Source organism: Leucopleurus acutus, assembly GCF_964270905.1.
Source record: "Leucopleurus acutus genome assembly, chromosome: 13".
Lineage (NCBI taxonomy): Eukaryota > Metazoa > Chordata > Mammalia > Artiodactyla > Delphinidae > Leucopleurus > Leucopleurus acutus.
Window position 1 is genome coordinate 23,609,710 of NC_139155.1, and position 144,179 is coordinate 23,753,888.

At 46.5% G+C, this 144,179-nt stretch overlaps 1 protein-coding gene across 1 annotated transcript; it reads right to left on the bottom strand.

Annotated features, from left to right (window-relative positions):
* Window positions 1–15,459: 15,459 nt before the first annotated feature.
* Window positions 15,460–90,462, bottom strand: MAPK4 (mitogen-activated protein kinase 4; the record flags this gene model as incomplete). The annotated part of the gene is made up of 5 exons (XM_082853273.1): window positions 89,842–90,462; window positions 25,611–25,755; window positions 23,731–23,892; window positions 18,970–19,171; window positions 15,460–16,156 (listed from the first exon to the last, which is right to left on the bottom strand). Exons 1-5 carry the CDS (start codon window positions 90,385–90,387, stop codon window positions 15,460–15,462), a joined length of 1,752 nt encoding a protein of 583 aa, XP_082709399.1. The 5' UTR covers window positions 90,388–90,462.
* Between the last annotated feature and the right edge of the window lie 53,717 nt (window positions 90,463–144,179).

Consider the following 144,179-nt stretch of genomic DNA (forward strand, 5'->3'; position numbering starts at 1 on the left):
TGGGCTGGGCAGGGGCTGCCATGCAGAGCTCACACGTGTGGTCTCTCTCGGATACCGTCTTAGGGTAGTGGAATTTCAAATGTGGAAACTCAGTTCTCCAAGGGCACAGGTTCCAATGAGCAAGATGGAAGTCCAAGGTCAAGGTGCCAGCAGATTTGGTGTCTGGTGAGAACCCACTTCCTCATAGATGGCCTCTTCTCACTGTAACTTTACATGGCAGGAGGGGCAAGGGAGCTTTCTCAAGCCTCTCTTATAAGAGAACTTAACCCATTCATGGCTCCACTCTCATGAACTAATCACCTCCCCAATTCCCCATCTCCTAGGGGGTTAAAATTTCAACATGAATTTTGAGGGACACAAATGTCCAGCCTATAGCACCCACTTTCCCCCCAAGACCTCCATCATAGTCTACCTCCAAACCTCTGGGCCATCTGGGCCTCCAACCTTGGAGGCTCAATTCCATAGCCCAGTCCAGCCATGGACCAGTTATGAAGGCGTGGACAGAGCGCTGAAGCCCCCTCCCTCGGAGTTCTTATCTAGAACTTCCCTGCCTCCCTCCTGGGCAGTGTGGGGCTCCTAGTGGAAGCCCCCTCTGCAAGTTCAGAAGGCTTCTCAATAGGGAGGCACGTGTGCTTTTAGTTGAAGGTCTGTAGTATTTATCTGTTTTCCCAGGTCTCGGCCCCAGTCGCCGGGATATATAGTAGGTCCTCACTCCGTATTTGTTCATTGAGGGAATAATTGAAGTGATTTTAAATTGTCCTGGTTTTGCACCTCAGGAAGTAGAGGCACGGAGGCGGGAGAGGCCTGACCTGGGCTGAGGGACAGGTGAAGTTTCAGATGGACACTTGCTGAATCGCCCATTGTCTCGGTCCCCAGATGTCCTCCTTTCTTATTGTCCATGTCGGTTGGAACAATGAGGCCCGAGGATCAAATTCAAACTGTGGCTGCGAGAGCGCTCAGGCTTTGTCAACTCAGCATCTCTTTCTACTCAGTTCAGCCGGTTCCTGCTCATTTCATTTCTTCCCTGATTCTGATGGAAGTCTGGCTCCCGGCGCCGGGTCTGCAGGTCAGGCTCTTGGATGCAGAGCGAACATTCCTGGCCGAATAGTTCAGAGAAGAGCAGAGACCCACCAGCTGGGAGTTAGAGGGGATCGGTGCAGACTCCTCTCGCAGGGGCCTCATTCCAAGGGCAGGAAAGGCTCATTCCACGTCTTTCTCCTGTCCTCTAGTTTTCCCACTTGGTGGGTGTGTTTCGCATATGTCGAAATAGATGTCTGTCCTTGGCCTCCAGAAGGGCAGGTTGTGAATTAGGGGAGCTGCTGGGGAGTGTGCTGTTAGAGACACTGATTAGAACAAATAGCTCTTGAGGGTAAGTACACAAAAAACAAACTGAGAGACATTCTCATTCATATGAAAACAAGCCCCTGGGTCACGGGTGCCAGATGAGGTAAGTGGAAAACATGATGTCATTATTCAGACAGGAGTCTCTCTCTCTCTCTCTCTCTCTCTCTCTCTCTCTGGCACCCCTCCCCACTCCCTTCTGCTCTGCGTCTCTTTCCATCACCTCTTGTTGCCTCCCTCCGTCTCCCACTCCTTTAATCTCAGGGTAAGCTCACCTCCTTGCCCTCTCTCTCTCCACCAGTCTTGGGGGCATCTTATCTCCTTCCCTTGGGCCCTTCTGACAAGACCCATGCAGGGTATCTCCCTTCCTTTAAGATAAACTCAGTAACGTGAGGTGCCGACGACTGACAAGGCATGAAATCTGTTGGTTTCCCAGGGCCCTATATGGGCCTTTTGACAGGTGACAGGCATCTCAAAGCCTCCTCCCCAAAGGAGAAAAGGGGTCCCTGATGGTGGACCTTCCTCCCCATCCCAGGAATCGGGGTGCTTTTTTGTGTTTGGGCCTATTTTGGAGTCGTATCCTACAGACCCTACCTACGAGGCTGGCAAATTCAGAATTCAGCTGAGTCGAAGCATCTGGGGAGGTGGGAAAGGAAGGGACCCAGTGAACTCGGCCCAGAAGCATATCTGGTCGGTTTTGCAGGCCTGTGGGACCTCCCGCCGCCCCTCCCTCCTGGAGCAGGTGGTCGGTAGAGCCTGGACAGGGGGTTGGTCCTGCCTGTTCCTTTGTCTTCGCTCAGGCGGGTCAGATCTCATTTTCCTCTCCTCCAGGTCTTTGCAGCAGCTGCTGGATGGTTTCTCCTCGGCAGTTCCCCCCACCCCCAGCCTGCTGCCCTCACTTCTCCCCCTCCCAACACCCCCAGTCCTCCTTGCACTTCCTAGTAATTCCATCACCAGGCATTTGATCCAATTTTGGGTGCACAGCTTCCCAGGAGTGGCAGATGGAAGGCACCAGAGTCCCCAGGTGAAGAGCTGGCTTGGGACTTCCCCTGAGTCAGAGTGGAGATGCTCGAAGCCTAGGAGCAGTCATGGTGGATCAGTTTCCAGCTCCCTTCACCCGGCTGCCAGGTGCTTTAGGGGAGGAGTGGATTGGTTTTGTTCATGCTGCATCTCAGCTCTAAGCACCATAAAAGTGCTTCATCAGACGTGTTCAGCGTGTTCAGTGTTAACTTTGTCCTGTCCTGCCTGAGGCTCTTGTTGCTGTGGAGATTTGCCCAGAGGAAACCTCTTGAGGCCCTAGAACCACCCATCCAGGTGTGTGTCCACCTTAGCTCTGTTTTGTGAAGTAATCTTTCCCACTACACGTACGTGCAGGACTTCATAAGAGGGCCCATTTCTGGACCCATCATCTCGTGCAACGGACACAAGGCATGGTCCACACTCGCCATGATACAGGTGGGCAGGCGAGGGACCCAAACTCCTGTCTCCTGGCCCTGAGGTCTTCTCACTACTATACATACATGTGCCCCAAGCCTTCTTTACATTTCTGCTTTCCCACAGTCCACTTCACTGGAGAGGGAATCCACTCTCCTCCCCTCTCTCTGGACCAGCCGTGCCAGGTTTAAACCTGGGCTCTGTAGTCTAGCCCTACATCTCACACCCAGAGCCCTGCTTCCCTGACCCAGCTGCTTGGATTTCACAAACGCCGCCCAGGGCCCCTCTCTGTCTCAGCCAGATTCCCCACTTATGCTTTCACATCTTCCTCAGCATAGTGAAGGCCATCTTCTGGCCCTGACCTGAGGATTGGCCCTCTCCTTAACACCCCCCGACCCCTGCCCCTCACGTTTGACCCTGGTTCTGTGGGTATTTTCCAGCAAATTCTTAGCTTCTTGAGATATCTACAAATAATGCACCTCCTCCCACTGTTTGGAACTGCTAACCCCTCTGCTCAGTATGTGGGGTTCGCATTTCAAAGCCCTAATTAAAATTGCTTAACATTCCTTTATAGCTAACTACCCCTAACCACTACTTCCCAGGCTGGTTAGGAACAAAACAGCAGTAAAGGTAGAAGCTATGGTTCCTTTGACAGTGGTCACTGTTTCTTCCTCGCACCCCACTGGTCCTCCACATCCAGCCGAAGGGAGCTGGGAGCCATGCGGGGGGCGGGGGAGAGACAGGAAGATGAAGGATGCTCTGGGCAGGTGTGGGCAAGGTGCCTTTGATGGAAACCTAGCGCGACGGCTCCGTGAGGCTGCTTCATCCTGGGGCGGTCGCTGAAAACTGTCCCCTCTCAGTTGTGAAGGAGACCAGAATACGCCACCCCCAAAATATGCCACTTTAGCATAAAGATTATTTTGAGCTGAAGACAATTGAGAATCAAAAGGTACAGAAAGAAACCTCCTTGGGGCTGCTTTCCCCATCTGATTAAAAGCAACAAACTGGGAAATAAGGCTGCCGTAACTTTCTTCTACAGGGCAGATGTGCCCCCCAGAAGGGAGAATGCGAATGAAATCCACATTAAATCTCTCCTCTAGGGGAGTTTTGAGGCCCTGAAGGAGATGGAAAGTTTATTCATACTTGTACAAACACTATCACAAGTTTTATCTCTTGATTGCTCTCCTAAACACTCATTTATTTTTTCCAAAAGCCCATAAAAGCCTTTTCCTTCCCCTACCTTTCCCCTACTAGAGGTATATAATCCTCTAACCTCACCTACAGTTGACCCTTGATCAATGCAGGGGTTAATCTGTGTATAATTTGGACCCCCGCATCAGAGGTCCGTCTGCACCTGTGGACTCAACCAACCCTGGACCGAGTAGTACTGTAGTATCACTATTGAAAAAAATCCATGAATAAATGGACCCTCACAGTTCAAACCTGTGCTGTTCAAGGGTCCACTGTACTTACCAAGCCAGTTACTTCTTTTGTTGGCTTTCATGTCTACACAAATAAGCCTTTTCGTCTTGTTCATCTGTCTTTTGTCAGTTGAATTCACAGACCCCAGATTAAGAACATAAGAGGGTGGAGGAGAAGTTTTTCCTCTCCAACAGTCGCATGTCTTTTTTTTCTGTGTGTGGTACGTGGGCCTCTCACTGTTGTGGCCTCTCCCGTTGCGGAGCACAGGCTCCGGACGCGCAGGCTCAGCGGCCATGGCTCACGGGCCCAGCTGCTCCACGGCATGTGGGATCTTCCCGGACCGGGGCACAAACCCGTGTCCCCTGAATAGGCAGGCAGACTCTCAACCACTGCGCCACCAGGGAAGCCCTTGACTGCTTTTTTTAATCTGACCAGGTCCCATTAGGGTTTTAAGGGATGAAGTTTTGTTTATACAGTCCTCCACATATGCAGATCTTTGTAATAATGAGTTATCTTAACGAGTTCCCTCCCTTGTGACCTAATTTTACAAGCTCCCTGATGGTGAGGAGGCACACCCACCATTAAATCAGTGTCCATCCTTGGCACAGCTCCTTCTGCTTTCTGATTCAGACTGAAATTTCCTCTGTGCGCACCAGGCAGACTCATCTCATTGTCAAGTCTAATAAATAAATCACAGCTCAGCGTGACGGGATCCAAATGTAAAATGCAGTCTCTGGCGCCACTGGAGGTAAAATAAATTACCTGTAATCTGGTAAGCAGGTCATCTTGATCCTCCACTCTGTTCTGGTGACTTCAGTGATTGATTTTGCTAAACTCAGAAAAAGCAGAAGGACTTTCAGGTTCAGGGCTCCAAGCGAAATGAAAGTGGTTGGGTGGAAGATGAGGAGATGAGATAATAAAACCCTTTGCAAAGGGAGGTGAAGAGAAGAACTTTGATTCTTGGCTTCTCCAGGGCTTCTGTTTAAGTTCCTCATGAGGCTCCATTCTGCTTCTGGCCTTCAGATTTCAAGAGACACTATTGTATCTGTGTAATAAACACTTTTTTTTGTTTGTTTGTTTAGGACTGTTTAAGTGGGTCTGCAAACAATCTTTAAGACAAGAGGCCAACACTTTTATGATCTGATTTGATTTGAAAGAGACCTGTTCCACATAGACTGCTTGAGGCCTGGAATTCTGGGGTCACTCTTTTAGTTTGAGAAGATGGAGACCTCACTGAAATGAAATATTATTGTAGAAGAATTAAGGCCATAGTCAGTCCATAGAATTCTAGAACTGTACTGTCCAACAGAAGTACAATGCGGGGCACTTATATAATTTTAAACTTTTGTATTAGCCAGCCACATTGAAAGAAGTAAAAAGAGACAGGTGAAGTTAGTTTTAATATATCTTATTTAATATGATTTCAAAAACGTTATAATTTTAATATGTAATCAATATAAATAATTATGAATGAGATATTCTACAGTCTTTTGCAGGGGGTACTAAATCTTTGAAATCTGGTGTGTATTTGACACTTACAGCACCTCTCAACTAGGACCGGCTACATTTCAAGGGCTCAGTAGCCACGTGTGACCAGTGGCTACTGAATTGGACAGTGGCTGGAAGTCATGAGGGAATGGGGCTTGCAGACGGGCACTTCTCTGGATAGATGTCTATCTTCTCCCAGGAAGTACAAAGGTGGGAGATAGGAGCAGATATGAAAGCCAGGGAGGAGGACTTGTAAATCGGGGACTGTGGCTATTTCTGAGAGGAGCTAGGTGTCCAGTAAACATCTCGGGAAATAGGCTGGAGAAACAGGATGGCTAGAGAACCATAGGTTAAATACACAATAAATAATGCAAGAAGGTTTCCCTGGGTGGCAGGAGGGGATGAGAGCAACATTTGGCTGCATCTACAAGAAAGCCCAAACACTCATTTTGGTTGGGAACTTTTGCACGTATGTTCTAGGAAAAGCCAGGTTCTTTGCAATAAAAGGCATAACCCTGAGCAGAAATATGCCCCTGGGGTCAGCCAAGAGTCTACCAAGCTGCAGGAGCCCAGACTGTAACAGTGACAGGAATGAAGCAGAATAAGATAGTGGAGGAATTAGGGACCTTCAAATAAGTATTCACTGGGATGCTTTCAGCTGCAAGTTAAAGAAAACTTGTAACTGAAGACTAATGGCTTAATCACAAGGATATTTATTGTTTTCTTAACAAACAGTCTGAAAGTAGGCAGTTCTAGGGCTGGTTCAGTAACTTAATGACATCATTATGAACTTGGGCTCTTTCTATCCCTCTTTTTTCACCCCCACAGTCTGTTTAACTTTTGTTCTGTTCTTTGGCTTTGTTGCCTCATGATCTTAAGATGGCTGCTGCAGTTCCAGCACTGCGTCCAAATTCAAAAGCAGGAAGCAGAGGTAAAAGGTTTTCTTCTCATATGTATTGAGAAGATCCTCAGGAAACATCCCTTTATACCTCATTGACGAGAACTGGGTCACGTGGCTGTAGAATGCTTCCAGGAAGGTTGGAAAAGCAAAGTTTTTCAGCCTCTAGGGACGTAGACAAGAGGAAAGGGTGTTGGAAATTACTTCTGGATAGCCAACCACAGTGAATGCTTCAAGCCCCAAGATAAGGCATCATGCTGTAGAAGGAAGAGCATTAGATTATGAGCCAGAAACCACCATCTTGCTATATGACCTTACTCTGGTCAACTAGCTCTCCCTGAACCTACAACCTTATCTCTAGGGTAAGGTTCAGTAGATGGTCTCTTTCTGCCCTGACACTGATGATTTTATTAAAACTCCTTGAGGGCATTGAATGAGCTGTCCAGTGGTAATGTAATTAATTTAATGAGTTCCATTTGGTAAAACTCAGCTGTGGCTCTTTTCCTTCCTATGGTCAGAGGACGTTTGTTGGCTGGATAAACTCTCATGCTCACAGATTTTGATAGAAGTTTAATTATACCAACAGCTTGGTGTCCTTGATCTTTTGAAGTTTGTTCCCAATGAGAGTGTCAGAGAGTGCTATCCAATAGAAGTAAAAGGTGGGGCACATACGTAATTTAAAACTTTTGTATTAGCCAGTCATTAAAAAAAATAATGGGACACAGATGAAGTTAGTTTTAACATATTGATATTTTATTTAATGCCATATCAAAAATGTGATTTTAATATGTAATCAACATAATTATGAATGAGATATTTTACATTCTTTTTTGAATGTAAATCTTTGAAATCTGGTGTGTATTTGACACTTACGGCACATCTCAATACGGACCAGCCACACTTCAAGGGTTCAGTAGCCACACGTGGTGAGTGGCTACCAAATTGGAAAGTGGCTGGAAATCATGAGGGGGTGGGGCTGGCAGCTGGGAGCTGCTCTTGCCATCGACTGACCTCTGCCCTGCTCAGTTCAGAGCAGCCTCAGGCAGAATTTTAGAGGAGATGAAATTGGCCCCAGAGGTCCTTCCACATCTTTCCCTGCCACCTGGCACTCATTACTCTCCCACAGTTGGGTTCACACAATTCTGACCCAGGTGAGGGCTTTATCTAAATCCTTCCCAGAGCCCCTCACTTCATGGAACTACCACGCGGTCTCCTCCCTTTTTCTGCAAAGCACTGCTCACAGGAGGCTGCTGTGATGAGCGACCTGTGCCAAAGTGTGAAAGGATGCTGGGGGATACAGGTCCTGCACATCCAGGTCAGGTGTGGAGGTTCAGCACAGGCTTGGGCTCTTCCCAGCCCCCAGAGTCCAGTCAAGGGAGTTGCACATAAAGCGGTGTTAGTCTAAGGTCATGGGGTAACCGACGGGAACCAGGGGCAGAAGGTGCAGTCAGGTCCCCACGAGACACTGAAACTGGGAGAAACCTGGCCAGCACTAGGGCAGTTTCTTTGTCTCTCTGTCTCTCTCTCCTCTTGCTTTTTCCTCTCCCTTTGTGATGAAAGATACACAGTGAACTTGGTCACCTCACCGTTCTGAGGTTGGTTTGTCCTCAGTTCAAGCAACAGCAAACACTGACAAATGTCTCTGCATCTTAAATCTAAATTCCCAGGAGAAGGAACGTGATTGGCCCAACTCAGGTCAGGTGTGTGCCCTGGTCCAGTCACCTGGGTGGAGGTGGGACAGGTGAGGGAGGAAGGTCACCAAAACACAAACGTGGATGCAGAGGACTCCCCTGTGAATGCGGGAGTGCACTTCTCAGAGAAGGGAGGTTGTGGGCTGGGCAAATACTTCAGATGGTGGGGTTTTGCTCTTGACTTTTGTTTTTAATGGAGATGTGGATTTTCCACATGTTTGATATAATGTAAAAACCCCAGAGAACAAATAACACTGAAAGTGTTATTTATTAGGTACAAATTTGGATCCACCACTTACTATTGGTATTTTCTTGTTTATCTTAATTACTAATCAAACACTTATAAAGCACTTTCTACACATATAACACTGTATTGTACAAAGACAAAGTGCTTTACATATTTTAACATCTTTAATCTTTGCAATGATTCTATGAGATAGCTATTATTATTATTATCCCCATTTTACAGATGAGGAAATGGAGTCATAGAAAGGTTATGTAACTTGCCCCAGGTCACACAGCGTGTGAGTGGTGGAGCTAGAATTCCAGCCCGGGCTGTCTGGATCTATTATTCCTTTTCTGAAACCCTATGTTATACTGACCTTGGATAAGTTATTTAACTTCTCTGTGGCTCAGTTTCCTCATTTCTAAAATGGGTTTAATGACATCGGTCTCCTCAATTGTGGTGAGGATTAAAATGGATAGTACATTTAAAGCCCTGCCCTCTTCACTAGTCAGGGCTCTCCAGAGAAACAGGACCAATAAGATGTGTGTGTGTGTGTGTGTGTGTGTGTGTGTGTGTGTGTGTGTGGAGAGAGAGAGAGAGATTTATTTTAAAGAATTGGCTCACACAATTATGGAGGCTGGAGTCTGACAAACCTGAAATCTGCAAGGTAGCCCAGCAGGCTGGAGACCCCACGAATAGCTGCCATTACAGATTAAGCCCAAAGGCTTGTCTGCTGGCAGATTTCCTTCATGCTCGGGGGAGGTCAGTTTTTTTCTCTATTCAGATCTTCAATTCATTGAATAAGGCCCCACCGTATTAGGAAGGGCAGTCTGCTTTACTCAAAGCCCACTGATGTAAATGTTAATTTCATCCCAAAACACTCTTAAAGAAACATCCAGAATAATGTTTGACCAAATACCCAGCCACCATGGCCCAATCAGGCTGGCACATAAAATTAACCATTACACCCTCTAATCACACCTGGTAGGTGCCCGTAGGTAAAGAGTCTGGTCTTTCCCTTCCTTCTCACCTCCAGAGCCCCCCGAGCACCATCTTCTTGAGGACTGGAGCTGGCCGTGGCTCAGCCTGACTGTTGCATCCTCAGTTCTCAACTGTGCCTCTTGCTTCACGTGGTCATCCCTCAGGCATCTGCACAGCCAGAGAGCCCCTTCAGCCGCAGAACTCCGCAGCTGCAGCACGGTGTTCCAGTGCAGATCTGGTATCGTTGGAAATCGTTCCCACAGCAATACATCATGCATGTGGCACAATTGCCCCAGTGGTAATAACCACGCTGACAGAATGAGCAGTGAGCTAGCTTGCAAATCTGGTGACAGTCTGGGCTTTCATAAGCAGATGATGATTTAATAAGAAAAGGCATCTCAGGTGTTAGATTGCCTAACACCTGCCTCAGCATGCATGCTATTTCTATTATTTTATATATATATATATATCTTTTTTTTTTTGCGGTACGCGGGCCTCTCACTGTTGTGGCCCCTCCCATTATGGAGCACAGGCTCCGGACGCGCAGGCTCAGTGGCCATGGCTCACGGGCCCAGCTGCTCCGCGGCATGTGGGATCTTCCCAGACCGGGGCACGAACCCGTGTCCCCTGCATCGGCAGGCGGACTCTCAACCACTGCGCCACCAGGGGAGCCTCTCTTATTATATTTAAATAATGCTGCATATTCTTAAAAATAAGTAGGCATATTTTACCAAATAAGATTTCTATTATAAGCAGTTGTGTTGCCTCAGCTTTGCTGTAATATTCACATTAGACAAACTCTCGTGTGACTTTAGAATTGCAGGAGACACAAATATATTCAATGTCACCATGCAGTAGAGGGTTAACTCAGCAGGGCCTAGTACAGCTGATCCTTGAACAACGTGGAGATTAGGGACACTGACCCCTACACAGTAGAAAATCCACATATAACTTTATGGTCAGCTCTCTATCAGTTTTTCCAGATTTGCAGATTCAACCAACTGTGGATTGGGTAGTACAGTAGTATACATTTATTGAAAAAAATCCACATATAAGTAGACCCATGGAGTTCAAACCCCTGTTGCTCAAGGATCAACTGTACATTCCAGAGGAAGGCCTATCTTCAGAAGCACTGGCCCTTGACTGGCCCCTGAGAGATAATCTCTGAGCCTTTGGAATACCCTGCCTGATAAGAATGATTTGTATATCTGAGGCTCTGGGCCATGCTGTATCAGTTTGACTTCTTGGGGGGCTGGAGACTGAGTAACATAGATCAGTCCAGAGTCCTACATGACTGATCCCCAGTAAAAACCCTGGACACTGTGGCTCAGGTAAGATTCCCTGGTTGATAATACTTCACATGTGTTGTCACACATTGCTGCTGGGAGAAGGAAGCATGTCCCCATGCAACTCCACTGGGAGGGGAAACCTGGAATCTTGTACCTGGCTTCTCCTGGATTTAGCTCATGCACCTTTTCCCTGTGCTGATCTGTATCCTTTCATGGAATAAATCATAACCGTGAGTATAACAGCTTCTCTGAATCCTGTGAGTCCTTCTTGCTGTGAATTACCAAGCCTGAGGGTGCTCTTGGGGACCCCCAACATAGTCACTTGGCTGACAGTTCCATGGTGGGGGCAGTGGTGGAGAGGTTGCTTTGGGGAAAGTTAACAGCAGGAAATTGATAATGAAAGGGCTGGAACTGGGCCTTGGAGTCCTCACCAGGTGGCGAACTTTGAAGGGCTCTTATTTGCACCTCAGAGGTTTTATATAGTTGCCCCATTTATCCACTCAAACCATAAAAGTCTGCCGGGCAGTCCCCTTTTCTCCCTCTTTATCCCCCATAGTGCCTAGTGCAGTGCTCTGTGATGTGGGTGGTACCCTACCCAGGTAGGTCCCCTTCAGCAGTGAGTCTGCCAATTGCCCAGTGGCTGTGGGTTTGCCTGCTGAATGGCTCACGGCTGCTCCTAGGAGAGCTGCTTTTGGTGAATAGGTTCTACTCCTCCACCTTACCCTCACAGCCTGCAACCAGGGACTGGCTGACATGGAGGCACAAAAGGCTGTCCTCTTTTCCTCAAGGTGGGGTCAATTCCATGGTGCAATTTGTGCTCCAGAGCTCTCTGTGGGGTGGAGCTGAAGCTGGTTTTTAGCCTGGACCATGTTCTTGCTGAGTGTTCTTCCCCAACCCTAATCTGCATCCCATACTCCCCCTTGTCTTCAGGCATCCCCTCCATCAATCATTTACTCAGGAATCCCCATCCCAGGATTCCTGAGAACCGAGCCAAGACGGTAGTGACTAAGCTCTGATGGCCATTGGGACCCCTACAAGCATATTTTGATGCATCTCAGCCTGGCTCACAGTGTCCTTGTTTCTGAAAAGGAATTTCTGAGTCATTTAAAGCTCTATCTTAGTTTTGAGCCCATGAATTAAAGTGGAGAAGATGTAAGCCTTGTTTTGGTCCAGACAGAGGGTGGAACAATTGTTGGATGGGAGGTTTTGCTCTTAGACACAATCTTGTTCTTTCCCATAACAGAGCCTGTTTGCAACAAGCCTGTCAACTAAGATTGACCAGAGGGACTGGGTGAAGTAGGTGCTCCGAGGGCCAATCTGATCCCACCTTGTCATTCCCATGGGAATTAGCCACTGGGCGCTCAAGTAACAAGGCCTATGAGTGTTAACGTTCCTGTTAGTCAAGAATGTGCAGAGCAAGAAAGAGACATCAGTGGAGATTAAGTAACTTGAACTCAGAATGTCAAAGTCTGGAAGGGTTTTTTATGGTCTTCGTGAAGTTCTTAGTGTAAAAAGCAAAATTCAAGCCTCAGGGATCAAAGTGGCCCTACGCACAGGCAAGAAAAGTGCTCCTGCGCTCACACCACAGGCCTGCCAGTAGGTTCTGACACAAAGACCCCCATTGGTTTGACACCAAATCTTCTCAACAGTGACAGGGATTGCTGATCCCAGAGTTTGATGAGCGGGACTACTGGCTGGGACACTGATGCTGGGCATGGGATGTTTAGGAGGTTGAAAGGAAAAGCCACGGGTAGCTTAGGTAGCAACCCAGCTTAGGTAGTACCTCCAGCTTCTTTCACCCCTACTTGCTGAAGCTTTATGAAAGTGCAGCTTCCTGCCCTGTGACCAGTTTTAATTGTTACAGGCCGGGAGGAGGGGATAGGAAGGGTTGAGAAAACCTGAGTGTATTGCCAACACTAGGAGATGTTCTCTGTCTGGGTCCTGAACACTCTTCAACGTTAAATCCCATTGTTGACACCTATGGGTGTAGTTGGTGCTCTACCGAGATCCCCTTTGTCCTCATCTTTCTGTGCATGCCACTCCAACTTCCACCTGCCAGCACCTGTGTCTTTTTGCCCGTGGCCTTTCTCTGTCCACTGGAGCCTGTGCTGCAGTGCAGAACAGGCCAGAAGTGCTGGGGAAGTAACAGCCAGGAGCGTGTTCATCAGTCAAGGTTGGGCAGGGTGGGAAGGCCCTGAGGTGGGTGTTCCTTCCACTCTGCCTAATGGAGCTCCACGCCGGAATGAAGCTGCTTTGCCCACAGTGGTGACACGCACCCTTTGTTGGCTTCTTTCCCCTCCCCATCACTTCCCCATCACCTCTCAGTGTCTCCTGAGGTCATTCCTCCCACCCCCAAATTATTTGCACTTGATTCTTTGTCTCAGAGTTTGCTTCTGAAGGAAACTAAGCCAGTGCCCCATTTGCCTTTCCTTACTGATAGAGCCCCAAGCTAGGAAGAAGCTATCGGACCAGACTATCCTTGATCAGAAGGTTTGGAATTGGCTCCAAAAGTTGGTTTGAAATCTATTATATGGACACTGGGCCTGACCCAGGTGATTCTGGAATGTCTTCCCTTTCTACCAATCTGTGTAGATTCTCCCCTCGCCTCCCCTGCAACTGCAAACCCTCAAAACGCTGGCCTTCATGGGTGCAGGGAGAAGCCAGCCAGGCTCCAATGGCTCATCTGCTGTTAAAGACGGGATCAGATAATGTGTAAATGAATGAGAGAGTAAGTCAATGCACAAACGAATATATGTTCCAATGAAGCTTTATTTGGCCCATCCTGATCAAGTTTAATAATGTTTAATAGATTTTTTTAAAACACGAGTAAGTAATAGCAAGTCCTCTGTAATAACAATTATATATGAACTCCTGGTCAAGGTCAGCAGCTTGCTCCTATACCAAAAAAGTAAAGCCGCCCTTTGAGGACAAATGGCACATGAGGAGTGGTGTACATTTCCTTTTCTTTAAAACAAAAAAGAAAGAAAAGAAACCCAGACACTTTCATATTTACATATTTTCCATTTAAAAATTGGTCAGTATGGTTGTTTTTAAATATAAGTTTCTAACGTGTTGCAGGTTTCAACGCACAGATCCTAGTTAGCTGATTAGATTTAAGGTGCTGTTGAGGTGAGGGTGAACCCAGCCTAAGCTCAACACTGAGGAATCCTCTGTTTACAGACTGGCTCCTGTGGGCATCTTTGGGGGAAGCTGAACGCCAGTGGTGGAAATGGCAGAGCTTTTCCAGGGGACTGGGCTCCATGCTTCTGCAGAGGGCCTGCTGTGCCCACACACCATCCTCCCTCAGGCTCTGCGTACAAGTCCACCTTTGGTTTGGCGTGCTCCGAACTCATCCTGGCCTAAGCTAGGAGGGACATGGTGGCCTCGAGTCCTTTCTTTTGTCGTGGGGTCCCCATGCTGGTGCCTGACCCCTGAAGGCCCTCGATGTTGACACCCCACCTTTCATACCTTCCTACCCTTCCGGATTCCCTGTCCCCAAGGCCTCTTGCTCTCCAATGCATTTTTTCAGGGCCTGCTCTTTGCCGGGGCTAAATGGATAATCAAAATCAAGGGCAGTATTAATGAAGTCGGATGGGCCCTGTGTGAAATCTTCTCTCCTAACACATTTGCTCTAGGCAGGCACCTCACTGCTCTCCACCAAGTGAGCAATTCATGCCGAGAACATGAGTTCCCAAGGTAGGCTTGGAGCGGGGCTATGAGTATGGGGGTTGGGGTGTGGGGCAGGCTGGAGGGATTCTTGGAATTGCTGTCTTCAAACTCGCCCGTGTATGACATTCCCTCGGGAGCAAGAGCTGTGTCATTGTGTCTGTGCGTGTGTCAGGAAAGTGCATAGGAAGTTCTGCAAAAGGTGTGTGCACAGGCCTGGGAGAATGGGTTATTTTACCCACAGAGCCCAAACTGGTCTGGTCTGCAACCAAAATTTCAGACCACACGGGGTGAGGCAAATACTACAGGGGTGAGGCAGATGGGAATATTTACGTACTTGAGGAGCCAGAAAAAAAGATGCTTGGTGACTAAGGGAAAGAAGCTGGCTCAGTTTCCAGTTTCAGAGTTCAAGGGGCATTGCTCTGAGTTAAAGCACGTAGAATGGGTCAGATGGTAATGGACAGGGAAGAAACATCTTGAACCAAGTTTTCTGAGCGAAAAGCCGGAGTGACGCCAGTAGAGGAAGACACTGTTTAGTGGACAGACACTGGCCTGGGGGCCAGGGGCCTGGGGTTCAAGGCTTTCCCTGACACTGACTAGGCCCTGAACTTAGAGTCACTTTGCTTCTCTGGGCCTCACTGTCCTTCCACATCTGTCAGCTGAGGCTAGTTGGGCCAGGTGGTTCCAACACTCTGCCTGCAAGGTTCCACTGCACACAGCCACCCAGGTGGGGCCTGCAGACTGCTAAGACATACTTCTGCCCTGTACACCGCCACTTATAAAAGCACAGGGGCCTCGTCCTCACTGGGAAAGTGATCAACCCCCAATCTCGGCTCCTGTTCAAACCCACTCCCAGAGGTTAAAGGCTAGTTATTAAGGCAGTTTAAGAAATGGACATTCCTCTCGCTCCTCGGATCCTTCCTGTGTTCTGCTAACCGCAAGGCAGCAGAGAGGGGCGGCAGGGGTGGTGGAGATGCCAGGGAGGCGGCCTTCGGGATGGCCTGGAGCGCCCCTCCGCCGCCCTCACCACCTTTCTTTGGAGAAGGCCTCAGTCTGCACGAGATCGCCAGGGTGCTCGGATATGCAGGCGCCGTTGAGGTCGCCCAGTTTACTGTCCGGCAGGTCCTCGGGCTTGGTGCAGAGCTTCAGGGCGCGGGAGATGAACACGTCCAGGTCGAACTGGGGGCTGGCGCCCCCGTCGACGGGGGCCGGACGGCCGGGTGGGGAGGCCGACAGGCGGCGCTCGGGGCCGTCGGGGGGCGGGCTGGCGCGCTCGGGGACGCCCTGCGTGCTCTGGACCCACTGCGCGATCTCCAGGAAGAGGCTGGCCGGCTCTTCGTCGCGCGGCCCCGCGTCCGCCGCCACCGCGGCGGTGGGGGGCGCCCCGGCCGCCTGCTTCCAGTGCGACAGGTCCAGGATGAGCTTGGGCTCCGAGTAGTGGTGCGGCTTGTTGTCGCGCCACAGTAGCTTGTCCAGGTAGGACGGCGACCCCACCTTGTAGTCGCAGGAGCGCCCGTAGTCGGCCTCGAAGGCGCGCTCCATGGACGAGTGCGACTGCTCCAGGAAGCGCTCCGAGCTGCTCTGCGAGTCCTTGCGCGGGTCCACCTGCACGTCCTCCGCCAGCGGCGCTGAGCCCGCGCGCGGGTCGAGCTGCACCTCGCTCGCGTCCTGGTACCTGTCGGGCCGCCACTCCAGGTCCGACGACAGGCTCACAGGGTACCTGCAAAGGTAAGACAGGATGGTGATTGGACCCTTCCAACCGGGTTGGCTTTGTGGAGGGAGCCAACCCCCCTGATCCCTGTCTGCCACCCACAGGCCGGCTTTCCATTCCTTCCCAGCCCCTCCAGCTCCTTCCCTCACCTCCCAAGGTGAGAGGGTGATGGGACAAAGTAACGGTGAACCTCCAGGGCTCAGGCAGAAGGACTGGTTGCCCGGCTTAACTCTTGTAGCCTTTTGTGTTCATTGCATATCCTACAAATATTTCTTGAGCGCCTCCTATGTGCCAGGCGGTGTTCTGAGCATGACCAGACACAGCAGGGAACAAAACAAAACCCCTCTCCTCATGTAATGGTACTTTCTAGTGGATGCACCTGTGCGGCACTCCTCAACCTTTGATGTGCACACAGATCACCTGGGGACCTTGTTGAGATGCAGTTGCTGATCCAGTAGATGAGGCAGGGTCTGAGAGTCTGCATTTCTAACAGGCTGCCAGTGATGCTGATTCTGCTGGTCCCTGGCCCACGCTTTGAGTAGCAGGGCCCTAATGAGGGCTTCACAGCCTTGGCTCAGATTAGAATCACTTGTGGGGGGGATTAAAAATAAAATTCCATGCCTGCCCCGCATCTCCAATGCTGATTCAGGAGGTCCAGGGAGGCGCCCAGCATCTGCGTGGTGGTCAAACCTCCCCAGGTGTTTCTAAGTTCCAGCCAGGGCTAAGACCCCCTGCCATAGTGGATCTGGTCGGAGGCCCTGCAGCACCTTGCGTAGATGCTGAGCAGGCAGGGCGTACTGAAAGATTACAGACACCCTCAGGAGAGGCCAGAGATCCTTGGAATTCTGCCCTCCGTCAACTGTCCTGCGGCCCTGAAGAGCCAAGTCTGCTAGCCAAGAGCAAACGAAGGGCAGGTGGGCAGGCCATCAGCTTGGGCTGAGCCCTCCCTCCCTGTGCCAGGTGTTCTATGCAGAATCGAGGGGGCGGGGAGAGGCAGGGAGCCCAGGGGAAGCCTCAGGCTGCAGCCAGCCGCTCCCAGAACAGGAGGCCTAGGGCTCACACAGGAAGAACCAAGGACAGGCAGGTTTGGCTGTGTGACCGGGCAGGCGGGCAGCTGCAGTCCACGCCTTGTGGTGTGCGAGGCACAGGAAGGTCCCAGTTCTCCCCACCCTCCCAGTGATGCCATTATCGTAGGAGTCCCTCCTAGAGGTGAACACTGCCTCCTCCCATGAGGGTCCTTGAAATTGCAGGGATTTCTTGGAGGAAGAACTTGTGAAGCCCGTCACCATTGGCTGCTACAGGCCAAGGGCCAGATGTAAGGTGTCTGCAGTCTCCAGGCAACCCTGTGGAGTGAGTGCTACCACCTGCTTCACAGATGAGGACACTAGCGTTCAGAGGTAAGCAGTTTGCCCAAAGCAGCAGGGCCCGTGGGAAGGGGTTTGTCATTGTCTTTGTTGCCTGCCTTCCTCATGCAGGTGTGATGGGACAGGTCGGGAGCAGAGGGGCACCAGGTTTAGAAGAGGTCAGAGTTGATGGGCAGGGGCCAAAGAAACCCTGCTACAGTCTTCCTGACACCAACGCCATGCCATAGCCATGAAAAGCAGAGGACAAACCCTGCAGAGCCAATGCTCCGTGCCCCCAGGTGCTGTGGAGTAGAGGACGAGGGGCTGCAGGAACCACAGTCAAGGGCAGGGCTAGCACGGGGGCGGCAGAGGAGAGAGTCTTCATTAATCTCTATGTGCTGGCAACTCTTGATAACAACAATCAACAACAACAAACCAACAAACCTGTCCTGAAATAGCAACGTTGCCCTGACCCTCCCTCAGAGCCTCCTTAATCTGAAATCCATCATCTGTCAAATGACTGGAAAGGAGAAACTGCTCATCTGTCACTTATGTAACTAGCTGTCACATTCTCGGAACAGCAGCGCTCCCACTTAGGCCCCCTCGGAGTCCTAGCTTCTAAGCCCTCGACTTCTATTTCTAAACCGAGCGGCTCCCAGTGCTTCCTTCCAGAATTAGCAGATGGTGATGCCCAAATGTTTAGGTGCCTGATCTAGGAACATCAGAACAGGAAGGGACCTAAGAGATCATTGTGTGCTTATGCGGAGATTGTCAAAAACTGTATCTTCTATCCAACTCTGATTCATTGGTAGTGACTTCCGGGCACACTGTGTTGAGAAGGATTCTGAGGCCCGGCTCAGTTTAGCAGGGAAGAGTCCTGTGATTGCTTAGCAGTGTCTGACATGGGTGCAGATTGGGGAGGGCCCACATAGGCCAGGAATTAGGTGTGTGACACAATGCCAATCTCTAACCTCTCTGAGCTGTGGCTTCCTCGTGTGTCAATGAGCGATAATAATAATGGTGCCCCTTTACTGGCATCTCAGGAGGTGCAAATGATGTGAACGGCATGAAGGTGTTGTGTGGTGGTAAATGTCACATTGTTTTCTTGTCTTGCGTTGCTGCATTTCGCTTTTCTGGGGCAAATTCCCAGCCTACTAGACATGAGCTCTGGCTGTGCGGGCTCATTAAATGCTTGCCCAACATTGTATTGAGCCCTGTGTGCAGTACACTTGGGGTGGGTTGGAAAGCTGGGGTGACCGGTGTTGCACAAAGGCAGGCCCCGACCACGCATGCAGGACATAGCTGGTCATCTACCAGCAATGTCTGGGGACAGGAGAGAAAGGCAGGAGGCTAAGCTGGGGAAAGCGACCTATGGGCTATAGAACTTGGGAGACGGAAGGAAAGGTCATGGAGGATCAGAGGCAAATAGAAATGAGAGGACGGGAATGTGGGTTCCAGACTCCAGGGCTGGAACCGCACCTGTCCCAGTTGGAGAGCTGGCTCTGGTTGGCGGCCATCAGCAGGATGTCGTCAATCTCATCCTCTATGCGGAAGGGGTGCTGCGAGGTGGGCTCGTCCTCGGGGCAAGCGTACGGGCTCATGTAGGGATGCTGCAGCCCCATCTCGGCGGTCAGGCGATCCATGGGGTTAAAGGTCAGGATCTTCTCCAGAAAGTCGATGGCTATGGAGAGCAGAGCAGGACAGGAAGGTCATTTGTGCCCTTGCCAAGCTGAGAATAAGACTCCTCAGCATGGGGACATCCCCTAGTGTTTGTACTTTTCCATTTGTCAAAAGGCTTTCGGATGTTTCCTTTCTCAGGATCCTCACCACAGTCCAGGGACAAATTCAGAGCAGACGCTGTTTTTTGACTTCGCTAATGAATTCATAGGGGTCCAGAGGGGTACAGTGACTCAGGTTACAGGAGGTCCAGGGCTAGAACTCTGCCTTAGGCTGGATTTCCCCAGAGACAAGGAATGGGGTGGAGGTAGTTTATGTGGCAGTGATGCCAGGAAGCACCAGTAGGGCAATGGGGAAGAAGCCAGTAGGGGATGTGCCAATGAACCATTCCTGCTGAGAGCCCCTGGGGCTCCGTTCCACTGGGTCCTCCAAGAGATGGCATGGGACACACCTCAGAGATGGTCCCACTTCGGGGGCGGGGGAAGCTGGAGTATCTCCATCCCCACCCTCGTTTGTCATGGGTTGAGTGCTGCTGGAGCGGGTGGGGGACCCAGCAGCAAAAAGCCTCAGTGAGAAGGGTCGCCATGGAGCTAGGCGGGTGGGACAGAGCCTCACAGCCCAGGGCTCCTAAGTCCAGAGCCCTTTCTACCATATGTTGCCCCTGGAGGTTTGACAAATAAAGGCCATCTTCAAAATATTTATCCCCTGGGCTGAAGCCCCCGTGCTGTGCCAGGCAGTAACCCTTCAGTGGCTAGATCAAGGGGAGGACCTGGCAGCTGAACCTGGGCGTGGAAACGAGCACTCAGGAGCCCTGTGCGGTGGCTATTTGCCAACCAGCATGAAGGTATATCAAGATGGCAGCCACCTGTAGGGCATTATGGGTGTGCACTGGCTGAACATCACCTCCGCGCACAGGTGCCCTTTGTCCTGAGCGGGGGTAGGGACACCTGTCTGCCCTGTGAGCTCAGCCCCGGGTTATCTCAGGGCAGGTCCGGTCTGGAGGTTTGTACTCCTTCTCAGCCCTGGAGGCTCCGCTTAAACCATGGCTTGGCTAATCAGGTTACAGCCCACATGGAAAAGGAGGAAATCAGCTGAGCCCAGGGCCAGGCTTCTGTGCCCTCTGAGGGGCTCCTGGGTGGGCCTCAGCCTGCACCATTACCCTGCCCCTCACACCAGCCCTGGACCTCTCTGCGGAAAAATTCATCAGTGATTCTGGAAATCGATGGATTCTGAAGGTCACTGGCCTCCCAGGAGGATGCAGTTCTGTTCCATAATCCTAGACTGAAAGATCGGTTAAGCAGCAGTAACTCTGATCCCTCCCCAGTGCTCGGGGGCTCAGGGCATGCTTCTGGGCCCAGGGCTGCAGACCTGAAAGAGAATCAGCCTCACAGATTCCCAGGACTGGGAAGAATCAGGCAGTGCAGGGCCCAGCTCTGCCACTGCCCAGCTCCAGGATGGGCAAGTCTTTTCTTCTTTGGGCTCCCAGCCCCTCGCTCGGCCCCACCTACTACCCTGAACCTTTTGACAAGGAAGTGAGAGAGTTGGAGCTCTAAACGTTGGCAGGCGTCATCCCCATCATCATCAGTATTAAGAAAGACCCAGCGAACGCTGACGTTGGAAAATGCCAGCCCCGAAGGCCGCTTCACTGACTCTAGTAAGGATGAGCATCTCCCCTTACCTCTCTCTGACAGCTGGTCCTCCAGCAGGTGCCCAGACACTTCTCGGAAGCCCAAGTGTTAGAAAATCCTGCCTTATAGCAAACCTAAATCTGCCCCTTTAACTCCTGCCCTTGAGCCTCGCTCTGCCCTCTCTGGTCCCCCCATGTCAGCATGCTCTCTCTTCCCCATGACTGTTCCCATCATGTTTCAAGGCAGCAGTCATGTCCCACGCAAGCCTCCTGTCCTCCTGGCACACAACTGGCCTACATCTCCTAGCCTCCCCCGCAGTTCGGTGTGGCCGTGTGACTGGGGCCAATGGGAAGGGGCTGGAAATGATGTGTGTACCCTGCTTCCAGGCCAGACCCATAGAAACCTCCTGCAGGAGTGTCTGCTCTCCCTTCCCCTGTCTTCGGCCGGAAGTTGGTGCCCTGCGGGTAGTGGGGAGCCTTGAAAGTTATGATTGAAGATGTCACATGGCCAGCATCCCAGGCGCGGCCCCCAGGTTTCCCCACTCTGTCTGAACTTGAGTTGAGCAGTGAATACACTGCTAGCGGGTAAGCCACAGAGACTTCAGGTTTATGGGCTAAAGCACTGGCTTCACCTTAACTCATAACCACACCGCCCCGCCTCCACCAACTCCTTTTCTCTAAGTTCAAACTCCCACATGTTTTCTTTAGTGCTTCTAATATAATGAGGCTTCTGTACAATTGTGTCACCTCTCTGTGGCCCCAGTGGATTCCCAGCTGGACTTCTCAGAGCCCCAGGGATCCTCAGGAAGGATTCTCAGGGGTGTCTCTGGAGATCAAGAGGCAGGTGGGCAGGGCCCCTCACCCCTCACCCCTGCTGCACCCAGAGGACTCCTTTCCCTGTTTTGTCTATTAGATTTCCTCATCAGCTCTGTCCTTTGTGATATAGTTTCTTCTTGTAAGTGGAGCTCAGAAGTGAACGCCCTGGCGTGGTCTCAGGCCTGCTCCCTTGTCCTGAACCTGCGGTGTGACGGCTGTCTCGGCTGCTGAGGGATACAGTCCACCCAGACTGTGTCCATCGAGCCTCTGAGGGTGACAGCCAGAGAGGACTCCCACCTCTTCCCAGGCCTACGGGGCCTCAACTGGACAATCCAGGACAAACCGAGAGTCACCAACTGACTCTTAGGGACAGGTGCGCGTGATACCCTTTCTCCCACTGAAGTTTCATTTCAGCCATACCTCATTGCCCTGAGGCCAGGCTGATTGGGGCCACTTTTCAAGCCCAGTGGCAGACAAGAGAATTGTGGTTGAAGCGGGCGCATTGGGAGGGTGAAGCTTTCGTGATCATCTGTTCGGCTATAGGGTCAAGTCTGTACACGTCCGCTGGGTATTCAGAGCCCTGCAGTCTCTTGGCCCTTCTCACCTATCCAGCTTCACTTCCTACAGTCAGCTTCCCGCTGATCTGAGCCCTCACCAGTCCTCCAGGCCGGTTCTTTATCCCTCTCAGTGCTTGGTGGCTCTCTTCCCCTCCCCAAATACCCAGAGCTCTCGTTAGCCCCTTAGGATGCGTTCCTTCATCTGCTCATCTCTGACGTGTACTCCATCTTCCCAGCTAGGCCATCACTTATGTCTCTGATCTCTGCGAGACAGGCCCACCACACTCAGAGCCAAGTCACCGAGGGACTGCTGTGCGTGTGGTGGTTTGGGGACATGGGTGACACATCCCTGATCCAGAATTCCTGAGAATTCTGAACCTTGTGTCACATGGTGGGATTTCTACAGAGGCCTAGGAATCAAAGTAAATGTGGATGGGCTGAGTCTTCATTTGTGGGGAATCAGATTGCCCCCTCCCTTAAAGATGGGGAAACTGAGACAGATTGAATGGGGATCATGGCCAGAGAAATTGTTAGTCCAAGTTCTTGGTTTCTTGATGGGGAGGAGCGTGGCAGAGACAGCTGTACCCCATGTCTGTTCTCCTCTTTCATAGTAATGGACACAGAGTGGCAATGGAGTAAGTGTCCACTTCCCAGCCTCACTGCAGCGAGGTGGGACCATGTGACTAAGTTCTGGCCAACAGGACACGAATGGAGGTGAGGTTAAGTCAAGGGAACTGCCCTCCTTCCCCGCCTTCCCCCAGCTGGTAAGGGCAACACCCTAAGGTGGCAGAAATACAAGACAGAAGGGGCTTGGGCCCTGGTAGAGCAGGTCTACCACATTGGCCCTAGACTATCTACTTTGGATTATTATATAAGAGAGAAATAAACTTAACTTCTTTTTTCTTAAATAAGAAATACATGTTATTTAAGCTGTTGATAATCTGGGTTTCTTTTACAATTGGCAAGACCATATCCTACCTGATATAGGGGTTTCCTAAGGGAGCCTCTAGCAGGTAGAAGGCTGGTGGCAATGTAACATCTCAGACGATGGAGCAACTATCCTATGCTAAGGGCTTTACAAATTCTGTTTTACTTACTTGTCACGGTGACCCTGTGTGTCATGTATTATTACATCCATTTTACAGTTAAGGAAACTGAGATGCAGAGAAGTTAAGAAACTTGCCCAAGGCCAAACAGCCAGTCACTGGTGGAACTGGGAACTGAGCCTGGGTCTGGCTTTGAAGCTGATGAAACCATACCATGCCTTACAGAGGGAAAAATAAAGGGAGATGGAAGAGAGGGAGGGAGGCAAGTGAGAAAGAAGGAAAAGGAAGCAAAATCAGGGGTAGAGTGTGGAGGACCAGCTGTGACCGCCCTGAGGGTGGCCTGATGGCCGAACTCAGTCTGGAAGGAGCGAGGGCAAATGCCCGCTGCCAGGGGTCCCCAGCTTCTGTGTCTAGGGACTCGGTTTGGTCCTTTTGGAAGAGACTGCCTGCCCCAGCCCCCCAGGGTGAAACCAGAGTGCTGCCTCCAGGTGCTGGCTTGGCCGTCGGACTCTGGTACCTTCGCTGTTCACTTCAGGGAGCAGCTTGCGCAGTGGCCTCTTCACCTCCCAGGCGCTGCTGACGAAGGAAGGCATCACCTTGAGCAGCTCGTCCTTGTCTTCCTCCCGGATCACAGGGATGGTCTCCAGGATGAGCTGCATCTGCTCCAGCTCGTGAGCCCCTGGGGAGGTAAACACCAGATGGTTGAGCGTGCTGCCCACGTGGCTGGCGTGTGTGGAAGCTCCCGGGCCGCTCTATGACCCTGGGGCAGGGGGACCAGAGCTGGGCTGGGAGCCAGGGAACCTGAGTTCACTCTGCCACTAACTTGCTGTGTGACTGTGGGCAAGTTGCTTGCCATCTCTGGGGCTTGGTCAAATATAGAAAGAAGGGGTAGTCTCTGGGGCCCCATCCGTTCCCCTAGCATTCTGTGCCTCTGGAATGGACCAGTCTCATATAGCCTGAGTCAGCCATCGCTAAAGTGATGGGAACAGCCTGGCCCAAGGCTTTCCAAATGCTCTTTCCCATATGCCTCTGTGCATGTCCTTTACTGGGCTGGGGAAGGAAGTGATTTTAAGGCTAGGAATGAGTCTTACCTTTTGGATTTCCATTAGGAGGAAAAAAAGTCAGGAAGAACAAATTAAGCTTGGGACGTGTCATGAGCACACTGCCTCTGTGCTCCTTTGGGCAGAGGGAGGAAGACAGACTGTGCCAGGTCTGTGGGACAGGATGGAGTCGAGCATTCAAGCACTCATTCACTTATTCACTCATTCAACAAATGATTATTTATGGAGTGTCGTCTCCATAAATGGAGTGTAATCTCCATGAATACCATCCTTATCCGTAAGAAGCTTCAGGCTTTGTGCATCTTGGAAACTCAACTCCCCTTCTATGCTTAGGCCATCACGGATGCTGCTTCAGAGCTTTGACGCTGCTGGGATGGGTCAGGTCTGAATCCTTGCTGCCCCCTCTGACTTCCAGGCTGTTCTTACCTCCAGTTCCTCCATTTTCCCTTTTGGCATGAGTAGCCTTGCCGTTTACCTCTACCAGGTTAAATCCAACTAGGCCCCGTCTTCCTGAAGAAATGCCCCTGACTCACCCAGCTGCACAGAGCTCCCTTCCCTTACCACCGATTCCCATGGGGTCCCAGTCTTCCAGAAGCTGGTAGCCAAGGGCGGGGCTCTTCCGTGTCCCCCATGATGCCCTGTGCGGCACTAAGCACTTGTGGATGCTGTGAGCGCTGACCCAGAAAGTGCCTACGGATCAGCATCCGCTCTGAACGAGTCCCTTGGCCTCTCCCTGCAGTGGGCTCATGTAGGCTCAGTTCAGAGACTCTGGGAGACTTGTGGGGTCCCCTCTCCAAATGAGCACTCCAGACCGACCTCTCACAGTGGCAGGGAGAGGGGAGGAAGGGGCTGAAAATGTAGGACGGGTGTTTTCAGGGGTCAGTCTCAAGGTGTTTGAATATACACGATTATTGATTTTGAAAGTTCTGTGCTCAAAAGGCTTTTTTTTAGCCTCTCCAGTATTTTGCCTGAAATGGTTGATAAATCAGGTGCCATAAAAGCTGCAGAGGTGACGCCAAAGAGAAAGACTAGCATGTCTGTGATTAACATGTGTTTCCCCCACGTTTTTTTTTTTTTTTTTTTTTGCGGTACGCGGGCCTCTCACCGCTGCGGCCTCTCCCGTTGCGGAGCACAGGCTCCGGATGCGCAGGCTCAGCGGCCATGGCTCACGGGCGCAGCCGCTCCGCGGCATGTGGGATCTTCCCAGACCGGCACGAACCCGTGTCCCCTGCATCGGCAGGCGGACTCTCAACCACTGCGCCACCAGGGAAGCCCTGTTTTCCCCTTTTATTGAGCTACAGCAGAGGAGAAGGAAGGTGCCTGGGTAGCAGCTTACCAGCAAAGAGCATCCTCCCCGTGAGCATCTCCGCCAGGATGCAGCCAGCGGCCCACATGTCAATGGCTTTGGTGTAGTTGTTAGGGGAGAGGAGCAGGCGTGGTGAGCGGTACCATTTCGTTACCAACCCTTCTGACAGGTAACCCTGGAAGACAAAATCCAGGCTTCCAGTAATCAGTCATTTGTAGACACCCCCCCTCCCATGCCTCTCCTCCTTTCCCTTCCCAGGGAGACAGGACCCCTTTCACTCTCCATCCTTTCCCATTGATCGTCTGGTTAGAGGGGTTTAGGCAGGGTTGTGGGGCTCAGAGGCTTTGGTGGGGGAATCTTATGAGGCCCTGGCGTTCTCTTCTGTGGAAAGGGATCCAGGATGACACTATTTAAGAAGCAGTGCTTTCCCAGCCCATCTTGATGTAATGACGCGTAGCACTCTACCCTCATCTAGTAAGAAGATGGAAAAGGAGGAGCCGTACTTGAGTTTGTTATCACCATCAACAGAGTAACGACGAGACAGTGGGATTTGATTTATTCAGTGGCTGAATGTCAGAAAGAGCTGTAAAATTTAAATCAAGCCAGTTGCTTTGGTGCAGATGATTAAATTAATTCTGCCGTGATGTCAGACGCCAAGCCCCTGCTGGGAATGGATGAGGCCAGCTTCATAATGGGTGCGGGTGAAGGGCTTTTGGAAGCAGCCCTAAAAGGCAGAGTGGACACAGCTTTGGTTGGCCCAGAGGATTCTGGGAGTTCTACAGAGTGTCTTTGGGGGGATAGATGTTCTAGCTGATTTCAGCCACTGCTCAATGTGCGGTCTGGCGTGGAATCCCTCACTATGGCATATAGTGACAGCATAGGTGCTTTAGCACAGATAGGGAAGTATAGCCAGGCAATTCGGAGGTTGTTCTCTATGTAATTCACAAAGCTGGCCCAACAGTGGAATCTGGGAAATGTCTGTTGAATTACAAGGAACGGTCTCTCTAAATTGAAAAAATAGACCTATTTGGTGGTCAAGGTCAGATAATTAGCACCAGGGGGATCCAGTGAGAAATTCTAGGGACGGTTTTGTTACTTGCTGTTGTAATTTCCAATTTAGCATCTAATTTTCCTTTTTGCTGATGTAAAAAGTATCACAGACCTAGGTTAAAAGCAGGTGAAACGTTAGGAGGCCCAAGTACCCAGGAGCTTTTGATCAATTAATCTGAAATCTCGTCACTTGTTGAGCAAAGATTTATTATGTTTTAAACCTGAGAGCCCTGAGTTACAGCAGTTTTCTCTCCTCTGTGGCACATATTTCTTTAGAGCAGGTCCTTAGACTGGTGGAAGGAAGGAAGACAAGACTAAGGTATACCCATTCCCCAGCCTCGATGCTCCAAAATGAGCTCCTTATAATTTTTAAAATATGCCCCCTTTCTCTGTCCTTTGGGCCTTTGCATGTGTACTTGCCAGGGATGGGTGTCCTCACACCCACTGTCCTTCCTGGCTAACTCACACTCAGGCTGCTTCCTCTCAGAAGCTTCCCAATTCCCTGGGATGAGGTTGAATGCCCCTTCCCAGGAGCTTCATGATCCCTGTCTTGTTACTGTTTCTTTACTTCTCCGCAGTTCCACCTTCACCCAGCCCACCCCCAGGACCACTAGACTATTCACCCCTCATGGGCAGAGGCTGTATCTTGTTTCACAGCCATTTCTGCATTGCCTACTGCCAAGTCTGCCTCCTAGGAAATGTCCAATGAACACAGATGGATGGATGAGTAAGGAACGTCTCACATGGTCTGAGCCCCTTCAAAATGGGGCACCTTCTGGGGGAACCACGGATCCCCTTCTTTAACAGACCTGATTTTATGGAGAGATCCAGTTCCCACTTTCAATGGTGGATGAGGAGTTTAGAAAAGTTGTCAGCTTTTGTCTTATGCCTTGCCTTCTTCCAGAAAGGACTGTCAAGTGTAAGTAATTTTTTTTTTTTTTTTTTTTTTTTTTGCCATACGCGGGCCTCTCACTGTTGTGGCCTCTCCCGTTGCGGAGCACAGGCTCCGGACGCGCAGGCTCAGTGGCCACGGCTCACAGGCGCAGCCGCTCCGCGGCATGTGGGATCTTCCCGGACCGGGGCACGAACCCGTGTCCCCTGCATCGGCAGGCGGACTCTCAACCACTGCGCCACCAGGGAAGCCCAGTAATTTATTTTTAAGTCAGGTTTATTGAAGTATAATTTATAAACAGTAAAATTCACTCTTTTTAGGGTATAGTTCTATGAGTTTTGACAAAGCGTAGAATCATGTAACCACCATCATAATCAAGAGACATACAATTCCATCAGCTCACACAATTCCCTCGTGCCCCCTTCTGGTCACCCCCGAGCCCCAGTTCCCTAGAAACCACTGTTTTCCATCCCTTTAGTTTTGCTTGTGCAGAACGAACGTCATATAAATGGAATCACAGCGTGTGGCCTTTTGGGTCTGAATTCTCCCCCTTAGCATAATGCATCTGGACTCATCCACATTGCTGTATGAAGAGTAATCTGTTAGGAGTTTAAGTTTGATTCTAGAAAGGAAAGAGACAAGCCAGACTGTAGAAGCTCACATCTGGGTGGGTGGCTTACAAATAAAGAATGGTCCAATTTTATTTTCCAGTCAGAGGGTGAGTGTGTCAGAGAAAGACTAAAGAGTACCCAGAGGGGAGGTGACTTAAGGTGAGTTTACTCTGATGTGTAAATGAGCAATCTTGTATGGGACAGAATTCCCTATAATTAACACCTGCCTATCTGCAGAGTCTGGAGCTGAAGTGGGACACAGGGAGCTTCCTTCTGAAACACCTTCCCTGAAAGTAAAAGAAAGATGTTTGCATGGGCAAGGCTGCCCCAGGGCCAGAATTATGGGCAAGGCCATGATAACAGCTGAGAAAGTTCACCCCTGGCTTTTCCTTACCTTTGAATGAAAACCAAGAACCTGCCAGATTTTTGTCAACTACTAGCTGCTTCCCTCAAGTTACTTGTCCCTCAAGTCAGGGGATTTACTGATATGTTTCAGAAGCCACAGGACAGAGGAGAATTTGGGAAGGTGCAGTGGCTTTTCTGCCAGGATCTGGAGCAAGGGGAGCCCTGGGGGAGTGGGGGATGGGAACAGAGGGGAGCCTGCATTCCTGGGTCTGTGGGGCAGACACGGGGAGGTGCTGGAGGTCTTGCCCTCAGCTGAGATGAGCCCTGGGTGTCTGAGTGGGAGAGGCACTGGGGCCCACCACACAATACTGGTGATCTGGATTCAACAGAGGAGTTTTAGTTGAGTGGATGGGGCAAAAGTCAGAATTTTCTAGAATAAAAAAAATCTTTAAGGATACCCAGGAGTGGAGACTCAGTTTTATCAGAAAGGCCCATAAATCCGTGAGTGTACTGGCTCAACAGAGATCCTTAAATGGCTTTCCTGCCGGAGCCTGCAGGGTGAAGATAGTTTCAGCTCCATTTGGATGTAGAGGAAGCTGTCTTCAGTGATCAGACATGGTCTCTCCTGGGGCTCGCCCATCGGCAGGCTGACCACTGGGTGGGACAGCAGGCACAGGCAGGGCATGTTGTCTCATCACCACGCTGGGGAGACGGGAAGCGGACACTCCTCGGGTCACCCCCTGAGTGTAAGAGGCAAGACCAGAATCACCCTTTCCCTAGTGTCCCAGTCCTCCTGCCAGCCTGTCCCTTGGTGTTTCCGGTGAGAAGGCAACTCCGGAGGCACCACTGGGAGGGGTGGACATGGTTTCCTGTCTAGACCCCACCATGGGGACTTTGGGCTTCTTCAGCTATTACTCCAACCAGCCCATTGTGCTGGAGTCATGTCCAGCCAGTGAGAGGCTCTGACTTTGAAAGCCTTAAAGGTGTTTGGAAATAATCTGGTAGCAGCTGCCCCAGGAGGAGAGTAATTAGGGACCCCCCACAGATCCAGAGGGAGGGTAGAATTAAAGCTGAGCATTCTTTTTGCTGAAGGAGCAAGAAAACCACACTCAGTCCCAGCTGCCTGCCAAGGAATTCAGAGCAGCCTCCATCGAACTCACCCTGGAAGGGTGGGCACCCATCCGCTGCTCTGGCGAGCCTGTATTGGGTGGGCTTCAGCTCTGCTCAGCTTGCCTTCTCTGTGCCTCCACTGGCCCAAGCCTGATCTCTTGGGTCTGGGAGTCAGAAGGCTGGAGGAGAAGGCTTGATCCCATAAACTTTCCATGTCACCCTTTAATGCACCTACTGGCACCTTGCAGAGGTAGGGCAAATTTAAATAGGGACAACACTCTCCCAAGAATAAAAGCCCTGGGTGTGGGAAGACGCCAAGGTAGCGTCTCCCCACAACTAGGGCGCCTGCCAGCTGCTGGTGGGGACCCTGACGCCCAAGGAGATGGGAGGAACCCCCAAGTGAACTGGTAGGACGCGGGGGGACTGAAGGGGGAGGAGAAGTGGAGGCCAGACAGGATTGGCACCCCTGAGGCTGGGGAGATCAGGAGAGGCAGGTGGGAGGGACCCTCATGAAAGAGCAGGAGAGGAGCTGAGGTTGATCTCCCGGCCCACTCGGGCTGGGGAGGCTGCTGAGCTCCCAGGCCGATACCCACCCCCCCCAAAGCCCCCTCCAGGCTGCATGGGTCCTGGGGGCATAGGAAGGAGGCCGAGGGGTGAACAGCAGAGGCAGGCAGGAGGGGCCCTCCCAGACGGGAGGAGCAGGAGAGGAGAGGAGGGCATTTGCCCTGCCCACTCGAGTCCAGGAAGCCTGCTGTGCTCCCAGGTGAGGTCCCCTTCCCTCTGAGGCCAGCGGTGGGGGGCACGCCTGGGCCCCTTCTGTTCCTTGAGGCTAAGCCCCACTCCCCACAGCCCCCAGGGCCTTTTCCAGCCCTGTGGGTCCTGAGCGTAGGCCCCGCCTACCACCAAACCTTGCCCTTGCTTAGACCTCGCCCTCCACAGCCAAGGCCTCCCCCCACCTTTTTTTTCTTTCTTTCTTTCTTTTTTTCTCCTTCTTCCTCCTTCTCTTTCTTACTATTGTAGTACTGATGTACCTTCCGGTTGTTGATTCATCTATATTTTTATCTTTATGTTCTTTCTAACATACCTGTTAGTTTCCGAGTCTAATTTTATTTTTTACTTTGTTATTGTTCTCTCTCGTTTTTTTTTTTTTTTTTTTTGCCACCCCACATGGATTGCGGGATCTTGGTTCATGAGCCGGGGGTCAGGCCAAAGCTCCTCCTGTGGGAGCTCCGAGTCCAAACCACTGGACTAACATAGAACCTCAGACCCCAGGGAATATTCATTGGACAGATGTCTTACAGAGGTCCTCATCTCAGCACCAAGACCCAGCTCTACCCAACAGCCTACAAACTCCAGTGTTGGAAGCCTCAGGACAAACAACCAGTAAGACAGGAACACAATCCCACTCATTAAAAAAAAAAAAAGAGATGGCAAAAAGTATGTCACGGATGAAGGGGCAAGGTAAAAACCTACAAGACCAAATAAATGAAGAGGAAATAGGCAACCTACCTGAAAAAGAATTAAGAGTAATGATAGTAAAGATGATCCAGAGTCTTGGAAATAGAATGGAGGCATGGACTGAGAAAATACAAGAAATGTTTAACAAAGATCTAGAAGAACTAAAGAACAAACAAACAGAGATGAACAACACAATAACTGAAATGAAAAATACACTAGGAGGAATCAATAACAGAATAACTGAGGCAGAAGAACAAATAAGTGAGCTGGAAGACAAAATGGTGGAAATAACTGCCAAGGAACAGATTAAAGAAGAAAAAATGAATGGAAGACAATCTCAGAGACCTCGGGGACAACACTGAACACACCAACATTCGAATTATAGGAGTCCCAGAAGGAGAATAGAAAAAGAAAGGGTCTGAGAAAATATTTGAAGAGATTATAGTTGAAAACTTCCCTAACATGGGAAAGGAAATAGTCACCCAAGTCCAGGAAGCACAGAGAGTCCCAAACAGGATAAATCCTAGGAAAAAGACACCAAGACACATATTAATCAAACTAACAAAAATTAAATTCAAAGAAAAATTATTAAAAGCAGCAAGGGAAAAACAAAAAGCAACATACAAAGGCATTCCCATAAGGTTATCAGCTGATTTTTCAGCAGAAACTCTTTAGGCCAGAAGAGAGTGGCAGGATACACTTAAAGTGATGAAAGAGAAAAACCTACAACCAAGATTACCCTAACCAGCAAGGATCTCTTTCAGATTCAATGGAAAAATCAAAAGCTTTTCAGACAAGCAAAAGCTAAGAGAATTCAGTACCACAAAAACCAGCTTTACAACAAATGCTAAAGAAACTCCTCTAGGTGGGAAACACAAGAGAAGAAAAAGACCCACAAAAACAAACCGAAAACAATTAAGAAAATGGTAATAGGAACATACATATCAATAATAACCTTGAATGTAAACGGATTATATGCCCCAACCAAAAGACACAGACTGGCTGAATAGATACAAAAACAAGACCTATATATACACTGTCTACAAGAGACACTTCAGACCTACCTACATACAGACTGAAAGTGAAAGGATGGAAAAAGAAATTCCATGCAATTGGAAATCAAAAGAAAGCTGCAGTAGCAATACTCATATCAGATAAAATAGACTTTAAAATAAAGACTGTTATAAGAGATAAGGAGGGACACTACATAATAATCAATGGAATAATCAAAGGAGATAATAATAATAATAATCAAAGGAACAATCCAAGAAGAAGATACAACAATTATAAATGTTTATGCACCCAACACAGGAGCACCTCAATACATAAGACAAATGCTAACAACCATGAAAGGAGAAATTGACAGTAACACAATAATAGTAGGGGACTATAACCCCCCCAGTTACACCCATGGACAGGTCATCAAAACAGAAAATAAATAAGGAAACATAAGCTTTAAATGACAAAATAGACCAGATAGATCTAATTGATATTTATAGAATATTCCACCCAAAAGTGGCAGAATACATTTTCTTCTCAAGTGCACATGGAACATTCTCCAGGATAAATCACATCTTGGGTCACACATCAAGCCTCATAAAATTTAAGAAAATTGAAGTCATATCAAGCACCTTTTCTGACCACAATACTATGAGACTGGAAATCAATTACAGGAAAAAAAACTGTAAAAAACACAAATACATGGAGGCTAAACAGTGTGCTACTAAATAACCGAGAGATCACTGAAGAAATCAAAAAAGTAATTAGAAAAAACATAGAAACAAATGACAATGAAAACATGACAATCCAAAACCTATGGGGTGCAGCAGAAACAGTTCTAAGAGGGAAGTTTATAACAATACAATCTCACCTCAAGAAACAAGAAAAATCTCAAATAAACAATCTAACCCTACACTTAAAACAACTAGAGAAAGAAGAACAAAGAAAACCCAAAGTCGGGAGAAGGAAAGAAATCATAAAGAACAGAGCAGAAGTAAAAGAAATAGAAAAGAAGAAAACAATAGCAAAGATCAATAAAACTAAAAGCTGGTTCTTTGAGAAGATAAACAAAATTGATAAACCCTTAGCCAGACTCATCAAGAAAAAAAGGGAGAGGATGCAAATCAATAAAATTATAAATGAAAAAGGAGAAATCACAGCTGACAGTACAGAAATACAAAGGATTATAAGAGACTACTACAAACAACTATATGCCAATAAAATGGACAACCACAAGGAAATGGAAAAATTCTTGGAAAGGTACAATTTTCCAAGACTGAACCAGGGAGAATTCGAAAATATAAACAGACCTATCACAAGTAATGAAATTGAAACTGTAATTAAAAACCTTCCAACAAACAAAAGTCCAGGACCAGATGGCTTCACAGGCAAATTCTATCAAACGTTTAGAGGAGAGCTAACACCGGTACTTCTCAAACTCTTCCAAAAAGTTGCAGAGGCAGAAATACTCCCAAATTCATTCTACGAAGCCACCATCACCCTGATACCAAAACCAGAAAATGATATCACAAAAACAGAAAATTATAGACCAATAACACTGATGAACATAGATACAAAACTCCTGAACAAAATACTAGCAAACAGAATCCAACAACACATTAAAAGAATCATACACCATGATCAAGTGGGATTTGTCCCAGGGATGCAAGGATTCTTCAATATACGCAAATCAATCAATGTGATTCACCACATTAACAAATTAAGGAATAAAAACCGTATGATCACCTCAATAGATGCAGAAAAAGCTTTTGACAAAATTCAACACCAATTTATGATAAAAAACTCTCCAGAAAATGGGCATAGAGGTAACCTACCTCAACATAATAAAGGCCACATATGACAAACCCACAGCAAGCAACATATTCAATGGTGAAAAACTGAAAGCATTTCCACTAAGATCAGGAACAAGGATGTCCACTCTTGCCACTCTTATTCAACATAGTTTTGGAAGTCCTAGCCATGGCAATCAGAGAAGAAAAGAAGTAAAAGGAATCCAAATTGGAAAAGAAGAAGTAAAACTGTCACTGTTTGCAGATGACATGATACTATACATAGAGAATCCTAAACATGCCACCAGAAAACTACTAGAACTAATCAATGAATTTGGTAAGGTTGCAGGATACAAAATTAATGCACAGATATCTTCGGCATTCCTATACAGCAACAATGAAAAATCAGAGAAATTAAGGAAACACTTCCATTTACCACTGCAACAAAAAGAATAAAATACCTAGGAATAAACTTGTCTAAGGAGGCGAAAGACTTGAACTCAGAAAACTATAAAACACTGATGAAAGAAATCAAAGATGACATAAACAGATGGAGAAATATACCACGTTCTTGGATTGGAAGAATCAATATTGTGAAAATGACTATACTACCCAAAGCAATCTACAGATTCAATGCAATCTCTATCAAACTACCAATGGCATTCTTCACAGAATTAAAACAAAACCTTTACAATTCATGTGGAAACACAAAAGACCCCGAATAGCCAAAGCAATCTTAAGAAAGAAAAACGGAGTTGGAGGAATTGGGCTCCCCGACTTCAAACTATACCAGAAAGCTACAGTAATCAAGACAGTATGGCACAGAAACAGAAATATAGATCAATGGTACAGGATAGAATGCCTAGAGATAAACCCACACACATACAGGCACCTAATTTACAACAAAGGAGGCAAGAACATACAATGGAGAAAAGACAGCCTCTTCAATGAGTGGTGTTGGGAAAACTGGACAGCTACACGTAAAAGAATGAAATTAGAACACTCCCTAACACCATACACAAAAATAAACTCCAGATGGATTAAAGACTTAAATGTAAGACCAGACACTATAAAACTCTTAGAGGAAAACATAGGAAAAACACTCTTTGACATAAACCACAGCAAGATCTTTTTTGACCCACCTCCTAGAGTAATGGAAATAAAACCAAAAATAAACAAATGGGACTTAATTAAACTTAAAAGCTTTTGCACAGCAAAGGAAACCATAAACAAGACAAAAGGACAACCCTCAGAATGGGAGAAAATATTTGCAAATGAAACAACAGACAAAGGATTAATATCCAAAATATACAAACAGCTCATGGAGCTCTATATCAAAAAACAAAACAAAACAATCCAGTTAAAAAATGGGTGGAAGACCTATATAGACATTTCACCAAGGAAGACATACGGATGGCCAAGAGGCACATGAAAAGATGCTCAACATCACTATTAGAGAATTGCAAATCAAAACTACAATGAGGTATCACCTCATGCCAGTCAGAATGGCCATTATCAAAAAAATCTAGAAACAATAAATGCCGGAAAGGGTGTGGTGAAAAGGGAACCCTCCTGCACTGTTAGTGGGAATGTAAATTGATACAACCACAGTATGGAGTTTCCTTAAATAGCTAAAAATAGAACTACCATATGACCCAGCAATCCCACTACTGGGCATATACCCTGAGAAAACCATAATTCAAAAAGAGTCACGTACCACAATGTTCATTGCAGCTCTATTTACAATAGCCAGGACATGGAAGCAACCAAAGTGTCTATCAACAGATGAATGGATAAAGAAGATGTGGCACATATATACAATGGAATATGACTCAGCCATAAAAAGAAACAAAACTGAGTTATCTATAGTGAGCTGGATGGACCCAGAGTCTGTCATACAGAGTGAAATAAGTCAGAAAGAGAAAAACAAATACCGTATGCTAACGCATATATATGGAATCTAAAAAAAAAAAAAAAGGTACTGATGAACCTAGTTGCAGTGCAGGAGTAAAGATACAGACATAGAGAATGGACTTGAGGACACAGGGTGGGAGGGGGAAGCTGGGGTGAAGTGAGAGAGGCATGGACATATATACACTACCAAATGTAAAATAGATAGCTAGTGGGCAGCAGCCGCATAGCACAGGGAGATCAGCTCGGTGCTTTGTGTCCACCTAGAGGGGTGGGATAGGGAGGGTGGGAGGGAGACACAAGAGGGAGGGTATATGGGAACATATGTATGCATGTGGCTGATTCACTTTGTTGTACAACAGAAACTAACAGTAATGTGAAGCAATCATACTCCAATAAAGATCTATTAAAAGAAAAAAGAATAAGAGTGCAGTCAGCCATAGCTCTGTGCGTGCGTTAGGGTGGGGGGATGGCAGGGAAGGCAGGAAGGGTTGCTGCTCCGTTCATACCGAATGGCTGTTGAGGGCTGCCCCTGCTTCCAGGTCAGGATGGAGCGGGGCTCTGACAGCCTCACCTTGCCGACCAGAGGTCTGTGTCATGTGTCCTGGGAGTCCAATGTGTCATCCATGTGTGGCAGAAATGAAATGAATAAGATCATCCCTGGCTTCAAAGAGCATGTAATGTGGTTAAATAGATGAAACGTTCAATAGGCAAAGATGATGGGAAGGACCAGGAGAGGATCTCGGTCAATATTTATGTAGGACTTGCTTTGTGCTGGGCACTGTGTTAGCATTTTACCTGAATTTATTCAACAATCCCTCCATCAGATTCTAGATGCAGGCTCTCTACACAACTTGTCCAAGTTCACATGGCTGGGAAGTGGGCCAGGGCATGCAGCTGCAGAGCCCATACCCTAGCCTGTGTGCTGCTGGACCTCCACCACCTCGCATACTAAATAGAGTCAGTGGTAGGCAGCAAGGCAGAGGTGTGCTCAGAGCACAGAGGGGTGGTATTTTGTCCTGAGGTGGGTCAGAGAAGACTTCATGAGAAGAGGTTGGTTTCAGTTGGTCTTCATGGTTGGGGACATCTTGGATAGCTGTGCTGGGGAACATCTGAGGGGGTGGTGGCCAGGGGGAGCCAGTGTGAGTAAAGTTGGGGGGCCAGCGAGACCTAGAATGTGCTCAGAGGACAGACATCTGTACATGTGGACAAATGGGACATGGGGAGGGGCTGAGGAGACTGACCTTCATCCTGAAGGTCAGCGGTCCCCAAGGACCTCCTGTATGAGAATCAGGGGACGTGCTTGTGAAATGTGCAGACTGGCCAAAGCTGACTTAGAGTCCTCCAATCTCCATCTCATATGAGCTCCCAAGGGAACCCTTATGCCCCTCCTACTTTGAGAACCCCAGGAAGGATGCAGGGAGCTGTGGAGGGATGCCGAGTGGGGCAGAAGGGATGGTGGGTAGGATGGGGCTTTCAGCGTAGGCTGTGGAAAGCCCTGGGTAGGCCTGTGGCTGTGATTGGGCTCCTGCTAATTCTGACTAGTGGGAGGGCCGTTCTTGGAGCACTCGTGGCAGTTGCAGGCTCAGCACACCTGTCACTGGAAGCTGGAGAGGCTTGCAAGCTGGGCTGGCAGCAAAGATGCTGCTCTCCAGATAGCAGGGGGTTAACAGTCTCAGAAAGGCTTCGGGAAGGCCCCTGGGTACCACACTTCCTTGAAAGTGGGTAGGAATGTACACATGGACTCCTGTCTGATCTAGAAGAAACTAGGTCAAGGGAGAAAGGAATCAGGCTATGGAGAAGTAAAAACTTTGAGCTTTAGGGGGTCAATGGCGGCGGTTGCACGATTGCTGTGATTTTGTGGAGGTGCAAGTTCCCAGAAGAGCTCCTGGTGGATGTGCTGTGCAAACCAAAGGAACATCACATAAGGAATGGGAAAGACAGGGCACGCTGAGCCTGGAGAACATTGTGGGGGGCATGAAAGCTGCCTCTAGACACATGCAAGGCTGTCGTTCGGACCAGGAGCTAAGCTTGCTCTCTGAGGCTCTTGGGACAGACATGCGCCAAAGCGTAAGGCAGAAATCCATGCAATACGCTGATAATACCTAACATTTATTGAGCTTCTCGAACTGATCTCATGCTTCATATGGATTAACTCATTTCATTCTTGCAACAACCCCATGAAGTAGGGTCTCTCATTATAGTCATTTGACAGGGAGGCATCTGAGGCACAGAGAGGGTAAGCAACCTATCCACAGTCACACAGGCTGTAAGTGGCACAGCTGGGATTCAACCCCAGGTTGTGCTGATGTAGCACCTTTGATGTGAACATGCAGCTCTACTGCTTTTCAAGTAAAGAGAGGCCTCGAAAGCCACCAGGCTGTTCAAGGGGGGCTGGGCTCCTGACAGGCAGAGGTGGGCAAGCACAGAATGGGCAAGCTCGTGGGAGATGCGCCAGCACCACCCTCCAGAGCGCAGCTCCTCAGACCTTGGCATGCACTCGAATTCTTGGGAATCCGGGCTGAATACATGTAGATTCCATTTCGTCAGTCCAACAAGGTGATGCCGATGCTGCAGGTCAGGGGACTGAACTTGGACGAGCAAAGCCCTGGATGATCTTTAATATCCTGCCCTGCCTGAGGGATCTATGACTTGCCTTGTTCACAGGCCAGGCAGATTTCTCTAACTGAGCAGCAGACTGACCTGTAGTAGGGGCTATTCTTTGTGTTACAGACACACATCAGAAGATCACTTAGAAAAACAACACCTTCCCAGAGGCCCAGTTTAGGCAGAAATATATGGCCTCCCTCTCCACAGCCTCCTTCCTCTGAAGGTATAATTCTTTTTTAAAAATTATTTATTTATTTATTTTGCGGTACGCGGGCCTTTCACTGTTGTGGCCTCTCCCGTTGCAGAGCACAGGCTCCGGACGCGCAGGCTCAGCGGCCATGGCTCACGGGCCCAGCCGCTCCGCAGCATGTGGGATCTTCCCGGACCGGGGCACGAACCTGCGTCCCCTGCATCGGCAGGTGGACTCTCAACCACTGCACCACCAGGGAAGCCCCTGAAGGTATAATTCTTATTTGTGCCAATATCCATATCATGTACGTTAGAAGCCTTTTAAAAAAGAAATAACACCACGGTGGAATCGCCTTTCTTATTGCTGACTCTAAACTCATTCTGTTAAACGCATTTCCATGCATATATGCACCAGGGAATCTCTCAGGCTGAGGGAAGGAACACACAATCTTAAAAGCCCACCATTACAACACAATGATTGGTAAGTCACCTGGTACATTCTGTTTGTGCAGCTAAAATACACACGGTGAAGAAACAGTATTGTTAAATCAGCTGCACTGAGTTTTCATTAACTTCTAAGATGCCCTTAAATGCTGATCTGCTGCCCTCCTTTCTCGGGGCTGCCCCTTCCCCACTCCATGCTGTGGGGAATCCTGTCCAATGAAATTCATCTCTTCCACAGTTTCCATGGAAATCAACCAAAAGCCCAGTTAAGTTCCTATAGGCCTGCAGCCCCCATGTGGTCCCTTCGTTTTACATTTAAAAAAATTATAGTAGAATTGCTTTAAAAAACAACTTTTTTTTTTTTTTTTTTTTTTTTTGCGGTACGCGGGCCTCTCATTGTCGTGGCCTCTCCAACTGGCTCCGGACGTGCAGGCTCCGCGGCATGTGGGATCGTCCCGGACCGGGGCACGAACCCGCGTCCCCTGCATCGGCAGGCGGACTCTCAACCACTGTGCCACCAGGGAAGCCCCAAAAACCAACTTATTTTTAATCGTGGTAAAATACACATAAAATTCACCATCTTAACTGTTTTTAGGTGTACAATGCAGTAGTAGTAAGTACATGTTGTGCAACCGTCACTACCACGTGCAAAACTGAGTAAACAGTAGCTTACCATACTCCTCCCCCCAAAGCCCCTGGCGACCACCACTCTACTTTCTGGCTCTATGAATTTGACTACTCATCTAAGTGGGATTATATAGTATCTATCCTTTTGTGGCTGGCTTCTTTCACTCAGCATACTGTACTTCTCCTTACTTTTAAACAGCGGGAAAGTGGAAACAATGGAGTTGGGCTTCTTTTTAACAAGCACTTTCTTGAAATGTCTTCTAATTCAACTAGAGCTCACCATCACAGATAAAAGCTTTGGACATTATCCTCCTGGGGTCCAAGTCATCAACTCTGAATTCCCTTACGGTTCAAAGACACGATCAAATGTTTTGTTTGTTCGGTGATGTGCGGGGATCGCCAGCTCTAATCCCACCGTCCTCGCTAGGACCAGGGCTGGGCTGGTTAGAGAGCTGGGTGGAGGGAAGGCTTCGTGTGGCTGCTTCAGCCTCAGTTTCCCCATCTGCTTGTGCTGCTGGTCTCGAAGCTTTCCTCTGTGGGGCGCTAGAGTCCTAGGATTCTGCATCACAGTCACTAGCAACCTCTAAGTGAGGGACCCTGCTGGGCCAAAGTGATTCATTTTTAATGGGCCGGTCTGTGAGCAAATGGCTCCTTTTAGGAAGATACATCAACCACCAGGCCATAAGTAGACATTTGTCTTGCTGACTTTCAGGGGGAAATTTGGCAGCACACTGGAGCAGCAGCTCTCAAACCTGATACACATTAGAGGCACCTGGGGAACTTAAGAAAAATCCCAACTCTCAGGCCACCCACCATGCTGATTACATCAGAATCTCTGTGGGAGGCCCCAGGCATCAGTCATTTAAAAAACTCCCCAGAGGACCCCAATGTGCAGCCATATTTGAGAACCGGTATCCTAGGGATCCTTAGCTCGTCAGCTCTGGAAAGGTAAGCAGTATTTTCACAGTCCCCCAATTACTGCAGCCTTCTATTTCTGGCTCCACTCAAGACGAGATGATTCCTTGAGTAGCCACAGTGGTCTCCAGACATCTGACCCACAGGAAGTAAAAACTTACTGGAAAATAACCAATAATAACAACAGCTGCTATTTATTGAGGATTTAGGATATGCTCGGCACTGTGCCCAGTGCTACTTTATTATCAGTGCACTTAATCATCAAAGTGACCCTATGAAAAACGTATAGAGAGATGAAAAACCAAATTACATACTAACTGGCAGCACCGAGAATCCACCCTGGCAGGGAACAAAACAAAGTCGCTTGTAGTCATGGAGCATACATTTTGGTAGGAAAGACAGCTGAACAAATGGATGGATAATATATCTGGTGGAGAGACTGTGAAGAATAAAAAAATAAAGCAGGGTAAGGAGATACAGTGATGGATTGAGTGGGTGGCCCAGGAAGGCCTCTACGAGAAGGGGACATGTGAGCAGAGAACAGAGTGAATCAAAAGGAGCGGCCATGTCAGGGAAGAACATCGGAGAAGTTGATCTCTGAGCCCCAAGGCCTCCCCTTCTGTCCCCAACTCCTGTCCCCAAATGGGGGCAGCTCTTTCATCTTCCCCTCTCACCCAGCAAGCCCTCCTCTCAGTCCCTGATTAATCCCCATGTATAAATAAATGAGAACAGTTTAGAAGTGGGAGGGAACTAATATTTGTTGAGCCCCCATTATGCACAAGGGATTGTGCCAGCACTAGCTCAGCTGACCTCCTGATAACCCTGTAAGGTAAGTATTTATTTTTTCATTTTCTCTGTGGGGAAATTCTTGCAGGCCCCTCTCCTCTGCCTGGCTTAGCTGGTAAGCCTTTATGATCCTGGCCCCCTTCACCCCCAGATCACAGCTCCATAGGAGGGGAGGCCCTGAAGGCAGGGTCCGGCTGTTTTGTCTCTGCCGTGCAGGGTAGACGCTCACTTTAAATGCGGTGAATGAATTGGATAAAAATCTAAGCCAAAGGAATGATTGATATGCCCGTGGTGGAATTTCAGACACAGACCACCAGTCAAGAGGAGATTGTTTTGAAGTTTGTTTGTTTGGTTTTTTTTTTGAATTTTATTTTTTTATACAGCAGGTTCTTATTAGTTATCCATTTTATACATATTACTGTATATATGTCAATCCCGATCGCCCATTTCATCACACCACCACCACCACTTCCCCCCTTAGTGTCCATACGTTTGTTCTCTACATCTGTGTCTCAATTTCTGCCCTGCAAACCAGTTCATCTCTACCATTTTTCTAGGTTCCACATATATGCGTTAATATACGATATTTGTTTTTCTCTTTCTGACTTACTTCACTCTGTATGACAGTCTCTAGATCCATCCACGTCTCTACAAATGACTCAATTTCGTTCCTTTTTATGGCTGAATAGTATTCCATTGTATATATGTACCACATCTTCTTTATCCATTTATCCATCGATGGGCATTTGGGTTGCTTCCATGTCCTGGCTATTGTAAATAGTGCTGCAATGAACACTGGGGTGCATGTGTCTTTTGGAATTATGGTTTTCTCTGAGTATATGCCCAGTAGTGGGATTTCCGGGTCATATGGTAGCTCTATTTTTTAGTTTTTTAAGGAACCTCCATACTGTTCTCCATAGTGGCTGTATCAATTTACATTTCCAACAACAGTGCAAGAGGGTTCCTTTCTCTCCACACCCTCTCTAGCATTTGTTGTTTGTAGATTTTCTGATGATGCCCATTCTAACTGGTGTGAGGTGATACCTCACTGTAGTTTTGATTTGCATTTCTCTAATAATTAGTGATGTTGAGCAGCTTTTCATGTGCTTCTTGGCCATCTGTATGTCTTCTTTGGAGAAATGTCTATTTAGGTCTTCTGCCCATTTTTGGATTGAGTTGTTTGTTTTTTTAATATTGACCTGCATGAGTTGTTTATATATTTTGGAGATTAATCCTTTGTCCGTTGATTAGTTTGCAAATATTTTCTCCCACTCTGAGGGTTGTCTTTTCATCTTGTTTATAGTTTCCTTTGCTGTGAAAAAGCTTTTAAGTTTCATTAGGTCCCATTTGTTTATTTTTGTTTTTATTTCCATTACTCTAGGAGGTGGACCAAAAAAGATCTTGCTGTGATTTACGTCAAAGAATGTTCTTCCTATGTTTTCCTCTAAGAGTTTTGTAGTGTCCGGTCTTACATTTAGGTCCCTAATCCATTTTGAGTTTATTTTTGTGCATGGTGTTAGGGAGTGTTCTAATTTCATTCTTTTACATGTAGCTATCCAGTTTTCCCAGCACCACTTATTGAAAAGACTGTCTTTTCTCCATTGTATATCCTTGCCTCCTTTGTCATAGATTAGTTGACCATAGGTGCATGGGTTTATCTCTGGGCTTTCTACCTTGTTCCATTGATCTATATTTCTGTTTTTTGTGCTAGTGTCATATTGTCTTGATTACTATAGCTTTGTAGTATAGTCTGAAGTCAGGGAGTCTGATTCCTCCAGCCCCGTTTTTTTTCCCTCAAGATTGCTTTGGCTATTCGGGGTCTTTTGTGTCTCCATACAAATTTTAAGATTTTTTATTCTAGTTCTGTAAAAAATGCCATTGGTAATTTGATAGGGATTGCATTGAATCTGTAGATTGCTTTGGGTAGTATAGTCATTTTCACAATATTGATTCTTCCAATCCAAGAACATGGTATATCTGTCCATCTGTTCGTATCATCTTTAATTTCTTTCATCAGTGTCTTAGAGTTTTCTGCATTCAGGTCTTTTGTCTCCCTAGGTAGGTTTATTCCTGGGTATTTTTATTCCTTTTGTTGCAATAGTAAATGTGAGTGTTTCCTTAATTTCTCTTTCAGATTTTTCATCATTAGTGTATAGGAATGCAAGAGATTTCTGTGCATTAATTTTGTATCCTGCTACTTTACCAAATTCATTGATTAGCTCTAGTAGTTTTCTGATGGCATGTTTAGGATTCTCTATGTATAGTATCATGTCATCTGCAAACAGTGACAGTTTTACTTCTTTTCCAATTTTGATTCCTTTTATTTCTTTTTCTTCGCTGATAGCCATGGTAGGACTTCCAAAACTATGTTGAATAATAGTGATGATAGTGAACATCCTTGTCTTGTTCCTCATCTTAGAGGAAATGTTTTCAGGTTTTCCACCACTGAGAATGATGTTTGCTGTGGGTTTGTCATATATAGCCTTTATTATGTTGAGGTAGGTTCCCTCTATGCCCACTTTCTGGAGAGTTTTGATCATAAATTGGTGTTGAATTTTGTCAAAAGCTTTTTCTGCATCTATTGAGATGATCATATGGTTTTTCTTCTTCAATTTGTTAATATGGTGTATCACATTGATTGATTTGAGTATATTGAAGAATCCTTGCATCCCTGGGATAAGTCCCACTTGATCATGGTGTATGATCCTTTTAATGTGTTGTTGGATTCTGTTTTCTAGTACTTTGTTGAGGATTTTTGCATCTATATTCCTCAGTGATATTTGTCTGTAATTTCCTTTTTTTGTAGTATCTTTGTCTGGTTTTGGTATCAGGGTGATGGTGGCCTCATAGAATGAGTTTGGGAGTGTTCCTTTCTCTGCAATTTTTTGGAAGAGTTTGAGAAGGATGGGTGTTAGCTCTTCTCTAAACGTTTGAGAGAATTCACCTGTGAAGCCATCTGGTCCTGGACTTTTGTTTGTTGGAAGATTTTAAATCACAATTTCAATTTCATTGCTTGTGATTGGTCTGTTCATATTTTCTATTTCTTCCTGGTTCAGTCTTGGAAGTTTATACCTTTCTAAGAATTTGTCCATTTCTTCCAGGTTGTCCATTTTATTGGCATAGAGTTGCTTGTAGTAGTCTCTTAGGATGCTTTGTATTTCTGCGGTGTCTGTTGTAACTTCTCCTCTTTCATTTCTAATTTTATTGATTTGAGTCCTCTCCCTATTTTTCCTTGATGAGTCTGGCTAATGGTTTATCGATTTTGTTTATCTTCTCAAAGAACCAGCTTTTTGTTTTATTGATCTTTGCTATTGTTTTCTTTGTTTCTATTTCATTTGTTTCTGCTCTGATCTTTATGATTTCTTTCCTTCTACCAACTTTGGGTTTTATTTGTTCTTCTTTCTCTAGTTCCTTTAGGTGTAAAGTTAGATTTTTTATTTGAGATGTTTGTTGTTTCTTGAGGTAGGATTGTATTGCTATAAAGTTCCCTCTTAGAACTGCTTTTGCTGCATCCCATAGGTTTTTGATCGTTGTGTTTTCATTGTCATTTTTCTCTAGGTATTTTTTGATTTCCCCTTTTATTACTTCAGTGATCTCTTGGTTATTTAGTAACATATTGTTTGGGCTCCATGTGTTTGTGTTTTTTACGTTTTTTTCCCTGTAATTGATTTCTAATCTCATAGCGTTGTGGTCAGAAAAGATGCTTGATATGATTTCAATTTTCTTAAATTTCCTGAGGCTTGATTTGTGACCCAAGATGTGATCTATACTGGAGAATGTTCCATGTGCACTTGAGAAGAAAGTGTAATTTGCTGTTTTTGGATTGAATGTCCTATAAATATCAATTAAATCTATCTGGTCTATTGTGTCATTTAAAGCTTCTATTTCTTTATTTATATTCATTTTGGATGATCTGTCCATTGGTGTAAGTGAGGTGTTAAAGTCCCCCACTATTATTGTGTTACTGTCGATTTCCTCTTTTATAGCTGTTAGCAGTTGCCTTATGTATTGAGGTGCTCCTATGTTGGGTGCATACATATTTATAATTGTTATATCTTCTTCTTGGATTGATCCCTTGATCATTATGTAGTGTCCTTTCTTGTCTCTTGTAACATGCTTTATTTTAAAGTCTATTTTATCTGATATGAGTATTGCTACTCCAGCTTTCTTTTGATTTCCATTTGCATGGAATATCTTTTTCCATCCCCTCACTTTCAGTCTGTATGTGTCCCTAGGTCTGAAGTGGGTCTCTTGTAGACAGTATATATATGGGTCTCGTTTTTATATCCATTCAGCAAGCCTGTGTCTTTTGGTTGGAGTATTTAATCCATTAGCATTTAAGGTAATTATCGATATGTATGTTCCTATGACCATTTTCTTAATTGTTATGGGTTTGTTTTTGTAGGCCCTTTTCTTCTCTTGTGTTTCACACTTAGAGAAGTTCCTTTAGCATTTGTTATAGAGCTCATTTGGTGGTGCTGAATTCTCTTAGCTTTTGCTTGTCTGTAAAGCTTTTGATTTCTCCATCGAATCTGAATGGATCCTTGCTGGGTAGAGTAATCTGGGTTGTAGGTTCTTCCCTTTCATCACTTTAAATATGTCATGCCACTCCCTTCTAGCTTGAAGAGTTTCTGCTGCGAAATCAGCTGTTAACCTTATGGGAGTTCCCTTGTATGTTATTTGTTGGTTTTTCCCTTGTTGCTTTCAATAATTTTTCTTTGTCTTTAATTTTTTCCAATTTGATTACTATGTGTCTCGGTGTGTGTCTCCTTGAGTTTATCCTGTATGGGGCTCTCTGCGCTTCCTGTACTTGGGCGGCTATTTCCTTTCCCACGTTAGGGAAGTTTTTGCTTATAATCTCTTCAAATATTTTCTCGGGTCCTTTCTCTCTCTCTTCTCCTTCTGGGACCCCTATAATGGGAATGTTGTTGCATTTAATGTTGTCTCAGAGGTCTCCTTGGCCGTCTTCATTTCTTTTCATTCTTTTTTCTTTATTCTGTTCCACAGCAGTAAACTCCACCATTCTGCCTTCCAGGTCACTTATCCGTTCTTCTGCCTCAGTTATTCTGCTATTGATTCCTTCTAGCGTATTTTTCACTTCAGTTACTGTATTGTTCATCTCTGTTTGTTTGCTCTTTAATTCTTCTAGGTCTTTGTTAAACATTTCTTTCATCTTCTCAATCTTTGCCTCCATTCTTTTTCCGAGGTCCTGGATCATCTTCTCTATCATTATTCTGAATTATTTTTCTGGAAGATTGCCTATCTCCACTTCATTTAGTTGTTTTTCTAGGGTTTTATCTTGTTCCTTCAGCTGGTATATAGCCCTCTGCCTTTTCATCTTGTCTATCTTTCTGTGAATGTGGTTTTTTTTCCACAGGCTGCAGGATTGTAGTTCTTCTTGCTTCTCTGTTTTGAAGTTTGTTGACCATGTTTGAATCGCAGGACAAAGGCAGCTGCCATGTTCAAGTCCAGCACCCTGAAATCTAGGGGCTCCCTCAGTTGTGGGGTGTGGCTGTGGATTTCTGTTTGACCCGACCTTGATGCTGGTAGCTGGGCCCTTGGCGCTGTTATTCTTGCCTGGGGCCAAGATGGAGGTCAGACTCAGGGCTTTAGTGCATCCCTTCTAATTCACTCTCAAAAAGAAAGAGAATACTCATCCCAAAGCACTACTGAGTGATGCGTACAATAATAATGAATGTTTGCCAGGAGCTGACCACATCCTCGTTAGCACCTGACCTTTCTCTGAGTTCTTTCATTTGACTATCAGCCTCACAAGGTGGGCACTGTTACTGTTTCTGATGGGAGGGGGTGCAGAGCTGAGGCAGAAGGTCAATGACACAGTGCCAAGGTCATCATGTCCCCCAGCAGACAGTTCAGTCCCCAAAGTTCCTCTTCTGCTACCAGCTACCCCATTTCTGCTCATACCTCATCCCCTCACAAGAGGGTTAGTATTCTCCCCTGTTCAGCTTGCAGGGAGAGACTGTCCAGAAGAATAAAAGGCACTTTGTTGGGCTACCCCCTTCTCAGAAGGCTCTGGGGTATAAAGCACCACCTTTATTGAAGATGGACTCAAGGGACTAAGAAAAATAAGAGATCCCTTGCTGTCTTGCTTGTTTTCATTCAGGATCAGGTGGAACTTAGCAGGGCAGATTTTAGAGCCCCCAGGTGGCTTCATTACACAGATGGCTGTGGGAGGGGACAGGCTTTGGGCTCAAGCATGCTTACCTAAAGGTGTTACAAGTCCCTCTCTCCCAGGGTCCTGAGAAGGGCAGGGGTCTGGGGGAAGGAGGTGGTGGTCATTCAGGGCTCCTGCTGCAGGAAGGCCCCTGACGAGGGTCCAGCCTGTATGTAGGAAGGAAGTTGCTGCCTGCAGAACTTGATAGAAAGTGCCAGAAAAGCCCTGCGACTGCTGAATTTGACTACCTACCTGTCCTGGTGAAAGTCTTACCCACAGTTGCTTAAGGCAGTTTTCCCTAAATGGGTCCACATCCCAGAGATGCTACTAGGGGCAGGTCAGGTGTGCATACAAACACCCTTGGGACAGGTGGGCAGCAACCAACAAGATTATTTACAGCCTCAGAGATTAAGGATGCAGTACTTGCCACACCTCTTTGTCCACATAACCCTTTGTTTTTTCTAGGTGCTTCTTGGGGACCAGTCTTCTGCAGGATCCACTGTGGGAAATGCAAGGTAAGGTCCTCGTTAGCGCATTTACCTGGGAGAGGAAACATACTGACCCGTTTGTCCACTGTCTTCTATTACATCGGCAAAGACTACTGACATCCTGGCTCCTGCAGAGTGTGCTCTGTGTGGATGGAAACTCACCACCTCCTCCGCTTATCTTATCTCTGAGCATCCGAGGTCAGGGACCACTGGACTCGCTGCACCTTCCAGGGCCTGCAGGAAGATGAGGCTGAAGGCAGGGTGGCTGCATGTTACAAAAGCCACTAGAAATGTGGGGATTGCAGGCCACTGGGTGAATAGCATCGAGGCCACTCCACCCGTCTCTCCGGGGCACAGGCTGCATGGGTGGAGAGGAGGCAGCAGAAAGGCCCTGAGACCAACTCCAGCCCTTCTGCCATGTTGCTTCTGTCAGGGCGTGAGTCCAGGCTCAGCAACCCTGCCCAGCACTCACCTTGAGAAGGGTCTTCTCTCCTTGGTGACCAGGCAGCCAGCCTGGATCACATTACCAATATGGGCCACAGCCTCCCTCTGTGGAAACACTTCTCTTCATAGAAAAACTGCAGGTCCCTGGCCCAGGTGAAGTGCCCCAGCACTGAGAGCCTGCCCAGGTCACCTGATCCAGGGAATGCCAGTCCCATTTCAGACAGGTATTTTGATAGGCATTTCTTAAGTGTTTCTGGTGTTTCTGGCCCTGTGTGTGGTGCTCTGAGTCAGGGAACTGTCCTCAAGGAGCCTACAACCCAATTCTGGGCAGTGAGTTTGCTGGTTCAACTGCAATCATTTAATCAGCGACAAGTCAACACTGGGTGAGGGAGGGAGGATGGGGCAGTCACCAAGTGAACAATGAAACAGCAAGGGGGCCACGGTGGATCCAGGCTCAGGGGGGTGCTTAAAAATAGGAAATTATGAACACAAAATTAAGTATGAAAATGAATATTTATTTTTGAATCAGAAAATTGCAGCAAATTAAAAATTATAAAAGGCTGGCAAATACCACAAACATCACAACATTCATAAAAATAACATTTTTACTAATTAGCTGCTTGGCAGACTGTGGGTAGCAAACACGTGAATGGATTGCATAACCTCTGATCATAATTTTTTACAGACAGAATTTAAAGCTAATTCAGTATTTGAAAGATAATTGAAAAGATAACTCAGTCTTTCCTTTAATACAGTCAATTCTTCAGTATGGTTGATATTCTAGAAGTTTCTTTCACCTTCAAAACTAGTTACCAGTATATCATATAAATTTTCAGGATTATTGTCAGATTTGGGAAAAACCTTATTAGGTATTCTTTTGTTGATGAGCTGTAAGATTTGGGGGTATTTCCAGTTTTCTTATGTGGTGACTAAACATCTGTTTGAATCAATGATACTCATCAACCAGGCTGTTCGTGATGTCCTAGTTGCTGTCATGTACTATGAGCTGTAGGGTGGGTCCTGCTGCTTTGTCATGACACTCCATGAGTTGATTTGGTGGGCCACAGAGGGATTCCTAGAAGTTATTCCTACACCGAGATGCTGGCACTAACTAAACTCTATATAGAAGTAGCTGCAAACCATATCAACATATCCCATTAAACCCAAACTAAATGCATCTCTAGCCCAACCTACCCTAAATCAGATTCTCTGAATGCCCAGTCACACCAGCACCATCCAACACAAGGGGAAGTGTCAGGGAGGGCAAGTCAGAACGGGAATAGACCACTTCCTAACAAATTGCTGCCCAAATATCTTACATTTGCAAATATTACAAAGATATGTGATACATTGTTAGGGTTCTTCCCAGGGCCTTGGGTGCAGGGGTGGTCATGCAGCTGAGAAGCCCTGAGTTGAGTCACAAGCTCCATGGTAAATCTGACCCCTACCAGGAGTAAAACAGGCCAAAGAAGGGGTCAGTGGCCAAGGAGGACAGGGAGGCATCTTGCCAGGATTTTCAAGATAGGAAACCAGGTACCCATTCTAGGAACCTTCTCAGAAGTAAACCACGGCGGGGCCCATCTTCTTATCAGCCGAGGCAAACTGTCTAGAGAGCTGGTCACCCAGAGAGTTTGAGAAGAGGCCCTAGGAGGAATGTGGGTGTAGGGAATGATTACAGGGGGTTGAAGGATGTTTCCTTCCCTCCTCAGACAAACAAGCTGGTATGATTTTTAGCCATCAGAAAAGGTCTGTCTGATTTTTTGGCCATCTAAAAATGTTCCCTCACCACCTCACTCCCTTAAATCCATTTACCAAAGGCCCAAACCCCTTGGTTTCACTTTTAGAGGAACAGCTAGCAAAGTAAATTCCTTGCTGCCCAGAAGAGAATATGCAAGGATTTTATCCTCCACTCTTAGGAATGCCTCTGGAAAGTTTTGGAGAGCTAAGGGAGGTAAGAGAATACAAGAGCCCTGGACAAGTCGAGGGAGGGGGGAGGGGGCTGTGGAAGGTAAGGGGCACAGGAGGAGGTAGGAATGGGTCCCAAAGAGAAAGTCTGCCTTCTTCCCAATTTTCCACCACCCCTCTTGGTGGGCCCTGCCCACTTTTGGAATTTGGTTCTGCAAAAGAGTGGTGATCTTTCTTTCACTGTTTATGACAAAGCACTGCCAGTGAATTTGGTTTTCAAAACTGTAATTCATACAGCAGTTAATGTGTGAACCTGTAGTTCATTCATTTTCATAGCTGTATAGTATTCCAACACCTTTATAGAGGGAGTTTGTGAAGAGGCACTAGGTATTCTTTTATTACATTTACTTCTAATAAAAGGGTTATAATAAAGAATTTGGCGGGTCTTTATTCCCAGTTCCTGGGAGGGAGACTCTAAACCCTTTGGAATTTCCTGAGTAATAGGAATGTCTTTGTGATTCATGGTGGACCCCTAGACATATTCAGGATGGGTCTAGACCAAAAGACCCACCAGATGATTAGAGGATTATGGGGCTGGAGATTGGGTTCATTCAGGTGGTCAATGATCCAATCAACCACACCCCAGTAATGAAACCACAATGAAAACTCTGGACACTGAAGCTTGAGTGAGTGTCCCTGGTTGCTGATACACATCCGTTTGCCAAGAGGGTGGCCAAGGAGCTTCACGTCTGGACCCCTCCTAGACCTCGCCCTATGGGTCTCATCTTGTGGCTGGCTGTGATCTGTGTCCTTTATAATAACACTGTAGTTTTAAGTATAGGGTTTTCCTGAGTTTTGTGAATTGTTCAAGTGAGGGGGTGTGGGAATCCCCAAATTTGTAGCCAGTTGATCAGATATGCAAGTGGCCTGGGAAACCCTGAGTGTGTGGTTGATGACTGCAGTAAGGGCAGTCCTGTGGCGGGGAGTGCCCTTAACCTGTGAAGTTTGTCCTAACTAAGGGTAAGAACTGAATTGCCAAATTACCAAATATTTTTGGATTGCTATTATAAATGGTATATTATTTAAGATTATGTTTTCTGCTTTCAGCTGGTGTGTAGAAATGAAGTTGCCTTTTGTATATTGATCTTATATTCAGCAACAAAAAGACTAAAGTCTTTTTATTAGATCTATTGATTTGGCTGTAGATTGAGGTTTTATTTAGACAGTCAAATCATCTGTGAATAATAACAGTTTTGCCTTATTTTGTTTGCCAGGACTAGTGCAATCTTAGCATGTTCCTAGATTTTTGTTTTTTATTGTTTTGTTTTGGCAACACTGTTTGGCTTATGGGATCATAGTTCCCGACCAGGGATTGAACCTGGGCCCTTGGCAGTGAAAGTGCCGAGTCCTAACCCCTGGACCGCCAGGGAATTCCCCAACATGTTCCTTGTTTTTAAAAAAGGCTTTTATAAAAAGAAACAAAATTGAGTTATTTGTAGTGAGGTGGATGGACCTAGAGTTTGTCATAAAGAGTGAAGTAAGTCAGAAAGAGAAAAACAAATACCGTATGCTAACACATATATGTGGAATCTAAAAAAAAAAAAGGTTCTGAAGAAGCTAGGGGCAGGACAGGAATAAAGATGCAGACATAGAGAATGGACTTGAGGACACGGGGAGTGGGAAGGGTAAGCTGGGACGAAGTGAGAGAGTGGCATGGACATATGTACACTACCAAATGTAAAATAGCTAGTGGGAAGCAGCCGCATAGCACAGGGAAATCACTCAGTGCTTTGTGACCACCTAGAGGGGTGGGATAGGGAGGGAGGGAGGGGATATGGGGATATATGTATATGTACAGCTGATTCACTTTGTTATACAGCAGAAACTAACAAAACATTGTAAAGCAATTATACTCCGATAAAGATGTTAAAAAAATGAGAAAAAAAATTATTGATAGGCTTAAATAAATAAATAAGGCCTTTAACATTTCACTGTTAAGTATAACATTTTTGAAGATTTTTGGTAGAAACCATTTTTTAGATGGTTTAGGAAAAAACCATCTAAGCATTTAGGAAATGCTTTTATCCCTAGTTGGTATGAGTTTTTACTGAATTTTTTTTTTTTTTTTTCACGGTACGCGGGCCTCTCACTGTTGTGGCCTCTCCCGTTGCAGAGCACAGGCTCCGGACGCGCAGTCTCAGCGGCCACGGCTCACGGGCGCAGCCGCTCCGCGGCATGTGGGATCTTCCCGGACCGGGGCACGAACCTGTGTCCCCTGCATCGGCAGGCGGACTCTCAACCACTGCGCCACCAGGGAAGCCCTGGTATGAGTTTTTATTATTCACAGATATTGAATAGATATTGAATTTTCCAGAATGTTTTTCTGCATCTATTGAGATGATCATGTGGTCTCTTGTTTTCTTTTCCTCCTTTAATTTGTTTCTGGTTTTGTTAGCAAGCTTTTAATGTAGCAGAATATTTCCTCTTTTTCTACTCTCTATAAGAGCTGATAAGACTTATATGCATGTTATTTAAGTTTGGTTGAACTTGCCTGTAAACTACAGGGCCTGAGGTTTTCGTTGTGAGATTTTTAACTACTGATTCAGTTTCTTCAATGATTATTGCATTATTGAGGTGTTCTACTTCTTTTTGAGTCAAATTTGATAAAATTATATGTTTATTTATTAAATAATTATATGAAATGAATAAATTCTTAGAAAAATATAAGTATATATTTATTTAATAAGTGAACATTTATGAGCATAGGGTTCATAGTATTCTCTTAGTTTTGAATCTGTTGCATCTGTGGTTACGTTCTTTGCTATTTTAGGGCTGTTGGGATAGTCTGATCCTAGAGGCCACTCGCCTCTCTGTGGAAGGCTGACACTGAAGCCTGCGACTTCCTGCCCGATTTGATTTGATTTCATGTTGATCAAAGATGTACCACATATAGCAGTGTTTGGGGGCATGACCCAATAATATAACCTAGGCCCTGACTGGGTTTCTTCCTTCCTTCCTTCAGGAGAATGAAAACCATGATCAGCTGTCATTTTGATTCCCAGAGGGAAAGAGTATTATTGTCTTTTAAGAGCTCATTTGTGTGGTCTTACTATGGTTGAGTACTTTTTAGAGTGACAGAGGAATATGGGTGATCTCCTCTAACTGAGTTAAGAAGGCGTCACAAGTCCATCCCTTAAGGCAGCTCTGAGAAACTGCTCACTGGGCAGGGCCCATGAACCCCTGTACCTGCAGGTTGTCTGGGGCCTCATGTTGAGCATTTAGGACTCAGACTCAGCTGATAGGAATGACTCGGGCCAGTGAAACTTCCAAGCTGCTCAGGAGACCTTGAAAACTCTCTAGATGGCTGAGAATGCTCTGTACTTGTTGGGCCCAAGGGCCAGAGGTGACCAATATCATTCTGCTTCCTTCTATTCCCCTGTGTGGATGAAGGGACAGCCTACCTCCTTTCTCCTCCCCATTTAGATACTTTGGTGCACAGTTAGAACCCTCAGAGGCTGTGGATCTGATCTTCTGACTCTTCCTCTGAAAGAGATGTTATAGGTCATTTCAATCAAGCCTCTCATTTTGCAGAAGAGGAACTCCTGCCCATCACCATTACCAACAACAGCCATGATTACTAAGCCCTTACTAGATGCCTGCCAAGTACTGTATCCATACTTTACATAAAGAACTTCAATGAATACTTCACCAGAGTCTCGTTAAATCATTAATACAGCAACTATCTACTGAGCTGCTATGTTCCAGCTACTTTTTCTGAGCGCTGGGACAGAGCAGTGAACACAGCAGATAAGTTCCCACCTCTGCTGTCCACATGCTACTCCTGTAGAGGAGGTGTTTTTCTTCCTATTTTACAGATAAGTAAGGCTTAGAAAAAGATAAGGCGACCCAGCTAGTTAAGTGGCGAAGCTGTGAATAAGCCAGGTCTTGTTTTGAACAGCTTTGCTCTCCATTAGCAATTCTCAAACTGAAGCAGGCATGAGAATCACCTGGAGGGCTTGTTAAACTCAGAGCCCTGGCTCCACCCCCAGGGAGTTTCTGATTCAGAGTCTGGAGCAGGGCCAGAGGCTGCGCTAAAAAGTTCCCAGGTGATGCTGATGCTATGGGTCTAGGAGCCGCACTTGGAGGAATCACTGCTCCGTATACAGAACCAGGACTCTGAGTTCCTCGCTGCTTCTTTCACACCCCACTTCTTTTTCTCCTCACCGTGTTTCTCCTCGCAAGGGGCCCCATACCAGGCTGACTGCCCGCACGTTCCCAGGACCTCAACCCCACTGCTGCCAGCCAGCGCTGGTGTGCGCTGCCATCATCATCTGTGTCTATGTGGATAATTACCCTAATTAAACATGTTCTCACACTCCAAGTAAACAAGTTATGCTGGGAAAAAGGGCTGTTCCTGCACCTGATTTCTCAGGCTGTGTTATGGGCAACACACACACAACTCGCGCCTGCGAACGCTGGCTGCTTTGGCCCTGAGTCGGTTGAGAAGGAAAGTCTCTGGATCCAGAAAAGACCCCGGATTGGAACCTCATAATCTTTCAGGGTATATGGTTAGGCCACTTGAGATGCCTGTCCTCTTGTTCTCTGTACATCCCCTGCTCCACTCACATGACTATCCAATGCTCTTAATTATAGGGCTTAATTAGCCCCTGGTAACCAATGAGGACATCAATTCTCCCTATAAACAGTAGCCTCCTTCTCCCGCAAGCAGTGGATGTTGCTGTTACGTCCTGCCTGCCGCACGCGATGGTATGTAGCTCCAGGACCCTTTGTCTCTGACTTTTAAGATTCCCCTGTCTCTTTCGTAAGACATCGTAAGATCGATGTCTCTGTTGCTGTCTCTGGGCTCTTTCTTTGGTCTCGAAGCTGGGCAACTATTATACAAAGCTTGCAGCCCTGCAGGGTGCAGCCCAACACAGGGTGAGTGCGGCCGAGTCCTGTTTTCTCAAATCTGCAGTTTCTGCAGAATGATTCTCGTGTCTCTCCAGGGAAGCCCACACTGTCCTCAAGCAGCCCCTGTGGTTGGACGTTGGGGTTCAATGCCAGGGAGCACTATCTCATGCTGTTCTCCTGGCTCTCAAGTGTCCAAGCCTCATCCCGACTCGTGGTCAGGACCTCATGGTCTGTTCTCTCCACACTCGTCTGCTCGGTGGGTCCCCAAGGCCAGGAGAAGTTTTAGAGGCCCTTAGGACTGATCTATCTCGGTGCTCCTTTCCTGTATGTCATTCAAATAAAATCCACACAAACTATAGAATAAGTGTAAGGAAGCCTGTTTTAGGCTGAATTGTGTCCTCCAAAATTCGTATCTGGAAGTCCTAAGCCCCAGTACCTCAGAATGTGACCTTATTTGGAAATAGGGTCATTGCAGATGTAACTACTTAAGATGAGGTCATTGGGGTGGGTCTTAATCCAGGATGGCTGGTGTCTTTAGAAAAAGGAGAAATTTGGACACAGACATGCATGCTAGGAGAAGAGGAAGGCAGACATCAGGGTGACGCTTCCACAAGCCAAGGAACGCCAAAGATTGCCGGCAAACCCCCAGCAGCTAGAGGAGAGGCCCGGGACAGATTCTCCCTCACAGCCCTCAGAAGAAACCAGACCTGGCGTCTCCTCGGTCTTGGACTTCCAGCCTCCGGAACTGGGAGACATTAGATTTCTGTTGTCCAAGTCAGTCCGTTTGTGGTGCTTTGTTACAGCAGGTCTAGCAAACTAGTACAATGTCCGACAAGGGTCTAATTTTCTTCCCACACTGATTACTTTGATTTTTTTTTTGTTCTTGTTAATAGCAAAAATCAAATTCCTTACAAATCCTTTTGGGTGTTTCTGTTCTGCTGGGGCCCTGACTCTTGGGTACAGTGCACTGAAATATCTTTGGGTTTTCTTAGCAGGAGGACCTGGCTCTGGCCTCATCCAGTGCAACCTGCACTGCCCTGCCAGACAAAGATTTCTCAGGTGCTGGGTATCTGTGTGGAGAGCGTGAGCTTGGGTGCAAACCCTGGGCCAGCAAACTTACTTGCTGGTGACTCGCAGTAGCTTTCTTAAGCCCTCTGAGCCTCAGATTCCTCATCTGCAAAACAGAGGTAATACTTTCCAAGGTCGCTGTCAGGGCCCAATGGGAACATACGAGAAGCACCGACTTCTGAACAGATGCTCCTCTGCCCTCCCTTTCTCAGTCTCTGTGTTGATAGAGACTTCAAGAGTTCTTTCGCTTGTTGTGTTATCGCTAAACCCACCAGCCTGCGCCCTCTGGTTCTTCCTGCCCTGCCTGCTCTCCCAGGCTTCTCCCGCTTCTCCCGCCGGGGTCACGCTCTGCTGTGGATGAGATGCCCACCGCCTCTGCTCTTGCAGTAGCCCTCGCCTGGAATGGCTCTTCCCTCATTCCTATTTAGATCCTGACAACCCACAAGGCTCACCCCACGCCCCACCTCCTCAGGACGTCCTCTCTGATCCCTTCAGCTCCAAATGACCTCTAACTTAGAGGAAACATGGGCCAGAAAGGGAAGCAGAGAAAGGAAAGTTTTCAACAAAGGATCTCATCTGTGTCACTCATTCCACACCGACTAGATGTCACCTTGTCTGATTTGCTAAGATTTTAGTCTATCTCCTGTCTTTCCCGTTGGATCACTGGCTCCCAACAGGCAGGGAGCAGCAGTCATCATCAACACTGCTATTTATCAAGCACTTACCATTCAGGCTGATTTCTTAGAGTGGCCAGGTGAAGGAGAAGTAGTATAATTTCCTTCTTAAGATACCCAGCGCAGATTTTCGACATTCAGCAAGTGTCTGCTGGTGGCAGCAGCGGAGACGTGTTAATGACTAACCTCTGGCTGTCACTCTCACACTCTTTCTTCCTCTCAGGGTGGTGTGGGTGCAGAGTGACAAAGCGAGCAGGGCCAGATCTTCCTGGGTGAATTAGTGGCCACCAATATGGTGTCGCGGAAGCCCAGTCTATGCAGATAACTCTCCCGGGGGCCTGTCGTGGGGCCTGCTATTCCCACCTTCAGATAAATGACATGGGGTGATATTCTGGTGTGTAAGAGGCCACTTGTTAAAATGCAGAAAGATACCTGTCATTCATTTGACAAGTATTACATGTTCACAGCTGGGGAGACACATACAGACATGAGCTGGTGTTAAGGACTTTACTACGTGCTTTGCTGGGGAGAGAGGACACCACGTGAGGTAAGCTTTGTTAGTGGAGTATCGTTGAAGAGTTTGCCAGGTGTCTCCCAGCGGGACTCTGAGGGAACAGGACACCAGAGGTGCAGAGGAGGGACATGTTTGGCCCATGAGACAGCGATTGCAGAGGGCATCAATGGCCCTGGGTGGCCTGAGGACCCTGCGTACATGCGTGGTGGGTGGAGGGAGAGTAAGTAGAGAGTGGAAGCTGAGAACTTTCCATCTAAGGTCGGTGGCTGAGCCCACCTGGGGCAGCCCTCAGGGAACCTGCATCCCAGAGGACTGGGACATCCCTGGGGGAAGTCATTCTGGCCAGCTGAGATTTCCAGAGAGCAGAAAGTTTGCCCTGTGTGCACAAAGCCCCATGATGTTCTTTCGATTTTAATAGTTTTGGATAGAAATGTTCCCAAAATATTTAGGGCAACATTTTCAGTAGCTTCACAGTTTTTTCTCTTTCTTCAATTTTTTTTCTAGGCAGCAGGACCTTTTGATATTCCCCATCCGAAGTCTCTTGCAGACAAATACTGAGCACTCCTCATTGAATCAGAGGTGGGAAGTCACAGCCCTGAAAGGGGGCCACCCCGTGCATCCCTGCAGCAGCCCCTGGGCAGAACCCTGGGGGCTCCAAGGAACACAATCTGTGAAAGCATCTGTGGTGGAAACAGCATTGGACCACAAGTCAGAAGTCCTGGAGGAAAGCCCAGCTCTACCACGCACAAGTCACGTGAGCCTAGACCAGCCTCTTGGTCAAGCTAAGCCTTCATTTCCTCATCTGTCAAATGGGAGACGATAGCATGAGCCCTAGCCTTTACCCCAGGATTATCATAGGAATTAAATGATAATCAAATATGTGGAAAGAATTTGCACACTTGAAAGTGCCTCCCTCCCAAGGTTCTATTGTCCTTCAAGTTAAACACACCACTGGCTGCTTAAAATACACTGAATGTGATTGAACATCCTTCGGCAGGTTCAAGAATTTGAACGTCGTGATTCTGAGCCGTCACACACAGCAGCTCTCAGAAATCAGAGGCAGAAACTCTTTTCGTGAGCCTGATGGCTGTGACTCCTAGTTAATCCTCATGTCTGTCTTTCTATTTTTTTTCTGTCTCCTTCCTTGTCAGACTACCGACTGTCACTTCTCTCTGCTCTTCGGGTGCCTGTCTCGTCCCTAGTTTGCTGCCTCTTATCCATTGTGGACTTGACAACTGGATAATGAAGTTTATGAGAACTGTGCATAAAGCGAACAGGCTCAGGTAAAATGTATAATAAACCTCGTGCACGGGCTATACGCCATCTGTTCGGCAGTTAAAGATCTTTTAGCTTCCGTCTTGCCTATGCCTCAGATGAATGAGGCAAATGAATGAGGCAAAACAGAGGGACTGCCGTCCTCAGTCATCATTTCAAAACTTGTGCTGGGCTTGGGAGCCACCAGCCAACCCTCACGCGTGCTCGCCCACTGCAGGACCCACAGGAGGCTGCCGGGTCAAAGCCGCGCTGACAGAAACAGGTGTCTTTGTGCCAAGTTCTCTGACCCCAGGTTCTGGCTGCCTTTGGGCCTTTGGTTTTCTTTCCTCCCACATGCCCTGCTCTGTTCCACCAAGTAAGAAGAACTCACATTTCCTGAGGGTTCCCTCCCTGCCAGGCCTGGTGCCGAGCACTTTGCCTTCTTTAGCTCAATCCATCCTTAACACAACCTGAGAAAAACAGATGCTATTCTTTCTTTCTTACAGGTAAGAAAACTGAGCTTAGAGAGGATGGATAGCTTGCTCGAGGTCACACAGTTTTTCAGAAATAGAATCAGGGCTGGAACCCTGACTGCTATGCTCCAGAGTTCCTTCTCCTGGGCTCTCAACAGTGAATCCCAGGCCCTGCTGCATCCTGGGTGTCCGGATTCTCTCCTACAAAAGGTGAGTGGTCTGCACCAGAAACCTCCATTTAGTCTGTGGAGAACAATGAAAGATGTCCTCTGGAGGGCAGAGGGGGGCCCCCCCAGGACTGGGGGAGGCCCTGTACTGAGGCTCTGGGTGGGAAGACCCAAGACCTAGGCAACAGTCAGGTGGTGTGATTTCTGGAGCAGCAGGGAAGTTGCTTGAAAAATGCTGCCTCCACCTGCTGGCTGATGGCTGAAAATTCCTTTCCCTGGGATTCAACCTTTCCTTTCACAGTCAAGAGTAAAACTTACTTTGTCCCAGCTTACCCTTCCCCCTCTCCGTGTCCTCAAGTCCATTCTCTACGTCTGTGTCTTTATTCCTGTCCTGCCCCTAGGTTCTTCAGAACCTTTTTTTTTTTTAAGATTCCATATATATGTGTTAGCATATGGTATTTGTCCTTCTCTCTCTGACCCACTTCACTCTGTATGACAGTCTCTAGGTCCATCCACCTCACTACAAATAACTCAATTTCGTTTCTTTTTATGGCTGAGTAATATTCCATTGTACATATGTGTCACATCTTCTTTGGGATGAAGTGAGAGAGTGGCATGGACATATATACACTACCAAATGTAAAATAGATAGCTAGTGGGAAGCAGCCACATAGCACAGGGAGACCAGCTCAGTGCTTTGTGTCCACCCAGAGGGGTAAGATGGGGAGGGTGAGAGGGAGATGCCAGAGGGAGGAGATATGGGGATATATGTATATGTATAGCTGATTCACTTTGTTATACAGCAGAAACTAACACACCATTGTAAAGCAATTATACTCCAATAAAGATGTTAAAGGGCTTCCCTGGTGGCGCAGTGGTTGAGGGTCCGCCTGCCGATGCAGGGGACACGGGTTCGTGCCCCGGTCCGGGAAGATCCCACATGCCGCGGACCAGCTGGGCCCGTGAGCCATGGCCGCTGAGCCTGCGCGTCCGGAGCCTGTGCTCCGCGACGGGAGAGGCCACAGCAGTGAGAGGCCCACGTACCGCAAAAAAAAAAAAAAAAAGAGTAAAACTTAAAATATAAACATCTCCTGGCTCTGTGGCCATATTTTAACCTTCATACTAAAGTGTAAATGATTGATACCAGCTTCCCTTTTTAAGATCCATGGAGGGTTTTTGTTGTTTTTGTTTTTCTTGTTTGCGGTACGCGGGCCTCTCACTGCTGTGGCCTCTCCCGCTGCGGAGCAGAGGCTCCGGATGCGCAGGCTCAGTAGCTGTGGCTCACGGGTCCAGCCGCTCCGCGGCGTGTGGGATCCTTCCGGACCGGGGCACGAACCCGCGTCCCCTGCATCGGCAGAAGGACTCTCAACCACTGCGCCACCAGGGAAGCCCCATGGGGGGTTTTGAGAAAAGGAGGAAGCACCCAGTGGTGCTCCTGTGGATGTAAGGAAGGATGGGAAAGGAGATGGGGGATGGGAAACTGAGGAGGGAAGCTCTAATGTGAGCAAAGGGAGGCAGAGAGAGGAGACTAAGAGATACAGATTCTACCAGCTCGGCAGTTTTGGCTAAAACTAGTCCTGGCTCTAGACACTCTCACTCTCTTAAACCGTCGGAGGTGCTCTCTGTACAAAGGTACATGGGACAAGAGCCTATTGAAAACCTTGAAGTAAAACCTGAGAGTGATAAAAACCTATTTTGCAACGAAATTATCCAGGCGCTTTTTTTTTTTTTTTTTTTTTTTAATGCTCTGATTTTAGGATGATTGGTTTTGGAAAAGTGCTTCTACTTGAACGCCACATGGGCATTTAAATGACAACGTGTGGGTATGTAGGAAGTCCCCGATATCAGCGGTCCCCAACCTTTCTGGCACCAGGGACCAGTTTCGTGGAAGACAATTTTTCCACGGACCGGGGGGCGGAGGCGGGGAGAGGGGGGTGTTGGTTCAGGCAGTAATGCGAGTGACGGGAAGCGGCAGATGAAGCTTCCCTCGCTAACCGGCTACTCACCTCCTGCTGTGCGGCCCAGTTCCTAACAGGCCCCGGACCGCTATCGGTCTGCGGCCCGCGGTCTGGGGATTGGGGACACCTGCCATATATACATAGAGTAGGCTCTTACACAGACTGTGCCCCAGCATTTAAGTTCAGTAGCACAGACCTCCATCAGAAAGCAGAAAATGTTAAATTTCAACTGACCACGAATCCTTTCTTTATAGAGTTAAGTCCAATTCTTGCTCCTTCCGTATCTCTCGTGCTCTGCCCTTCCTGGAGATGCTTTGCCTTCCCGGCAGACTCACTTCTGGAGCTTTCATTCTGCTGTCTTGCAGGACAGATTTTTATTTTATTTTTTAATTGCAAAGTGGTACAGGTTCACTTAAAAAAAAATTTCATCCATCAAAGAAATAATCCTTAAAGTTATTCCTTGATTCTCAGGGTACCCCACACCCTAAAGGGAATCGCAATTTAGCATAAGTCCTGTTTTTTCCTTTCCTCTCTCCATCCACACACACATAGACTTTCTTTCCAAAAATGAAATAATTCTGTTATACTTTACCTTAACCTGCTTTCTTCACCTCAGTTACAGACGACTTCTCGTTAGGATGAAAAGAGCTTTTTAAATGATTATACAGTGAGTACAGAATCCCTTTGTCGTTTATAATCTCTGTTCAAAGCCCTTACATTTTTGTTCCAAATGCCTTGTTCTCTGTGGGGATTTGGGTGCTCTGAAATATGTCAGCCTAGGTTAACTCACTGTGTCACGCTGTTGTTGGCAGCAAGATGCTCTTCCAAAAGGAAATGAGTATAACTTACCTATCAACTCTCACCTGGATCTGAATAAGTAGGAGTGGGGGTGGGTTAGGAATGTGAGAGCCCAACCTGAACAGTTATCACTTTAAAATAGGGGGACAGCTACCACTTTCCTTTTCTACCGTCTATTACGAAGAGGCCCTGGAGAGAAGCAAGGTCAGAGGGGCTGGCCGCAGAGGCCAACGTAATGACCTGAAACAGCCAAAGCAGGTGAAGCAGAAGAGCTAGCTTGGGAGACATGAGCCTTCTGGGCTAACTCAGGCCCCGCACCCCTCCTTTCTGGGCTGTCCCTGTCCAGGCTTTGTGGAGAAGGCTAGGGGGGCAGAGTCTAAGGTGGATTTGCCAGGGACTTCACATCCATCCTGCTTGCTTCCTTGATCTCACTGCTCTGAATCTGTGACCTCAGTCCTGACTCTGTTCCTCTCTCCTCCAATCAGCCAGAGGGGAGCTGAAAAAAGCAGTATCCCTTTCTTGGATGGCCCTGGGCACCTATGCCCCTAAATAACAGAGACAGATTTCAGGAAAGTCTCATTGCATAGAGCAGACGTGTCCCTGAAAACTTGGGCCCATGCTGGATGGAGGAAGATCTCCATCAGCTTAACATGTACAAGCTTAAAGGGAAGTACATTTGCAAAATGGACTTTGGGTTTGTAATGTGAACAAACACACCTTATTTAGCTCTCCAACAAGCACAGAGTTGGGCAGTTTGGTTTGCTTAAACCAGGAGCCACTTCTGAGAAGAAAATCCATTGTTCAAGAAGGAAGCAGAATGTTGCAAAGAATATGGTGTAGACAAAGTTCCGGTGCTCCTGAGGGGGCGGTTTGGTGTTCTGGCTAAATGAGGGTTAAGCAGAAAAGGCTTTTTGTTTCAACCCCTGCGGCTGGAAATACCTCTGAAATGTCCCCATTCGATTTCCTGCCTTGGTGCATAGCACCCAGGGAACAGAATTCAATTTTTGATGTGACTGAATGACTTTCTTCGCTTCCGGGACTTTCTGAATTTTAGTTCATTATGGTGCCAGGCACCAGAGAGAAGCATAGAGAACGTGGAAGACATCTGGCATTTGGTCCACAGACTTCAGAACCGAATTGAAGTGAAAATCCAAAGAACAACGGAATTCTTGATGCGACTTGTATTTATTTTGATGTCATTTGTTTGCTCCTTAGGGCCAAATCTAGACTTTACTATCAGGCAAGTCACTTTCTGGGGGGTCCTTTCTGGGTAGTGAGATGAGTTGATATCTAGGCTCTAACGTGGCCCTCACATTCTGTGTCCCTGAGAACCAGGCCGCTCTGGTTACTTGAGCGTTCCCGTTGATTGCTATTTTGCTAACAGCCGCCTGCCCCAAGCTCATCAGGAAACTCATCGAGCGCGGACATGCTGGCTCCCGCGGCAGGACGCGCTGTGAAGGCAGCAGACTTACATCACTGTGACAACAGAGCCCTCCAGGGGAGCTGGACACGCCGAGGGTCATAATCTGGCACCACTCGAGAAGATGAGAGTCTTTAAACCTGGCTGTTTCTCCCAAGCACAGTCTGAGGGTGATGTGAACAGAAATGGCCTTCCTGGCGGAGGCGGAGGTGCAGGGCAGAGACCCGACGATCAAAGATGAAGGCTGCTTTGATCTCGCACAGCCTTGCATCTAAAATCCTGGGGTCTCTGTCTTGCGATGGACTGAGGGGAAGGCCCTGGGACGTGAGTCCTTGACTGGCTTGATAATTAGCCTGGGGGTGGTGTTCTGTGGTCACCGTGCCTCGCAGGCATGCGTGCCACGCCCGCATCTCCGGTCTTGCCCACAGCAGCGTGCAGGATGCGGGTGTACTCTCTCTTTCATTTACAGAGAGGAGGCTGAGCCCCGCAGGGTGGGGTGACTTGCTCAAGGTCACACAGGTAATGCGTGGGAGGTAGGGCTGGAACCCAGGTCTCTGACGCCAGCCCCTTGGTCTTTCTTCCGGTCTTGGAAAAGATTCCACATTGCTTTAAATTCTGATCTTCTGCGCCCTCAGGAGGGAAGAAGTGCAGCCACTGTTCCCTTTCCCAGTCGGAGAAACCAAGGCACAGGGCAGGGATATTTGCTCCTGGTCACTTGCTGAGTTGGGAATGGAATGGAGCCTAGAAATCAGACTGCATCTCAGGCCAGGGTTTTGTTCCCAAACGAGCAACTTCTTTGGTCCCGTGCATTCGTGATGGTGTGTGGGCTGCCCGCTGCGAGTGTCCTGAGCAAGGAGGCTAGGCAGAGCATCCGCGAAGGCATGGGGGGAGGGGGAGGAGGAATGGCAGGTGAGAAGAGCCGGGCTGGGACCACCTCCTGGGAGCCGAGCCTACAAATGTGGCGCTGCCTGCCGGTCACCCCACACCCCACTCCTGGTCCTTTGGCCCCGATCCTGACAGGCCTGCCGAGAACCTCCTTCTTTATCCCTGCAGCAGCCTCCATCCTATTCAGCTTCATCCCAGGACATTCCTGAGGATGGTCTCTGGAGCCCCGGTGGGGTGCTCACCCAGGCCTACCTTCATCTGTACGCCTCAGGACAGACCTTCCTCCCTCCCGCGTGGCTGCTCTGAGGACAGTGGGAGCTGCTCTGAGCTGATCCAACCCACACCCGTGTGCTGCTGAGGGCAGAGGGTCCTGCCCACCACGCCTCGTCTCCTGCTCTCCTGAAGACAGAGGCCACCCCGAGGAATGAAGGGAGTCAGAGCTCTTCTTAGCCACAATAACAGAAGCCACTCAAAGGAGTTTAAGCAGAAAGTGAGGCTCCTCCAAGGGTATCTGATGGAGGTTAGGGGGAGGGTAACGTCCGCAAAGGACTGAAAACATTAACCGGAGAGGTCTCTCTCTCCAGCTTTCCGGACCCGACTTCCCTCTTCACGTGGCACCTTCCATCTGCACGTGTGGGCTGCTGTCTGCTCTGCTCTCAGACAAGAGCGACCACTATGCCTGACCCCCTTCCTGCTGGTCAGGGTGGGAGAGCGGATGGCGAGTCAGAGGCCTAAAGGGGGACCCCCAGAGAGAAAGGAGAAAATCCAACTATGGTTCTTCTGGAGCTGAGCCCCAGCTCCATGCAGCCCTGCATCCAGCTGTGCTGCCCACTCTCCTGCACTTCTGGAAGGGAGGGAACTTCTCCATCTGGGGCTGAAAGGGTTGTGTGGGTGAACTCTGGGACTGTTAAAACATCTAGTTTGCATAAGCTTCCCACTTTTAAATATAAACTCCATGAAGGCAGGAACCTTGTCGACAGTCTTGTGTTTTGGTTTTGTATCCCCAGCACCCTGACCATGGTTATCGTTCAAATATTTGTTGATTGAACATTTTTAATTTTGGGGTCTTTTTATTGAGGTATAGTTGATATACAACATTATATAAGTTACAGGTGTGCAACATAGTGATTAACAATTTTTAAAGATCGTACTCCATTTATAGTTATTATAAAATATTAGCTATATTCCCTATGCTGTATACTGTATCCTTGTAGTTTACTTTATACATAGTAATTTGTACCTCCTTAATACCCTACCTCTATCTTGCCCCTTCCCCTACTGGTAACCCCTAGTTTGTTCTCTATATTGGTGAATCTGTTTCTTTTTTGTTACATTCACTAGTTTGTTTTATTTTTTAGATTCCACATGTAAGTGATATCATACAGTTTTTGTCTTTCTCTGTCTGACGTATATCACTTAGCATAATACTCTCCAAATCTATTCATATTGTTGCAAATGGTGAAATTTCATTCTTTTTTATGGCTGAGTAGTATTCCAGAGTTATACCACATCTGCATTATCCATTCATCTGTTGATGGACACTTGGGTTGCTTCCATATCTTGGCTATTGTAAATAATGCTGCTATGAACAGTAGGGTGCATGTATCTTTTTGAATTAGTGTTTTCATTTTTTCCAGATATATAGCTAGGAGTGGGATTGCTGGGTCGTACAGTAGTTCTATCTTTAGTTATTTGAGAAGCTTCCATACCATTTTCCACAGTGACTGCACCAATTTACATTACCACCAACAGTGTATTGGATTCCCTTTTCTCCACATCTTCGCCAACATTTTTCATTTTTGTTCTTTTTGATAATAGCCATTCTGACAGGTGTGAGGTGATATCTCACTGTGGTTTTAATTTGCATTTCTCTGATGATTAATGATGTTGAGCATCTTTTCATGTGTCTGTCAGCCATTTGTATGTCTTCTCTGGAAAAATCTCTATTCAGGTCTTCTGCCCATTAAAACATTTTTTTTTTATGTTGAGTTGCATGAGCTGTTTATATATTTTGGATTTAACCCCTTATTGGTCATATCATTTGCAAATATTTTCTCCCATTCAGTAGGTTGTCTTTTCATTTTGTCTTTTCACAGTGGTTTCCTTTGCTGTGCAAAAGCTTTTAGGTTTAATTAGGTCCCACTTGTTTAGTTTTGCTTCTGTTTCCTTTGCCTTAGTAGACAGATCCAAAAAAATATGGCTACATTTATGTCAAAGTGTGTTTTGCTATGTTTTCTTCTAGCAGTTTTATAGTTTCTGGTCTTACATTCAGGTTTTTTAATAATTTTGAGTTTATTTCTGTAAATGGTGATAGAAAATGTTCTAATTTCGTTCTTTTGCATGTAGCTGTCCAGTTTTCCTGGTACTGCTTCTTGGAGAGACTGTCTCTTCTCATTGTATATTCTTGCCTCCTTTGTCATAGATTAATTGACCATAAGCGTGTGGGTCTATTTCTGGGCTCTCTATTCTGTTCCATTGATCTATGTGTCTGTTTTTGTGCCAATACCATAATGTTTTGACCACTGTAGCTTTGTAGTATAGTCTGAATCTAGGGCACATGATACCTCCAGCTATGTTCTTCTTTCTCAAGATTGTTTTGGCTATTCATGGGCTTTTGCGTTTCCATACAAATTTTAAAATTATTTGTCATATTTCTGTGGAAGATGCCATTGGTATTTTGATAGGGATTGTACTGAACCTGTAGATTGCTTTGGTTAGTATGGTCATTCTAACAATATTGATTCTTCCAGTCCAAGAATGCGGTATATCTTTCCATCTGTTTGAGTTATCTTCACTTTCTTCCATCAGTGTCTTACAGCTTTCTGAGTACAGTTCTTTTACCTCCTTAGGTAGGTTTACTCCTAGGTATTTTATTCTTATTGATGTGATGGTAAATGGGATTGTTTGCTTAAGTTCTTCTTCTGATAGTTTGTTGTTAGTATATAGAAATGCAACAGATTTCTGTATATTAATTTTGTATTCTGCAACTTGATTGAATTCATTGATGAGCTCTAGTAGTTTTCTGGTGGCATCTTTAGGATTTTCTATGTATAGTATCATGTCATCTGCAAACAGGGACAGTTTTACTTCTTCCTTTTCAACTTGGATTCCTTTTATTTCTTTTTCTTGTTTGATTGCTGTGGCTAGGACTTCCAATGCTATGTTGAATAAAAGTGGTGAAAGTGGTAATCCTTGTCTTGCTCCTGAACTTAGGCTTTTCACTATTGAGTATGATCTCAGCTGTGGGTTTTTCATATATGGCCTTTATTATGTTGAGGTAGGTTCCCTCTATACCCACTTTCTGGACAGTTTTTATCATAAATGGATGTTGAATTTTATCAAAAGCTTTTTCTACATCTATTGAGATGATCATATGGCTTTTACTGTTCAATTTGTTAATGTGGTATATCACATTGATTGATTTGCTGATATTTAAAAATCCTTGCACCCCTGAGATAAATCCCACTTGATCATGGTGTATGATCCTTTCTATGTATTGTTGGATTTGGTTTGCTAATATTTTGTTGAGGATTTTTGCATCTATGTTTATCAGTAATATTGGCCTATAATGTTCCTTTTTTTAAATTTTTATTTTAGTTTTGGCTGTGCTGGGTCTTTGTTTCTGTGCAAGGGCTTTCTCTAGTTGCGGCGAGCGGGGGGCCACTCTTCATCGCGGTGTGCGGGCCTTTCACTATTGCGGCCTCTCTTGTTGCGGAGCACAGGCTCCAGACGCGCAGGCTCAGTAGTTGTGGCTCACAGGCCTAGTTGCTCCGTGGCATGTGGGATCTTCCCAGACCAGGTCTCGAACCCGTGTCCCCTGCATTGGCAGGCAGATTCTCAACCACTGCGCCACCAGGGAAGCCCCTATAATGTTCCTTTTTGTGTGTGGTATCTTTGTCTGATTTTGGTATCAGGATGATGCAGGCCTTCTAGAATGAGTTTGGAAGCATTCCTCCCACTGCAAATTTCTGGAATAGTTTGAGAAGGATAGGTGGTAATTCTTCTCTAAATGTTTGGTAGAATTCACCTGTGAAGCCATCTGGTCCTAGACTTTTGTTTCCTGGGAGGTTTTTTTTTTTTTTTTTTCCCCACTGATTCAGTTTCATTACTGGTAATTGGTCTGTTCATATTTTCTATTTCTTCCTGGTTCAGTCTTGGGAGATTGTATATTTCTAAGAATTTGTCCATTTCTTATAGGTCATCCATTTTTTTGGCACGCAGTTGTTTGTAGTAGTCTCTTATGATCTTTTGTATTTCTGTGGTGTTGATTATAACTTTTCCTTTTTCATTTCTGATTTTATTGATTTGGGGTCTCTCTTTTTTTCTTGATAAGTCTAGCTAAAGGTTTATCAATTTTGTTTATCTTTTCAAAGAACCAGCCCTTAGTTCCATTGATCTTTCCTATTATTTTGTAGACTTTGTTTCATTTATTTCTGCTCAGATCTTTATGATTTCTTTCCTTCTACTAACTTTGGGTTTAGTTTATTCTTCTTTTCCTAGTTCCTTTAGGTGTAGGGTTAGGTTAAGATTTTTCTCATTTCCTGAGGTAAGCTTGTGTTGCTATAAACTTCCTGTTTAGAACTGCTTTTGCTGTGTCCCACAGATTTTGGATCATTATGTTTTTGTTGTCATTTGTCTCCAGGTATTTTTTTGATCCTCCTTGATTTCTTCAGTGATTCATTGGTTGGTTAGTAGCATATTGTTTAGCCTCCATGTGTTTGTGGGGTTTTCTTGCAGTTTTCTTCCTCGTAGTTTATTTCTAGTCTCATAGTATTGTGGTCAGAGAAGATGCTAGATATAATTTCAATTTTCTTAAATTTACCGAGGCTTATTTTGTGGCCTAGCATGTGATCTATCCTGGAGAATGTTCCATGTACACTTGAAAAGAATGTGAATTCTGCTGCTTTTGGATGGAGTGTTCTAAAAATATCAATTAAGTCTATCTGGTCTAATGTGTCATTTAAGTCCCGTGTTTCTGTATTGATTCTCTGTCTGGATGATCTATCCATTGATGTAAGTGGGGTGTTAAATTTCCCTACTTTTATTGTGTTACTGTCTATTTTCCCTTTATGTCTGTTAATATTTGCTTCATGTGTTTAGGTGCTCTTACGTTGGATTCATATATATTTACAATTGTTATATCCTCTTGGATTGATCCCTTGATCATTATGTAATGTCCTTCTTTGTCTCCTGTAACAGTCTTTATTTTAAAGTCTACATCAAGTCCCCTGCATATGAACGAGTTCCATTCTGAGTGCATGTTCATAAGTCCAATTTATTTGTTAAGTCCAGCAAAGTTAGCCTAGGTAGCCAACTACTGTGAAATAGGCTATATAGTACTGTACTGTAATAGGTTTAGAATACTTTTTACACAAATAATACATAAACAACAAACACACACAAAGAAGAAAACATTTTTAATCTACAGTACAGTACCTTGAAATGTACAGTAGTACTGTGCAACAGCTGGCATACAGGGGCATGTTCGTATCTTTGAAAGTTCACAACTTGAAGGTCTGTATGTAGGGGACTTACTGTATTTTATCTGATATAAGTATTGCTACCCAGTTTTCTTTTGATTTCCATTTGCATGGAATACCTTTTTCCATCCCCTCACTTTCAGTCTGTGCCTTTAGATCTGAAGTGAATGTCTTATAGGCAGCATATATACAGATCGTGTTTTTGTATCCATTCAGCCACTCTATGTCTTTTGAATGGAGCATTTAGTCCATTTACATTTAAGGTAATGATTGATATGTTTGCACTTATTGCCATTTTGTTAATTGTTTTGGGATTGTTTTTGTATGTCTTTTTTGTTCCTTCTTTTGTTCTCTTGTGATTTGATGACTGTCTTAAGTGTTATGTTTGGATTCCTTTGTCTTTTTTTGTGTGTAAAGCTACTATAGATTTTGGTTTGTGGTTACCATGAGGTTTATATATAGCAATCTCTATACATATGTAATAGTTTTAAGTTGCTGATCTCTTAATTTCAAATGCATTTTAACAACCCTGCATTTGTACTCTCCTTCCCTCATGATTACTGTTTTTGATATCATATTTTACATCTAATTGTTTTGTGTATCCCTTAACTGCTTATTGTGGATATAGATGATTTTACTACTTTTGTCTTTTCACCTGCCTACTAGCTTTATAAGTGGTTGATCTTCTATCATTAATGTATGTTTGCCTTTATCAATGAGATTTTTCCTTTCATATTTTTTCATGTTTCTAGTTGTGGCCTTTTCTCTTCCCTCTTAGAGAAGGTCTTTTAACATTTCTTGTAAAGCTGGTTTGATGTTGAACTCTTTTAGCATTTGCTTTCCTGTAAAGCTTTTGATCCCTTCACCAAATCTGAATGAGAGCCTTGCTGGGTAGAGTATTCTTGGTTGTAGGATTTCCCCTTGCAGTACTTTAAATATATCATGACACTCCCTTCTGGCCTGCAGAATTTCTACAGGGAAGTCAGCTGATAGCCTTATGGGAGTTCTCTTGTATGTTATTTGTTGCTTTTCCCTCATTGCTTTAAATATTCTCTTTATCTTTAATTTTTGCCATTTTAATTACAATGGGTCTTGTGTTCCTCTTTGGGTTAATTCTGTTTGGGACTCTCTGCCCTTTCTGGACTTGGATGTCTGTTTCTTTCCCAGGTTAGGGGAGTTTTCAGCTATTATGTCTTCAAATATGTTCTCAGCTTCTTTCTCTCTCTACTCCTTCTGGGACCCCTATTACATGAATATTAGTGCACTTGATGTTGTCCCAGAGGTCTCTCAAACTGTCCTCATTTCTTTTCATTCTTTTTTGCTGTTCAGCATCAGTGATTTCCACTAGTTTGTCTTCCAGCTCACTCATCCGTTCTTCTGTATCATTTAGTCTACTATTGATTCCTTCTAGTGCATTTTTCATTTCAGTTATTATATTCTTTATCTGTTCTTTATATTTTCTAATTCTTTGTAAAAAACAAACAAACAAACAAAAACCTTCTAAGTTCTTGCTCTGTGCATCCATTCTTCTCCCAAGTTCTTTGATCATCTTTATGATCACTACCCTGAACTCCTCCTTGGGTAGACTGCGTATCTCTACTTCACTTATTCTTCTGGGCTTTTTTATCTTGTTCCTTAATCTGGAACATGTTCTTCTGTTGCCTCATTTTGCCTAGGTTGCTGGGTTTTTTTCTTTGTTTGTTTATTTTTATGTATCCAGCAGGTGGTTACCTTTCCTGACCTTGGAGAAGTGGCCTTTATAGGAGATAGCCTGTGCATCCCAGCAGTGCGGTCCCCTCTGGTTACCCTATGAAGGCTGCATGGGTCCTTCTGTTATGGCAGGCTGACTACGTGAGTGGTGTGGTAGGCTTGGTTGTCCCTGGTCCAGTTGGTTGCCAGGCCCTGCCTTGTGCAGAGGCTGCCAGCTGCTGGTTGGCAGGACCCGGTCATGAGGTGGCAGATTGTGGAACCCTGTGTGTGGGGGTTGGCGCTAGTGCTGGCTCACTGGTGGGCAGAGTCAGGGTCCAGAATACTCTGGGGCTGTTGTCCATCTACTGGCAGGTGAAGCCAGGTCCTGGGCTTAGCGCCAGCCTACTGGCAGGCAGAGCTGGGTCCTGCAGTCTGATTGCAGGGCCCAGGGGTCCCAGAGCTTGTGTCAGATCACAGCTGGGTGGAGCTGGTTCCAGACACAGTTGGGTACAGGGTCTGAGGTATCCTGAAGCTTGTATTGACCTGTTTCAAGTGTGCAGGGCCAGGGTCCAGCCAGTCCCAGGTCAGGATTTGGCTTGCTTGTGGGTGGGTTGGGTGCTTAGGCTGTGGGATTGTAGTTTTCTTGTGTCTTGTGTCTGCCCCCTGGTGGGTGAGGCTGGTCCAGAGTCTAGAGCAGGCTCTCTGGAAGGCAGGGCCAGGGTCCAGGGGATTCTGGGGCTGGTGCCTGCCCACTGGTGGGTGGAGCTGGGTCCTGGGCCCTCTGGTGGGCAGGGTTGTGTCCAGAGGCAGCTGTGGGCTTGGGGGGTGGGGGGGGGTGGGGTCTAAGGCAGGCTGTCTGCTGATGGGTGGGGTTGTGTCCCTGCCCAGTTAGTTGTTTGGCCTGAGGCATCCCAGCACTGGAGCCTGTGGGCTGTTGGCCCAGAGCAGGCTGGGTCCTGGAGCTAACGAGCTAGAAGGAGGATTCCACAATGGCTCTTGCCAGCACCAGTATCCACGTGGTAGAAGGAGCTCCCCCAAATAGATGCCACCAGTTTCTATGTCCCCAGGGTGAGCTGTAGTTGCCTCCTGCTGCTCCAGGAGACTCTCCAAGATCAGCAGGTTGGTCTGACCCAGGCACCTGTCAAAATTACTGCTTCTGCTCTGGGTCCCGGAGTGTGAGATTTTGTGTGCACCCTTTTAAGAGTGAAGACTCTATTTCCCCCAGCCCTCTAGGACTCCCAAAATTAAGCCTTGGGGCCCTTCAGAGCCAATTGTTCTGGGGGCTCATCTTCCTGGTGCAGGACCCCTGGGCTGGGAAGCCCAATATGGGGCTCAGACCTCTCACTACTCTGGGAGAACCTCTGCAATTGTAACTATTCTCCATTTTGTGTGTTGCCCACCCCAGGGTATGACACTTTATTGGGAGTCTGCCCCTCCTACCCTTCTTGTTGTGATTCTTCTTTATGTCTTTAGTTGTAGAAGATCTTTTCTCGTAGGTTCTGGTCTTTTTCAATGGTTGTTCTGCAGATAGTTGCGATTTTGGTGGGTCTGTGAGAGGAGGTGAGCTCAGGTTCTTTATTCCACCATCTAGGCCGATGTCCCAAGATTTTTCACTTTAAAACATCTTTGAGGTATAAGTGAAATACAACAAGCTGTACATATTTAAAGTGTACAGTTTTGATAAGTTTATATACTTATATCTGTGAAACCATCACCAATCAAAATAATGAACACATGCATCACCCACAAAAGTTTCCTGATGTCCCTTTATAATCTCTCTCCATTCCCTAGGCAACGATTAATCTGTTTTCTGTCACTACAGATTAGCTTACCTTTTCTAGAATTCTGTATAAATGGAGTCCTATAGTATTTGCTTCATTCATTCATTTTGGTCTGGCTTCTTCTGCTCAGCATAATTATTTTGAGATCCATCCAAACTGTTGTGAATGGTTCATTGCCTGTTGTTGCTGAGTAGTAATTCCATTGTATGGATATACCACAGTTTGTTCACATGGATGTTGATGAACATCTGGGTAGCTTCTAGTTTTTCTCTATGAAAAGAAAGCTGCTATGAACATTTACACACAAGGCTTTGTATGGACATATGTTTTCGTTGCTCTTGGGTAAATATAGAGAAGTGGAACGTCTGAATCATATGGTGGATGTAAGTGTAACTTTTAAAGACACTGCCAAATCATTTCCCCAAATGGTTATAACATTGACTTTCAAATATTAAGCCAAACTTGCCTTCCTGAGAGAAGACATACTTGACTGAGGTGCATTTTCCTTTTTATATATTGCTAAATTCAATTTGCTAAAGATTTGTGTAGAAATTTTGCATCTAAGTTAATGGGAGATATTTCATTTCTTGTCATGTTTTTTGTCAGGTTTTGCTTCACAGTAATGCTTAGAATAAATTGGGAAGTAGTCCCTTCTCTTCAGTTTTTTGAGAGGAGTTTGTAGAATTGGTACTTAAATATTTGGTAGAATTCACCTATGAAGCTATTTGGGCCCGGAGTTTTCTTTGTGGGAAGGTTTCTAACTAAAAATTTAATTTCTTTAAGAAATATAGTGATGTTCAAATTATCTATTTATTAATTTTTTGAGATATAATTGACATATCATAAAATTCACTATTTAAGAATCCAGTGGTTTTTAGTACATTGTACAACCTTGCCAAACATCATTACTATCTAATGCAAGAACATTTTTATCACCCAAACATAAAACCTCATACTTATTGGAAGTCACACTCTATTTTTCCCAACATCTAGCCCCTGGCACCAAATTTATTTTCTGTCTCTATGAATTTGCTTATTCTGTACATTTCATATAAAAGGAATTATATAATATGTGGCCTTTTGTGACTGGCTGCTTTTCACTTAGCATAATGCTTTCAAGATTCATCCATATTATAGACTATATCCTTTTTGCGACCTGAATAGCCAACACAACCTTGAAAAAGAACAATGTTGTCAGACTCACACTCCTGATTTCAAAACTTATACAAAACTTCAGTAATCAAGATGGTGTAGTACTGACATAAGGAGAGACATATGAAAGAAGTTGGACCTCTATCTCATACCTTATACAAAAATTAACTCAAAATGCATCAAAGACCCAAATGTAAGAGCTAAAACTATAAAACTTTAAGGAATCATGGGTTAAATCTTCATGACCTTGGATTAGGGAATGGTTTCTTAGTTTTGACACCAAAGGCAATAGCAAGAAAAGAAAAAATATATAAACTGGATATCAAAATGAAACACATTTGTGCTTCAAAGGGTAACACCAAGAAAGTAAAAAGATAGCCCAAAGAATGGAAGAAAATTTTTTGCAAATCATTTATCTGATAAGGGACTTGTATCTAGAATATATAAAGAACTTATACAATTCTGCTGTAAAAAACCAATTAAAAATGGGCAAAGGATATGAATAGACAGTCCCCCAAAGAAGTTGTACAAATGGCCAATAAACACATGAAAAGATGTTCAACATCATTAGCCATCAGGGAAATGGAAATCAAAACCACAGTGACATGCCACTTCACACCCATTAGGATAGCTAGGATAAAAACAAATAGAAGATCTCAAGGGTGAGTGAAAATTAGGAGAAATTGAGCCCTCATACATTGCTGTTGAGAATGTAAAATAGTACTGCCATTTTGGAAAACATCCTGGTATTTCCTCAAACAATATCATATGACCCAGTAATTCCACTCCTATGTCTACATCCAAGAGAAATGAAAACCTCTGTAAACACAAAAACTTGTGCATGAATGTTCATAGCAGCATTATTCCTGATAGCCCCAAAGTGGAAACCCAAATATCCATCAGCTGAGGAATAGGTAAGCAAAATGTTGTATGTCCATACAATGGAATGTTATTTGGCAGTAAAAAGAAACGAAGTACTAAAACCTTCCACCACGTGGATGGACCTTGAAAACACTAAGTAAAAGAAGCCAGTCACAAAGGATCACATATTGCACAATTCTATTTATATAAAATGTCCAGAACAGGCAAATCTATAAAGAAAGAAAGTAGATTTCTTGGTTGCCTAGGATTGGGGGGATGGAGACTTTGGGGGATGATGACTCAGGTGGGTGAGGTTTCTTTTTGGGGTAATGAGGATGCTTTAAAATTGATTCTGGGGATAGATGCGTGACTCTCTGAATATACTAAAAGCCATTGGATTGTACACTTTAAATGGGTGAATTGTATGGTATGTTGAGAATATCTCAATAAAATCGTTTAAAAAAAGAGTTTAAAGGCAAATATAAACCAGTGTTCTACTGAAAGGGATACGCTAGCTGGTAGCCCTTTTCCAGCTGGCTGAATGCTGGGGCAGCGAGCTCTGGGACCCTCGGTGGGAGCCTGTGTTCCAAAGAAGCAGGTCCTGGGATTCAGTAAGTTTCCAGTCGGGAGAGATAGAGGGAGAGGGTGTGTGGGAGTGCTGGGGGACAGCAGCAGGGACGTGGGAAGGTGGGGACCCATAGAGAGAAGAAGGGAGGGCCAAGGACACAGGGATCATCATTTCCTGTCCTGGCTCCATCTCTGCCCACTGTGGGGCACAGGGAAGGTCACAGAACTGCTCTGTTCTCCACATGTCCTCATGAGAAAGCAGAAGCAAGTGCCCCCCTGTTTCGTGACTCCTCCCTCATCTCATCATGGAAGGTAGCAGGGGAGTTCTCAAGTTCTGAAGCTGAGCCCAGTGGCATCAGCTGCTCCTGGTCCCTGGAGGCAGGTCTGGTCCAGCTCTGCTGCTTATTAGCAGTGGGTCTTAGACGAGCCTCTCAACCCCAGGGGCTCCCTAGTCCTCAGCTGTCAAGTGAGAACAATAATTAATGTGACCTGCCTCCTTCAGAGGGTTGGTGTGAGGATCCAGAGTTATCATTGATGGGAAAGTACCCCCAAGGTGTACTATTGTGAATTGCAGGAAATTTTTCAGGGTAGATATCATGATATTGGTTCCCCAACTAGAGTAGCCACTGGCTCTTCATGCACTCGCATTAGCATCTGACCCACCCAGCATATGCGAATTGGTTGGGGTCAGGGTTGAGGGCAGCTGGTGAGCACAGAACAGAGCTCACACAAAAAGCCAAAGACAACCAGACTTACAAACTCAGTCTTCCCAGCTGCAGACTCCTCTGCATTCATCATGTGATCTATGGACAACCTCTTTCCACCATGGTGATTCCTCACGCCTGTGAAGCCAGACCAGGCCGGTCATTCTGTGCTCCTGGGTTTGCTCTCCCACACAGGGAACTGTGACTCCAACTCCAAAATAATTGGGGTAGGGCTTTAAAATGGGAAAAGTCCTGCATATCACAACTGCTTAACTGAGCTTACCATCAGGAGGATGCATGGTTTCTGCAGATGGTAGTAGTTCCGTGTAGAAGGTGCAACAATAAAATCTTCATGGCCGTACTCTAGAGGCCCCAACATCCTGGAAACCTGCTGTCCAGGTCATCTGGGGACACAGGAGGGGCCAGCATGGCCCAGAAGGGAGACTAAGGAATGGCTTCACTTTTCCTGCTGCCAGGTGTGTGTTGGAGAGCAGAGGGCAAACATGGTATCATGGACGAGACAGAAGGAAGCAGGAATAAGCGTGGGGCAGCTCTGGGACAAGGGCCTGGCTCTCAGTTGCTGCTCTGCCTGTCTGGATGTGGAGTCACTGGCGGACACCTAAATGAGCACCTCTGGAGAGGCCAGGCCCTGCTCTCCAGGCTTTGTAGGGTGATGTGTGCAGCGGTAGCCAGGACCCATCCTGATGGGTCATCACCGATGGCAGTTCTGATTGGTTGGTCCCAAACCTTAGAAATTATTAAGTATTTTGAATATCACTCTTAGCGTATAACATCAGTACTAGAATCAGTCTTTGGCTAAATTGCCAAAGTGTCAAAATTAAGACAGGAGGCTCCCTATTCTGGTCCCCTTTTGGGTTAAACACACTTCCCCCAGCACACTGCTTCCTAATCCATCCATTTTGATAAGTTCATTCAAATAAAGGCTTGCTGACTTGTTCCCCCTCTTCTTCATTCCTTCAGTTTGTATCTTAGAAGAGAAACTAAAACATGGTCAACTGCCTCAATAAAATGTACTGTTAGTGAAATTGAGCAGGACCCTGAGGGGCTCCTGGGCACAGAAGGCTGTGTACCCCATTTCTTGTTTGTAGGGAATAGGAATAGGCTTCAGCCTCTGTGACTTTCCCTGAGTTCCAAAGGGCAGGTTCAAACAGTTGCTAATCAGGGAAGGGAGGGGATGCAGAGACAAGGGAGGAGCAGTCAAGAAGCAATAGTGCAGCCTTGGGGCAGGGTCCTGGTTCTGCCTCAAGGGATACACATAACAATATCTTTGAGCTCTTCTGCAGAACTAAAACTTCCAACAAATGGAAGATGTTAATCACTTGATGAAGCATTCTTCATTCCAGAGAGAAGGTTATAGTCTGATAACCTCGAGAACCACAGAAGCTCATCAAGCTCATCCCAGATTAAAGGAATGCAGGCCCTGCACATAACCTGATCCTTATCAGCAAACTCACCCTTGAACAATTGCTATAAAACTCACCAAATCCCCCCAGGTTGGGACACACAGTTTTGAGGACATGAGCCTGCTGTGTCCCCCTTTGCCTGGCAAAGCAATAAAGCTATTCTTTTCTACTTCACCCAAAACTCTGCCTCTGAGATTTGATTCGGCACCAGTGCACAGAGGCTGGGTTTCGGCATCATTAGTGGTTGAATTTCAGGTATCAGAACTCCCTCCAATGGTGATTCATAATCATAGTTAAAAAAAAAAAAAAGCGCTAGTATTTACCAAGTGTTCCCCAGATGGCTGACACACACATCACACACATCATCTCCTCTACTCCTCACACAGCCCTTGAAGTAGAATCTAGTATCATGAGAGGATGGAGCCAGCCAGAGGCAGGTTACATAACTTGCTCAGGGTCCCATGGTAGCAGTCAGTGTATGCCCACCCCACCTATGAGGAGGGTGGTCCTGCTTCCCAGGGGCATGGCACACCCAGAAGAGCCTGTCCCATGTTCCCATGGAGACAGCGGCCAAGGCAGGGCTGCCACTCTGGGTGAGGAGGTAAGATCTAAACATGCAACACCATGGGCACCTCAAGGCAGAATACAGTCGAGGGTCAGCATGCACAGGCTCCCGGGCCAGATGCCACTGTGTTGGACCCTGCTCTCTTAGGGACCAAATAATCTCAGTTTACCACTTTCTGCAATAAACATCTTGTAAACTTACTCTTCCCACCCAGCAAACTTCCCCAACTTCCTACCTGAAAAGGTTACTGTGACAAAATTATGCATGTTCATGCTGTACTTTTTCTGGAATTATAGAAAAGTAAAAAGAAGGAAAAGCCATGTGTAGTCAAATCATTAGCATTTTGGAGTTTTTACTTCTAGTCTATTTTTTATATGTCATTCTTTTCTCCTTGTTTTAAACTTATGATCATACCAGCTATCCAATTCTGTATCTTGCTTTTTAAACCTAATCAGTATTACATAAAGAGTTTCTATGTTATTGTAAACTCTTCAAAATCACCATTGAAAATGGTTGTATAACTTTCCATTTAGTGGGTGAACATAGTTTATTTAGCCATGCCCTCACCTCCAACACAAATTTGTTAAGTTTAAATTTTCATGTATCATGTTTTCTCTAAGTAAAGAGGTAGTGTTTGCCAATATCTGAGTTCTGTGTATCTAGGAATCACAGCTGGTCATGCAGCTTGAACTGGGATTTTTTACTTTGGGATGAGTTTAAAATTGTACTGAGGTAGAATGAGTGGATTCTATAGACAATGTTCCCGAATCTAAATAAGGCATTTAGCTAAATCTCATAGGACATCTTTGCGGACAATGAAGAGACATGGGTCAGACCACTGTATAATTATGTAAATTCACAACTGGTTGGACAACTAAACCCAAAGAATTCTGGCTTAGGGTCAGTGTCACCCTGGAGGGAGGAGTCTGGTGGCCATAAGATGAAGCCTTTCACCGAATCTCTTCACACATTTTAAAACTGGTGATATGGGTGAAGTCATAGAAGATAGGCTTGTGAATTGTGAAGCTGTATGGGATAAGATTATGTGATAGAACATAGATCCAAAAAGATCTTGTCAGGTTGGAATATTTGCCTGAAGCCAAGCAGATGAAACTTGTCAGGGAGAAGGGTAAAGTCTTGTACTGGGACTAAAAATCAATGATATGAATGTAAAATAGGGAATACAAAACTGAACGGAAGAAAGTTGGGTACGATCTCAATATGAGCCAATAGAGTGACATGATTGCCCCTCAAAATACCAGCAGCATGAGCAGTGAGTCATTTATGGAGCAGAGATGTCACCCTCCCTCTGGGGTCTAATAAGTAGGAGGAGGTCAGTGAAAGGACAGTCAGGATAGTGTGACCTCTGGAAACACTGTCATCTAAATAGTCAACAAGGCAGTATGCTCAGTGGATAAAGCATGACCTGAAGCCACTATTAGGTGGCTATTCTATTGGGCTTTGAAATCAAACTCTGCCATTTACTAGCTGGGGGACCTTGGACAAGTTACTCTCTGTGCCTCAGTGTATTCATCTGTAAAATGGGAACAGCAGCACTTATTATTATTATTATTAATATTACATTGTTGTTATGAGGACTAAATAGGTCTACACCTTTCAAGCACTTAGAACAGTACCTAAATATTATTGTGTAAAGACAAAGGAGTTCTAGGCTCCAGAGATTTAGAGGGACGTGGTAGATGACTTCAGATATTTGAAAACTGCCCTGAAGAAGAGAAATTATAATTTATCCTGGGAGGTTCTTGAGGCTCATGCTTGATTCAGTGGAAAGGCATTTAGTCAGTAAGCATTTAACGAGCACGTATATGTCAGATACTATGCTTGTTGCTAGGAGTACAGAGCTGAATGAGATTCATACTCTTTCCTAAGGGCCCTACTATCTATTGCGGGAAGAGGCATAATCATAAACATATTAGATCACAAACAAATAATCACAATAGTGTGGAGATGACTGCTGTGGAAAACCAGAGGAAGGTGTGATTAACTCTCCCCTGGGAAGCTGGTGAAGCTTTACAGAGGTGGGGCTTTTAAGTGGAGTCTGCAGGGATAAGTAGGAGTTTATGTGGGAGCAAAGGGAACAGTGTGTGGGACTAGAGCTGTCACCAAGTATGGCATTTTCCAGCAAATGGTGACAAGGCAGTGATATCACAGCACAAGATGAGTGGGGTGGCAGCAAATGAGGCTAGAGATAAGGATTGGTCTCTCCCAGCTCCCAGAAGTGTGGTACTGAATTATAAGCTACCCATGAAAGTAAGGATAAACATAGCAATATGATACTCCCCTCAAGCCTTCTATTTCTATAGTACTGTCTTCTTAACAGGCTACCAAAGTAAAAGATGAAGAAAAAAAAACACATTTCAGGAGAAAATTTAAAGGTTTGATCGAATTTTCTAACCTTTCTTCTTCAGCATAAACACAGGAATATCTGCCTATAGAATAAGACAGTGTCATGTTCCTGAGACATTTACAACCTTGGAGTTCCCAAGTAGAGAGACTGGAGCCAGGAATAGAGCAATTGGGATCTTTCCCACCAAGACTGAAGATGCTATCTGAAAGGAGTTTCCTTCCCAGCACATCTCCTAGGTATAAAGGAAGGAGGAACACATAATTCAACACTTATCTCCCAGACTCTCCACTTAATTCCATTTAATAATATTCATTAAGCATGCTACAGGGAGGCAGAGATAAGTAAGTCATCAATCAACACTTCCTCCAAGGTGCTTACAAGCTAGCATTAAAAGATATTCAGCCACACAGACGATTACATCATTAAATGTTAGCACTGGCCATTTCTGATCATGATGGAGTAACAAGTACTGGATTTTCCCTCCTGTTGAAAGCAACTATAAAACTAAACAAACATACACAGCAGTTTTCAGTCATTGGGCAATAGGCTGTGCAGGATCCCTGAGAGAAGGGAAGCAAACACATAAGGTGAGCTTCATCTTCACCCTGGCACTCTGCCTGGGTAGATTTCCCAACCATAGCACAGGGAGGTGGAACAAAGCAGAACATGTTTGTCCTACTGAGTTGAGGAGGTAGAGTCCAGGGCTTCAGAAGCACTGGAACCGGTGGGGCAGGATACTGGAGAAGAAGAAGCTTCATAGGGTAGGGGCCCAGAAGTTTGTAGGGGGTTCCCCCATAGATCTCTGGCTGAGGGCTGGTCTGCATATGATGAGGGCTGGTCTGCATATACACAGGGTGAGGCCTAACAGAGAGTAGTTACTTTGGTACTAATAGCAGAACAGGGATAGTAGAGGTTGCAGAAACATTAGATACATAGGAGTTTCAGTCCAGCCAGAGGGAAAATGCCTTGTTAACATTCTAGGCATTCAAGTGAGACAACAGAAAGGTCATACCATAGGAGTAAGTATCATGCTCTGGAGTAAAATCTCCTCTAGGCCTGCATAAAACCAAGCCTTAACAGGATCAAGGATTCCATAATTTACCATCAGTAAATTAACTCCCTGTCAGAACAAAATTCAACACTCATTAAAGGAAGACAATATCATTCAAGTTTCTTTCAGAGTATCAACTGTAATATCCACAAACACCCCAAAATTACTAGAAATTTGGAGGAAAAAGTGACCCAAATTCAAGAGAAAAAAGTAAATAGGAAACAGATCCTGAGATGTCCCAGAGGTTCAAATTAGCAAGAATTTAAAGCAGTTATTATAAATATGTTCAAGGACTTAAAGAAAAATATGGTCTCAATGAGTGAAAAGATGGGGAATCTCAGCACACAAGTGGAAACTTATAAAAAAGAACCAAATAGAAATTCTAGAAAAGTAGAGTATCCAAAATGAAAAATTCACCAAATGAGCTTAACAGCAAATTAAAGATGGCAGAAGAAAGGGTCAATGAAGTTGAAGACAGACCATAGAAATTACCCATTCTGAAAAAAAGAGAGAAAAAAGATGGGACAATCTTTTGGGATGATACCAAGCTGAGTAACATAGTAATCAGAGCCCAGAAGGAGAAGAGAAAGTGGGGCAGAAAAAATAATTTTTGAAAATGTCCCAAATATGGTGGGGAAAAAATCAATTTGCAGATTCAAGAAGCTCAATGAATTAACTAAATAGGATAAGTACAAAGAAAACTATACTTGTGCACATCACAGTCAAGCTGTTGAAAGTTAAAGATCAAGAAAAAATGTTGAAAGCAGTCAGAAAGAAAGACGTTACATACAGAGGAACAATGATACGAATAAAGACCTTCTGAGAAACAATAAGGATAGGAAATAAAGCAATGCCATTTTTTAAGTACTGAAAGAGAAAAATACCATAGGTTCAGAGTTTTGTATCCCGGGAAAACAAACTTTTAAAATGAGAGTAAAATAAAGACACTTTCTAGATAAACAAAGAATTTGTCCCCAGCAAGCCTGTACTGCGTGAAATACTAGCTCCTCCTTTGGCAATCCTAGCAGGAAGGCTGACTTGAATTCTGCGGGAGCGTTGGAGCTTGCCACAGGAGGTGGCAGCTTTAATTGTGAGTAGGTGAGCGAGTAGGCTTGTGTTGACAGTAAGGAGGGAGCTAGTGATCTCTTTGCACTATTTAATCCACCATTCACCCCCAGTGGAGAACCAGACCCACACGCACGTGGGAAGGGTGAGCTTTGACATGAAGAGGAAGGCACTGGTATGCACTGGTACAGCTAGGCCAACTGTTAGAATAATGAAATACCTGCAAACTGGTTGGGAAATAGCTACTGCTGAAGCCCCTGGTTCCCTTGCTCATCACCTTTGTCTCATTCCCAGATACTCCCAGACCTCCCTATGATCCAGCAATAAAGGGTCAATTTCTGGCAAGCAGGGCACCTCCAGAACCCTGCCTTAGGACTCTGCCAGCTTCCTTTCTAATTGGTTGGTGCCTGAACCATGCCAGTTATTAATGATTTATAATATCACCCCTGGAGCTAAGTGGGGTTGCTTCCCAGGAAGGGAGGCCTGGGTGTAGCGTTCTGGGAGTGGGCAGAAGAGGACCCCAGGAGGCCCAGGGACAGAACGAAGACCCTGCTCCTGGGGGCAGGGCTGCAGTGGGAACTAGGGGGATGCACTGAAAGCCAACAAAATTGGCTTTTCTCCAAGTCGGCTTAAGTGTTCAGGGACACTTGACTCTCTAGCACAACCTCTGTTCTAATCCCCTAGGTCATAGTTTTCCCTTTTAAAAAGGGATATTTCATAGCCTTTTAAATAAATCTTTTCAGCTCCACTGATTTGGAATAACATGCTTAGTGGCTTAAGAACTTCTAGCTGGGCCCTCAGCAAGTTGTCCTTCAATGAGCCCATTTTGTCATGAACCCTGCCTCTCGAGAGTGGCTAGGCCTCTCCCAATGCCAGCACTGTGGACCCCAGTCCTGTTCTGGGATCTCAGGCAAGCCCTTCCTCCCTTCCAGCACCTAGGGACCTGCATCTTCAAGGTGGAGACCATGCAAAAAACAGGCACACAGAATAACAAAGGAACATTCTCTTGATCACCTGCCAAGACTCTATTTCAGCCACAGAAATGAGCATTCCTCTTCCTAGGTTCAGTTTCAAGGGAATCCGTGCTCTAGGGGAGCTTTCTGTGTGTCTGCCTAGGCAGAGGGAGATAGACAAGAAGCCATCAAAGGAAGGCAGAGTGGCCAGGAGGTGGGGCTGATCAACACAACTGAACCAGCATAAACACAGCTGATCAAAGCTCTGTGCAAAGCCCTCGGAAGCTGGCTGATATATACTCCATCATGTACCTCTTTGCCTCCTTTGGGACCTTGAACCACAAGTCTTACCAAACTGCAGTAATTTGCTGAGCCCTCAATCAAACACTCGATCTCACTGAACTGTGAAAGCAAGGTCTTGTCTTTAAATAACATCTAGTGAAGTAGTTTACACCAGGATGAAAAGTATGTTTTCTAAAATCATCGTTCGTATCGCCTAACTCCTGTTAAAGTAAAACCTAAACAGAACCAACACTCCTATTGATGGAGTTCCCTGGTCTGTACAGCTTTCTGCCAAGCTCAAGGGATGGTGGACCAGGCAGTTTCCAAGTGATGTGACCGAGGCCCTAAGAGCCATGCTGCCTAAGACAATCTTCACGATTCATCGTCACAGTGCCTTATATCCCCACCATTAACTATCCCTTCTGGTTAAGGTACCTACTTCAAACACACTTGTGTTACCTGGGAGGAGTTCCTAGCCTGTTTCATTGTGTTCAAGTTTGAGAACCTTGGCCGCAAGCAGCAGCAGACACACCAGGGGCGTCCGCTTTCTGTCCACAGACAAGCTACTCCACATCTTCAGGTCAGTGATGCTTAGACGTTCACAGGCCTCAGAATCACCTGGAGGCTAAACCACAGCTTGCTGGGCCCCACCCTGGGTTTCCGATTCAGTAGGTCTGAGATGGGACCTCAGAATTTGCACCTCTAACAAGTTCCCAGGTAAAGCTGGTGCTGCTGGTCCAGGACCACACTTTGAGGATCACCGTACTAGTTGATTTCTAAGGAATCTTCATGATACGGAGGCAGCGTGTGAGAACATTCTGATCATGAACCATGAGGTAAGAAGACAGGGTTCTGAAGTAGAAAGGGGTCAGGGCTCAAAGGCAGGCCAGCCTAGCAGAAAACTTAGACTTGCTCAAATGATCCACCAAAACATACTTTATGGACCTCTTACTCTTGCTTTCTTTCCTTTGCTTGCTTTTCTGCTTACTGCCCCCAGGAAAGGCAAGTCCGCTGGCAGCCCCAGCAAGGCCAAAATGTTGTTCCCTCTCCCAGGCCCCTTCCTGAACGGACGCGTTCACACAGCTAATCAGACTGTCAACATGCTGCTCAGCCCTCTGCACCCTCTTCTGGGGGCTCCTGACACGTCTTAGAATTTACACAGGACTTAGTGAAGTCTTAAACTACATTTTTTTTCTCTTTTGAGATCATCTACTTCCTAATAGGATAAATCCAATGGAAAACATGCTCTGATCCTTCAGCTGCCTCTTCTTGACACAAACACAAAGGAACTAATTAGCAGGCCTGCCCAGGAGGCAGGCAGAAAGGGGTTCATGACAGGACCACAGGCTGGGCAGCCGCCATCAGGTAGGACCTCACGACTCACCCTTTGGCCATCACGTCAGGAGCTGGGTCCATAAGTCAGTGGAGGGGAAACTGACATGTGGGTGTCTGCCTGGTGTTACCATGGCATCTACTGGGCAAGTAGGTTCTGTTCATGATTTAGCTCCCTGTACATCTGAAAGCCCTTGACATCCCCGCTTTCATGTGACTCTAACAAGAATCCTGCGAAATAAGGAGAATGGAACTGATGACCCCATTCGGCAGATAAGACAATTGAGAAGGAGCTCAGAGAAAACTGGACATTGTACTCCGGGCTCAGCCACTCCTCGTGTGGTCTTGAGCAAGTCTCTTCCCCTTCCTAGGCTTCAGTTTTACCATCTGTGAAATGGAAGGAATGGACAAGGTGATTGGGAGGTCTCCTTATAGATCCCTTCTTCTGGGAGTAAGCTATCCAAGGAAAAGGACTTGCCTGAGGTCATGCAGTTAATGACACAGAGAAACCAGGGGCCTCTATACCGTGTCTGTTGAGTGAGAGCCATCAGAGCACCCCCATCGCCACCCACTGCCATCTTCCTGACAGTGTGGGCCAACCGGGGCCTCCAGTTGCCCTCCACCTTGCAAAGACCAACACCCCTGGGATGGTGTGGTAGGGGAACACGTGCTCAGAATGCTCCCTGACTGTGACTTAAAGCCCCAGTGCTGCCAGCTGTTCATTAGAGAAGGCCATTTCCTCCGGCACCTCGTTTACCAGACAAACACAGTGGACGCCTACCCTGTGCCAGGCCCTGTGCTAGATGAGGGGATGTGGAAGGGAAGGAGGCTTGCTGTTCACCCGTGAGAAGGTCACAATGAGGAGAGTGAACACCGGCTGCTGCATCCGAGTCCAGCCCCCCGGTCGGATCACAAAGCCCGTCCCTGGCAAGGGGCTGTGGCCCACGCAAAGGCACTAGCTGCAGCCCAGGTGAGCACGATCCTCTTCAAGGCAAGCACAGTATCCATGAAACTTTAGGAGGGGTCAGTTTAGAGCCATTCACATGTAGGCACTGTCCTCCAAACACACCAGGAAAAGCAGATGCACACGTCTGACCCCCACCAATTCATTGGCTGGAAGAATGCCGTGCTCTCTCTCTGAGAGTCCAACCTCCCAAGCACATGGAATCAATGAGCCCAACTAGCTTCCTATCTGTAACGTGCTGGCCAATGACAATTCTTCCATTAGTTCAAGACAGTCAACACAATCAACTGGGCCATGTCTCAGGCATGGGATTAGACTCCCTGGAGGACACCAAGATGAACATGACACGGCCATCAGGAACTAAGGAGCTCTTGGCCTAGGAGAGCATGGAAGACGCAGACACACACACAGTAAAACAGAGCAGAGAATGGTGGGCGCTAGAAGATCCAGGTTAGGGGGTGGGGAATTCAAAGGAAAGAAGGACTCATTCCAACTGCAGACCCAGAAAGCCTTCGTGAAGGAGACAGCACACAGAAAGGTCATCCATCAGGAAACAAGAAGGCCGGTTCTCACGTCCCTTCTGCCACAGTCAGCCAAGTAATCTTGAGAATGCCAGTTCTCTCCATTTGAAAACGGACCATTTGCCCGAACTGCCTCACGGCATTTTGAGAATTAAATGAGAACTGATTTAAATGTACATCAGATAAATAAAGGCACCACATATAAAGCTTTCGTCATCACTCGGGGCAGAGCAGGGAGGAAGGTAAAAGCAGAAAGTATATGGGGGAGGAAGCAGGTGGGGGCACGGGACACCTGCCGAACACAGCGCTGATGTGAACACCTACTGGGATCGTAGCTGGCTCCGGTGATTTCTTTTTTAACCTCCCACGGCTAATTTTACTGAAGAGAGCACACGAAGAGGAAGTCAGAGCATCTGAATTCCTCTGCGTCAGGAAAATGAAAGTTCCAAATGGAGAGGTGGCTCCCCACCCCTGAGTGACAGGAGCACAGCCACCTGCGGTGGTCCGTGAACCTGGGGCTCCTCCCGGGCTCCCAGCACAGGGCCCGGGCCCTGTGTACTCAGTAAACGCTCATTAGATGAATGGATGGGGTCCTTACTACTTTACAAGGGGCTTTGCTTTCATGTTCCATTTTGATTCACAACCACAGGCCAGCAGGGCAGGCAGGGAACATATTATCATCCTTGTCAAAGATGGGGAGACGCAGGCTCGCAGAGGTGACTGTCCACGTCGCAGTCAGCGCCGTCAGAAGGGAGCCCGCGACTCTGCCTCCTCAGACGGTATCACCTTCTCAGACAACCACACACCTCCGAAGAATTGCTGCCACAGCCAGTCTTTGGCCCAGTGACCACCTTCCCTGATTTTCCCAAACGCTTACCACGTGCTGTTCTGCGCACGTTCCCTGTAATACTTCACTTAATCAGACCCTTTCATCGAGGAAGGTCCTATTATGACTCCCAAATGTACTGGTTTATTCCAATTCAGAAGGTGGTTTTGTGCATCCCAGAAATGAGAGTGTCATGGATTCCCTGGTCCTTTTACCAAATAAGAACTGATTTGGATTAAAACCGTTGGTTCAGTTGTTTGGGGTCATTGTTCCTCAGAAGAAAGAGACAAAGCACAGGCAGTTAGGAAGACAGAAGGGCATGATTTTTTTTTTTTTTTTTTTTTTTTTTTACCATGGACATTCCTTCCTACAGAGTCGGCTGTCAGTTTTGACAGATGGCCTGGCTGCAGGAGGGGGGACAGAGGGCAAGCTCACGGTTAAGGCAGCACCAGGGAACTAGAGCCAGCTGGGCTGATTCGAGGCCTGAAATCTGGGCTGGACCCCAGGTTCCAGCCAGTCAGGGTGGGACAGGGAGCCCTGCTCCGCCCACCCCCACCCCGCTGCAGCTGTACCAGGCAGGTCAGCACGTTTCTTGGTGTCCGTGACCTCCTGGCTGCAGGCAAATAGGGTGGCGAGGGAGAGCAGAGGAATGGGGCCTCAGGGAGAAAACTGAGGCATGTTCAAGGTCAGAGCTCCCCTCCCCTCTCGTCACCCACCCCAGCCCCTTGGCTGGTAACAGTTTACGGTGCACCTACTTCCTGAGGGATGTGTTCATTCTAGTAAAAATTCACGATACAAAAGTTTGGGCAGGAGGCTGGAGAGCACAGCCACTCCACAGCTCTGTTGAGGGGTGCCTGGCTGAGGTGCTCAGAGACTCCCCTAAAGTGGCAGGAACTGAGGTAAGGGGAATAGAATTTCAGAGGACTCCCAGTTCCTGAAGGGCACAGTGGATTAGGTAAGAAGACGTCTGGGGCCTTGAGAACAAGGGTCGGTGTGGCCGGGTCAGCTCTGATCTCTGCTGCTGCTGGAGCATTTAGCTGCCCACCCCGTTGGGGGTCAGCACCTGTGGCTTTAGCGTCACACTAGGGGGCTAGTACATCAGGGGCCTGGGAGAGCCGAGCCATGAGCTGGATAACGTACACCGAGAGTTAGTTTATCAGATTCACCGTTTATGCCTCCGTCCACGGACAGAGAGAATGGAACACAGAGTGGGGCAGCTTTGATGGGAGGAGGGGGTGAGATGAGCCAGAGCAAAAGATTCCAGTGGTGGGAAGCCTCCCAGGGAGTCCTGAGCAGAAAGGAGGCAGGGTAGGTGGTTAGGTGGATGGCAGGAAGAAGAGGGTGCTAGAGGCAATTCACCAGCTGCACAACGCTTTTGTCTTTTTTTTTGGGCTGCGCCGCGTGCCTTGTGGGATCCCAGTTCCCCAACCAGGGCCTGAACCCGAGCCACAGCAGTGAAAGCCCGGAATCCTAACCACTGAACCACCAAGGAACTCCCCAGCAGCACAATTTTAAAGCCATAGAGTTCAGAGCTGTATCACCGAATCCAACCCTTCTTGTACGGCCTTGAGTCATCGATCACAGCCATGACTAGTGGCCAGAACCATTAGACCAGACTAAGAACCAGAACTTCCCTGCTCCCCCAGCAACAACTTCAGCCCCTGATCCTTCTAGCACCCTCCAGCCTCCCCCAAATACTGACCCCAGTCCTCTGATTCCACGGGAGCTAGGAATACCCTCTTGAACACTGAGCATTCTTGAGGATTACATGCACCACCCGTATCAGCCATTCTGGACAGACATACCTTGTGTGAATACTGCTGATCGACAATCCTCGCCAACCCGAAATCCCCAATCTTGAGCACGAGGTCCTCCGTGCTGATGAAGATGTTGGCGGGCTTCAGGTCCCTGTGTAGCACGTTGGCGGAGTGGATGTACTTGAGCCCTCGGAGCAGCTGGTACATGAAGAGCTTGGCATGCTCCTCCGTCAGCGTGCCCTGCTCCAGCAGGCGCGCCAGGTCGGTTTCCATGTACTCCTGGACGATGTAGGCCACGCTGAACTTGAACAGCTCGCCCTGCAGGTCGGCGCCCTTGGACCCCAGCACCTCATACACCTTCACGATGTTGTCGTGGTCCAGGCGGCGGATGATCTTGATCTCCCGGAGTGCATGCTTCATGCTGCGGGCGTCGCTTAGGGTGATCTTCTTCACGGCCACCTTCCGGCGGGCCCTGCTGTCCACGGCCGACAGCACCAGCCCGTTGACGCCGAAACCCAGGGGTTGGAAGTCAACGAAGCGCCCGCCAAGGTCATACCCGTAGACGCTGGCGATGCAGTCGCCCTTCTCAGCCATCGTTGGCTCAGTGGTCAGGGGCTGACCATGGGATGAAGGGGCAGTCAGGAAAGGCCAAGTCCCAGCTCGTGGCTTCCCCAGCACACCTCATTCTGTCAAGTCCCAAGGCTGAGGGATGCTTTTTCTCCGGGTGATGTCACTGCCACCAGCTCCCTGGAGACAAGAGTGGCATATGTCCATACTCGCTGAGCTGCAGAAGTTGGAGGCTCAGACTGTTTCCTTAACCTGTACTGGGAAGGCTGTCCACCAACTCCTATGTATCCTGAGCCTCCCTGGAAGCTTAGAATGGCTCATGATTCTTTCAAATATAGCATCTTGAAAAGAAAAACCAGTCTCCTTATCTATGTGAACGTAAAGTTCTCTATCATGATGGACCACAAAGTAGAGATGCAGAAACTCTCCCCTTTAAATCCTTTGTTGAAAGAGGCTCCTTCTTGCTGAAATGTGGTGCTGTTGCTGAGCTGTGTTCTTTTACTTTCAATGGTCCAAAGCTCAGTCGTATCACAGCCTTCAGCAGCTTGGGAGCTGCCCTCTGTGTCCCGAGCAGTATGAAGATATCCCAACAATGGATTCTAGAGGCTTGTAGGGACTTCTTTATACCTCTGCCAGCTCTCCTTTCTACCAGCTCCTCTTAGATTCTGAAACCCAAACCAGTCTGTCGAGCATTGGTGAAGAAAGCTGGAGAAATCCAAGCACCTTTCATGAGCTCTACACCAAGTTACACCTGAAGTCCCAGACCTGAGGGCAGCTCAGCTGTCCAGCCAGGATCCTCTGGAGGCTTCAGATGTGGGCAGCATCCTCTGTCAGCCCCTCATCCATACTGCCTTGAATGAGACAGTGTTCTGCTGGATCCAGAGAGGCTGGCAGGAATGCAGCATCTTTCAGACCAAGTCTCCTTTCCTGTCAAAGAAACAATGTTGGGTAAATTTCCACACTTCAGCTTCCAGCACCTTCCCACTTGTGTGTCTTTTGTTAACCAGCCCAAGTGTTATTTGATCTGTCCAGCCAGCTGAAACACTGCTTGCTCAGGGGATTCCAGGCTTTGCACTGCCCAGCCACACCGCCTGCTGTGTGCAGCGCTCCCCTGGAAGGGAGAGAAGATGGATTGATTTGATAAGATCATCAACTGGTATGACTTTTATGTAAATGCCTGCTCCCCGAAGGTTAATATGCACAAACTGTGGGTGGCAATGATCAGCTCTGACCTTCGTGAAAATCATTTGTTATGCTCTCCAGACATACACAGCAGCACTAGCTGAGAAGGGTGAGAGTAAAAAGTAACTAGTTGCAGACAGAAAATAAAGGATCAATAATTTTGTTTTTCTACTTGGACCCCTTTTCTTCCTTCTTTTGCAAATGTCTTTGACTATTTTGAGAGAATTTGCCATGCACTGAGATTTAATTACTTTGTATCTCTTGCTGCCCATGTAGGCAGCATAAGCATACATACCAGATTATAAGGAAATTTTATTGCCCCCCTGGAATAGGGATTTTCTGCACAGCAAAGCAGGGCACAGACTTCTTAGCATGACACCAGGCTGGCATGGTGAATTGTATTCTTTTTGATAATGGGAACCTAGCTCTTCAAAGCAATGAGTCAAATCATCATATCCTGACTGCTCCCTGGTGGCTGCTGACTCAAATTACAGGCATAGGACCTAAGTGGGGAGAAAAAAATGGCAAAACTAGCAATGTAAATTCAGACCTCTGAAGTAAAGGCAATATCATAGCTTCTAAGGAAGTGACAGGTTTTATAAGTTTATAAAGTCCACACACACAGAGAGAACAAACACTATATCCTGTGCAAAGGACTGAATCTAGCCAGGGCTGCTTTTTAATTCCCATAATCCTGTAGGGTCTCCTGTAGGGATACTTTCACATCTGAACTCTGCAAATGGTAAATGAAGCAAAACAACAGTCAACTCAATGTTCTAAAACCAAGGGGGCAAATTAGGGGACAGAGATGACCTGAAATAGTAAATAATCAGATGCCCTCTAATGACTAATAATGAAAGAAATTTACCAAGAGTCTGGAACATAGTAATTGCTCAACAGATGTTACCTGTTGTTGCTATTGTTAAAAATTCCCTTATGCTTGAATAAGATGTACCTAATATTCTGATGTTTCATCAATCTTCAGCAATTCTACTCTGCACGTTTTTATCGGGCCCAGCAGCAAAATAATCAGAACTTAAGGCTGGGAAATAATTGTAACAAACAAGTCCTGTGGCCCTCAACTGGGGGTGGTCCTGCCTTCCTTAGCTGCTCTGACGAGGAGTCACTACAGCCTTTAATGAGCAGGGCCAGATTTGCCAATCATCCTGCCAAGCATCACTATCAGTGAATAACTGACACCCACCCCCAAATGCCAGCATCTCCACTGAGAGACTACGATTCTAGTCTGAGTTCTCACTTTACAGATAAGGGCACTGAAGCTCAGGGAACACCAGCTCAGTGCTTCTAGCATAGACAGGGTCAGTAAACATTTGATGAATTGATAAATGAATACCATTCACTCTGAGGATTCCTAGCCAGTTAGAGACAGTGCTGGGACCACCCACTGAGTCTGTCTATGGCCTGTGCTGTGAAGTCCACCTGGACACCTAATTTAGGGGAACAAAAGAGCCACCTGGGACCCCGTTCCATCCCTCCTCCAACTCCTGCTACCCAAGTCTGGTAACAGAAACTAAACTGGAACACCTTTCACTTTCTACCCATATACTTGGCCTGATTCCCAAGGGCAGAGCAAACAGAGGAAATTATATATTGCTTTATAAGGGGAGATGCTGAAGCCTTCTTCCCTTTCCGGCTCCCAATGGGCTGTAAACAGAGACAGGAATGAGCACCTAAGCAGGGAGATGACATCACCAGCAAGCTGAAGGCAGGATTTGTTCCACATCAGCTGCAGTGCAGATAATCTGTGGATAATTAAGAGGGGCTTTATTTTTAAAACTCTTTCTTCTTCCTCTCACAGGGGGAGGAAATATCTGTGTGTGTGTGTGTGTGTGTGTGTGTGTGTGTCTCAGTGGTCTGCCCAACATGCTATCAGCAGGAACCCCGTCACCTTGGGAAGGCTCGATTCCAGCCAATCCACCATCCTCATGGCCTCCAAGTACACTCTTTTCATTCCCATCCTGCTTCTTTTCTTGCACCTTTCTGGTTCCTGAAATATCCTGCTTCTTCCCCACTTGTTAAAATCCTGTCCATCATTCCAAATCCAGATGAAGTCTCACTTCCTCTCTGATTTACCATATACTAATCTGGGCTGTTACTTAACTTTTTATACATGTCCATCTCTCAACTAGGCTTTAAGTTTCTCAAGCCCAGGACACAAAGTAGTGCTTAGAACATAACTGTGAATTGGAGTTACCTGAGGTGCATTTGTTATGTCTATGAAACCGTGATGCCTACCTTCCCTAGACGGTCAGCCTCCTCCCCTTTCCATCGCTGCCCCAATGCAACGTGTTCATTGCAACAGGGATCTTCACACAACAAGCCCTAACTGCTCAGACAAACCAATATCTCTGAACTTCAGTATCATCTGCTTAGATGCTGCCTCTCTTAGCATTTCAACACGAACAAGGCAGCCCTCATCTGACCATTTCTCTGTTCCCATTTGAGTTTACTCTTATTCATCTCTTCTCAAACCTGCTTATTTTCTAAGTTTTCCCCTATCATTCCTCTATAATTTCTACCGTAAACGCTTTGCCTTTCCCTACAGGTGGACTGATTATGAAATGCCACTTACCTAAGAAGTCTCGGATTAGGGCTATTTTCTTGCATGGTGTACCAAGAGGCATGGGCCCATCGGCCCTGGGGAGGGGCGCATCCGGCATCTGGATGTGCCCACCTGGGCAGAGAAGTGAGTATGGCAGCTCTTGGTGTGATGCAGCATCTCAGGGCAAAGCACAGTCATTCTCCATTTAGGGGTGGTGACTCACAGCTGCTCTGAATCACAGGTGTGATTTGGAACCAGGGAGCTGGCATTCACCTTGAGAGGCGGAAAGGTCATGGGTTCAGCTGTGCTCAAATGACAGTCAGCGAGAAGAACACATGTAACTCTTCCAAGGGCAGCAAGGCTCCCACAATTCCATGGTGAACATCGTAATAAACACAGGAGTAGAAATCTCTACCCCAGGACTCCTAGCAATGGTGCTTCTTTTCTCCACTGATTTCTCACCAACTTTCCATCAGTCTCTTATTTGAGGCCAGTTAATTATCCTCTCATGCATCCAGCCTTTAACATGTGGAGGCAAAGCAGAGATTGGTGGTGTGTGCCAATTGTCCCTTTCTGGGATTCCTGGGGCTCTAGTTTACAAAGCGGCTTTGGAGAGTCTCAATTTAGACTCACTTCCTCTGCCTGCTCTGATCCTCCCAAACTCAGGCTGGTGGCTTTCGGCAGGAACTAAGGCCTCCAGCATTGGAGGCCTTGTCTGGAGGACATTTCCCAGATACCGCTTTCTTCCCTCTCCTGAGCACCCCAAAACTTGCAGGAAAACCTTCCCTGGCAGGGCTGATGTTTACAGTTGAATAGGGTGTACACTGCACAATTCCAGGTAGTACCATTCATATCAGTCAAGTCTGTCTGACTCGAAGTTCCGTGATCCTAATTGCTGCAGTCTATGTGAATGAAGTCCCTAGACCAGAGATTGGCAATGTTTTTTCTATAAAGGGCTAGAGAATAAAAATCTTAGGCTTTGTAGGACAGTCTCTGTTACAATTATTCAACCCTGCCTTTGTATCACAAAAGCAGCCACAGACAATACCCAAATGAATGGCATGGCTCTGTTTCAATAAAACTTTATTTACAAAAATAGTGGGGGGCTGGATTGGGCCAGGGGGTAAGTTGCTCTAGACCCCTGCTCTAGATTGTGTAGGAATGCCCTCTAGCTTGTTCCCAAGGAGGCACTGAAGTGTGTGGTAACCGGGCCCCTTTCCGGCTCTTTCTGCACCGTCTCCTCTCTCCTGGACTCAATCCCCTACCACCAGCCCCGGTTGCCCCTCACAGTGGCACTATCCCACGCCTGCCCTCCCCGGGAGGAACCCTGGGCTTGGGATCCCACCCAGGCTTAGTTCAGCTCATCTGTAGGTCTTGTGCCCTCAGGACCCAGCTCTCTGCTTTCCACAAGCTACCTTCCAGCTCTGCGATTCTATGGTGCTGTTGACGGGCCTCGCTCCCAAACCCCATGTGCATCTTAACAGAGCCTTTCTGGGGAACTGGTGAAGATGACACTATGAAGATGGGGTAACTACACACGTGGAGGGTTCACTCTGGGCCAAGGGACTGATTAGTTGGGTCTCACAAGAACCCCATGAGGTTGATATGATTCTCCCATGAAGCCCCCGCAGGGAAATGACTTTCCCAAAGTCGCACAAGTAGCCAGTGATGAATCTGGGGTATAAACGCGGGTCTGTCTGACTCCAAAGCCCACGCTTCTCATCACTGTAGCCCATTAGCTGAGCCCAAGTAGGTGATTCCCACCAAGAACCATCTAGACCCAATGTGACTTCCCAGGACTAGTGAAGGACAAATTTGGGGGATGCACACCGTGTGGTTCTTCTCAAACGAAAGCACAAGCCAGCCAGCTACCTTTTCAGCCTGTGTTTAGCTTCAGTGTGGAGATCACAGTTAATTAGCCCATTTGATAAAAAGAAAAATTGAGAAATAAAACATTAAAATGAGACTAACAGTTAAGGAAAACTAAACCAAACCAAAAAGAAAACACAACACACAAAAAAACCCAAACAACAACAGCAACAAAGAACCTCCACCAAGTTCAAACAGCCATAACCCTGCTTTCCAACCAGTACTTGACCTCTTCTTTAACTGTAAACCTCAGATGCCAGAGGCCCTGGCTGCAGGGACTGGCCATCCTAGAGGGTAGCTGAGCTGAGCATCCTCCCAGCTGGTCCTGTAGCTGCCACTGGTCACCTGCCCAGGAACCATTCCCACTTCCTCCAAAGGAACGGAAACCAAGTCTGGGTCAGCCATTGAGCAGCTGAGCCCAACTCAGGGTTGACTCATGGTTAGACGATGGGTCTAAACCAGGGCTTCTCCATCTCAGAATGATCGAAATTTTGTGCCAGGTCCTTCTCAGCTGCAGGGCTGTCCTGTGCCCTGTGGGATGTTTAGCAGCATCCCTGGCCTCTACCCACCAGATGCACTAGCAGCACCCCCCCAGTTGTGACAACCAAAATGTCCCTAAACAGTGAAAACGATCACCAGTGGAGAAGGCACAAAATTACCCCTAGCTGAGAACCACTGGTCCGAAGCAGCCGTCTCCAGCAGTATTGGCAATTGCACAGAAGAGTTATTCGTTTCATGGAGCTATACGGTACAGGGTATGGTATCGCCAAAAGTTTAGCAACCCCAGCCTTGCGCCACTAAATGCCAACAGTGCCCCCTGGTTCCTGTGACAGCCTCACACACAGCCGCAATGCTAGAGGGCAATGACATCTCCCACACGCATCCCTGCTGAGGGCCATGAATCTAAGTCAATCGTGCTAACCCAACTCCCCTTTGACAATGGGTGGTTTAGAGGTGATCATAGCAGCCAGTTCTGGACAATAAGCCTTAAAGGCACCAGAGGGGCCTCACTGAAAAAGTTTTCTTCCTCTACTCCCTGTCCTTAGATGCACTTGTAGGACGAAGTGGTGTTGGTGCCCCAGCAGCCATCTTGAGACCATGTGGGGACAAGCTTGGAGACCAAGCCAGAACACCAGAGCTGGCAGACGAGCACGAGGCCTTGTAGACATCACGGAGCCAAGCCTGGAAATGCCTGCCTCCAGCTTTCTTGCCAAGTGAGATGGTCAAGCTCTATTTTTGTTTAAGACATTTTTACTGTCTTTTTTCTTTTAACCTGAAGCTGTCACTGTCCACCTGATAGTAACCTGCCAGGTATATGGTTGGTCTAAGTGGGAAATAAAGAGATGTAGAACATATGGCTCCTGACCTCAAGGAGCTTATATTCCTATAGGGAGAGAAGGACCACATAACAATGACAGCAACAGTGCAAGAATATTTGGGGACCAACTTCATAGTTCCACTGCAAGTGCAGTAAGAGGCCCAGGAAGATCAGTCAGAGAAGCCTCCTGGAGGAGGGGGAAGGCAGCTTCCAAGACCGCCACCAATGGTCCCCGCCTCCTGGCTTCAGGCTCTGTGGAATCCCCTCCCCTAAGCCTGTGTGGACTTACTGACTCACTTCTAAGGAACAGAATATGGTGGAAATAATGGGATGTCACTTCTGAGATCAGGTTATGAGAAGACTGTGGCTTCCATCCCAGGTGATAGCTCTGGGGGAAGCCAGTGGCCATGTCATGAGGCAGCCCTGAGGGGAGACCCGGGTGAGTTCTTGCAACGGGATCTTCTGAGGCCCGCTGGCCACTAAAGGAGTGAGCCAGGAAGCAGATCTTCCCCAAAGTGAGCTTAAGAGGACTCCAGCCCTCTCCGGTGGCCACGGCCCCACTGAAGGCTCACAAGAGACCTTACACCACAGGCACCCCAGCTAAAAGCTGTGGCCGGATTCCTGACTCACAGAAACTGTGTGACAGCAAATGCTGTTTAAGCCAGTAAATACGGGGGTATTTATTAGACAATAGGTAACTAACGGAGAGGAGGGACGCAGAGACCTCGGCTCTTGACATGTCCAAGATGGAAAAGATGCAAACTTGGCCTGAAATCTTGAGGCTTTGGGCATGGGGTCCTGGGTCTTACCTGGCTTAGAGCCCATCAGATTCCAGAGCCAGACAGAACCTTGGGAAGTCAGCAGGGTTGTTGCAGGGGGTGGCGGTGGGGGAATCTTACCTCCCTTTTTTCACTGACTTAACCCCGGGGGTGAGTTCTGTGTCTGGCACACAGTGAGGATTCCAGAAATAAATAGCAGTGGACACAGGAATGGCTACGTTGTGCGGTAAGATTAGGATTATGACAAAGTATAACGCAAATGGAAAGACAGATTTAAAAAATGTGCCCCCTGAGGCACAGATCAGAAAGTTTTTGAACCCCTCCATGGTGAGTGGGAGATAAAGCGGGGGGCTCAAGCAACGATGCCACACAAGCCCCAGAAGAGAGGTGACCAGGAGGCGTTTCCTCACCAAGGAGAGGACTGCTAGTCCCAAGGCAGTGATCACTGTGTTCCCTCTGATTTTTAGCATCGGGGCCCCCAGGAATCAGGAGAAACAACTCTTCCTGGTCTTCCAGCTCTTGAAGTGAAGTACCACTCCCCCGACCCAGGAGGGAAACAGGCTGGAGGTGTTCATGGGCAGTAAGGCACCTGAGTCTGGAAGCCCCTTCTGTTTGTGGAAACCCACATGCACGGGCAGATGGTTCTTTCCAGTGTTATCACCCATGAGGCCAGCTCAGGCTGCAGTGTCCCGAGCCTCTCTTGCCCCCAGGACCACTCCAACTGAGGTCCCGGGATCCCCTTCATACACCAGCCGGCAGGACAGTAACCAACCCAGGCCCAAAGCACTTCTTGGCCTAAAATATGTGTGTCTCAAGCAGGGAGCCACTGACAGGCGCCCCAGTGAGCATCCGCCTCTGAGATGTGCAAACTCCCTTAACGTCCCTTTGAGGCAGCGAGGCCACTGGCCCTGGTTTGTTTCCCTTATACGGTTTCCTCCAGAACATGCCGGTGGGGGTGCTACCGAGTAAGAAACAGGAGGGGAACCTGTTTTATCCTCATCTCCCTGAGGGGGGACGGGAGGAGAGCTACAGAGGGCTGGAAGGAAAAAACGAGCGGCTAGAACATCAGACTCTGGGATTACTGCCTCCCCCAAAAGCAAACTCTGGGCGTATTCAGTTCAGTCTTTCCTCTGCCTTTTTCTCTTGAAAATTACGTAACCAGCCAGGGAGAACAAAGGCTTCCCAAGCCTCCCAACAATACTGAAATAGCACGGAGAGAGATTCCGGAGGCCTCATTTGGAGCTCTGATGCCCACATCAGCGCAGAGCTGGGGGCGGGCAGTCAGTCTGGGTCCCTGAGTGTGGGGTGCGGGTGCTGGTCGCCACGGGAACAGCACGGGGGCAGGGGCTGTACCTGCCTAGGCTTGAGGCTGGGAGTCCGACTTTCGGATCACCAGTGTGAGGGTGTGAGTGTGTGCCAGCGTTTAAATTCTTCTGATTTGAGACAATCCTACATTTGACCTTTGTAGACGCAAAGGGAAACTTTTCATTTTTCTTCTTTTCTGTTTTTTTAAAGGAAGGAAACCTGGCATCACAGAAGATGTGGGCCTCTTTCAATATCTAAATCAGGACAGTTATGACTTAAGTGGCTAAATAAGGTGAGCCTCTTTGGGGCTTGCTTTGTCCGGACTGTATTCTAAAGGGTAGAGATCCCAGCCAGGGTCTAGGCTTCTCAAAAGCAGAGCCTGCATCTTTCATTTCTCCCACACATTGTTTTTTTTTTTTTTTTTTTGCAGTACGCGGGCCTCTCACTGTTGTGGCCTCTCCCGTTGAGGAGCACAGGCTCCGGACACGCAGGCTCAGCGGCCATGGCTCACGGGCCCAGCCGCTCCGCGGCATGTGGGATCTTCCCGGACCGGGGCACGAACCCGTGTCCCCTGCATCGGCAGGCGGACTCTCAACCACTGCGCCACCGGGGAAGCCCTCTCCCACACTTGCTTTAGCACCCACTGCAGAGTGCCCACGGGCCACTGTGTCTTCCTGAATTCCGAGATTACTCTCTGTGAGCCCAGGTTTCATGAGAAAGTCACTTCCAGGCATATGGTCTGCCTCAGCTGGCATTTATCGAGGACCTACTATGTGCTGGGCACGGTGACACACGTCCAGTGATGTTTGAACTTTCACAGCACACTGTGGGGAACTATTCCCTGACATGAATGAACACTGTGCCAGTGATCTGTGCATGGTAGGCGCCTGTTTCCTCCTCTTCCTTCCGTTTTGAGAGAGTGCAAGTCACTTTCTGAAGATCACACACTAGAAAGGGGTTGAGCCCGCTTCCTGACCCAGGCTTGGTTGCAACGCCAGTGCGTTCTGTCATCTCCCATGGGGACTTCTGTCATGGGGGGTCCCACCCCCATCCCTCTCACATTTCAGTGCTTGCTTTTGTTTTTCTAGTTTCCCCAGTTCCTTGGAGAAGAAGAATTTGCTTTCCTCCTTTAAGTCATCTTGGAAATTGGCATCGCTTCTAAAGGTCTCAGCCGCTAACCTCATAGTTTCCTTGACTCTACTCACCAGCCATACAAAATGTCTTTCAGCCCATTGAAGATGTCATCTTCTCTCTTGCCTCTGGGCCTCCACACATGCTGTTCCCCCTCCTTTTCCTCTGGCTAATTCTTATTCATCCTTTGGGTACAAGTTTAAATGCCCCTTCATCCAGGAAGCTTTCCCTGATACTCCTTTCCCTCCCCAGACTAGCTTACCTGTCAGGTTGTGTCCTTCACCTCCCCCTCTCATATCACTCTCTCCCTTTTTGTTTCAGCTTTAATCGCTTGTCTTCAGTGTTTGACTGGAAGCTTGGTGAGGGCAGGGACCCCTTCATGTGCATCACTCCAGCCCCAGTGCCTAATTCCTAACCTACTCAATAATAAATAATACTTGGGCAGAACAAATGCATTCCGAGAAGCCCCATGCTCCAGAGGACCATTTACAAATTCAAATTTGTGAAACTCACTTCTTTCCTCCCTGTTAGAGATGCCAACCAGATGTGAGAATTTCACAAGTCTCTTCTGACTCAAATCCTCTGTGCAGTGCAGTCCCTTTAAATAAATTTCATAGAGTTCTTGACTTCTTTCACTGGTCTGCTTCTCACCCAGCTTCCTGGCCCATTATCCAGCAAATATATCACACACTGCTCCCTCCTTTTCTCATGGAGGCTAATCATTTACAGGGGTTGCACTCAGAGGTACAAAGAAATCATTCATAGAGCAGAAAAAATGTCCCCTCTCCTGGTGATTGCATCTCCCTGTTCACAAGTGACAGAAGAAGTGGTATTTTGACAGCTCAGGTGACAGCAACAATGTCTGGCCCACACGGGACTGCCATAGCTGAGGAGGAAAGCCATAGGCTGGGAGCCAGGAGGCCTGGGTTCGAGTCCTACCACTGCCTGGGAGCTCTCTAGCAAGGAGTTTCTAATCTGTGAAGTGGGAATAACCATGCTTCCCCACTTACTCGTGGGAGTCAGAACAGGGTGGTGATCTGAATATACTTCCAAAAGTATTTCGCACAAATTGGAGGTAAGTCACGACCACAAACCAATTATACTAAAATTAAACCACTTCCACAGTGATGTTAGCTGGGCTCTAGGGGGTCGGAACTGTTACCCTTTCTCATCCCTTCACAGTCCTCCAAGAGTGAGTGGCCTCTGCATGGGAAGAAGTGAGTATTGGTTCACTAGCCATTGCACAATCGTTCTGAGTCTTTTTTTTTTTGGCAGGGGGCAGGATGAGGGGAACTTTAGGCTAAATTATCCCTGTCTTCTCTTATGACCTAGAAGACACTGAGACACCCAGCCCAGGATGGAGCGTCTAGGAATGAATCTACAATGAATCACTGCAATGGACCGGATGTTTGTATCTGTGTCCCACACACAATTCATATGTTGAAATCCTAACCCCCAATGTGACGGTATTAGGAAGTGGGGCATTTGGGAGGTGATTAGATCATGAGGATAGAGCCCTCATGAATGGGAGTCCTGATAAAAGGGACCCCAGAGAGCTCTTTCACCCCGTTTGTACCATGTGAGGATACAATGTAGATACAATCAGCCATCTACAATCCTGAAAAGGGTTCTCACCAGAAGCCGACCATGCTGGCCCCCGATCCTGGACTTCCCAACCTCCAGACCATAAGAAATAAATTTCTGTTACTTATAAGCCACTGCGTCTATGGTTTTGTTGTAGCAGCCTGAACAGACTAAGATACTCACCAAGGGGCTGACCAAGTCCATCATGGTGAGGCCATTTGCTCTCACTTATTAACCTCCATGTATCCATCACCCTCTCCTCACTCTCCTTGTGAGTGCCTCCTTCACTGAAAGCTTATTAGACCCCAAGAGTCAGAACCCCATGCCACAGAGATAACACTGTAGGAACCTGACCCATTGGAGGGGAAATGTGCTGACGGGGTACTTGTTTTTCATTTTCCTCCTCGCTCTAGCAGAAGAGATACTAGGGAGTGTCACTGGCCTCTTTGGAACAATGAACTCCCACAAGCCTGTGAGGGATTCCACATGCAAATAAGCCTCTTACGTTCGATGGTCAGTGACATCAAACCCCACCGGACATAGAAGGGGGAGGGAAGGAAGTGATCAGCCTTCCGATGGATCAGGAACTCCCTGGAGAAGAAGACAGATGGCTCCAGTGCCCGGGAGGGGAGTGGAGGAAGGTTGGGAAAGAAAGCAGTGGAAGCAAGAGAGTAAGAATGAGGAGAGAGAAGGAAGGGTAACAGGAAGAAAGAGGGATCCTGTCCCCACTCCCAGAGGCCACTCCTGCCTCCTTATTGAGTCGCTGGGCTGTTGTTAGCACTTGGCACACACAGAGCGTCCTCACAGCCCGGGAGCCTTAGACACACACATCAATAAAGTCCTCATTGCAGACAATGCTGGAACCTTGACAAAAGCAGCAGTATGACCAACACAATACAGCGCATTAGCTTGACAAACATAATCATGCCAGCAGCCACCAACTCCACAGCTCTCCCAGCTACAGGGGGTCCTGGGCAGGAACCGGATTTTACCAGTTCAGTGTCATTAGCTGGAAACCTGGATCAGGCTGGCACCGAGGCCAGCACAGTGTAAGCATTTGGGTGGGACAGTGACGTAGTGAAGCATTCCTTCACCTCTCCCATTCTCTGCAGACTCCAGATAAACGAACCTTGGGATTTAATGAGTTCTGAAAAACCAGCACAAACCAGGCTCTGTGTCCTTGTTATGCTGGAGTTCTCAGGTGCCAGGAACAAGAGAAAAGCCAATGGGTATGGGCAGGGGGCTGCCTGGGGAAGGGCTCAGCCACTCCCAGGCTTAAAGGTAGATCCAGCTTCCAAGCCACCCTTTGGGAGGAAGGCTACTGGGTAGACATTGCCCTCAATATCTACCAATGCTATAGGGCCAGGGCAAATGAGGGCTCAAAGGAGTAGGTAAGGCAGTTGACTGGGTGGGCATGGTGGACAGAGCTGCCTTCCAGAACATGAGGGAGGAGGTAAGCCCAGAAGGTAAGAAGGGGTGGCGGGAAGGAGCTGCCCCCTCCAGCACTGGTCACCTCTCACTCGGAGTAAGCAGAGAGAGATGACCGTCGTCCCCTCGTATCCATGGGGATTGGTTCCAGGAACCCCTGTGGATACCAAAATCTGAGGATGCTCAAGTCTCTTATACAAAATGGCATGCTATTTGCATAGAACCTACGCACATCCTCCTGCATACTTCGAATCATCTCTAGATGACGTATAATCCCTAATACAATAAAAATGCTATGTTACTAGTTGCTGGAGTGCAGCAAATTCAAGTTTTGCTTTTTGGAACTTTCTGGAAATTGTTTTCAAATGTTTTTGACCCACAGTTGGTTGAATCCACAGATGTGGAACCATGGATGCAAAGGACTGACTCCCCTGCTCACCGGCGGTGGTGGGAGGAAGCGCTACCCACCCATCAATAAGAACCTCCTAGGTAGGAAGAAGGTTGCTTTTACAGTAAGGTTTTATATTATGATAAAAACGACAAAAATCAATGACAAAAATCACTTTCTTTTTTCAAGCAACAATGTAACTTGTTTTTAATTTAGAATCTGTTTCAACTGCCCAAACTGAGAATTAGGATCCCAAGTGGGGGCAGATAAGAGTCTCGGGATATAGTGCCTGTGCTCATGAGGCCAGGCTTCAGGAAGCCTGGAGAGAAGTGCAGTGTGGGTCTCATCAGGATGGAGCCGAGAGGTCCTGCAAGAGTCCTGACCAACCGGAACTGAGGTAGAGGGTTCAGGACCCAAAGTCTACCCGCATCCCTTGGTTCAGTTTTATAAGGCGAGTTTTTCTTTGAAATAAAGCAAAAAGCAAACCAGATGCTGACTTTGATAGTCATCTTTTTGACCTGTGGAGCGATTTGTTCCGTCTTTCTTTGAAACAACTGCAGAAAGGGACGGAGTGCCAGCTTCCACCCCACGCTCACCAGGCTTCAAGGAGCAAAGATTGGCTCTGATTTCTTCTGAAGTTCCAGAAAAGATGACTGGGACTCAGGCCTGGAAAAAAATCTCAGATACCTGTGCCTGTGCTCAGGGTGTTCTCTGAGCCTGGACGTGCCCTTTCTGTTCCCATTCCCTGCCAAGGTCGCCTATGGGATCACCTCCCAGGGGAAGCTGGTGAGGGCTGTGACCAGACTGAACAGAGTTGAGGTGGTCATGTGGGAGAAGATAGGACCCTGTCTTGGTAATACTGCCATCTGTTCCCTTTGCTTCAGCCAGACTGCCTTAGTTTAGGTCCCGGATATGCTGACATGCTCAGAGTCTGCATCCCACCACCTCTAGCTTTTGTCCCCACTGTAGCAGCGGGGTGCGAGACAATTCACATTTGCTTTCCTGCAGCTGAGAGCACTGTAGCATCTGTGGCTTCCCTCCGTGAACAGGTTTAGAATGAGTGAATGAATGAAGTCCCAACAGCCCCCAAATGGTCTCTCTACCACCTTCCTGCAACCTCTCCAATCCATCCTCCTTTCTGCTTCCAATTATCTCGGAAACACAACTGATCATTTCATTCTCTTGTTTTCAAAAGGTTTTCAATAGCTCCCCACTGCCCAGAGATTAAAGCCCAAGCTTCTCACACAGCCCCTGCATCAGACCTGATCTATCTTCCCGCCTCACGTCCAACCACTCCCTAAACTGCACCCCACGCTGCAGCCACACAGACTGGGGCGATCGTTCCTGACTTGCCACCTTCCCAGAACATGCAGCCCGTATGTTGGCGATACTGTCCTCTTTGGGTCCCTGAAGCAGTGCTACCCTAATGTCACCCTGCCATCCTCAGAGTAAACTCTCTCTTCTCCAGGACCATGAAGCACAACGCCTACACCTAAGGCAGTAATCTCATGGGGTTGTACCTCTCTGTAGTCCTTCTTCCCACTACTGGGAATCCTGAGAGCAAAAGCACAGTGTCTGGTTCATCCTTATATCCCCAGCCTTGTACAATTCCTGGCATACAGTAGGTACTCAACAAAAAGTTGATGAACAAATAAAGAGATGGGTGGGAACGGAGCCAGGGACTTGAGAGTGGAAGTGTTTGGAAGAGGTGCTTGGGGGAAGTGCGCATAGAGGCACATCCCCTGGAGGGGTGATGTGCTGGTGGAAGTGTGGTCGGTTCTCTGGGACAGGAGCGGGATGGTCACAGGAACAAGGGAGCAGTTGAATGGTGAGCACTGAAGACTGGGCCGGGCTTACAGACCGCACTGGGGCACACCCGCCAAGGTGTGGGTGACAGTGAGGTCAGATAGAAGCTGAGCGGAGGTGTGGAAACAGATAGTTGACTTAGTGGGAGTGTTGCAGAGAGTCTGGCGGAACCAAAAGGAACTGGGATCAGAGAAGGGCTTTTGCTGGTAGGTTCCTGGTAACTGCTCGCTTTCAGGTATCACCCCGAAGGCGGGGCATCACCAGTTTGGTAGGAACAGACCAACTTAAGCAAAAATAAACCCAGAGAGCAACTGCATGCCGTTCCCTTAGGTGTTCTTTTTTTTTTTTTTTTTTCTCCTCCCAGCTTTCAGATCATCACACTGACAAGCTCGGGATGCTAAATTCAGGTTGTTTACCAAGGCTACCTCCTCAGGCCCATCTGTCTAGTTCCTTTCATTCACCAACAGCCACGCTGAAAGAACACATAGCTGAGTCTTCCCATGAACTGTCTTGCCCGATTTTTCTGGAAGCTTCAGCTGCCATAGACAGTGCGCCATAGTTCTTTTATTGTGTGGTAGTCCCACAGAGAGCAATAAGATTAAGGTGAAAACAAACTTGCAAAGCAACTTTCCACTCTCCGAAGCATTTGCATGTATTTTTAATATTTAATACTTTCATGTAATATTTACTGAGCGTCACTTTGTACAAGGCAGTGGGGAGGACCAAGGGCAAATCAAGCAGACACGATCCCTGGTCCCCAGGAACTTACAGTCTGGGGGTGGAGAGGCAGATGTGACACAAATATTGGCACAAATAGCGTGTACATATGCTTACAACTGTGATAAACGTACCATGGGAAAGTTCAGGATGCTATGAGCACGGGTGACAAGGAGACAATTACTTTGGTGAAAAATGGCAGATTCCCTGAAGAAGTGACATTTAAACGGAGACTTGAGGAGTGAGTAGAGGCTCCCCAGTAGGTGTGGAGAGATGGGAGCTCTGGGCTGGACACCCTGGGGAGACTGGCCCTCGCACAAGCCCATGGCCCTCGGGTCCACCTTGGCTATGCTCGGGCAGTCCGAGCGAGATGGGGTGGGGCTTGCTGAGGTGGCCCCCGCTCCATCCCATGTTCCCGGCAGCCCCCTACTCTGACTGGCCATCTGCAGTGTGCCCCCAGGTGCAGAGGATGGACAACATCACCTGACTCTCAAAACACAGCCAAGAGTGAACGACCCTTGTAATGTCCCATTTCTTTTTATGAAGAGCCTCGTATAATTTTTCGGAAACTGCCTGGAGGAGGCAGTGTCTCCCATGGGGAAGGTGACCGTCAGGTGCAGTGGAGGGCCTCTGGCTTATGAAAGAACTCTGGGTTCCGGTCTGACCTCTGCCACTCATAGATTACATGACCTTGAGCCTCAGTTTCCACATCTGTTAACTAGAATATTAATACCTTCCATATTTATCTCACAGGGTTTTTGTTAAAAGCAATAGGCAGGAAGGCAGTGTGTAAAGTAAATATCACATAAAAGACTGCTGAAATAATAACCATGTCGCTATTTACCTTCCCACACTAAATAACAACTGGTAACAATGTACTCCATCTCATTTAACTTCACAATGATATTCCCAGGAACATACTGGGATACTGCAATACTGATGTATTGCTTCCATCTTACAAACAGGAAAACTGAGGCACAGAATGGTGAAGAACTTGCTCAAGCATACCCAGCTGGGAAGCGGCAGAGCAGGGCTTCAAACCCCAGCAGTCTGCCTCCAGACCCCACGCCCTTACCATTAGGCTATGCTGCCTGAGTAAATTAAATGCCCCAGGGCACTGACTGCTAAGAGCTGTCCCAGTAATCAGAGGACGGAGCTCGTGTGCAAAGTGACACCACTAAATTGCCATTAGCTTGCTGTGTGCCCCTTGACAAGGGACTGTCTTTCTCTTGCTTCCCTTTCCTTTTGTGACCAGGGCCAGCAGTCAGATTAATGGGCTCATTGTAGGAAACCCCAAGAAAGGTAACTAGCTCCCGTCGCTAGTATCAGATGGCTATATATAGTGTTTAATAATCACACAGCAGCAAGATCCTACACAGATGCTCACAAGCCCATCCTTCCTGCAACCGCAACGCGGCAAACTAGTTAGTCTCTGCCAACTTCGAGAGCTTGTGGTGCTCTGCCCAATTCTAGGGCCATTTTGGATGGCGCGTCGGCATTCATCCCTTGTCTTTAATCCCACAGCTTTAAATGTGCAGCAGAAAGATCCCTCACCTCCCATCACCCCTCTCTCCACTCCTTCCCAGCCACCCCATTCCCTCCACAAGTACCTTTCTTTCCTGCTGCCCCATCTTCCCTCTTTAGATGGTTCTCCCCTGCGAAGCCTCATCCCATCCCATATTCTCCACTGTAACTCTGAACAAGATCCCCTCAGAACAGCTACTTGGGAGTTTAGAGAAGGGGATGTGGGTGGTGGTGGTAGGAGTGGGTGGGAGGATGAGGGAACAGCCAGTCATAGGTAAATGGTCAGGAAACATCTATCCGATGGTTCCAAAGTCAATCGCTAATCCTTTTCTTTCTCTGCAGTGTCCTGTCTACCGCCTTTTCTAACACTCACACCCCTCCCCATTAGCACCCACAGAAGGGTTTGAGTCCAGCCGTCTATACTTCTCTGAGACTAAGATACCAAGTTCCCTCTCCCAGGGGATCTATATTTTAAGCTTTATCTCTAACCAGGGAATGAAAACCCATGTCCTAGTTAGGAAAGGTTAGGCATCCCCTTGGCTATTTAGGGGAATGGTAAATTGACATCAGCGAGTTCCTGGGCTGCCGAGAAAAAGGAGAAGAGAGGGTCAAGGAGCCCCTCTGAGCAGAGGGGTGGAAGATGGTGTAGTAGTGCCCCCCCCCCCCAAAGCACAGCTGCCTGTTCTCCCTGTTCAAACAACTCCTGAGTCTTTTGCTTGCATGACTGAACAGGTTTGGGGCCCTCCGGATACCAATGACAGGTGTGATGTTGTTCCCAGCCATCAAGCCGATGCTAGCCACTGAGTGGTTCCAACCTGGTGATTACCTTCCCTTCTCCCACCCCCATCAATCCCCCTGCCAGACCTGCTGACATCAGCTCTCCCCTTCTCCCTCAACCTCCCAGGTGTTATTTACAGATGGAGGCTGTTACCAAGGCAACCGAATGTGGCCATTAGTTTACACTATCATATTCTGTTCTTCCAGTCCCTCTTCCCCCCACCCAAATGAAAAGTTATCTAAGCAAGGTCTCCTCTCCAAAGCAGAAACCCCAAATCTTCTTGCACTCAAGTCCTGCTGGGAGGCAGCAGCAGAAAGAGGGGGAGGCAACTCAGATGCCGTACGAGATGTGGATCAAGCAGGCATTCGGCTCCTTTTCCACTTAGATGGCATTAAAATGCTAGGAAGGGGGTCTTTAAATCAATATAAACCCATAAAAGTGAAGAGAACAGAAGGGGAAAGACCAGAAGACAAGGGATTTTAACACATTCCTGAAAAGTTGAGAATTTGGAAGTCTCAGCTCAGGATGCACACTGGGGGTGGGGCAGGAGCAGGGTCAGCTGAGGAGGATGCTCTCCAGCTCCACTGACACCTGGAGAGGCCCCAGGTTGAGGTCAAAAGGCAGGTGGGAAGTAATTCCCGAAACTGTGGAATTCCGTGAAGGTTTGCCTGTTAAACCACTGGACGCCCTTCCCCCCCCACCACACTGCTGTGTGTAGAAAAGCAAGTAGTTCCTACCTCCCTCCCCTTCCCACCCTCTTCTTAAACCCCAAGTTCTGAGGGGCCATTGTTGTTGTTTGCAATGCAGAATCAGGGATGGGATGAGAGTTACTGAGGGTGGGGGGACATTTTGTTTCACATTTTTTTCATAATACAAATGAATCTGACATTTCCTTGTTTTCAACTTTTAGAATCAATCTACAGGTGAATAGGCCACAAAATGTAAATGTCATCACCTTTGACATGTAAAGAAAAGATCCAGTAGGAAACAAAGTTTGGAAGGTGGAAGGGAAGAAGGAGGGAAGGAAAAGGAATATATTCTCATACCAAGTTGAGAGCTACTGCTGAAATCTGATGGAAAGAGAAAGGAAGTTAAAGATAGTGACTGTAATACAAGGGCTTGAAGTGAAAGGATAAATATAAGCTCTTTAAAAAGTGATAATTACTATCAAAATCAAGTAAAGACGCTGACCACAATGCTTATTTTCTAGTGACGGAGGAATTAAGGATTCATCAAAAAATAAATACATAACATACTATCAGATTATTTCATGGGCGGAAAAGGAGATTTTCACTCCCTATTTAAATTACTCCTTTCTCTGCCTTGTTCTTTTTTTCTTAAACAACAACAAAAATGAGCAAAAACAAAACAAAGCAGGTAAAGTATATTATTTAAAGATATGAAACTAAACAACTAAAGAAAGAAATGCTTGAAAGTTTGGGGTCAGGGATGGGAAAGATGATGGTAGCTTTCCATTATGAGTCCCTTTTGAACCTTAAAAAAAAAAACCATGGCTTGCATAGATTAAAGTGAGAAAGACCAGGGAGTCATCCACTTACTGTCAACTTCATGGTCGCAAGGACAACGTGGGAAGACGGAAAGCTGTTTTGGTCCCATGAGACAAGATGTTGGGAAGGACCCAATTCAAGTCTTGCTTTTGGAAAGAAGAGAGGGCTGTGAGAGCTGCCTGGAGAACCAGCTTTTGAGAGCTTGTGCCCCTTGTCAGTGACTGGGCTTTTCCCTCACTGCCTATCCCATCCTCCTCCTCACCTTCAACAGGTGCCTTGACATTTTAACCGATTGATTCTCAAGCTCAGCAGCATATTAGAACCACTTGGGAGACTTTTTAAAATCCTGATGCTTCAAGAGAATGAGAAGATAAGCCACAGACTGGGAAACAATATTTGCAAAAGAGATATCTGATAAAGGACTGTTATCTAAAATATTCAAAGAACTCTTAAAACTCAACAATAAGAAAACAAACAACCCCATTAAAAAATGGGCCAAAGACCTTAATGGACAACTCACCAAAGAAGATATACAGGTGGCAAATAAGGATATGAAGAGATGTTCCACATCATATGTCATCTTGGAAATGCAAGTTAAAACAGCCACTATACACCAATACAAATGGCCAAAATCTGGAACACTGACAACACCAAATGCTGTCGAGGATATGGAGCAACAGGAACTCTCATACATTGCAGGTGGGAATGCAAAATGGTACAACCACTTTGGAAGACTTTGGTAATTTCTAAAAAACTAAACATAATCTTACCATATGATCCAGCAATTATGCTTCTTGGTATTCATTCAAAGAAGTTGAAAACTTATATCCACACAAAAACCTGCACACAGATGTTTATTGCAGCTTATTCATGGCTGCCAAAACTTGGAAGCAACCAAGAGTCCTTCAGTAGGTGAATGAATAAACTGTGGTAGGTCCACACAATGCAATATTATTCAGCATTAAAAAGAAATGAGGTATCAAGTCAAGAAAACACATGGAGGAAACTTAAATGCATATTACTAAGTAAAAGAAGCCAATTTGAAAAGGCTACATACTGTATGATTCCAACTATATGACATTCTGTAAAAAGCAAAATTATGCAGATAGTAAAAAGACCAGTGGTTGCCTGGCGTTGGGGAAATGGGGGCAGAATGAATAGGCAGAGCACAGATCATTTTTAGGGCAGTGAAAATACTCTGTATGATACCATAATGATGGATACATGTCATTATACATTTGTGCAAACCTACAGAATGTACAATGTCAAGAATAAACTATGATAATATGACAGCATTTGGAGGTGGGTCTTTGGGGGGTAATTAGGTCAGGAAAGTGGAGCCCTTATGATGGGACTAGTGTCCTTATAAAAAGGGACATGAGAGAGTTTACTTCCTCTCTGCTCTCCACCATGTGAGGATACACTGAGAAGACAGCCATCTACAAGCCAGGAAGCAGTCCCTCACCAGACACTGCTGGCACCTTGATCTTGGACTTCCCAGCCTCCAGAACTGTGAGGAAGAAACATTTGCTGTTTAAAAAAAAGTAAGCTTTAATGAAAACTCTTGACTTTGGGTGACTATGATGTGTCAGTGTAGATGCATCGATTGCAATAAATGTACCACTCTGGTGGAGGATGCTGGTAACGAGGGAGGCTGTGAATATATGGAGGCAGGGGTATACAGGAAACCTCTGTACCTTTCTCTCAATTTTGCTGTGAGCCTAAAACCTCTCTAAAAAGATAAACATGAAAAGAAATATCAATACCCAGGCTTCACTCTGACCATTAAACCAGAATTTCTAGGGCAGGGACGGAGAATCCCCAGGTGATTCCAACAGGCAGCCATGTTGGAGGACCACAGCAGAAGATGAAGACTGATTTGCAAAATGGCTACCCTCCCAAGTAGCACACAGCTGAGAGGAACTAGTCTTTCACTACTATAGGCGATTGTAGAGCGCTGTGGTAGATGTGTGTGTGTCCATGTGTGCCTGTGTGTGTCTGTATGCATCAGGCCAGCGGAAGGAATGAAAGCAGCCACCATTCCCGCTCCTTTGGCAAGACCATCCATATCATTTTTTGTAAGCAAGAAGAGGACTGTCTGGAACCACAGCCAAATGAAGTTAGGGTGTAAGCCCAAGCTTCCTCTCAGGTCAGTTGGTATGACATCAACAGAAGCCCCCAGACCCGACTTCTGAATGGGCACCCTGCCTGGGTGCGCCATGACCCAGAGCAGCGGTGCTTAAATTTGAGTGAGCATCAGAATCACTTCAAAGGATCTTTCAAACACAGGTGACTGGTCCCACCCCCAGAGGGTCCTATTCAGGAGGTCTGGGGAGAAACTGGATAATTTACTTTTCTAACAAGTTCCCAGGTGATGCTGATGTTACTGGTCTCAAGACCAGCCTTTGCGAACCACTGACGTAGGGGGACTTGGAGGAGGGAGAGTAGGTGCAGAAACCCCTTTCCCAAGGCAAAAGGGAGCCATCAAGAGGATGATGGCAAAATAGCCCCTCTAGTCTCACTTTGAAGGCTCAAGACTGAGGCTGATTGATTACCAACAACCTCCTGCAGGGTACTAATCACAGAAGGACCGTTTGGGCTTTGAACACTGTATGATGAACCTGGCTATGGCGTTCTCTGTTCACATACGCCACATTAGGGCTCATGCCCAGCATCATTTAACCCCTTAAAATAGTAATTAAATGAGGGGCATCCATTCTGTCCAGGGACACCAGCCTTAAAAAGGAGTTCTACTTAATGCTTCACTGAATTTATATTAAAGGGCAAAGTTGCTCCCGAAAACAATTTCCTGATAGTCCTGACTACTCAAACTTAGGCAATTTCTTGGAGTATTCTTTACTTATAAAATAAGGAAGACAAAATGCATATACCAGCAAAGTTTCTCTAAACCAAGTCTGGAGTCAGTACTTAGTAATTTAATTTATAATGATCAGTTAGGCAATTATCCAAAACCTATTCTCTAAAATCCCCTGCGGTGGAAATCTTTAGCTCTGGTTCGTAGGCTAGTCTTTGCAATCTTCAAGTAAATTTCCTCTTCCCAAATATACAATAATGTGCTTCAGCTGACAACCAAATAGCAACCAAGCAGTGGGGAAAATAATTAGCAAATTCATTAATTAGGATATTGCTTACACTTCTTTTATAATGGCTATCATTTAATTATTTTAATCCCCTGCCTTCCACTAAAACCACTAAAGGTCATTAATATATATTATTATGTTAGGAGGGCAACAAGTACGTTTTGTTTTACATGTAAAAATGTAATTTATATAGAATGTCAGGTCTGAGGGGTTCTCAGAGGTAATGTTGCAGAACTTTAAAAGAAATAAAAGACAAGATCTTACAGGAAACCAAATACATACAGTGGAGAATTGCTAACATTCTAAATAACTGCTAACAACACCTACTGCAAGACAGACTCTGGACTATGCTATTTAATTTACTCCATTTTCAGTATAAATTCTAATCATTTAATTATAAAGACAACCAATGAGAACATTGAACCTGATTCTTATGTAATACCCATTTTATTTCTAAATTTTGTTAAATTGATATTATTGAAAAATCCTGATTCATAGAGATAAGTTATAGTAAATGTGTAATAGCTTTAAAAAAATACCGTTCACACTGACAACCTCAAATTATTTTTAAGTTAAAAAGAGATGGCAGAATAAACTTTCAGGTGACCTAAAATTCAAATTAACACATTGACTGTATTATAAACAACACATTTGAGTGTGGTTTGGGAGTTATAATTCTTTTTTTAAAATATTTATTTATTTGGTTGTGCCACGTCTTAGTTACAGCAGGTGGGCTCCTTAGTTGTGGCTCACAGGCTTCTTAATTGTGGCATGTGGGCTCCTTAGTTGTGGCACGTGAACTCTTAGTTGTGGCATGCATGTTCGACCAGGGATCGAACCCAGGCCCCCTGCATTGGGAGCACAGAGTCTTATCCACTGTGCCACCAGGGAAGTCCCTATGATTCTTAAAAGAAATTAAAACTATATTTTAAAAGAAGTTCAAATCAAACATCTATGCAACACCAAAGCACCTTCAAACACAAAAGCTACAATCTATATGAACTACTGAGGAAATCAGGGGCAAGAAAGACTTGCCCAAACCCCACAGAGGGATTTAGTGACAGGGTGAGATTAGAACCAACTTCTCCTGACAGCATGTCCAGGCCACTTTTTATGTTCCATGTTTCAGAGAGGGAACGCTTGAGAGAGATTATTTTTTGGAAAGTGGCTCCTCCAGGGTCTTCAGTGAACTAGCGAAAAGAAAAAGAATGGAGCCTGATTTTGTGTCAACTGGATTTCTCAATCAACCAACATTTTTTTCAGATTGCAGCTCAGATGATTCTCCTGAAATTGACAAATAATCATCTTGGGCAATAACAAAGTAAAACAAAAAAAAAATACTGATTTGTAAATTTGCAAATAATTTTTGTTCGCTGACATTTGCCTTTTCCTTCTTTTTTTAGATACATTCATAGAAGGCTGCTCCATCTATAGGTCTGTAAGTTGTCCCCTTTTCTCCTCCCCTGGTTGCTCAGCCATGAACACATAGGTGTTATGTAAGTGTGTGTGTGTGTGTGTGTGTGTGTGTGTGAAGGCCAATGGAAGAGTTGAAAGCAGTCACAAGTCCTATTCCTAAGGCAAGGTTATTTCATATGACTTTTTTTGTAAGCAAAGAGGGAAATGTCCTGGGAACAAGAACCATTTGAGATTGAGGTAAATACCCGGATTTCCTTGGTGTAACACCCCAGGTGGCAGAGCATCGCTTTTGAATGGCCACACAGCTGATGTGCACCCAAAGAGGATAAAAAGCCCATTTTGTAGTATGTCTCATTGTCAGTCTCCTTCAAAGCATCTCACATCTCATTGTCATAGGAACTTTTCTATTCCCAACATGGTGGTCTTTGCCACTTGCCCTTTGCTTTTATATATGCGTATATATAAAGATCACGTGTGTGTGTGTGATGTATATAAAGAACACTGGGCTATGCCCACACTTCCCAAGATGAATCATCTTTCTCTAATATTCACTTCCAGAATAAAAGGTTTGTGACACATTTGAACTGTTTCTATTAGGAGGACAAAAAATGTGAGGTGGCTATAAATACCAGATACTGACACTAGTTCAGACCTCTGTTAGCTGATATTAGAGATAATTATTAACAGAGTGAACTGTATATAAATAGCATAGACTTCCCGCCTTGTTCTGCTATTGGGAGGTCCCTAATGGTCACCTACCAGGTGAGCAAATAGAGGGAAGAAACTCTCGACCAACAAGGAAGGACTAATTAGATTATGGTATATCACCCACTGGGTGAGAAAAATGTCTGTTCAAAAGAACATTTAAAGATATTAGAAAATGTGTATGATATAGCACTAAGTGATAAAAGTTTACTAAATGATGCAAAGTATGATCTCTTTTTTCGTTGTTTGAAAATTGTATAGAAAAGAGACTGGAAAAAAGATAGTCTTTTAAATTTTTGATGGTTATCTGCAAGTGGTAGATTACAGAATTTTTTTTCCTTTATAATTTCCTGTGTTTTCCTCTCTAATTTCCTACAATAACCATAATTTTACAACCAGAAAAAAATTAATAAAGCAAAAGTGGTTTGACATTGAGACTACAGCTTTTCTCCATTTCTTCCCAACCTCTCTTAATAAAATACCAAGCTCTCCGAGCCCACTCAAATCAGCAACTAGAGAATAGAGTTTTTTCAAGGTGCAAACTGCAGTTGCCCCTTCATATACGCAGGTTCTGCATCCACAGATACGAAGGACCGACTACGGGACTTGAGCATCTGTGCATTTTGGATCCGCTGGGGTCCTGGAACCAATCCCCTGAGGCTACCAAGGGATGACTGTACACACAGAAAAGGCAGAGAACAAACTGCTATTTCAGAATTTAGATAATTTGGCTCAAGTGTAAGAACTTCTGCTTTCCAGGTTTACTCCCATTTCCAGTCATCAAGCTTGGCACCAGCCCTGAAGGAATTACTTTAGTTTCTTCAAGATTGCTTGCCTCTTACTCTCCCCACAGGCGGAGGTTGAGCTGTGTTTTTCGCCATCCCCTGGATATCTGAAGGGACAAGGTCATTTCAGCTCCGGGCACCAGGTACTCCCTTCTGACTTAGGAGGCAGCTGTTCTGCCCCATCCTGTCATCTACGTGACCTTCCCAGGTTGTGCCCTGGGGAGTCCCTGAGCAGGTTTCCTCCTCTGCTGAGCTCTTGCAGATAAGCAGACCTGGATTTGGATCCTGGCTTTGCTCCTTATGAGCTGTGACACCTCAGATGAGTTGTTTGGCCTCCCCAGGCCTCAGTCCCTTGTCTGAAGAAAGGGGATCATTAAACCTACTCTGAGGGTGGAGATAATTCACCGAAGCAGTTTTGCTCGGTGCTTGGCACATAACGGGCTCTCAGTCCATCAACACTGGCTGCTATATTTTTACCATACTGTTGCTGCTGCTTCTCGGTTCTTCCTTCCAGGGAAGAATCTGGTCTTTCTCTAAAGGCTCCCACATCTCTTTTCATGTCCACTTCACCATGCTAGAGCATCTTCGTTAAGTCAGCAGCACTAAATTAATGTTTCCGCTCTCCTGGCTCCTCTCGGGCAGCTCACCTCCAACATTCTGGGACTTTGGAAAGGTGGGCTCTCAGGAGGGAAAGGAGGCCAGAAGCAAACACAGGAACCACCAGGGTACAGCGGTGGGCAGCTCCAAGATGCCTGTTGCCATTTGTATGCAAAGTGTTACTGCCTCAGCTATTCAGCTGCAAGAGGAGGGAGGTGCTGCCTTACTGGAGGAAAAGGAGAAATTCACATGTGAAAGGTGAGCAACCATCCCTGGATAAAGGAGGTCATGCAAGTTTGAAGGCTTGTGTTTTATCATAACATTTTTCTAAGACTTCAAGGCTTCTGGTGTTAATTCTAGGGCTGTAAACCCTGCCTTAGACAATCTAAAAGGAGGGAGAGATTTTTTTTCCACCCTAAAAGTATCTGCCAAGCAGATAGATTCCACCCCGTGCTCACTCGCGTGCTGCCAGCAGAGCATCACGTCTCATCATTACCCAGGAAAAACAGGGGTGGATGCGCAGTCAGAACTGGCAGTGAGAGGAGAGGGGAAGGACCCCGCATTAACCGAGTGCCTACGTGTGTCAGGCACTCTGTCCAACATGATGTCCTTGAAGGTGCACAAAACTCTCTTGTTATGGGCTGGATTGCATACCCCCCTAAATTCATATGTTGAAGCCCTAACCCCCAGGATCGCAGAATATGACTGTATCTGGAGACAGGACCTTTAAAGAGGTGATTAAAATAAAATGAAATCATATGGGTAGGTCCTAATTCAGTATGACTGATGTCCTTATTGGAAGAGGAGATTAGGACACAGACATGCATGAGCACAGAGGGAAGCCCATGTGAGGACACAGTGAACAGTGCCACCTGCAAGCCAAGGGGAGAGACCTCAGGAGAAAGCAAAGCTGCCGACACCTTGATCTTGGACTTCTAGCTTCCAGAATGGTGAGAAAATAAATGTCTGTAGTATTTTGTTATAGCAGCCCAAGCAACCTGATACACCTGCTACAGGTATTATTCCCATTTTACATATGGGAAAACAGATGTACAGAAGTACCCTGGCTGGGATTACACAGCTGGTAAGTGGCAGAGTCAGTCCTCAAACCAGATCTGTTTGACCCCAAAGCCTGGTCTCTGCCTTCTACTTTACCTGGTGAAGAATGGGGGCTTTGGAGCCAGTGATCCTGGGTTCACATCCTAGCTCTGTCATTTCCTGGCTCTGTGGTTTTGAGTGAGTTGCTTAAATTCTGAGTTTCAACATCTGTAAAACTGAGCCACAGAAATCCCTACTTGGTTGCTTGTAGAGGGGATTAAAGAATTTAAAACTGAGCTATACATGTATGTGAAATAATATATATTAATTATATATATATAAATAATATATAGAATAGAAATATATATTGGTCTCTGAACCTGGTTCCTGCTAATATTTGGTCTTTGATCCTGGTTCCTGACACAGAACTCCTACATCCCTCGGGATTTCTTGAGTTACAAGAGCATCTTTTGTTCTAATGAGGTGACTCTTGGTGGGCTCCTGGATGGGGGCTGGTCACCAACAAGACTAAGCCTTGCTATGCCTGGAACTTTCAGCTCCACCTGCCATGCTCTGGAGAGGAGACAGGGGCTAGAAGAGAAGTTAATAATCAATCATGCCTATGTGGTGAAGCCTCCATAAATCCCAAAAGTATGGGTTTGAAAAGTTTCCAGGTTGTTGAATAAGAATGCATCCCGGTGTTGGAAGGTGGCGCACCCCAAACTCCACAGGGACAGAAGCTCCTATGCTCAGGACCCTTCTGGATCTCACCCTATGTATCCTTTCATATCTTTTGTAATAGACCAGAAACCTAGTACATAAACCGTTTTCTGGAGTTCTGTGAGCTGTGCTAGCAAATTAAGTGAATCTAAGTAGAGAGTCAAGGGAACTTCTGATACCCAGCTGGTCAGAAGCACAGGTGGCAACCTGGACTTGCAATTGGTGTCTGAAATGGGTGCAGTCTTGTGGGACTGAGCCCTTCACCTGTAGAATCTGATGTTAACTCCAGGTAGACAGTGTCAGAACTGAATGGAATTGTAGGACACCCAGCTGGTGTCACAGAATTGGTCTGCGTCAGAGGAAACCCCATACAATCTGCTGTCAAAAGTGTTGTGAAAAAGAACAAAGGAAAAAAGCAGCATTTTTCCTAGACAGTGTAAAATACTTAGTACTGGACACATGGTAAGTGCCCGATAAATATTAGCTAATATTATTATTACTCTAATTTTCACCATTATTATTACCATCACTGTTATTATTACTGAAGAATCCTTAATAATCTGATCCAAGCTTCTCATTTTTCAAAATCAGTAAAGTGAGGTCCAGAGATGGGAAATATCTTAGAAGGTCACAAAACCAGGTAATCGGGAGTCTAATGTTCTATCCATTGCTGTGGGGAGATTCAGAGAAACAAATGTTTGGATGCAGGGTTTAGTTTCTAGTGGCTTTTAAAGTGAGGGGAGGGTGTGCAGTGGATTAAAGGCAATCAGAAGGCTGTGATGGGAATTGGGAGGCTGCGGTCCTGGACCTCGTGTTCTCATCTATAAACAGAGATCCTCTCACGCGCCCCACTCAGACCCCCGAGCGTCACTGTGGGGCCACAAACACTAATATCTGAAAGCACCTGGATGACATAAGACACTATGCGACGGGATTCAAAACTAAAAAGAGCAACTCCTGAAATCCCTTGTGAGCCAAAGGGCAGGACAGAAGATACACCTTAAACCCTAAAAATTAAGATTTGGGAAAGTTCTAAGAAGGTTAAGAAATATCAGAAGATTCCCATAGAAAAGCAATTGATGGGCATGGATATTCATTGATCTTTAGGAGGTTACTGAAAATAGGGCAAAGCAGACACGTCACGTGGAATCTTTCATATGACTGTGCAGTTAGGAACCAGCACAGGGTCTCAGGCAGGAGAGGCAGCCCCCGCCTAAGAGAAGAGGAGACAAGAAAAGCCAGCAGCTACTCCTGGGCATGGAGCTCTGGGACCAAAGATGCCTAGGGCTGCTCTGCAAGAGTGTCCAGGCATTCAGTCAGCAAGGGTTTACTGAGCACGTTCTAGGTGTTCTGCCCTTTGCTCGGCACTGGGGGTAGAAGGAGCAAAATCAGACGCGGCCCTGCCCCTCGTGGGGCTGCAGTCAGGCAGCGCAGAGAGACACGGGTCAAAAAATCACCCAGATGGAAGGTGAGCTACAAATTAAGGTAACCGCGTATGGAGAAGCGAGCCTGAGGCCACAAGACCACAGGACAAAGAAGTTTCGGGCTAGGGCCTGAGAAGGCTTCACTGAGATAAGGGTTCTTAAGCTGAGAACTGAAGGGTCAGGGGCAATTAACAAGGCAAGGAGGGAGAGGGAGATGGGAAAGTGTTCCCTTAAATGCATGTGCAAAACGGCCCCAAGGCTGGAGGGAGCGGGGGATTCAAGGAAGTGAAAGAAAGCAAGAGTGGCTGGAGTGCAAAGCTGTGGCAGAGAGTGGAGTGAACTGAGACTGAGAAAGTAGGTCAGACCCTGGGGTCTAGTGGACCAGACCACAGAGACCTGAGGACCAGACCACCGGGATCTGAGGACCAGACCACAGGGCCTTGTTAACCGGATTAAAGAGTTTGGTCCCCAACAGCAGTGGGAAGTCACTGACGGGCTTTAATCAACAGGCCACAAGATCATATTTGCGTTTTGTAAAGATGATTCTGACTGTGGTGTGGAGAGTGGATTGGTGGGGCTGGGCTGCACTCAGGAAGCTGGCTAGGGAGCTTCTGAGGTAGTTCATGGGATCGAGGATAGGACCGTGGATGAGGATGTGCTGGTGAGGATGGAAACAAACGCACAGCTGTGAGATATAGTGTGTATAATCCCCAAACACAGTGAAGGACTGGGATGTGGCGGAAGGAGAGAGAGGGGCATCAAAGATGAACCCCAAGCTTCTGGCTTGTACTACTAGACAGACAGGGATGCAAATACTGAGACGGGGAAGCCCCGGAAGAGGGATGAGCTTGGTCTTAGAATCACGTTGTTTGAAGTTACGTGACTTCCAGGAGGAGATGGTGACAGGAGGCACTGACATCTGCTGAATACTCTGTGCCAAGCACTCTAGGAGGCCCTGGAGATAAAATGATTTAATAAAACAGATTCCCCTCCTTCAAATAGCTCGTGCACAGCCTCGGCCGCATGCTGGAATCACCTGGGAGTCTGACAGCTACTGATGCTTGGATCCTACCCAGGGAGTCTCAGTTAACTGGGCATCAGGGTGTTTAGGGGTGGTTCCCAGATGAGTCTATTATGGAGTCAGGGTTGAGAACCACCTCTCTGGAGCATGAAAGATCCAGAATGACCTGAGTCTAGTCACACAGGATGGGGAAGTAGCAAAATGACTCAAGAACTTAGGCCTTAAGGATTTAGAACAGAAATACTAAAGCACACGGGTGTAATAGGGATAATATTCTTTGGATAGTGAGCCAATATATTTTCATCCTTAGTAATTCCTGGTTCCTAGTTGTTCCCTGGCTCCCTTATTAAGGAACTCAGCCTGGCTATCTCAGATCATAGAGCTTCTTCCACGACACATAGAAACACCTCTTATGCCTATGGTGGAATAAAAGATGGATGACAGATAATCCCTTCTCTAAAAGAGCTGATGCGCTAATACAAGATGTAAGTCAACCATGACATAAGGCAGGATGTGATCCATGCCAATATCTAGGGACAAAATCAATGCCAAAGAATATCGGCCTTCTCATGCTGTACTCCTTTCCAAGTCACTACAGTGGACCACTCAGATTTCTCGCTCCTGGAACTGAACTCACCTTGCCCTTGAACTCACTCTGAAAGCACACATTCCTCAATTTTCTTGAAGAGAAAAAAACCTGACAGCCAGGTTGAAAACAAGTAGCACGTGTCGGGCAAACCCCACGTCAGCAATGGTGCCAGGGGCTCACATCCCGCCCTCTCCAGGAGCAGAGCCCAGCACTGCTCAGAACTTTCCCGCTCATCTTTGCTGCAGGCTGATGGGAAGCGAGGCGCCGGGCTTCATTAGGCCTGTCGGCAAAGGAAAGAAATGATGCACCTGGGAGATATGAAGAGGCGGGAGCGGCAGGGACCCAGAAAAAACAAACCTGAACTTCAACCTCCGACAAAACTGCTGTTCCCCACCATCTGCCCGAACTTCACACTGTCTGCTCAGTGCACAGTGTTCCCTGAATTCTTCCTAACACCCACACCTGATTATAAGCAAAGCAACATGGCACAGTGAAACCCTGACCGTGCTGGACTGTGCTTTCTACCTTAGGATGGAGAGCCGGCAGACAGACAGAACATTCTAGAGTCCGGCCATTCTCCAGAAGTGATCACAGATCAAATCACTCACTCAGCATTCCATCACCGGCCATATCCACTGTCCTGAGGACACCAGTAAGGAATATCAGAGTGAGGCCCTGACCTCACGAATTTTAGAGTAAGATGAAAGGAGCTATGATTTCATCCCTTCGTCAGTGTGAAGTCACTGAGGGTTTCTGAGTGATACGATCAAGCTATGTTAGTGAGATTAGTCTAGCAGCACCGTGACCAAGTGGCTTGGCCCGGTAAGCCACTGCACAAAGGGAGGCCGCTGACAAGAATCAAACCCTCAGAAGCCCACGTGTGGTCAAGTGTCCTAGAGATGCACGAGAACATTCTCTGAGCCAGTGCGTGTTATGACATTGAAGTCAACCAGGACACCTGCTCACTGCTCCGGGACGCAGGACCTCCCAACCTCTCCTGCCACAATAGCTCAGGCCACGGGGCCCAGCCAAGGCTGCCTGGGAACAGCTGTCCTTTCCCAGGCAGGTCCCCGTTTCCAGGCAACCGTTCCAGGCAGATGGATGTCTCTTTTTACTAAAGATTCATGATGAAAAGGATCCCCCAGTGCCCTCGAGGGTCTCTAGACTCGGCAGGGACTTCCTTGTGTCCCTCCCACCTCTCTCATGCCACAAGCAGCCTCTCCCCTCACCACAGGGTAGAAAAGAGCTAAGCTGAGGCTTCCCTGCCGCACAGACACCTGGGACAGGTAAGGAACATGAGTTAGTCCATTTCCTTATTGCCCCAGGGACCCAGGTGTAGAACCTTAACCTTTGTTAAGGTTTTCATTAAACGACTCCATCAGTTCAATAGATCACAGTAATAAATCTATGACTTTCTTGGTATTGTACCAGACCCAGTCTCTGTCCTCAAGGAATGATTAAAGACCAGAAGGTGCTTAATATCATTCATAAAGATCCTTAGCGAGAGACAGCACATGACGGAATGTGAAAGAATCCAAGAGAACCAGCAGAGGAAATGCCACGGGCAGAGGGCACCCCAAAGTGGAAAGGGAAAGATCAGGACAGTAGATTGTGACAAAACACAGAGAAAAACCTTGCAAATGTAATTACGTGGAAATCAAACAACAAGAAGAAAAATTGACCTCTCTCAAATAAATAGAAGAAGAAACACAGGCGTATGTGCCGCCCACCACAGCAACCTACAGGCTCCCAAGAATCCCTGCAGGGACTGGGCAGCCGAGCCCCTCCCTGTGACCACTCCAGGCCACGGGAAGGTGGACAGGAAATACATGGCCTCTACCAGAGGGAAGGCAGCCGTTCCGGCAGGCAGCAGCCTGAGGACGTCAAACTCAGGGCCATCTGAAATCTCACTTTCTCCCCTCAGCAGCACGAGATACTTGGCAGGTTTGCCAAGTATCTGGTGGGATCCTGGCTGGAAAAGCGCCGAGTCAGCCTCCCAGGTCCCACGAGTGCCCTGTTGGCCTGGAGACCCCAGGCAGCCCCCACTCTCAGTGATCCCTTCCTATGGCCACCCACAGATGTCAACAGCACAGAACACTCACGTGGCACCTCCAAAGTTTACTTTGTGATTTTACAAACATCTCTGATTCTCACACATCCCGGGGCGGGGGGGGGGGGGGGGGCGGCAGGCGCTCTGAGGTTTTTCTTGCAGCTAAAGGCTCTGCTGTATTATTCCCCGCTGTGTCTAGTATCTCTCTGCAAGCACATTCCACTCTAACAATTTTTCCACCTTTGGCATCAGCACAACTTCAGTGTCTGCCTCCCCGGGAAGGACAGTGTGAGGGTCCATGGTTTTTTTCCCTAAAGGGACTTACTGTCCACCTGGGGGCCATACCTGGAAAGTTAAAAATAACAATGATGGGGCATCAGAAGGCAGAGTTTGAGTGAGTATTAAATAAAACGCACAGACACTGATGCAAAATCAGCTCACAGGACAGAGAAAGCACTGGTCTGGATCAAGCAGGAAGCTACAAAGTACCAGAGGGGTTTGAATGATGTCTGATGCTTAGTAGAAACACAACATTTTTTCAGGGGAGGGCGGGGGCAGCAAGCTTGACTCCCTTTATTCGTGGTAGTTATGTGCCACAACGTCTCCACAGACACTGAATTAGTTATTACAGAACCACTGCTCCCAGGGGAAATACAGGGTCGGGCCCCCTGGAGCCTCTGGTCAAAACTATGGAGCGGCCTTACATACACTTTGCTGAATTTCCTCTTCCTTTTTCTGGATGTACCATATTGTGGATTCATTAACACTGAACTCAGGGTCAGCAGCACCATAACGCATGCCTGAAGGACGCCCATCATATGTGTGCTACATGTATCTCCTCCTTAGGGCACATCACAGTCTCCTTGCCCATAGGAACACTAGACAGACCTTGAGCTCTACACTTAGGAGGACTTAAACAGTGAAATCATCGACAAAAAGCACCAACATACTGGGCTTCCCTGGGCGCAGTGGTTGAGAGTCCGCCTGCCGATGCAGGGGACACGGGGTCGTGCCCCGGTCCAGGAAGATCCCACATGCCGTGGAGCGGCTGGGCCCGTGAGCCATGGCCGCTGAGCCTGCGCGTCCGGAGCCTGTGCTCCGCAACGGGAGAGGCCACGGCAGTGAGAGGCCCGCGGACCGCCAAAAAAAAAAGCACCAACATGCACAAAAGTGGCATTAAATAGACGCAGAAAGGATGCTTGTTTACAGCCTGAGAGCTGAAACAAGAAGGCAGTGTTACCTTGCTGGATCTCGGCTGGGAACGTGCACGTCGGGCGACGCAAATTTTTGCCTTTCTGCTCTGCACGGCCGTGAAGAGTAGCGAAAGCACCAGGAATACTGAGTTGAGGGTTACAAATAAATGTTGGTGGGCAGGCGAATTGGCAAATACAGAATCTGTGAATAATGAAGATCAGCTGTACTCTGTTACCGAAGGCGCGTAGGAGAGGCACTCAGTCCACTTATGCGGAATTGAATTTGACTGCAAACACAGGTGAGGGAGGCTCTCAGGTGAAGAAAATGATTGACGCTGATGAAGTGAGGGTGAGAAGCTGATTCTGCATAATGTAGTGATGGGAGGGGGCATGGCCGCAAGACAGGTGTGGTCAGATGGGGGAGGGCTGTGAATATTAGGATAAGGAATAAAACTTTATCCAGGAGATCACAGAGAACCTGGCAAGCGCAGGACAAGAAAAGAGCATAATTTTAGGACCTTCAAGGATGAGTCAGGAGAGGATGGCTCTGTGGACACAGAGGCCAGGTCTGGTCAGCACCAGAGCACCCCTGGATCCCCAGGATGGCAATGAGAGGCTGGTCTAGAGGGAGTGAGAGGAGGAAATAGCTTGTGGTGTCAGACCCCCAAGTCTCAGTATCCATCCAAAGGGAACAAGCCAGGATCCAGGCAGACGGAATGCCTGGAAGGGCGGCCTCCCCCAACTCCGTCCTGCGGCTCCCTCCCGTGTGCTCCCCATCAGGCATCATGACTGTGTACCTGCCTGTCTTCTTTGCCGACATTCATTAAAGCCCTTGATGTGTCCACACACTTGCACATGATAGCTGGTAATGTGTTTAGTCCTCACAGCAGAGGTCGAGTTTTATCATTCAGCCCATTTACAGAGAGGAAAGGAACAAGCTTAGGTTGAAGCTCTCTGGGCTGACGGTCTGATGCCAGAGTCCGCAGAAACCCCCACACTCCTGGCAGCTCTTGCTTGTTCCCTGCGGAATCCCCGCAGCTCGGAACCGAGTCGGGGCATCCGAGTGACTCCAGAAATATACGCTGAACAACTTTCATCTCTGGCCTTCTAGGCAGTGCCATTCGGTGCACGCAGAACCCTCTAGCCCCGGCTCATAACCTCCCTTCTCCTGTGGCTTCCAGGGCTTCGGACCAATGCAGCCCTACAGTACCCCACCCACGCTCAGAAGGACCTTGCACTTGGTTTAACGTCTGCTGTGGCTGTGCTGAAGTTCTTAATTTTCAAACAAGGGGCCACATATTCCTTCTGCACTGGGCACCTCAAATTCCAGAGCCGGTACCGCTCCTGACTCCCCACTTCCTCTCCCACGAGTCTGTGCAAGCGGCCGCTGCTTTGTAGAAAACTTTGCATCCCAAATTAACACATACATTTCTATTCTGATTATGGAGCCCGCTAATGCATGTAACTTAATCACACTGTTGTTTGCTCAGTCTGGCTATAAACGATGTAAACCCCATCCTCCCGGGAGCTTTTGCTGCCGCTTGGGGAATTAACAACACACGTCAAGCTCGTTACATGACTCTCTCAGGGTTCTGCTCTGATTTCTGCTCTCAGAATTTCTAACTCTGAGCAGGCTGCATTTCAACCCTGAGTGAGCACGCAGGCTCAGTAGTTGTGGTGCACGGGCCTAGCTGCTCCGTGGCATGTGGGATCTCCCCAGACCAGGGCTCTAACCGGTGTCCCCTGCATTAGCAGGCAGATTCTCAACCACTGCGCCACCAGGGAAGCCCAGCACCTACTCTTAAAGTCCCCACAGCCCAGAAAGAACAAGTCCAAACAAAGAAACTCTAAGCACGTACTGTTTCTATCCCTCCTCACAGGGTATATGACAAGACTTAAGACCTGAAACCTCTCTCCATAAAGTGTTTCCAAAAAGATAAGAAAAATGGATCCTTTTCTCCTCCCCCACTCTAATCTGGATATAAAATGAAACTAAAATCAACAAATAGCTAACTGTGCCCGAGCCTTAGTTTATTAATCAAACAAATGGGTTAAGCATCTTATCTAAATTTAACACCATGGCCAAACAGAACTGCAGCTAGCCGCTAGCCATGAGAACTGTGAGATACAAATACCTAGCACTGCTGGGAGACACAGCAGGGTCCAAAGGAAGAATGTGGGTGGGAGAGGGAAAGGTTGGCAGGGTTGTCAGGAGACCCTGGATCTGGCCCTAGTTCTGCTGCTAGTTAGCTCTTGGAGTTGGGTTTATATCACTTCACTCTGTGGACCTGGGTTTCCTCCTCTGAAAAACACTGACATAAAAATATTTCGTGATAGTGAGATTAAATAAGACCACTGATGCAACAACTACTCCGTGACACCTTAAAGTTTTATTCTAAACTATAAGATGTTACTAGAGTTACTAGGTCTTGCATGTGCTAATGGGCCTTTGGAAGGTGCACATTTGATTTGAGCAACTGCCCGGACCCCAAAAGGGTTTCAAGAAACCCGGCTCCAAGGAGGCAAGATCATAATGCAATGGAAAGAATTTCCACTCCCCTGGCCTGCCAGCCCTTGGCCTCCTCAAGCAATCAGATGCTGGATTTGGAAACAGCCAACCCGATAGAATTCTTCACACTTCTAATTACTTCATGATTTGTACACATTTTGGCGGTTGCTTCAAGGCTGTTTTATTAATTCACAGATTTTCACTATTTTTGCTTCTCCTTCTCTTGCCAATTAGCTGAGCTAGCTGCAACTTGGCATTTGGGGAGAGCTACAACGGAGACCAGCCCTCCCTCCTCCCCGGACCCCATCCCCCAGAAACCGTAGCTCAGCGTGAGAGTCACAAGTCATCACAGGGGACAGAGGCGTGGAGGTGGCCTGGTGGAAGCTCATTCCGGGCCCTGAGGCTCACACTCAGAGTCTAATACCTCACAGGGGATGCTGCCGTCCCCAGACTTGTCTCACTGACTTCACAAAGATTCTTCCATCAGGCCCCAAGAAATTAGGAGAGATCACCCTGTGCAGCCAGGACTCCGGAGCAGCCTGTAAACACCGTCCAAAGTCACGGCCAAGGGAGACCCTGCCCTTTGCGTCATTCCTGGGCAGGCAGCACTGGCCACGGGATCTGGTTCAAGTCCTGGCACTCACGGGCCTCCCCTCCCCTCCCTAGAATAGGGGTGATAACATGCCCTGTCCTCCTCATCAGGGTGCTGTGGAGAAGAGTGGCGAACGCTGTCAGTACAAAATGCAGGCCAGGGACCATTACAACCAGACGACTTTGCTTTGAATGCACCCCGGTGGTGGAGCGTTTTGACTTCTTTCTCAAATCAGAAGGATCTCAAGGCTGGGTTTTGGAAGAAGGAGAAAGTGTGGCTGAAGTCCCTCCTTCCTCCGGACCCCAGGCTGACTCTGAAGCTGGTGGCAAGTAGCAGGAAGGAATGTTCTGGAAGGGAGTGGCTTCTTCCTCACTGGGCCATTGCTACCCATTGTACCCTCCTCAGATGATTTTTGTCAGCTTTCTGCTTCTAGAACCTCCCCCCAGAGGGAGGTCCAGGCAGGACCCAGCTGCGAAAATACAACAGGAGCTGAAATAGAAGCCACTTTGGCCAAGACTGGGGGGGGGGGGGATACAAAAGTGCCGAGCTGGAATGCTTTGCCCTCCTGTAGGTAAAGGGCTTAATGAAAACACCCATTTGTCTTGCAGATTGATGGGGCCTTGGGAGAGCCAGGAGGCTGGCTTCCCTGTACAGGGAACACAGAGAGGCTCCCTTAAACTACACCTGCATGAAGAATGACATCACACACTGATTATATCAGCAAAGAGCCACTCGGGCACCGGGTGGGGGAATACCAGTGAAGCCTCTCTCTGAACATCAGGAGACCTGGGTGCATGAGTGACACCACGGGCCGAGGCTGTGGCTCATTCTAAGGATTTGGAATGAAGCTAACTTGCTAGAGCCTCTCGTGACGTCTGGTGAGCCAGACAGGCCTTGTCTAAGGTTTAACCTGAGGGAGGAGGGCAAAGACAGGAAGAAAAGGTGAGAAAGACAAAAGAGGGGAAAGAGGACAAGAAAAAGGAAAACCAGGTTCCCATGGTGGGACGGTATAGGGACAAATAGGCCACAAGAAATGGCCTTGACGGCCACTTGAGCCAAAGGCCACCAACCCCTTTAGTCACCCTGGAATCCTTGCAGCCTCTGGTGAGGTGTCTGGTAGAGGGTCATGTGACACAGACACCCCCCCCCCCAGTCCCTCCTATGGTTTGATACACAAGGACAGCCGGCCCCATGAAGCCAATTCGTCCACTAAGGCTGGTTCAAGTCCGTCACGCCCAAGAAGCCTTCTCCGACGGCTCGGTCCACAGAGCTGCTTCCCTCTGCCGACCTCACGTTCAGAGATGGATTTTCCAGGTGTGATGGTTAATTTTATGTTAACTTGGCTGGGCCGTGGTGCCCAGATATTAGGGTAAAAACTATTCTGGAAGTTTCTGTGAGGGTGTTTTGGATGAGATTTACGTTTAAATCAGGGGACCCTGAGTAAGGCAGATTGCCCTCCATAATACGGGCAGGTCTCATCCAACAGAACAAAATGCTGACCTCTCCCCAGCACGCGGGGATTCTGCTGGCAGACGGCCCTTGGGCTTCAACTGCAACATCGTTCTTTCTGGTCTCCAGTCTGCTGGCCCACCTGCAGATTCTGAACTTGCCAGCCTCCAAAATCAAGTGAGCCAGCTCCTTAAAATAAATCTCTTTATATATATATATATATATATATGTGTGTGTGTGTGTGTGTATGTATATATACACACACACACACATATATATATTTCTCTCTCTCTCTCTCTAAATATACTTTTATTTATATACACACACACATTCTACAGGTTCTGTTTCTCCGGAGAACCCTATCACACCAGGAAACTAACAGAGCTCAAGCCAAGAGCTCCTCACTTGCACGGGCCCCTTTCTGAGTCCTGGGAGGGGCCTAGCAGCTCATCTCTCCTCTTTCTGAGAAAGCCTCCAATGTGGTATAAGCCTCAGGCCTCCCCAGTCCTGGATCCAGCCTGGCCTTTGATGTGGGCGTTTACTGCTTCACTTCTACCCTGGTGTCCGTGCCTTGCACTTTGTCTTGCCCGCACCAGCACCTCTGTCCTCTCTCCTTCGAGTGGAAGCTCCATGACGAAGGGACAGTTCTGCCCCTTGGCCTCATCTGCTGTGTGTGTCACAGCCCTTTCATCTGCTAAGCGTCTGATGCGCATTTATTTACAGAATGTTGGTTCTCGCCTCCTGCGGGTCTGTGGAGGGAGGAGGCTAGGTAGGGGCTCTCAGAGGATGATGCCGGGGGCCCAGGAAAGCAGAAAGATCAAGATAGGAGGCAAGGGCAAAGGGAGGAAGGAGAAAAACCTCACGGCATTTTACGCCCAGCACCTTTGTCCTCCCTTAGCATCCCAGGACTCTGCTCACCCCAGACTTGGTCTCCTGAGGTCACGGAGGCCAGGCCTCCCCGATGCGGATCGTGCCTTTCCAGGGCCAGTGTCAGCTGCTCCTGACCTGTACCCGCCCCTCACCTTCCCCTGTGCTCGAGTCCGCTCAGGGAGGAACAGAGCTGGTTGAGTGTTTAGGGCGGCCTTCAGCTTCTCTCACTGGTACCCTAGGGAATCCAAATGGAATTCAGAGCCACAGAGGATGCGGCTCTGGCTCAGCTGTGTGCTTTGACAGAACTTACGGCTGACTCAACACTCCTTCAGCAGGCCACCAGGCGCTCTCCAGAGTTCTTTTCTGAACACAGCAGGTTCTCCGGAGGCCCCAAGGCAGCCGCAGCTTCCCAGCAGGCCGCAACAGGAGAGTGTACCAGACAGGGCCCTCCAGGGAGGAACCGCACACCTGAGAAGGGCTTTTTCTTAAAACAACATTGTCACCAATGACACCACCATCACCTCCACAAAACTCCTAATTCACAGCTTATTCAATGAAAAGCAAGTGAACCAAGGTATGAAAAGTTGGATTTAGGAAAAAGACAAAGATGACGCTCATTCTTTACTCCACAAAAGGATTTGCCATTCCTACGTTTAGGAAGAAAAACAACAAAAACAGCTGCTGCTTTTAAAAAGATTATAAATTCACCATATAAAAACAAGATAAGAGGGCTTCCCTGGTGGCGCAGTGGTTGAGAGTCCGCCTGCCGATGCAGGGGACAGGGGTTCGTGCCCCGGTCCGGGAAGATCCCACATGCCGCGGAGCAGCTGGGCCCGTGAGCCATGGCCGCTGAGCCTGCGCGTCCGGAGCCTGTGCTCCGCAACGGGAGAGGCCACAACAGTGAGAGGCCTGCATACCACAAAAAATAAAAATAAAAATAAAAAAATAAGATAAGAAAACCAAAACAAAGGATAACCAGAACACTCCGGATGATCCTGGCTAACACTTTGGTAACGTCCTTCTAGCCTTTGCTGTATAGATATAATAACACTTTTTTTTAAAAAGGAAAATAGGATCATACGGTATATCCTATCTCATAAGCAACATACTATAAGAAATTATAAGAGGAGATGCTGCATCATCTAATAGCTCCACGGCAACACAGTATGGAGTCCTACAATCTACTCATGTGTTGGTTTCCCTTAGATAGTGTATCCTTCTAGAACCTTATATAAAATACTTGGATATATGTATATGTATAGCTGATTCACTTTGCTGTACAGCAGAAACTAACACAACACTGTAAAGCAACTATACACCAATAAAAATTAATAATAAAATAAAATATTTGCAAATTATAGCTTAATGTACAAACCTCTAGTAATGTAATTAGGAAATCACAGTTTAGCTGGTGCTCCTGTATTCTGATTTCATTTGTACAACAGGCCCCAGAAAACTCATATATTTACTTATTCATTCATTCTTTCACCCTATGCTGATTACATGCCTACTATGTTCCATCGTTGTGTTAGCAATGAGATACAACAATAAACCAGTAAACAGACAGGTCCCTGCTCTGATGGAACTTACATTGCAGTGAGAGAAGACAGACAACATATAAGGAAACAGTGATATAGTAAAAAAAAAAAAAAAAATCAGATTGTGATAAGGGCCTTATAGGAAGTAGAGACAGGTGATGTAACAACTATCTCAGGGGAGAGGGTTATTTTAGCTAGAAGGCCTTTCTGAAAAGATATCATTTGGGCTGAGTCCTGAAAGAGAAGAAGGAGTCATCCATGTAAACGGCTGGAGGAAGAGCAAGCAACACAGAGAAAACAGCAAGTGCAAAGGCCCTGGGGCAGGAAAGAGGTTGGTATATTCAGGAAAGAGGCTGGTGGGGCTGAAGCAAGAAGAGCAGTGTGGGACAAGGTTGAAGAGGAGGAACCCACACGGTCTTGCATAATAAGCAGTTTCAACCTTATTCCATGAAGTGTTCAATAGGGGAGTGATGTGATCTAATTTGCATGCTGATAAGTTCCTTCTGGCTGATTCCTGAAATGTGAAGAATGTATTAGGGGGAGGTTAGCATGAAAACAGGGAGGCCAGCAAGGAGGCCACTGAGGTGCTCCAGGTGGGCGATGATGGTGACTTGGATGTCAGGGTGCAGGTGGCAGGTGGAGAGAGATGCAAGGTACATTCTGAAAGTGGAACTAATAAGATGTGCTGACAGGTTAGCTGTAAGGAATGAGGACAGGAAGAACATAAGAAAGATTCCTAATGATTTTGCTTGACTGACTGGGTGTTTATACTACCATTTCCACAAATGGGAAAGTCTGGGGGACATGCACATTTGGAGTCTAAATGAGTCCGTGGAAAGCTCTACCCTGCGGCACAATGTTTATCAATCTTTTTAGATCCATTCTCCCCCCGCCTCCAAGGAACTTGGTGCTTCAAGCACTGAGACCCGGCTGATCCAAGTTCTGCCTCAGAATGAGCCACTTCCTCACCTGAGACTTCAGGGAATTTACCTCACTTTGTAGAGATTCCCCAGGTCCAACAAAATAAATAGTGAGTGCCCCCTTCCTAACTCCTACCGCTCCCTTAAAGGCTGAGAATGATACCCAAAGTATTTCAACTCCTCGGAAGGAGGCTTACCATAAATTATTTTGTCTCCTAGGCTGGCTCCTGAATTAACTAACAATTGTGTACACGGAGATGTTTATCTTACTCCAAGGCCTCTCTGTCTCTCAAAAAAAAATCTTTGGGGAACAGTATCTGAAATGATACCATTTGCCTGACTTTACAGGTCACTAATTCCTCCCCAACAATCACTAATTGGCTTGGGAACACTGCCATTCCCTCTCATTACAAATGATGATGGTATTTTGAAGCCTGAAACCCATACACTTGGCCATTTGTGGTGGCTGCTACTCAACCCTTTGCAAAATGGTCTTTCTTGGCCTGGAAAATTAGTATTCTTTAAACAAATGCTGCAATTCCAGCCTTACTCTGTCTATGTCGCAGCCACAAGTCGGGGACCAAGTGCCGTCAGAGACCCAGGGCTATTGAGAGAGCTGTTTTCAGTCAAGGTGTCCAGTGCTCTTGGAGAGCCCGTGGGATGGATCTGCCCCGCTGCCTAGTGCCCCCTTCAGGAACAGAGGACTTACTGCACTGGCTGCAGGGGCTGCGGCCCCCATTCGGAACTGTCTCTGCTGAATAGAGCTGAGGTCGTGCTCCCTCCCGGGAGAGCCCACATCCAAGGACAAGATGACAGGAGAGTATAAAGGCCTCCAAGCTGGGGCAACTCTGAAGGACATTTCAGCTGCAGAAGTCCCCAGGGCGTCAGACGAGGCTGTCACTGGGACAGCCTCACAGCCCAACTTATCCTCAACACTGCTTCCCTCTTTCTTCTTTCCCAAGAGCCCTCCCTAACAAACGCCCTTTACACAAATCTTTGTCACAGAGCCCGCTTCCCAGGGGACCCCAATGGCCACTGCCACTGATGTATAACGCATGGGGCAGGGCCCCCAGGGGAGATGTGGTGGGAACCCGGACCCCTCCCAGTGGCTGTGGTCTAGGCAGGGAGACAGAGCTGCTGGAAGCACCCTCACTGTAGCCTCTTGTATAACTCCAGTCCTACCTGCAGAGTCCCCTCTTGAGGCTTGCCTTCTCTAGAAGATGAGTCCCTCCCACCCCAGGCCATGCCAGTCCTCAGGGCCTCTCCGTCCTCCTACTCTCTGGCTCACTTTTGGTCTGTCCTATTAATTTGTGGCCTACATCTTCCTCCCTTTATAATAAAGTCCACTGAGATCACAGTGAACTCTAAGGGCTGCTAATTGGTATTATGGACGGGTCCTATCTCCCCAGACAGGGCTTAAACACCCAATGGCAGGGACTTAAGTATCCTCCGTGCCCGGCACAGTGCAGTGTACAAGACAGTAACTGTCACACATGAAAAGATGCTCAGCGTCACTAACCATCAGGGTCATGCAAATCAAAACCACAGTGAGATATCACCTCACACCTGTCACAATGGCCATTATAAAAAAGACCACACATAGCAAGTGTTGACGAGGACGCGGAGAAAAGGGAACCCTCGTGCACTGTTTGTGGGAACATAAATTGGGGCAGCCTCTGTGGGAAACAGTATGGAGGTTCCTCAAAATATGAAAAATACCATACAATCCAGCAATTCCACTTCTGGGTATTTTTCTGAAGAAAACGAAAACACCAATTCGAAAAGACATACGCATCCCTGTGTTCACTGCCACATTATTTACAATAGCCAAGATATGGAAGCAAGTTAAGTGTCTATCAACAGATACACAGATGAAGGAAACATGGTATGTATATCCAATGGAATATTATTCATCCATGTAAAAAACAAAATCCTGCCGTTTGTGACATGGATGGACCTAGAGGATATTATGCTTAGTAAAATAAGTCAGGGAAAGACAAATACTGTATGATTTCACTTATACGTGGAATCTAAAAAACAAAACAAACAAAACAGAAACAGAGATACAGAGGGTGCCAGAGAGGAGGGGGGTGGATGAGTAAAATAGGTGAAGGGAATTAAGAGGTACAAACTTCCAGTTATAAAATAAATGAGTCTAGGGATGAAATATGCAGCATAGGGAATACCGTCAATAATACTGTAATGGTGGTGACAGATGGTAACTAGATTTATTGTGATGATCACTTTGTAATGTATAAAAGCATCAAATCGTTATGTTGTACAGATGGAACTAATATAATATTGTAAGTGAATTATACTTCAATTTCAAAAAAAGACAGTAAATGTCAGTTGACATCATTGGCAGTGATAAGCAGCACATGAAACGATGGCGTGTCTAAAGCTAAAGCCAAATGAAAGCATAGTGGATACTTAGAGGAGGGAGAGATTGAAGAAACTCCAAGGAAATCATAAGAAAAGCTTTTATAATACTTAACTCACTGGGGACAATGGAGATTTCATTTCTGGGGAAAGTTTTTCTCCTGGTAGCACTATATCCTGAATTATTAAGAGCGCAAACCTCCAGCCTGTCATCCCTCTTTCCTCTCATTTGGGGTCCTGTCTGCGCTGATTAACAGCTCTAGAGAGAAGAAAAGAGTCAAATCCCAAATCTTCAGTGGCTCTGGCAAAGGGTCTGCTTGGAGAGTCAGCCAAAACGGATGGCTTCGTGGCAGGCTGGGGCTCTCTGGGACTTTTCATTTCACTGAGTTACTCCCTGCCCCTCATGCCTATCATAGTACCCTCTGCCATTAGTATAAAGTGCGATTTTCCTCCCTTGCGTTCAAAGCTTCCAGCCCAGTGGATATGTCCGTACTCTTACTCCCTATAGCACCATATATCTTTAGCACACAGTTTAGAAATTAAGTACACTTGTAATTTTTGTCCTTTGATTGTTTTCTGTTTAGGAATGTCTCCTTTCTTCATGGAGGTGAGGACCTGATGTTCAGGCATCTCTGACTTTCGTCTGCACACCTGGAAGGCAGTGTGGTGAGGAAGAGCATAGGCTTTGGAGTCGGAGGGTTTGAATCTCAGCCTTATTGCTTCCTAATCAGAAAACTTAGCATAAGCTAATTAGCCTCTCCAAGCTTCAGTTTTCTTAACTGGAAAATGGGAATAATAGGACTTTCTTCATAAGGTCAATGTGATTAAATGAGTGAATACATGTAAAACACTGAGCACGGTACCCAGTAATGTAGCATATGCTCAGTAAAATTAATAGTATTTTTCCACTTTAATAGATTTTGAGGACCCTGTTTCCTAAGAAGTCAAATAACACAGGCTACTTGGCTTAAGTAAAAATAAGATAACAGAATTATTGGGTTGATAGATAACGTCTCCAAAGATGAAAGGGTAGGTAGATAGAGTGATGGGTAGGTAGGTAGGTAGATAGATAGATAGAAAGGGTAGGTAGATAGATAGACTGATGGGTAGGTTTTTTTCTTTCTGTAAGTTATTTTAAAGTTTTTACCATGTTCCTTGTGCTGTATTCTTTTTTTTAATAAGTAAGGGAATACAACAATCTTCATATTTAACTGAGTAACGTCACAGGGTGAATGCAAGTAGAAGGTAAACATTGATAAGCCAGTGTGACCTAGTGCACACAAGCCATCTCGGATCACGGAGATTCGTGTTCAACAGGAAGATTCCACGTCAGAATTTCTAAAGAGGAGATCGAAGAGTCTGTATTTTATTAAATGAGTTCCTCAGGCACTTATATGCTCCCCAGAGTTTGAGAGATTCTAGAAAGAACTCTGGATTTGGGATCAGAAGATCCAAGCTCTAGTCTTAGTACTGCTGCTATCTTTTAGCAAGTCATGTGTCCTCCTGGGTCCCCTTTTGCTTTTCTACTAAAATGCTTCCAACCTGATGAGCATTAAGGCCCCTTCTGAAAGGAGAAGGGGTCAATCACATTCCCCACTGGGAACCCATGCCAAAGGAGAAAAGTTGGCCGGAGAGCCTGGATTCCTGAGGATAACTAAATAATCTTGGGGACAAATAAATATTCAGCAAGTGATCAGGCCTCAGCAAAAGTAAAGCACATGACTCCTGTTGCCAACCCAAACAGAGAAGCTGCACGGCCTGCATTTCCTCGGGAGAGCCAGGCCCCTGGTTCTGTTTCATGGCTGGCAACTCTGCAGCATCCAGCATCCCTACTTAGGCCAAGCCCCCGTGGACCGGCCTGAGGCTGTGCTTCCTATCTCACCAACACTGCAGAAAGAAAGCCCTGTGTGGAGAAGGAAGAGAAACATCAATTTAGCTTGTGGTTCTCAGTTTTGGTAAAAGGATGAAGTAGTTAAAAATAATGTCTAAAAGAAGATTTCCCTGAGTATAAATGTGCTCACTGCTTGGGGACGGAAGGATTACTCAAAAGACGCAGCAGGAGAGAGGCAGTCATCAATGATAATTCAGATTTGCTTGTCTCATTGGGTGAGTCAAGGATTCTAGGTCCAGTTTAATGTAAACTCCTGAATTTTGATGAGACAGTTCATGTAAATATAATAACTCACTAAAAAACACATCATGGCTGATCATTTCATTTTTTTCTGATGAATATTTTTCACGATTTTTTCAGATATCATAATTACAAACTAATGGGTATATAATATAGCATCTCATACACCTTAGGCTAGGAATCTCTAGCCGGGTCATGTTAATCCAGGTTTACAGAAAGATGAGTCTTCACGAAAGAAAGACCTTCATATAGGTCTTTCTTTTTGCAGGAGAATGTCCTAATTAAAATGATACATTTTGCACTTCTCAGCTCAGTTTCCATTCACCTTCTTTTTTTTTTTTTTTTTAAACACAACATGTAATGACCTTGACCCGCTTGGGTCATAGAAAGACATACTATAGAAAGGCAGTTACCCAAGCCAGGAGCCTGAATCTCAGAAGGGTCAAATGTCCCACACACTGACTTTTAGACAGCATTTTGTAGAGCACAGTCTTTGCATTTTCACTCGAGGTTTGGGATGGTCTTATTTACACTGATCCATCCCTTCAAACACCTGTCCCACGCGGGGCTCACTCCATTTCGATGATGACGACACTGTTATCAGCGAAGCAAATGCATTCTCGCCAGGCTTGTAGATGGTGCCTAATTGCTTGTGATCTCTAACATTTCTAAAGATAGCAATAGATTTTTAAAGTACCTTAATACATTTTAGAGGTAATTAAAAAACACCAGCACAAGCATCCTCAGAGCCAAGGGAAATGTAGTAAGGATAAATAAAAGATGAAGCATTTATCCCCAGGTTTATGATAAAGATCTGAAATACAGGAATGGCCATTGGAAAAGGCCGGAGAGACTTTGCAGACCCCAGATCTACATCTGAATTATTATTACAAAACTATTTTTAGAAGCCATCTTGATACAGAAATGTATGCAGAGAAACAGAACTTAAGAGCCTGTATATATTCCTCCTCTTATTTTCCCCAACATGAATCAAGCCATTATTGAGGGTATCACATACAGCTTTTAAAGTGAAATGGGGAGAAATGGAAAAAGAAGAATGAGAGTAGGCGCAGGGTATAACTGGTTTGGTTCACTCACTTCTACAAATACTTTCATCAAAACCAAAGAAGCCCAGAGGGCAGTGACCAGGAGGGTAAAGGGCATCATGACATATGAGGGACACTGAGAGAGCAGAGTATGTTAAGGCTGAAGATAGAGGTGGGTTGGCTTCAGATATTTCAGAGACCACATGCAAAGAGGGATCAAATTTATATGGCATTGATCTGGAAGGTAAAAAAGGCTGTCAGGTATATACACACATGTACAATACATATATATCAGAAAAGCAAGTTTCAGGGCAAAAGAAAAAGTTTTCAAGTAAGTTGGTTCTTTCCTCCAAAGGAATGGCTGCCTCCTAACAAAGCTGTGAGCTCCCCATCACGGGACATGGTCAGGAAGGAGCAGTAACACTCCGTCAAGGATGATGTGAAGAAGACTCTGGCATTGCATAGACTCTGAGCATCACTTCAGTGCTAAGATTTTCAGGTTCTATAAACAAGAATCGTTACAGAGCTAGAAAACAAGATGGATATCAAAGGTCTTACGGTTACAAGTCGGAGTAAAGATTTAACAGGAATTTGCTAGAGGGGATTATAAATCATAAGCTGGGTGGGTGGATCCAAAGCCCTGTTACATTTCTTCCATTCGATTCTAGGTAGAACATCGATTGGCCTCTCAGTTCCACGATCACACAGTTCTATATTGTCACTTCATCGGCTCTGTCACATGACCCCCTCATGTGGAACTACTGAGTGGAACAGACTGGAGCTGTCAAGGGTTAAACAAACTGGAATAAGCATAGGTCTAAACTCAAAGCAGCTTTAATCCCTGGAAAGTCAAGTTTGACAAAAAGTCATATCATGGGATTTTCCTCCTTATCCTTCTTGTTAACTATTTCAAGTGCTATAAATTCTGCGTGTTATTTCCTGCCATGTGCAGCCTCAAAAAATTGAATCATTTTCTCCTTGAATTAAAAGACTGAAATTGTTTTCTCTGTCGCAAAAGAGTTATTTTAATATTGCCTCTGAAATTACAGAACCCTACATCTTACTTATGTTTAAACTGTTTTACCCAGGATGGGCTAACTCTAATGTGCATCATTTGGAGAAAACCTGTGAAAATCCAGGAGTAAAGAGAAATGCCCACTGATAGTTAATTCATTTCCTAAAAAGGTCCTTAGTTTTGTACAACAGTTCACAGAAACACAAAGCCTTAGAGCCCAAAGCTGAAGCCTTAGAGATGAGGTTGGTGATGGTAACAATGATAACAATGGTTCCCATTTATTAAACATGTCCGTTACACCAGACCCTCAAAAATAAGCCCTCTCAATCATATTATCTCATTTAAGCCCAAGACAGTCCCAAGAGGCAAATAATAGTAACAATATTTTATAGATGAGGAGACAACATTTTTGAGATGAGGCTCAGGAAAGGTAAATACCTCAGCCTGAGATATTCCAGAGAGTAAGTGGCAAAGATGGGGTTTAAACGTAGGCATTTCTAATTCTATTGATTTGAGTCTTCTCCCTTTGTTTTCTTGATGAGTCTGGCTAATGGTTTATCAATTTTGTTTGTCTTCTCAAAGAACCAGCTTTTAGTTTTATTGATCTTTGCTATTGTTTCCTTCATTTCTTTTTCATTTATTTCTGATCTGATCTTTATGACTTCTCCCAGAGTGAAGTAAGTCAGAAAGAGAAAAACAAATACCGTATGCTAACACATATATATGGAATCTAAAAAAACAAAAAAATGGTTATGAAGAACCTAGGGGCAGGACAGGAATAAAGACGCAGACATAGAGAATGGACTTGAGGACACGGGGAGGGGGAAGGGTAAGCTGTGACAAAGTGAGAGAGTGGCATGGACATATATACACTACCAAACATAAAATAGCTAGCTAGTGGGAAGCAGCCTCATAGCACAGGGAGATCAGCTCGGTGCTTTGTGACCACCCAGAGGGGTGGGATAGGGAGGGTGGGAGGGAGACACAAGAAGGAGGAGATATGGAGATATATGTATATGTACAGCTGATTCACTTTGTTACAAAGCAGAAACTAACACACCATTGTAGAGGAATTATACTCCAATAAAGATGTTAAATAAATAAAAAAATATATGCAGGCAGGCTGACCCCACAGCCTGCTACCTCCACCAGTCACCCCAGTGTCCAGGCATTTTCAAACTTTCATTTTAGCAATAGAAGCCCTCTTCCTTTTTTTTTTTTTTTAATCACACAACCAATAAAAATGGAGCTGCTATGACTAATACATAGGGAAGAAAAGTTCAGAGCCAACCCCCAGCACCTGAAGCAACACTGAGGAACCGTAAGTTTCCATGGAACCCAGATTGTAAACCCATTAGTCTAATCTAAAGCCCTCATTTTACTGAAGAGCAAACTAGGGCCAAGAGATGTAATGTAACTGGATCAAGGTCACTTTAGTAGTTTGTGGCTGTTTGTGGGTCTGAACCCAGTTCAGTTTTCCACCCACTCAGCTTAACATTCCAGGTAGCACCTGGCCTGCAATGTGCTTAAAACCGTCCAAAGTTCTTTCTTATATATCTGTTGTTTTGATGAAATATAACTGACTCGGGCAACCTTGTATCCGTGACTCTAAATTATCATCGTTCCTTCCAAACTTATGTAAGAAAATATACACCTGTGGCAGAGATTACCAGCTGTCACCCAAATTGTGTCCTCTCCCTCTCTCATAGAAACATAAAATTTTTAGTTGGACACAAGAACACCCAGTGGAAGATTACATTTCTCAGCCGTCTGTGGACAGTGGGATATGTGCAGAATTGGTGTGTGCAACTTCAGGTTCAGACCCTTAAAGAGGGGTATGCCCTGCTTCTCTCCTTTCTTCTTCCTTCTGGCTGGATTGTAGACACAGGGGGAACCATGTTGAGCCATGCAGATGAGGGCAACATCTTAGGGAAAGGGGAACAATCAGAGAGAGCAAGTGGGTCCTCGAGACTGTGGAGCTGCCGTCCCATCAAGGACTATTATGCTTGCAAGCTTATATGAGAAGGAAACCAACTGCTATACTGTTTAAAAAATATTTGGAGCAGCAAGCACTCCCTTGGACTCTGACAAGAAGGGTGCCTGCATGGGGCCCTGCCCTTCTGAAAGCCCTGCGTCAATTCTCTCTCTCTCTCTCTCTCTCTCTCTCACACACACACATACACACACTAAAGAACACGTGGGTGCTCCAATCACTCAGGACTCAGTGCTGACACAGCACGATCGGTAACTTAAACATCCGCTGGCATGACTAACATCATTCAAGCCCCAGGGAAACATTTCTCCACATCTCGTACCCTAGTGCTCAATCAAAAGGCCACTGTGTCCAAATGTTGCGAAAGATTGGGGACTTTGCCATTGCCAGGATCTGGGACAGATGCAGCTTCAGAGTACGTGGAGAATTTGAACGGTGCCAGCACTGGGGTATTAACTCATCAAATCCTTCTTCGCTGATAGCATCAATGCAACAGATTTCTGCTTGATGAAGAAGTATTGTTTCCCAGAAGGGCAGAATATCTGTTTTTTTGCTTCTCTTCATCTTCTAGTTCTTGATTCCATCAGTACCACTGGATTGGAGTGGGATTTACAAGAGTTCTATATGGAAAGTGGAGCAATAGTTTGCAATATTAAATAATTCATATAACTCTTAAATTTACACACATCTATGAGGGTCTAGAGATAATATATGTGAAACGTGACCCTGATTCTTTACATTGGCATCAAGATGGACTTTAAAGGCTACAATTACAAGTAGTTTTATTTTTATAAGAATGTTTAATAAGATCTTGAATTAAATGTTCAAGAAACTAACAATTCAGCCTTATTTAAATAACAAATTTAAGCTTTTTATTATTTATAATTTGTATGTTTTCTGTTTAGTTTTAATAGATTTTTGAATATTTTGGAAGAAACTTTTTGAAAACTTTCACTTAAACTTGAAATTTTCGACTACTTTAAATTTATATTTTGATGAAAATATAATGTTCAAATTTGGCACACATTTTATTTTTCAATCCTTTAGATTCTTACTGTCAACTGAGCACCCACTATGTTAAACAAAATAATTAGTGACCTTTTCCTGAAATGAAAGCAAGGAAATATATTTTATGGAATATATAAAAATATATGAATTAAATGTCTATTTTATTACTCTATTCAAATATTTTCCATCAGCAGAGTAGCCAAGCATGCAAAATAATCATTATACTCCATTATCTTTAATATTTTGCCATTTTTCAGTGATATAAAGACCTTTACACATATATTGTTATTATGAAAGTATATTTGTCAACATAACAGAACATATTATACATAACAGTGATTTATAACTTTCCATTCTTTAGACATATGGCATATCATCCATTTGTATTCTTGCCCCAGGCCCTACAAATGTTAGAAAAGGGGCTGATTTAGGGTCTGTCTCAGAACAACTAACCTTATGTCCTATGCAATGCCCTTGTTTACTTCTTAGATAAGTCAGAGCCCATAATAGTATCAAAATAAAATGCTAAATGGCAATCCTTAAAGGAATTCATTGCATCCACTTCTACATCCTCTGTACAGCATATAGGACTCAGAGTGTCTGCAGAGCCATGTGTCACTGAGGGGTTATTTTGATACAACCAATGTTTGTAGATAAGTATGTGTATTAGTTATCTACTGCTGTGTAACAAATTACCACAAAGTTAGCAGCTTAAAGTAACACGTGTTTATCATCTCACAGTTTCTGTAGGTCAGGAGTCTAGACACAGTTTAGCTGGGTCCTCTGCTCAGATCTCGAGGTACTGAATGGGCTGCATTCTCATTTGGACGCTTGACTGGGGAAGAATCCAAGCTCATTCTGGTTGTTAGTAGAATTCATTTCCTTGCAGCTGTATGACTTAGGGCCCCAGCTTCTTACCATCTGTTGGCTGGAGGCCACTCAGGTCCTAGAGGTCACCCCACCTACAGTTTATTGCCAAAAGGCCCTCTTCACAGGCCTTCTTACAATATGGCTGTATGCCTTTTCAAGGCCAACAGGATTCTCTCTCTCTCTAGTCTGCTAAGGCACAGTCTTATATAACACAACATAATTATGGGAGAGACATCCTATCATCTTTCCATAAAATGTAGCCTAATCAAGGGAATGACCCTCAATCACCTTTGTCATATTCTGTTGCTTAGAGGCAAGTCATAGGTTCTGCCATGCTCAGGAGGAGGGGATTATACAGGGGTATTATAAAGGGGTTATACTCACTGGCGGTCACCTTACCACATGTCTGCCACAGAGTGTATTCTTATGTTCTGACAGAAGGGAGAGATCTTGAAAAACTTCCTACCTACATACCTAGAGAAGCAAGTTGATGTACATAATTTTCAGAAATTCATACAGGGCCCTATGTCTACCCTAGCTAGAAAGTTCCACTCCAGGAATTCTACTGAAACTGTCATTGTTGTTTGCCATAGATCTTTCTAGGTGTCTAATCAAATCAAGATGGTAACCCATTGCTTTCTGCTCTCTGCCTAGTTAGAAAGTTCTAGGTGTACTACTCATGCCCTTAGAGAAGACATTTTGTAATGTTTGGAGATTGGGGGTCATGAATGCCTGCTAGCTCCATGAACATAAGGCCCTATAAGATATACACAGAAGATGACCCCAGCACTACCTGTCTTCTTAAATTTTGCAGCCCTGTTGATGAGAAAACAGGAGAAATGAAATTCTGTTCTAATGTCATTTCCTTCTCCCTGAGCCCTCCAGCAATAGCCACTGCCTCTTCCTCTTCCTTCCCTCCTCTTTCTCCTCCCTCTCCTCCTCCTCCTCCAGGCAGCCACATAAATACACAGCTCCTCGTA